The 139,976-nt window shown below is 49.7% G+C and overlaps 3 protein-coding genes across 32 annotated transcripts in view; 2 read left to right on the forward strand and 1 right to left on the reverse strand.

Moving 5' to 3' along the window:
• The first annotated feature begins 570 nt into the window (after window positions 1-570).
• Window positions 571-75,904, forward strand: Gtf2i (general transcription factor II I). 26 transcript variants are annotated; one of them, XM_008769141.3, is made up of 35 exons: window positions 584-616; window positions 20,438-20,541; window positions 21,689-21,827; window positions 25,435-25,569; window positions 27,808-27,991; window positions 28,147-28,175; window positions 32,007-32,061; window positions 32,416-32,459; window positions 36,313-36,390; window positions 39,186-39,245; window positions 40,961-41,017; window positions 42,889-42,951; window positions 48,865-48,978; window positions 49,657-49,722; window positions 51,313-51,496; window positions 53,664-53,722; window positions 54,573-54,644; window positions 58,572-58,755; window positions 59,534-59,592; window positions 62,203-62,274; window positions 64,304-64,487; window positions 66,894-66,952; window positions 67,272-67,346; window positions 67,569-67,670; window positions 68,787-68,852; window positions 69,275-69,458; window positions 70,172-70,227; window positions 70,535-70,615; window positions 70,931-71,014; window positions 71,118-71,301; window positions 71,690-71,718; window positions 72,947-72,988; window positions 73,565-73,606; window positions 74,244-74,318; window positions 74,852-75,896. In XM_008769141.3, exons 2-34 carry the CDS (start codon window positions 20,443-20,445, stop codon window positions 74,300-74,302), a joined length of 3,000 nt encoding a protein of 999 aa, XP_008767363.1. In that variant the 5' UTR covers window positions 584-616; window positions 20,438-20,442; the 3' UTR covers window positions 74,303-74,318; window positions 74,852-75,896. The 26 variants fall into 26 exon arrangements, with proteins under 26 accessions (XP_063127487.1, XP_063127491.1, XP_008767363.1 ...); XM_006249170.5 differs by lacking the exon at window positions 584-616 and adding an exon at window positions 631-1,437; XM_063271413.1 differs by lacking the exon at window positions 584-616 and adding an exon at window positions 1,509-1,628.
• A 9,138-nt stretch (window positions 75,905-85,042) lies between these two features.
• Ncf1 (neutrophil cytosolic factor 1) lies at window positions 85,043-94,307 on the forward strand. 3 transcript variants are annotated; one of them, NM_053734.2, is given in 11 exon segments: window positions 85,112-85,197; window positions 86,328-86,408; window positions 86,929-87,004; window positions 87,138-87,303; window positions 87,806-87,861; window positions 88,465-88,587; window positions 88,895-89,002; window positions 90,883-91,000; window positions 91,845-91,952; window positions 92,321-92,463; window positions 92,615-94,307. In NM_053734.2, coding segments are annotated over 11 exon segments (1,170 nt in total). In that variant the 5' UTR covers window positions 85,112-85,125; the 3' UTR covers window positions 92,734-94,307.
• Window positions 94,308-97,425: 3,118 nt separating this feature from the next.
• Window positions 97,426-139,976, reverse strand: part of Gtf2ird2 (GTF2I repeat domain containing 2) — a 44,891-nt gene continuing 2,340 nt past the window's right edge. The window contains exons 1-16 of one of the 3 annotated variants that reach the window (XM_063271158.1): window positions 135,854-139,976; window positions 127,547-127,647; window positions 126,115-126,253; window positions 123,449-123,565; window positions 121,980-122,163; window positions 121,479-121,507; window positions 117,135-117,189; window positions 116,448-116,491; window positions 114,569-114,646; window positions 111,925-111,981; window positions 107,702-107,764; window positions 105,259-105,336; window positions 103,259-103,342; window positions 102,063-102,246; window positions 101,599-101,627; window positions 97,426-99,644 (exon numbers count right to left, since the gene is read on the reverse strand). The exon at window positions 135,854-139,976 is cut by the window's right edge and continues 2,340 nt beyond it. In XM_063271158.1, coding sequence (XP_063127228.1) covers window positions 98,020-99,644; window positions 101,599-101,627; window positions 102,063-102,246; window positions 103,259-103,342; window positions 105,259-105,336; window positions 107,702-107,764; window positions 111,925-111,981; window positions 114,569-114,646; window positions 116,448-116,491; window positions 117,135-117,189; window positions 121,479-121,507; window positions 121,980-122,163; window positions 123,449-123,565; window positions 126,115-126,253; window positions 127,547-127,642 — 2,862 coding nt within the window. In that variant the 5' untranslated portion in view covers window positions 127,643-127,647; window positions 135,854-139,976 and the 3' untranslated portion in view covers window positions 97,426-98,019. Of the gene's footprint in view, window positions 99,645-101,598; window positions 101,628-102,062; window positions 102,247-103,258; window positions 103,343-103,858; window positions 103,903-105,258; window positions 105,337-107,701; window positions 107,765-111,924; window positions 111,982-114,568; window positions 114,647-116,447; window positions 116,492-117,134; window positions 117,190-121,478; window positions 121,508-121,979; window positions 122,164-123,448; window positions 123,566-126,114; window positions 126,254-127,546; window positions 127,648-135,853 lie in introns of those variants that run through there. The other 2 variants (NM_001393697.1, XM_063271159.1) reach the window with 2 other exon arrangements.

Below are 139,976 nucleotides of genomic sequence, written 5' to 3' on the forward strand. Positions count from 1 at the left end.
ACCCGAATTCAAAGGCAGGGTTTTGGAACTACATCAAAAGAGTGGCTTGCACGGAAAGTTTTCCAGCAAGCGACAAAGAGGCTGGGAGGCTGGAAAAAGCCTTGTGTCCGCCACCTACCGAGAAGCAACGTGTGTCGGGGGAGGGGGGGGAGGGCGCCCGAATATTCGGCCGACAGAGGGGGTGGGCAGGAAAAAAAAGGGAAAAAACAAACAAACACCACAAACTCACTCAATTTAGTGCTTTGCATTAACATCTAAGTTCTTCAGACACGGGCTTTTTTAGCTTTTGCATTAGCTTAGATGAACAGTTAGTCGATTCTCTCGAAAGTCGTGGATCTTATTAGTTGAGAAAAATAAATACAATGGACGGAGGGGCTTTAAATTAACTTTCTTTGTAGTTGTGGTAACAATCAGGATTTCCCCAATTTTCCTTCTAAATGTGGAGGTGTGTAAAGACTCGAGAGAGAAGAAATGGAAATCACGAGTTCCCCGCCCCCTCCCATCCGTTGCCTGTCCCAAGTTTGGGCAAGTCCACTCTGGTTGCTTCTATAGCCAGCTTTGAAAACATTGAGTTCTTTGTGTCCCGGAGCTGGGGGACTTCCCTCGGCAAAACAGGGTAAGGGCCATCCCCTGGGCTCCCCTGGCCTTTGCAATGTTCCCAACTTTGCAATTTGCAAGGGATGATGGTTAGCAAAGAGTTATTTAAGTGGAGGCTGTGGCCTGCTGGAGAAGGAAGGTGGAGAGGGCACTAAGTTTTAAGTCTCACCCCACTCCCCTCCCCCATCCGGGCGGCCGTGCAGGCCCCAGGTGCAGCCATGTTCTCGCTCCCACCACCCGCGCGCCTCCATTGACAGTCCAAGCCGGAGAGGGCCGGGCGCCGCGGCGCTTCAGCTCGGCCTAGAGGGGGGCGGTGGGGAGAGAATCTGGGTTCATCCCGCAAGGCTATCTGGGAGTTATAGTTCGGGGTACCCACTCATTGCGTAGGTGAGCGCGGGTTTAGAACTACAACTCCCGGTGGGCGGTGCTGCCTGTGCGCACGCGCAGCGGCACCTTTGAGGAACAAAAAAAAAAAAAAAAGCAAAAAAAAAAAAAGGGGGAAAAAGGAGGAGGAGGAGGAGGGTGAGAGAGAAGCTGGGAGAGCAGAGAAAAGGGGGCACCGGCGGCCCCCCCCCGCTTCCCTGCACGCGCTCGCCGCCCGCCTGCCGCGGTTACCCCTGGGCTTCGTCCCTCTGTTTCCCCCCGCGTCTGGCGACCCAGCGAGGAGCGAGGCCCCGCCGGGGGCGGCCATGCGGCGGTGACAGGAGCACGGCCGAGACGCACGAGCCCCCCTCGCCCTCTCACCTCCACCCCGTTCACCAGCTCGCCGAGGCCCCTCCGGCCTATATCCGCTTGCTGTCCGTATCTCCCCCTCCCCGACCCTCCCCGGCTGCACTTCGGGTGAGTTCCCGTAGCCTTAGATTGTCCCCTCCCCTGGAGTGTCCCCTCCGTCGTCCCCTCAGCCTCGGGGTGCCATGGCGAACAGGGGCGTCTTTATTCGACACTCTGCCCCGGTCGGGACCGTGTGCACAGACTCGGGTGTGAGAGTTGGGGTCTCGGCGCGCTGCGAGTGGCAAGGGGACAACTTCGGGGTGAGGAAGCGGACGCGCTGTGACCCCCAAAGTCCACTCCACTTGGGGGCCTTGGCAGCGGACGCGACGCGGCTTTGGGGGATGGGGCGGCTGGTGGTGGGGGGAGACGACAGTTGCACGCGCACACCCGTGGTGCGTGGGGGAGGGCTCGTGGCGTTTTGCGCGTGCGTACATTGTATACAGAAGCGTGTACGGTGGTCCGGGGGACCGGGTTCGGGGGGTGTTTGAGAGGGATGGTCTCGCGCGAGCAGCCCCCGCGCGTGAACGAGCGGACGAGTGAGCGTACCCCGGCGGGGCCGCGCAGCCCTTCTCCCTCGCTCCTGATTGGCTGAGTCGGCTGGCCGGGGGCGCGCGCGCGCGGTGCCACGGCCCCTCCTGAGCCCCGTGGGGTCGCGCTCGGGTTCGGTGTGTGTGCGTTTGTGTGTTATGTGTGTGTCTGGGGCTTGCGGAGCTTAGGGCAGCAGGCCGCACGCGATTGGCCGGCGGGCACAATGGGGGCGGGGCATCGGTGCCTGGTAACTGCGGCGGGGGCCCTGGCAGGGGGGCGGGAGCTACCAGGCTCCGAAGCCTGTGCCCGCCCTGGCGGTCAGGCGCTCCGCCCTGCTCCCAGGTGGAGCCCAGCCGTGGGCTTTGTCCGGAGCTGTTGGCTTGCAGGTCCGGTGGGGACAGGACTTTTTTGGGGGTAGGTGGGGGGGGGAGGAGGAGGAGATGGAAATAAACACAATGACCGGAAGGAAGACTTTAGCCTTGAGGCTATGAAAATAATCAGTCTGGCTCGGGCAAGCACCCGGACGTCGGGGTTAAGAGAAGGAATGGGAAGAAAAAAGTTTGCTCCTGCACCTCCACTTTCTTTTGTCAAGTTTTGCCTTTTTTGGGGGTGCGGGAATTCTCAGTATGTCTCCCCTGGCGCGCTGGAATTCATTAGGTAGAGCAGGCTGATCTGGAATGCACAGAGCTCTCCCTGCTTCTGCCTCGCAGGTGCTGGGATTAAAGGTCAGTGCAACAAAGTCTGGCCCAAGTTTTGCTTAATTGAAAAAAAATAAAACATTTAAGTAGGATACTTTGTACTTCAGGTTGGCATGGAACTCGCTTTGTAGTCGAGGCTTGCCTTGGGCTTCTGATCCTCCCGGTCTGCATCCTTCTAAGTGCTGGGATCACAGGTCTGGCTCACAAATTTTGCCTTAGTACATTCTCTCCTTGCTCCCCACCTCACCTTGTATACATCCTCCTCCCTGCCTTATGGCTTTGTGCTCCTCAGCTGCTGAGAGTGCAGATCTGAGATGGTGCTGGTGGAAGGCCGGCTGATTTGGGAAATAGGAGATGAGGTGCAAGGCTGGGTATCTTTTTGGCTGCTGTGCTGGATGGCTGGCCCAGCCTGCCTGGTTTCTGGGGCAGAGCTAGTTTGTAAATAAGGGGGTACAGGGTAAATAAGGGGGTGTGGGTATGGTACCCATAAGCATCGGGTTGGAGGTGTGGGGTGGTTGTTATTTCCTAGAGCAGGGTTTTTGTTTTTTTTTTGAGTTTGTTGCCTCGGGCTCCTTGTTGCCTGCTTCCTTAGAATCTTGCCTCACACACCCTGGAGGCACAGAAAACTTTCTGTCCACAGTCATTTCTGTAAGGCCTTTCTTTTATGTTACGGGGTCACGGGGTTGTTTCTGTTTTTACTGTTGAAATCTGGAAACCCCGACCCCCTTTTTTTTTTTTTTGGTTCTTTTTTTTCCGGAGCTGGGGACCGAACCCAGGGCCTTGCGCTTCCTAGGCAAGCGCTCTACCACTGAGCTAAATCCCCAACTCCCCCTCCCCCCCCCCCCGCCCCCTTCTAATTGCTTGTTAGCCTTGGGTCATCCTTAAGGCAGGGGTATGCTAAAATCCATATCATTTTGGGGGCAACCCAGGGCCTAGTGCTTGTTAGTTAGATAAGCAGAGTACTACTGAGCAAAGCTCCCAGCTCCCTGAAGACGGTAGGCAGGCACCCCACCATTCAGTGAGCTTCCACCCTTCACCTCCCTTCCCCCTTTACTTTTTGAAATAGTTTCAGTAAGTTGCCCAGGTTGGCCTCTTTGAACTTGGTGATTCCCCTGTCTCAACTGCTTGAACAGTTGAGGGATGATGAACCTCTGGGGAGGGAGTTAGGTTGTGCCTTCGTTCTTTCTGTTGAGGTGGTAGACTCTGGATAGGTCCTTCTCCCGTCTCCAGGCCCTCTGCCAGGTGTCCTCAGTGGAGTGCCATGGCAGCTGTGTTTGAGTGTTTTCAGTGGCAAGTGTGCTCCTTAAACACTTCAGAAAACTCCATTTGTGGACGAGACCAACTCTAGAGAAGTCAGGTATGCACTCTCTGTGGCAGGGACCATGAGGCCTCGTGACTTCATCTGGCAGCCACTGGTTCTGCATCCCACCTCTGCTTCTGTAGTGATTGATGACATCATTCCAGACCCCTCGGTTCTGCTGGTCCGGATTGGTTAGGGCTTGACTATGTCTCTAATTGTGTGTAGCCCAGGCAGGCCTGTAAGTCGTAGTCCTCCTGCCTCAGTGTTCTGAGTGCTTAGATGATATACTACTAAGATGACTTGTCTAAAACACAGGATCCAAACCAAAATAAGTAGGAGTGTTTATTCTAGATGAAATTGGTAGACTGGTTGGGAACCTCCTAAACAGTAAGTCATAATTGCACTCACCTCCAGTTTGAAAAGTGGTTGTGGGTCAAGTGCCAAACTAATTTTAAAATATAAGTGACGCTGATCGTTTTTCCACTTAAATGCATTATTTCAGTTGGGGCACAGTTTCCCCTCCCATTTCTTTCTCCTTCCTCCCTTCGGTTACAGTGCTGGGGCACAGACCCCACCCAGGCAATTCTCATAAGACATTTATTACAGCGTATCTTCTCCCAGGCGTTCTGGAAGAAGCCCTCACACTCCCCTATGGAGTGTAGGGATGGGGTTATAGGCCACAGCGTGACACTTGCCCTGCTGTGACAGACAGAGGCCATCCTGACAGCTTCTTGCTCTCTAGGTTACTTCTCTGCCCTTTGAGGTTTTTCCTCCCATCCGTGGACATTGACCAGTGCAACTCTGCCGGCGATTGCTTTGTTCCTGCAGCCCTTGCCTGTTTCTGCACAACTTACCTGCTTTTTACCACTTGGGCCAGTGAGAAAGTGAGTGTATATAACATAGATCCTTGGAGGGCTTGGAGGGTTTCCTTGACTGTGACCCAGCTAAAAACAATGTAGGCTGGGTGTGGCAGCTCACCCCTTCAACCCCAGCATGTAGGTCAGGAGGCCAGCCTGGTCTGCCTAAGTTTCAGGCAAGCTAAGGCTACATAGTGAGACCTGGTCTCAAAACCAAACCAGAATGGAATGGCTAGTCATGGAGCACTTGGCCGAGGGCCCACGTACGTACAGGAAATGTAGATAGTGCTAGAGTGTCTATCCCAGGGCAGCACTTGACCACAGAGCTGCCTCCCATTATTTAGGCCTTTTTTTTTTTTTTTTTTTTTTTGAGCTGGGGACCGAACCCAGGGCCTTGCGCTTGCTAGGCAAGTGCTCTACCACTGAGCTAAATCCCCAACCCCCATATTTAGGCCTTTTAAAGCTTTGGTTTCCTCAAACTTTGTGTCTTCAAGAGCCAAAACTTCTTCATGGTTTTGGTACTAGGGATTGAAGGAGGGTCTCACCCCATTCCAAGAACTCAACTATGAGCCTTGCCCCAGCCCCCCACCAGTGAGAGTAGTAAGCTGGAGCTCTTCTTGCAGACAGCATCTCACTGTGTAGCCTTGGCTGGCTGGAGCTCACTATGTAGAACAGGCTGGCTTTGCGCTCATTTAGAGATCCAGTGAAAGGCTGGAGTGAATACAGGGTCTCAGTATTAAGACTTTGTTTTTGCAGTGCCTAGGATCTGGACATGCTAAGTGAGGACTCTTCTATAGTGCTGTACTCCAAATGTTAATTTGTAACACTTACAGTTCCATTATTCATATGTCACTTTGTAACACTTGGAATTCCATTATTTCATTTACAGTTTTTGACTAAGGAGAATGGCAACATAAGCTGTTATGGAGGCCAAGCCTTAACTTCCCACATTCCCTGGCCTCCCCAGGGTTTCTCCGTAGCCCTGGCTGCTCTGGCCTCCCATCTATAGACTTTGAACTCAGAAATCTGCCTGCCTCTGTCTCCTGAGTGCTGGGATTAAAGGCATGTGCTACAAGTATCCGATATTTGTTGAAATGTTTTTTTGTTTGTGGGGGGGATTTACGTGGATCTGGGCAAATCTGTTCCTCTAGTAGAAGTACTGGGTAAGCATGTTTTTGCTCCTTTGTGAGGAAGCCCCAGGCAGCTGTTTTCTGAAGTGTTGATCAGGGGCCTCACACATCTGAGGCCTCTGGCTCGCCCACTGAGTATCACTACCAACTCCTTCCCCCAAAATTTACCGTTTCTGTCTTTTGTTGTTGCCACTTTCCTTACTTGAAAACTTATCTGTAGACTGTTCGTACAGACATGGAAAATGAGGTTAGATTCAACCACACACTTAGAAGTGATATTCACAGAGAATGGGGCTGGCTCAGTTGTTAAGGTGCTTGCCAGGCCTAAAGTCGGTTGCTCTTCAGCACCTACGTAGGAAAGTCAGCTGCAGCAGCACCAGTCTGAGATCAGTGGGGACAGCAGCATCCCTGAGGCTGGCTGCATACCCCCGCTTGCTGAGTCCATGAATTCCAGATTCAGTGAGAGACTGTCCCAGAAACAGGAGGAACTATAGCAGATCTCTGGCCTGCACACAGTGACACATTCACCACATGGTCAGAAGGATGCCGTGACTAAGGGATCGCTGTAGCCTCCATATTGACTTATGTATTCATTTAGCAGAGTGCGATCACAGCAAAGAAGTTTTAGCAGTGGCTAAACACTGAAGGCCAGTGTAGGGCTGGAGAGATGGCTTAGCAGTTGCGAGTGTTTGCTGTTTTTCCAGAGGATCCGTTTCTGTTCTCAGCACCCATGTTGGCTCACATCCTTTTTTTTTTTTTTTTTTCGGAGCTAAATCCACTGAGCTAAATCCCCAACCCCTTGGGCTCACATCCTTAACTCTGGCTCTGGGTGTCTGATACCTTCTTCTGGCCTCCTCAGGCTCCGAGTTGCATGCACACACACGGACACATTTGCTCATAAGTAAAAATCTTAAAAGAGGAGAAACTCAGTTATGTCCCTTAAGAAGCTGTATAAGAGCTGGGTGGTGGGAGCCAGAGGCAGGCAGATCTCTGAACTAAAGTATATTCAAAAAGCAAAAGAAATGGGAAGAAACATACCACCATGTGCACTAGTCATAGAAAACTCACAAAGGAAGACTTTGGAAAAAGCTGTGTTGTTTAGCTATAAGAAGAGGCACATTGTGATCAAAGATCAGCTCAGTAGGAAGATCACAACACTTTAAAAATGAGTACATGATGACAGCGTTCCAAAATACACGGGTGCTGGGACCCAAACTCTGATCCTCTGGAAGAGCAGAAAGTGCACTTAAGTGCAGCCCCTACATTTTATTTTATTTTTTGTGGCGCTGGGGATGGCGCCTAGGGCTGTGTGCTAGGCTCTGCCACTGAGCCACTTCTCTGGATCGTAGGCAAAACAAGTCCCTGGCTTGTGATGTTTTTAGAAACTAGGCATTTGGAATGCAGCGAGCCAATCCTCAGGCACATCAGAGCATGCTGTCTTCTTGGTGCTGGCCTAGTTCGTTTTTCTGCTTCTTCAGAAAATAGGTTCTTTTATTTAGTACAGTGGTAATGGAAGCAGCTGGCTGGGAACTGAGCCACTTTTAATTTATTAGGTTTATGTTTGGAGTTTGTTTATAGTATGTAAATAAAGAGACACATATATGTACTTTAAGTATCTGTTGTTACCTCTAGACCTGTTTAGTCTAGTGAGTGGGTCTTTTGTCTAAGGCACTTATTTAAGTACAAGGTACTTAGCCACATTCTCCTAACAGCCTTGTGGGTAAGGGTCGGTAGGAATGGAGGCTAGTGCTTGCCATTCTCTAGGGTACAGACGGATCACCTGGAGGGGGTCTTCAGATGTAGATGACTTTAGTATTTGAAGTGAGGGCAAGGGACACAGTCTAGGTGTGCTGGCAGAGCAGGCTCCTGTTCAAAATTCTGCGCTGTGGAGTTGGGGAGATGGTGAAGTGCTTGTTAATGCAGGCATAGGGCCTGAGGTAGATCATGGAGTGCATATTTAGGAGGTTTGCAGGTGGGAGTTTATAATCCCAGGGCTGGGAAGTGGGGACAGGGGGATTCCTGAGGCTCCCCAACCAGCCGTCCTAACCTGCAAGTTCCAGGCCAGCGACATTGAGCCTCACAAAACAAAGTGGGTCTTTCAGAACGTCCCGGAAGACTGACCGCTGGCTTTGTGGGCAGGGGTGTGTGTGTGTGTGTGTGTGTGTGTGTGTGTGTGATGGGGTCTTCTCCTCTTTGAGCCCTTAGAGCCTCATGAGTAGATTTAAATAGTGTACAGACACTTACTGATAACAAATCATGAGTATATTGTAAACAATTTTTGGTGTTCATATAATTTTACCTTTTATTACGGTGGGACCTGCTGGGTGTAGTGGTGCCTATCTATAATCTTACCCCAGCACTTCTGAAACCCAGGGCAGGTCAGATAGATCTCTGAGTCCAAGGTCAGTTTTGGTCTACATAGTGAGTTCCAGGCCAGCCCTGGCTTTCAAATGAGATTTTTGTCTGGATCCCGTGCCGCACTCACTCTGGTTTTTAAAAAGGGGGGTCTGTGTTTAAGCAGCAGAGCTCATCCCAGGCCTGCAGCATCTTCAGGGCTTGAGTGGGCACGCGGGCCCCTGGATTTCTGAGCCATTCTTGAGAGTTTTATTTTTAAGACAGGTTCTCACTGTAGTCTGGGCTAGAAGTCACGTTGTAGCTGCTCTCGACTCACTGCCACCTCCTGTTTTAGCACCCACAAATTCCACACTGCCTTCCCGCATTCTGGCTTCTGGATTCTATACTCTTTGGATGGAACTTCCCACATAGTTGACGAATTTCTGGTCCTCTGCCTCCACCTCCCAAGAGCTGGTATTACAGACATGGACACTCAGTTTGTGGGGCGGGGGGATCAGACGTCTCTTACATTAGGCAAGCTTTCTGTTGACTAGCCTACATGTACAACCCTTGGCTTTAGAAGAACACTGGAGTCATTTTAGAGGATGCTGTCACCTTGGATTTGTCCATTTCTTGCTCATGGTTTGACCCAGGGGAAGTGTTGAGTGCGGACTTAGTGGTGTGCTCTCACTGAGCTGTGAGGGGTCATGTCTCCTTGGCTGGAGCTGATGCTCTCATTTGGTTAAGGCAGAGGGTCTCTTGTTTCTCTTGGTGAAGGGATATAGTACTTGGGGACAAAAAAGTTTTGGCCTTTTTCCTTTCTTTGCTATTAAGATTCTGCATTATAAAAAAAGGCTCAAATTTTTGAGGGGATTAGAAGAGATCAGTACATAGATTTAAATATTATAGTGTTGTCATAAATCCTTGAAAACGTTTTTGGAGACTATAAATAATGTAGATAGTGAAATTAGGAGAAATGTTTAGAATGGTAAGAGGTTTTAAGAGGTTTTTTACAGAGTGTATAGAGTCTGAAAGGCCTTGGGAAACTGAGGGTGTCTGGTTCGTTGGGTGGACCCGGATCCCTCTTGGAAGAGTTCTGGGCTGGGGTACAGCTTGGTGGCAGAGCACCTACCTGCCTTTCGGGCTTGGCTTCCCGGTGACTCCAAGCCCTGCAAAGCAAGTACAGGTAGCACGATTGTCCAAGACTGTACTTTAACCAAACGCTTTGCTTTTCCTACGTGCTGTGCCACCAAGCCACCCGATACCCTCCCGCCATCGAGCACACCAGACCCCTCCCGCTGTTCTTAGGTTTGCAAGGCAAAGTGGGTTTACTAATTGTATGAGGCAAATCTCAGCCTTTTATAATAAACATCAAGAGTCCAAGATAAACCAGCAACATCAGTAAACTACTTTAAACACACCTAAAAATGTAAGGTCAAAACCACATTTTTAATAATTACTAAGTGAGGGGCTGGGGATTTAGCTCAGTGGTAGAGCGCTTACCTAGGAAGCACAAGGCCCTGGGTTCGGTCCCCAGCTCTGGGAAAAAAAGAACCAAAAAAATAATAATAATAATAATTACTAAGTGAACATGGGTCAAATGGAGTTTGTCTCTAAACTGCTCGGTAAGTGTTGGTTGGCACTGGGGCTGTGGTGAGCAGGTGCCTTTGGGCCAGTGCTGGTAACTGTAGGCAGAACACTGGTGTCTACCACACGCCCTCCCAGTTCCCGGGAGGAAGGCAGGCTTGGCAGCCACTCGTTGCCAGGGTCTTGCATTTCACCACAGGGGAGAGCAGAGTTCACTGCAGCGTGGCTGAACTTGCCTGTATGCATCCTGTTAGAACAAGGGGGATGGCACTTTAGAAGGTGGACTTTTAACCTTGAATACTAACCATTTTGAAATATCTTTTATAAAAATTAAAAGTCTCTTGAAGTTAATGATCCAGTTTCAGTTTTTCCTTAGAATTCAGTGGTGGTTGAAGTTATGCAAGATTTTTGTTGTTATTTCTTTTAGCCTTTTAATTTTGTTGTGAGTTTTAGTGACTTAACCCTGGCTGTTCTGGAACTCACTCTGTAGACCAGACTGGCCTCCAATTCAGAGATCCGCCTGCCTCTGCTTCCCGAGTGCTGGGATTTACACGTGTACCGCCATGGGTCTGAGTGCTTAGCGTTAGTTAAGCCTTGAGCCGACTCTCCACGCTGTTTTTGTTAGGATGATGCCAGCGTGTGGAAGCCTTTAACAGCTCTCTCCCTTGGCTCACTAAAAACCTTCTCTTTTCCTTCTCCGTGCCATCATCTCAACACCAAGGATCAATAAATTGAAGCAAAACTGTAGTCGGGAAAATGACACGGGACTGAGCAGTGGCTGGTTTTGAGGTGCAGCAGAGCAGAACTCTCAGAAAATGGAGGAACCCGACCCCTGCTACTGATCTCCAACAGACACAGAAGCAGCTTTGAGAGATGCCTGGTGTCTGTTTTCAGAGAAGAGAGAAGGCACCTCATGTGCTAGGCAGTAGCCATCTGGGGCTGAGAGCCAGCAACAGCACACTGAAACTCTCAATGCAGAGTTAACAATAGTGGGGAAGTAAAGCGGAGGTAAAGCACTGAGAAGAAATGGGAAGGCAGGTGCAGTCGGCGGGTCCGGCGGGCGGGACACTGCGGCAGGTGTCCCTCCTCACCCTGCTGTAGCCTAGTGTAATTTGAGTTCGCTGCCTGGGAAGAGCCGGGAAGAGCCCTAGGTGGTTTCCAGGATGCTTGGCCTGAGGTAGCAGGATGTGAGCTCTGTAGGCTGGGTGGGGACCCTCTCTGTATCCGCGCTTGCTTAGCTGCCCTGGCCTCTCCCCCGGTCCCCCACTTGGTATCATATAACTTCTGTGTACCTTAGTAATGGCCACACAGTTCAAGAGTGCTGCCTTGGCTGCCAGGGCAGCTTCGAGGGGCCTCTGTGAGAAGGTGAAAGTTTTTAATTGATTCAAACTGAAAGTCTGACTGCAGTAAGAGCAGATCTGTCGTCTGGCGGTGAAGGAGGAGTGGAAATCCACACCGTGTTTGTGGCTCTAAAGAACGCTATGTCATGGCCACCATGTGGGACAGGTGCCCGGTGCAGATGGAGAAGGCACTGAGCTGTGGGTGGAGGGCGTACCCTGGGCCTGGTGTGTCACGGTGGTAGCCAGGCCAGGTGTCTGTCACCCCAGCAAGGGCTGGCTGCACAGGTTCTGCAGCAGGTTGGGACAACAGAACCTGAAAGCTGCCGCGGATGTGGCAGACATTGGCTATGCTTTGTGCACAGTTGGGGAAGTTTGTCAGAGCAAGACTGCCACCGCCTGAGGCCAGTCTTCATTTCCATGACAATGAGTGGGTGTCCTAAGGGTGAGTACACAGGAGAGCATCCCACTTGGCTGTCATCACAGTACCTTATGATGATTGCTGTCCATCTCTCTGATCATAGTTTACAATGAAACTTTGTCCTAGGTGTGTGAACAGGAACAAACCAGGATCTCTAGGGTTTGGCACTGCCCCCAGGGAGGAGGAGGAGGAGGAGGAAGAAGAAGAGGAGGAGGGAGAGGGGAAGGGGGAGGGGGAGGAGGAGGAGGGGGGAGTCCTCTTTAGCCTGGCCTGAGGAGGAGGAGGAGGAGGAGGGAGGAGGAGGAGGGGAGTCCTCCTCTTTAGCCTGGCCTGCCGTTCTATCTCTTTCTCTTGAGAACACTGCTGGCTTTGCCTTGTGAGAACTGTCCAGTTTGCAGTGGACTGCTGCTGATCACAGCTTGTCCTGGGTGATCCTATTGTGGCTAAACACCAAAGTTGGCCCAGGCTAGGCTCCTGAATAATGGGTTGTCTTTGCCTTAGGGTCACAGTAGAAACATTGGCAAGCTTGGTACCTGAGGCTGTTGGATATAATTTGGATGGGAATAGGGTGTGTGTGTGTGTGTGTGTGTGTGTGTGTGTGTGTGTGTGTGTGTCTTTTAATGGTTTTTCAAAACAGGGTTTCTCTGTGTATCTGTGTAACCCTGGAACTCACTGTTCCAAAGTTACATCCAAGACCAAGCTGCCCTGCCCCTGCCCCTGCCCCTGCCCCTGCCCCTGCCCCTGCCCCTGCCCCTGCCCCTGCCCCTGCCCCTGCCCCTGCCCCTGCCCCTGCCCCTGCCCCTGCCCCTGCCCCTGCCCCTGCCCCTGCCCCTGCCCCTGCCCCTGCCCCTGCCCCTGCCCCTGCCCCTGCCCCTGCCCCTGCCCCTGCCCCTGCCCCTGCCCCTGCCCCTGCCCCTGCCCCTGCCCCTGCCCCTGCCCCTGCCCCTGCCCCTGCCCCTGCCCCTGCCCCTGCCCCTGCCCCTGCCCCTGCCCCTGCCCCTGCCCCTGCCCCTGCCCCTGCCCCTGCCCCTGCCCCTGCCCCTGCCCCTGCCCCTGCCCCTGCCCCTGCCCCTGCCCCTGCCCCTGCCCCTGCCCCTGCCCCTGCCCCTGCCCCTGCCCCTGCCCCTGCCCCTGCCCCTGCCCCTGCCCCTGCCCCTGCCCCTGCCCCTGCCCCTGCCCCTGCCCCTGCCCCTGCCCCTGCCCCTGCCCCTGCCCCTGCCCCTGCCCCTGCCCCTGCCCCTGCCCCTGCCCCTGCCCCTGCCCCTGCCCCTGCCCCTGCCCCTGCCCCTGCCCCTGCCCCTGCCCCTGCCCCTGCCCCTGCCCCTGCCCCTGCCCCTGCCCCTGCCCCTGCCCCTGCCCCTGCCCCTGCCCCTGCCCCTGCCCCTGCCCCTGCCCCTGCCTCTCCCTCTGCCCCTGCCCCTGCCTCTGCCTCTGCCTCTGCCTCTGCCTCTGCCTCTGCCTCTCCATCTGCCTCTGCCTCCGGAGTGCTGAAATCAAAGGCATGCATGTTTTGTGTTCTTGAACCTAGCTGTACGTGGAGTTCATGCAAACTTGAGACATTAGTTAATAAAATTGCTTATGTACTTGAGTTGGGAATTTGTAACCTTACAATCTAAAGTCTAATAATTCATACTGTTATCTGGTCAGTAAATATATATACCGTGAGGCTCAGTGGTTAAGAGCACTTGTTCTTCTAGAAGACCCACGTTTCAGCTAACAAAATGTCTAGAGTTCCAGTTCCAGAGTATCTGATGCCCTTTTCTCCTCAGGCTTACAAGCAGGCAAATGTAAAATAATAAATCTAGCTGGCTGTAGTGGTGCATGCCTTTTATCCCAGCACTTGGGAGGCTGAGGCAGGTGGGTCTCTGAGTTCGAGGCTAGCCTGGTCTGCAGAGCTAGTTCCAGGATAGCCTGGACTACATAAAGAGAGCCTGTCTCAAAAACAAAAGAGAATGCGAGGTACATACGCGAAGAATCTGAGGCAGAGTGGGTTAGACATTCTTACTGAAACTTCACAACCGGGACTGCTCTGAAGTTATGAAGTCCATTTGTTTTTTTAACTAAGAAGGTTGGAGAGACGGCTCAGCGGTTAAGAGCACTGACTGCTCTTCCAGAGGTCCTGAGTTCAATTCCCAGCAACCACATGGTGGCTCACAACCATCTGTAATGGGATCCGATGCCCTCTTCTGGTGTGTTTGACAGCTACATTGTACTCATATACATGAAATAAACTTTAAATAAAAAAAACTAAAAACAAAAAAAAACCCAAAAATAAAACCCCCCAAAACCAGAAATTAAGAAATTGTTTCCGTAGAGAGGCTTCACGTGGAAGAGGTGAAGCATAGGAGAATGTACTTGCCATTCTCCAGGACAACAAGCCCAAGGGAAATTAGAATTCCAGTGATAGATGTGGGAATTGCCTACCATGTTCTTGTTTTGAAAGTGTTTTGGGGTAAGAGGTTCAGAAATCAGAACATAGCAAATTTACTGGTGTTTTAGTTTGGGTTTTAAATTGCTGTGAAGAAACATCATGACTAAAGCAGCTCTTAGAAAATGTTCAACTGGCGCTGGCTTACAGTCTCAGAGGTTCAGTCCGTTATCATCATGGCGGGAAGCATGGCAGTGGACAGGCAGACGTGGTGCTGGAGAGGAGCTGAAGGTTCTACATCTTGATCCACAGAGAGCCATGCGAGGCGGAGTTTGAGCACTAGGTGACCTCCAAATCCCGTCTACACAGAGATATTCTTCCTCCGACAAGGCCACGCCTCTTAATAGTGCCCCTCCCCATGGGCCAAACGTTCAAACACATGAATCTGTGGGGGCCATACCTGTTCAAGCCACCACAACTGGTCAGGTCGGAGACCCCTTCAGGGGAGATTAAGCGGGAGAGGGTGATGGAGGAGCCTTGGTTGTGGGTCGTGCAAAGACTTGGTTCGGCTCCAGTGATTCCAGGAGGAAGCTGCTTCATTCCGGCTTCAAATTCCAAATAACTCTAAAAAAGGCAACCCGCACATAGAGATGACAGCTAGATAAACAAATGCATAAACATGGGAGCCCCTGCCAAGACTGGATCCTTGAGTACAGAGACCAGCAAGTATTATTTCAGGTCTGAACGAGCAACACACTTTTAGGGCTAAGAGACCATAAATGTGACAAGGAAGGGATCAGTGGATGGAGGGTAACTTAGAAGAAATGTAGTTCATCACAAAGGTAAAAATGACAAGTGACAAGATGGCAGGTGACTCCAGGGGGAAAAGTGACGTCTACTGTACAGTGAACGTGAACCGGCAGGGCCTCAGACTTACATGGCCTCTGCCTCATTGCCTCTCGAGTGTGTGGTTAAAGGTGTGCATTGCGACTCCAGGCTGAAGCTGAGTCCTTATGGGAGATGGAGGATGGCAGGGTCTGAGGCGCTGAGAGCCCCAGACACACTAGCCCATAGCCGAGATGCCCTGTGAGGAGCGAACACCGAGGGAAAGGACATCCGCACTAGACACGCAGTAAAGCTATAGAAAGCAAAGCACCTTAGGAATGTGCAGAGGTTAGCATGGGGTTATCTCCAGGGGCACTGCTGTGACTTTTCAGTGACGTCAGTGGAAGTCGCCATCTGATAACACCAGAAGAGGTGAAGTGGCTTCAGTGTGCAGAGTGGAAGTAACCATTAGACGGAGTCTCTGCTGCAAAGAAAACCCCCACAAAGAGATTTTTTTGCAAACAAAACCAGAGTTTGTCACTGGAAGGAACTTCTGAAGGATTAGTGGCGGGCAGAGGGAATATCTGAAAGACAAGAGTAAGCCAAGAGGGGCTGGAGAGATGGCTCAGCGTTATGAGCAGTGACTGCTCGTGCAGAGAACCTGGGTTCAATTCCCGGCGCCCCACATGACACATCCCGGCTCAGAACTGTGTGTAGCTATAGTTCCGGGAATTTCACACTGTCTTCTTTAGCTTCTACAGGCACCAGGCGCACACACGGTATACACACATGGTTTACATGCAGGTAAAACACATCTATAAATAAATTACAGATGAAAGAAAAGGAAAGCAGGCGAGCAAACAGAATTAAGTCAGCAAGATGGTTCAGCAGGTATCAGCAGCCCTTAACCCCCAGGCCTGGTGGCTTGAATTAGATCTCTGGGATCTGCACGGTGGAAGGAAAACATTTCTGCAAATTGTCCCCTGACTTCCACGTACCCCTCCACTAAATAAACAACTAGTAGAACAAAATGTAAAGACAAAAACCAGAACCAAATAGCGAAGGTGGTAACATTACCACAGCAGTTCCAGAGTTAAAGGGAAGAGCGAGGGATGGAAAGATTGACAGCATATGCAGATAGCATAGCCACCAGCAGCCGGTGGACATCATCGATGTTTATGATGGGGCCAGGATCTAAAGGAAAGATGTTTCAGAAAGAAAGCAGCTTAGCGCTCCTGGGCGCCGGTGAGTCTGATGGGGTTAGTGCACCCACACACTTCTGGTGCAGGTGATTAGAGTCCAGCTATGGAGGTGACCCTGAGAATTTCAGAAATGTTGAAATGGGGGCTGCTGGTTAAGAGCGCTAACTGCTCTTGCAGAAAACCTTACTGGGTGGCTCACACCTGCCAGTAACTCCATCTTTAGGGGCTCTGACGACCTCTTCTGAGCTGCTCAGGTACCTACAACAGGTGCAGATACACAGAAACACACACACACACACACACACACACACACACACACACACACACACACATGAAATAAAATAATGTTCGTAGACTGCTTTGCATGAAGGTTGATCCACTAATCTCAGAGACAAGGTCACCACCCCGAGGTAGCTCTGAGCTCCATATCCAGCCTGCTGGGCTCTTGTCATTTTGTCACTGTCCACTGACACAGACCTTGAAGCTGGATCTGTGGTCTCTTCCCCATAACATGGAGACGGGCAGTGAAGACACTTGCTTACTGCCTGAGTGTCCTTGATGCCCTGCTTGTCTGACTGGTTCTGTTATCAGGCTGGCCTCAAACTCAGGTCCGCCTGCCTCTGCCTCCCAAGTGCCAGGCGTAAAGGCAGGCGAGACTGCGGCCCTGTGGAAGAGCTGGACCTTTCGCTTTCAACTTAGCTTACGTGTAATTTAACGCATGCGTCTGCTGGCTCCCACACTGGAGGACACCTTCCTTTGGGTTGTTTCTCTCTGCAGTGAATGGTGGCTGTCTCCTTTCCCCACAACCCTCTCCTCAGATGCATTCACCCTGGGGAGCCAGACCTCTAGGTGAGCTCCCTGTCCCCAGGAATTGGAGGTCTGATGCACTTGCTGTTCTTGTGAGTCCTCACTTAAGTTCTTCTCTCCCTTTTCAAATGGTGCTGGGATGGGTCAGGGGACTCAGAATGAAGGGTTTAAGGAAGCTCGGAAGTGGGGTTGGGGATTTAGCTCAGTGGTAGAGCGCTTGCCTAGCAAGCGCAAGGCCCTGGGTTCGGTCCCCAGCTCCGAAAAAAAAGAAAAGAAAAGAAAAAAAAAAAAAAAAAAGGAAGCTCGGAAGTTGCTGGCTGGCTTAGTTCCCTGGTTTATAAAATATACACATGTACACCTGGGTACAGCTTCTGGGAAAGGGTGGGGAGAGACACAGTCACCAGTCGAGGGGGCTCTGTGAATGGCTTCAGGGGCAGACTGCTCGGGAACAAAAATCAGACGGTGAGGTACAAGTCTTCCCACTCCCCAAGCCTGGCTGACTCCTGCCTCCACAGTCAGCAGCATGTCCCTTCCCTCCAGAGTAATTCCAACAATGAGGTCAGGCCACACGTGGTGGCTGAGATCTGTGGGCTGTTGGTTGACAAAAAAGATATTCTTTGAGAATTTCATACTCGCTTGTCCTTATATATAAAATGAAATTTGATTATGTCTTTCTTTTTCTTTCCTTTTCTTTTTGAGACAGAGTCTCAACATGTAGCCCTGGCTGGCCTGGAACTCACTCACAGTGATCTGCCTGCCTTTGCCTCCCGGAGTTCTGGGATTAAAGGCTTTCCGGTTTCTTAAGGCACATCAAGGTGACTTTAGGGCAGGTTTGTGACAAGTGAGTCTGGAAGCCAGCAGTAGATTTAAAAAAAATTAATCCCGGTTTTTTGTTCTGATTCCAGTTGGGGCCACATTGCATGTGTAAAACGAGGGCATCACTTATGCATTTATTTACCCCCCTTGCTGGGTAGTTTAAAAGAAAAAAAAAAAGGACGAGCTTCCAGAAACACTGACACAATATTGTGGGTGAATGTCTGTGGCTGTGGATAAATCATTAGGTCATCTCCCCCTTTCTGTATCCCACACTTTCACAGGTTCATTTACCCCAGAGAAAAGAGCGCTGCACAGGCTTTTCCTGGGCGCAGTTTGCTGGCCTGCGACTGCATCTCCTTCTCGGGCTCTAGTCGTGAGGGGGGCTTGTTTTACAGACAGTCCATGTTTGGAAATGTGGTGTGGTGGGCACTGTGGGAACTGTGGTTTTCAGTACAAAGCCTTCCTCCTAAGTGGGTATAAGTGGGTACCCGGTGATACCTGAGTCGAGTGTAAGTTGGTTCCTGAGGTGGGAGTAGGCTCAGTCAGACGCCAGCCCTTACTGGCAGGAGCCAGTCTTCCTCTAGGAGTGAGGGAAGGATTCTCCCGTGTCCCACACAGCAGGGTATGAGCTCGCAGTCTGCAAGTTCTCCTGTGAAGTAGTGGGTCCCTGCAGAGGGACACCGAGCTCTTTGTCGTGCAGTCACACAGCGAGCTTTTTAGAACAACACTGTTTCAGTCATCCTGCCTTCAGTTCCTGCTATGAGAAACGGCGTTTAAAATAGTGTTAGCAGTTGCATCGTTTACACACTTCTATAGAAAAGGAAGGTGCAGTGTTAGCAGTCGCATCGTTTACTTCTATAGAAAGTCAGTGTGGTTTAGGTTTACCTCAGACTGCCTTCTCATGTCTCCCTGTCACATGCCAGTCTGTGTGATGTCTTTTTGTTTTTGCTTCTAAATTAACTTTGGCAAAATTGTATCATAAAGATGTCTGTTCTCCGAGGGTTGGGTTCTCTGACATTAACTGTTCACATTGTGCGCCATCCGAGGCTGTTTTTCCCTCCGGGGTTTGTTTGTTTGAGACAGGGTTTCTCTGTGTAGCCCTAGCTGTCCTGACACTCACTCTGTAGACCAGGCTGGCCTGGAAATCAGAGATCTGATGTGCTTCTGTTTGCCGGTGGTATTAAAGGTACCCAAGTTTTACTCTTCTCTGTCAGCCTCTCCCCTCTGCTCCCACTTCCCAGCCATTCTACTTTGTCTCTGTATTTGAGTCATCGAGGCCCACCGTGGGACCAGAGTCACCTGGGGTTCGTCCTTTTGCGTTGGTTACTCCATTTGCAGTACTCTCGGGCTTCACCTGTGTTCCAGCCTCAATAATGTCTGAATTACTTCTCTACTGCTGTGAAAAGCACCAAGGCAATTTATAAAGGAAAGTTGGGGCTCACGGTTCTAGAGGTTTAGAGTCCATGACCATCATGGTTGGGGAGCATGCCGGCAGGCTGCAGGCAGGCAGGCAGGCTGCAGGCAGGCAGGGAGGCCACAGGCAGGCAGGCAGGCAGGCAGGCAGGCAGGCAGGCAGGCAGGCAGGCAGGCAGACTGAAGACAGGGAGGCTGCAGGCAGGCAGGCAGGCAGGCAGGCAGGCAGGCAGACTGAAGGCAGGGAGGCAGGCAGACTGAAGGCAGGGAGGCAGGGAGGCAGGGAGGCAGGGAGGCAGGCAGGCAGGCAGGCAGGCAGGCAGGCAGGCAGGCAGGCAGGGTGTTGGAACTGTAGCTGGTAATTTGCATTTGGTCCACAGGCATTAGGCAGAGAGAGAGATCTAGCTAATTGAGAATGGCTTGGGCTTTTGAAATCTTAAAGTCCACCCCCAATGACACCCCTTCCAACAAGGCCACACCTCTTCCTTCTCCTTCTCAAATAGTTCTATCCATTGGGGACCAAGCATTCAAATACAAGAGTCAGTGGGGGCTATTTGCAGCCATACCACCACAGATGAGAATTCCTTCTTTTTTTTTTTTTTTTTTTTTTTTTTTTTGGTTTGTTTGTTTGATTTGGAGACAGTGTCGTTAGCCCAGACAGGTCTTGGATTTACCATGTCCGAGGATACCACTGAGTTCAGATCCTCCTGCCCCTGCCTCTTCGTGGTGGGGCCACAGGTGTGCACAAGTACAAGCACAGACCTTCACTCATGCCAGGAGCGCACTCCAGCACCAGAGCCTGCCGCCAGCCCAGTGTCCTGCGTGTAAAGACGCAGTGATGGTCCTCACGTGTGTAGCTCCTGGCTGCCGTTAGACTGTTCAGAACGCCATGAGTATGCAAGTGTGAATCATGTTGCCATCCCAGAAGTGCAGTGCAGCAGTTTCCAGAGTTCTAAGCCTCTCTACATCCCTGTCTTAGTTTTTGTTGTTTGTAATTCCTGCGAGCCTTCTTGTTGATACCACAGCACCAAAGACTATGTCTGAAGAGAGTACTGTGCTGTGTGACAGAGGAGTCATAGGTGCCACCCAGGGCCCTGCAGCCTGCTCCCTTAGAGAGAAGCAGCTCGGCTCGGCTTGGGTAACGCCACCTGCTCTTCTATGCGTGCACACCGGGGAGAGACAGGAGTTTGTTGCTTGCCCGTGAATTGGATCACGAAGTGTGGCTGCTCTCCCTGGAGAACATGTCACTGGGCCTGGATGCCATCTGGGTCTTATTTGGGGTGTGATGCTGAGCTAATTTTATGGAAATAACATGCCCTGGAAAGTTAAGCACGTATCTTAAAGGAGTTCGGGCAGCTATGACACTGTAAACGATGTGGGCCGCATGCGTAGAGCATTGGCCATGTGGGTCTCCTCCACTCACCTCCCTTGTGTTTTCCTCTGCAGAAATCATGGCCCAAGTAGCGATGTCCGCGCTGCCTGCGGAGGATGAGGAGTCTTCGGAGAGCAGGATGGTGGTGACGTTCCTCATGTCTGCCCTGGAGTCCATGGTGAGACAGTGGGGCTCTGCCAGGGGCCTGGTCGTAGTTCCTGTGAAACATTAGCTAAACAAATTAATTATTACTCCTCTTAAATGTTGGGATCGAGCCATCCTGCATCTGCTGTGCTAGGCCAGCTCTCCACCTCTGACGTGTGCCCTAGGATCTATTTATTTTTTTGAGGCCATCTGACCTTGCACTTTCTGATCCATTTTTTGTCTCCGTCTCTCCAAAATGTTAGGGTCACGGTAGGCAAGCCACATCCTCCCAGGCCCAAGATTTGAACTTTTGAGTCAGATTTTACTACCAAGTTTTATAGACTGTTTCTGTGCTGGAACCCAAACTTGGCGCGGCTCCAGCATTGTGCTCCTACCCTACACATCCCCAGCCCTCAGGTTCTTCTACACGATTAATGTAAAGTCAGTCAGAATCCGAGTAGAATCCCAGCACTTTGGAAACTGAGGCAGGAGAATCTTGTGTTCTAGCATACTTTGGGCTATATAATGAGATAACAAGAAAAACTCCAAAGAAACAAAAACCTTAGGAGTGGAGTTGCCTTCTGAGTGAGCGTCAGATCTGCTCTCGGGTGGCGGCATTAGTCCCGCCTAGCGACACCACGCTGTCTGCAGTTTCCATCTATGGCACCCACGTTCCCTTCTTGGCAGCGGAGGCAGCTGGCCCTTGGGACCCTGCTTTCCCTAAGGCCTCACAGGGTCTGCAAATTTGAGTTTGTATATTGAGGAATCTTCCCTCAACACACAACATGGGGCGTGGGGGGTGTTCCTCCTTTCATTCTTCCTGTAAATTGTTTTGTTGTTGTTTTGTTTTTATCTCCCCTGCCCCCTTTTAGAACTAGGTACAAAATCTACTTTTGCTTAATTTAAAGATATGAATGACACTCGAGTCCTGATTGTATATTACGGCAGTTTTAAGTGTTAGGTTTTTAATTTATCTAGAAAGAAACAGTGCTTTTTTTTTTTTTTTTTTTGGTTCTTTTTTTTTTTTTTTTCCGGAGCTGGGGACTGAACCCAGGGCCTTGCGCTTGCTAGGCAAGCGCTCTATCACTGAGCTAAAAGTGCTCTACCACTGAGCTAAATCCCCAGCCCGAAACAGTGCTTTTTAACAGCTATATGCAGTGTAATGTCTGTTTTTATTTCAGTGTAAAGAGCTGGCCAAGTCCAAGGCTGAGGTGGCCTGCATCGCCGTGTATGAGACAGATGTGTTTGTCGTTGGAACCGAAAGAGGGCGTGCTTTTGTCAATACCAGAAAAGATTTCCAAAAAGATTTTGTGAAGTATTGTAAGTGTGGCATTTTTATCTTTTGTAGTATGTAAATATTAAATGTAGTTGTTTTTAGGTAAAGCATCTCAAACTTTGTAAGAATGAATTACATCTGAAGAGAGAAGACATTGTGACAAGAGTATTTGTCAGAATGGGTTAAGACAAGCCACTGTAGAAGGAGATCATGTACGAGGGGCGAGGAGGGGGCTGGCAGGTGCTGTCTAGGGGTTGCTGAGTGCAGGGGACACAAGGAACTGAACAACTTTGTAAGACAAGAAACCAAGCTGCAGAGATCCAGGCTGTGAGAAGCCTTGTTAAAGGAACACTGGCTTGGGTTTTTTTTTTTGGGGGGGGGGAGCTGGGGACTGAACCCAGGGCTTTGCGCTTGCTAGGCAAGCGCTCTATCACTGAGCTAAATCCCCAGCCCCGGCTTGGGGTTTTTATAGGGCTCCTTGGTCTTCCCTTGCTGCTGTTGGTCCTGTTTAGACACCAGTCTCCAAAGCCAGCATCTCAGAGCCTGCCCACCTGTGGTCCTCCAGCCCTCCTTCATTTCTCCCTCCCTGCTATTAGGGGGTGGGGTGATGACCTCCAGCACTTCATGGTGGAATCTACGGGGTACAGATCTAAGAGAAAGAGCGCCCAGTGACGTGGCTTCTGGGGCAGGTCCAGGGTGCTACGGCAACACTGTGGTAGGCCCCACAAAGATGGATGTATCCAGGGCTCCATGTTCAGGACCCAGTATAGAAACAGCGAGTGGAGAGGACAGTGCTGTGTGCTGCTACGGCCACTCTAAGGGATGAAGCCACTTTGATAACTGCTGGAGTGACTAGTGCCACAGTGTGAGGCCCCTTCCCTACATCTTCTGCCGAAGGAGAGAGAAGAAAGCTCACCATCATTTGCAAACAGTAACAGTCCTCTCTCTCTGGGCTTCAGGTAGGCACTGCACTGTTGAATTGGGCTGCGGTTATGATGTCCTATTATGTGAGTAGCACTTTTCTCACCAAGAAGAAAATCATTAGAAGGCTGTTAGCACAATACTGACTTCCAGTATTATGACTCTAGGACTAGGGTATTAAACCACTCCATACTGACACACCCACTCCAACAAGGCCACACCTCCAAAAGTGCCCCTCCCTGGGCCAAACATACAAACCATGACACCATGCTTTACCTTGTGGGTGAGTGTAAGGAACAGATACACCACAGTTCCTCAGCGAAACTGAAGCTAGTGGCTTATACCAAATAGGAGACTTGCCATTGAGTTCAGGGACAGCTGGCTGGACGCAAACATCTGACTGCCCTCCCGAACCAGCGTAGGTTTTCCCAGGGAGTCTTGTCACCTGTTGGGTCTTGCATTGGGCACAGGGGTTGATAAGCTTTTCTCTCAAAATCTTTAACTTTTATAAGGTTAAGGTTAGGGTTAGGAATATCAGAAAGAAGGTAGAGAGGGGTTTTTGTTTGATTTGTGAGGTCTTTCTTTGTAGCCCTGGCTGGCCTGGAACTGGCTCTGTAGATTAGGCTAGCCCCAAACTCTCAGAGATCTTCCTGCTTCTGCCTCCCCAGGGTTAAAGGCATGAGCTACCATGCCCAGGCATTAGAGAGCTATGTTTTGTGTGCTATAAAAACTCCCCCTTTTTGTTTCCTTTTCACGAGAAAGAAATACAGTGTTGTATCACTAAGTAAATGTCAACTCTGTGGGCAGGGTCAGGAGATGCACGTCAAGGCCATGGCAGCAGTGACCACTGCATCTATGGTAGATCAGGCTCAAACAAAGCAAACCATAAAACCTGTCTGTAAGATCCAAACTGGCCCTGCAGCCTCACACTGGCCAGCACATGCCCAAGAGGCGGGCCAGCAGTGCTCGCAGACAGCCTTGTTTGTTAGTTAATTCATTTAACTCTCTATTGTTCCTTCAAGTTCTCTGTCCTCTTCCTTCTTACTTCTTCGCCAGTCTCATTGTGTAGCTGTCACTGGCTTTGAACTCCATTTCTGCTGTCTTAGCCTCCAGTGCATTTTTTAGTCCTTCCAGGGCTGGGGCTGGCAGTGTCTCAGTGGTAGGGTACTTGGGTGTCACACACGGAGTTCTGCTTCCAGTCCCTAGGGCAGAAAGGATGCTGCAAACTGTCCCCTGCCCCCCCTCACTGTCTTCCTATTTAAAATCTTCGTATCTTGATTTTTCTGATAAAATTTGAACCCTGGTTATATGTTAGTTCATTTGTTTATATAGACAGGGTCTCATATATGACCTCAGACTTCCTATGCAGCAAAGGAGGACCTTGAATTCCCGATCCTCCTGCAGCTGCCTCTTGAGTGCTGGGTTCTAGCAGTATGCCGGGTTCTAGCAGTGTGCCGCTACATGGTTCATGCAGGGCTGGAGGTTGAACCAGAGTTCCATGCATGACTGGCAAGCACCAGCTGAGCCCTGTGCCCAGCCCTATGCTTTCTTGAGCCACAGTCTCATGTAGCAGCTCTGGATGACTGCCAAACCTCTCTTTTTGAGATTTATTTTTATTTTATGTATGTGAGTTTTTGTGTGTCCCCCAGGGGTCTATGTACTACATGTGTGCACTGCCCATGGAGGTCAGAAGACGGCACTGTTGTTTGGAACAGGAATTCCAAGGGGTCTGTCTAGGGCCCTCTGGTGGAAGAACAGGCAGAGTGCTCTTAACTCCTCTCTCCAGCCCCGACCTCCAGTTCCTGATCTTCCCGGCTCCACCTCCCCATGCTGGCATTACAGCTGTAAGCCCCTCACCCAGCCAGATGTTTACTGTTAGAATGTCCCCATTCCTTTCCGCATGGAGATTTTGTAACGAATTCGTTAGAATATAGTCCTGGGTGCGGTAAGTCATGCCTGTATACCCAGACTGAGGAAAAAGGAGGGTTCAAGGCCAGTCAGTGGTGGCCAGATAGGAGCTTCAGGGGAAGCTGGGTGATTAGTGAGGCGGAAGGAAGGAAGGAAGGAAGGAAGGAAGGAAGGAAGGAAGGAAGGAAGGCAGGCTGGCTGGCTGGAGGAAAAGGCATAGCAACAATATTCTTAGGAAAGGCCAAGTAGTAAGAATAAAGTGGCATTCAGGCTGTCCGTTTGTGCCAACTTGGTACTGACCAACCAGTTCCCTAGGAAGAAGGACCCACAATTGCATAATTGCCCCCATGTCTTCGGGCATATCTGTGGGGCCTTTTCTTGATTGGTGATTAATATGGGATGTTTCAGCCCACTGTGGGCTGTGCTACCCCTGAGCAGATGGTTCTGGGCTTTATAAGAAAGCAGGCTGAGGGCTGGAGATCTGGCTCAGTGGTTAAGAGCACCGACTGCTCTTCCAGAGGTCCTGAGTTCAATTCCCAGCAACCACATGGTGGCTCACAGCCATCTGTAATGGGATCTGATGCCCTCTTCTCGTGTGTCTGAAGAAGACAGCTACAGTGCACTTAAAAAAAAAAAAAAAAAAAAAAAAAGAAAGCAGGCTGAGCAAGCCAGTAAGCACTGCTCCTCCATGCTCTCTGCTGTGGCCTGCCTTGGTGGCACCTGAGAGCCAGTAAGTTCTTTCCTACCATATAGGTGTTTATTGTAGCAACAGAGAAGCAAACTGGGACAGTGGATACGAGCCTTTGTGTCACTGTTTTACAGGTGTTGAAGAAGAAGAAAAGGCCGCCGAGATGCATAAGATGAAATGTACAACCCAGGCCAACCGGATGAGCGTGGATGCTGTAGAAATTGAGACCCTCAGAAAAACGGTGGAGGACTATTTCTGCTTTTGTTATGGTAAAAACACACTTTAAAATTTGAGAAAATACGAGTATTTTCCTCTCTAAAAAAATTGTGTTTGTGGGTTGGGGATTTAGCTCAGCGGTAGAGCACTTGCCTAGCAAGCGCAAGGCTCTGGGTTCGGTCCCCAGCTCCGGGGGGGGGGGGGGATTGTGTTTGTATATACACACGTGTGTATTTGTGGGTGTGAGAGCTTTTGTGTGAAGGTCAGGACAACTTTGTGGAGTTCTTGTGTGGGTTCTGGGGATTGAACTGATTGTTCTGTGAATGGTTAATGTCTCTCCCACTGCAGTGTCCCCGGCCACTATGACATGTTTCCTAAGTGGTAGATTTTATAATTGATTTGACAGTCATATAATGTTTTACAAATTGAGTAGATTAATTTGTAAATTTAAGGGGTTAAGTCAAAAGAACTGAGAAATAAGTAGGATGTAGTTAATTAATTATTGTTACCAATATATACTGGGCAGGCATGGTGACATGGGAGTGGGTCTCTGAGTTTCAGGTCAGTCTGGTCTGCAAAGTGAGTGCTTAACGCAGAAGATAAGAAAAAAAAAACAAACAAAAACCGGGGTTGGGGATTTAGCTCAGTGGTAGAGCTTGCCTAGCAAGCGCAAGGCCCTGGGTTCGGTCCCCAGCTCCAAAAAAATAAAAAAAAGAAAAAAACCCCAACAATTTCTAGTATGTGTGTGTATGTATGGGAGGGTTATACATGTATGTCATGGCATGGACGATGAGGTCAGAGGCCAACTATATGGAGTCAGTTCTCCCACTTTATGTGAGTTCTGGATTTAAACTCCGGCAACAAGGCTTTCGTGGCATGGGCCTTTACCCTTTGACCCACTCCGCTGGCCTGAGAGTGACTGGTTTTGGCATCGATGGTTATCCTCACCTCTGCAAACTGCCATCTGCTTCCGTCCTGTCGTAGGGACCAAAGCATGCCTTGTAACTTATACATATGACAAATAAATCTAGAGACTATATTAATGGAACAAATCATCCTTATAATTTATTCTGGTTCTGAGGTTGAACCCAGGACCCCACAAAGAAATCGCTAGAGAACTGGAGTGCACCCCATCCTCAGCCTGTTGTTTTTACCCTAAGAGAGGCTCTCACTAATCCTCAGGCAGGCTTTGACCTTCTTGGATCTTCCACCCAGTCTCTCACTTAGCTGGCCTTGTAGGTGTGCCACACTGGCCAGAGTGAGGTATGTGTGTAGTTTGTATTTTGGTCCTTTGTACAGATTCCAGGTTCAGGAGGTAGTGGACATGGGAATCAAACATAAATGTTTAAATTGCATTTGAAATACTATGTTAATGTTGAAGTCAGATGCCTTGAGAACAGTCAGATGCCACTCCCTGACCTTTGGGAAGCTCTTTTTATTTTGTCGTTGTTTTTATTTTTCCAGACAGGTATGTATGTAACTCTGGCTGTCCTGAAACTTGTTCTGTAGACCAGGCTGGCCTTGAACTCGAATCCTCCAGCCTCTGCCTCCTGAGTGCTGGGATTAAAGTTGCGGGCCAGCATGATCTGCTTGCGGGGTTCAGTGCTGCCGTGTGCATCTGGAGCTCATGTGTCTTTGGCATTGCTTTTCTACCTTACATTTAATTTGTTTTCCATTTACTTACGTGATTGTGCACATCTGTGTGCCTGTGTCCATGCAGTCCACAGTGTTACATGGGGAGGTAAGAGGATGGACAGCTTGCAGACGTTGGTTTTCTATTTCTACCATGCGGGTTCTGGGAATTGAACTCGGGTCCTTAGGCCTGGCAGCAGGCCGCTCTCACCTATTGAGCCATCTTGTCAGCTCCCCCTTACTGATTTCTTTTCTTTTTTTTTTTAAGATTTATTCATTTATTTTATGTATATGAGTACACTGTCATTGTTTTGAGTCAAACACAGGTCCTCTGGAAGAGCAGTGCTCTTAGCCACTAACCTGTCAGCCGCATGCCCTTCTTACTTTTTGAGACAGGTCTGCTTTGTGAGCCTGGAACTCACTGATTGGCCAGACTAGGTAACCAGTGAACCCCAGGATTTTTTTTCTTAACACTAGGATTACAGTTACGAGCCTAACCTGCCCTGAAGTTTCTATGGGTGTCGGAGCTCCAGAATCGTGTCCTCATGAAATGACAGTCACTTTACATACGGCGTGGGAGTCCTCCCGCAGCTGCCGTGATTCAGTTTTCAGTTGTGATCATGTGTGGGTCTTGCTAATTCCACACCTTCTTCCCACAGGGAAAGCCTTAGGCAAATCCACAGTGGTCCCTGTGCCATATGAGAAGATGCTGCGTGACCAGTCAGCTGTGGCGGTGCAGGGGCTTCCCGAGGGGGTCGCCTTCAAGCATCCCGAGCACTATGACCTCGCAACCTTGAAGTGGATTCTGGAGAACAAGGCGGGGATTTCCTTCATCATCAAGAGGTGAGGCGCCTGTTCCATGTTGCCTGTCACGGAGTGTGCGTGCGTGCGTGCTCACCAGATCTGCACCGTTCTGTGTAATCCAGACACTGCGTGCTGCTGCTTACGAAAGTAGTCTTGAGTGTTCACTCATTGTTTCCTGTTTCCTTCCCACGCAGACCTTTCCTCGAGCCGAAGAAACACCTTGGTGAGTGCGTGGCCTTGCTCACATGTTGGCAGCTGGGTTTTTGAATCGGGATTATTGAAAAACCATGGTGTTTCATGCTTCTGTCTACCCTGTCTGCCTTCCTCTCCCGTCCTGTGAGCCAGCTTGGTTGAGCTCATACTTCCGCAATGGCAGAGCAGTGTGAGCACGGGAGTGTGTCTGGAAGCGCGGTCTGGACACTTGAGTGTGCCTCATCTGTTAGCAACTGTTAATGGCTGTCAGGCGGCCATGACCGAAGTAAGGCAGCCATGTGTAAGAATGGCCCAGAGGGGTTGAGGAAGAGCATTGGAGGTTGAGGGGATGGCCCCAGGACTTCCTCTAGCTGAGCTGGCCATCCCACTCAATTAGGACAAGATGGGAGTGGCACCCCGAGAGCCAGGTCTACTGTCAGTGCTTGCTTGCTTGCTTGCTTGCTTTCTTTCTTTCTTTCTTTCTTTCTTTCTTTCTTTCTTTCTTTCCTTCCTTCCTTCCTTCCTTCCTTCCTTCCTTCCTTCCTTCCTTCCTTCCTTCCTTCCTTCCTTCTTTCTTTCTTTCTTTCTTTCTTTCTTTCTTTCTTTCTTTCTTTCTTTCTTAAAGATTTGTGTGTGTGCACATGGCCATGGAGGCCAAAAGAGGGCGTGAGGGCATCAGACCCCAGAGCTGGAGTTGCAGGCAGTTGTGAGCTCGCTGCTGTGGCTGCAGGAACCTGAACAGGGCCCTCTGCAGGAGCAGTGTGCGCTCTCAACTCCCACGGCTCGTTTCTGGCCCCCAGCTTACACGGCTTTCGTTTTTGTTTTAATATTTATTTATTTATTTAATGTATACAAGTACACTTTCGCTGTCTTCAGACACACCAGAAGAGGGCATCGGATCCCATCACAGATGGTTGTGAGCCACCATGTGGTTGCTGGGAATTGAACTCAGGACCTCTGAAAGAGCAGTCAGTGCTCTAACCACTGAGCCATCTCTCCAGCCCCTGATTTGACATGTTTTAAAGGTGATACTCAGTACCAGAGGAGTTCTTTCTACCACATAAAGATGGATGAGAGAAGACAAATGAATCTGAGTGTATGAACATGCACGCACACTCACTCACATGCACGCACACACACTGGGGTAGCCAGCTTGACCTTGGACTCACAGTAGAACCCGGCCTGATCTTCCTGCCAGGCGCCTGTAACCACATGTGACTTGCACATATTTTCTGTTAAATGAAAAAAAATTGAATTTTACCAGTTTTATTACAGAATAATGCCACACTTTAAGTGTAAAATGCATGGTTTAGTAACTGTACAATGCTAACCCTCTGAAATCAGGGCTGGGGGCACTCAGCTCAGTGTAGGAGGCTGAGTTCAGCTCCAGCACTGGAGAAATAGCAGCCGGGCGCCTCTTACTTGGTGATTTTGGGCCTGAGTGGCTTCAAAGTCACAGACATCCAGCCTCCTTCCGGTGCTGGGATTGTAGGTGATAGCACGCGTTAAGAGGACTCGGTGAGCGTTCTTGAGGAGACACCTTTTCTTCTCTGACTGGCTGTTTTCTGGGGGCTGGGAGGTATCCAGTCCACAGGTCTTGCTGACCTCTCACAATGCTGTGCTACAAAAAAGAGAAGGAAATGTCAACTAGCCGGGGGCTATGGACAGTCACCTTGCTTGTGTTAAAGGTGTCCTGGATTTAGTGTCTTTAATCTCCAGTGGTGCTAGGAGTGGAGCCCAACCTGCCAGTGCCAGGCGGATGCTCCACCGCCCCCACCGCCAGCCCAGCTCGACGTCTATGTTGAGTTTGTACCCACAGAATGTAGAGACTCAAATTCAGCTTTGCGTCTAGGTCTCAGTGCTCCCGGATGGAGCGATCCGTGAGGAGCCTGCTCTCTGCGTTGTCTGGGAAACTTTGCTGGAGTCAGCTGACCCTGGCTCTATTTCTGTGTTCTCTTTACGGCAGTGTGAGGGTGAAGACGGGTGTCCCTCTTCCCTTCCTGCCAGTGTGCTTTTTGTCACTTACCTTTTGGTCTGGGTAGGGTAATTGCAAATAAGACCAAATACAGTGGCTGTAGTGCATGTCACTTTGAGGCCCATGTTAGGAGAAAACACGTGTCACCTCATGTCTGTCTCCTTTGACTACTTGGGGACGGGAGCAGTGTGTGGGGTCCTCTTTAAGATTGATAAAGAAGCAAGCAGAGTTGTGGCACAGGCCTGTAGTCCCAGTACCCATGTAGCTGAAGCAGGAGGATGGAAAATTTGAGGTCAGTACTGGCTATACAAAGAAAAATTCAGCTGGGGATTTAGCTCAGTGATAGAGCACTTACCTAGGAAGCGCAAGGCCCTGGGTTCGGTCCCCAGCTCCGAAAAAAAAAAAAAAAAGAACCAAAAAAAAAAAATTCAGATTAAGGCCATAGGGCCTGCCTCCTACTTGTTTCTGTTGGTCTGTGCATTCAGGTCCTCTGGCTTCCGCTGTGCCTGCCTCTCCCTCCATTTCATAGCAAAGGCCCTGACATTACAGTGCCTGCTCCCATCCATACTCAGTCTCAGGGGTGGAATTCGGGACACTGGGCCTGGCAGCATGTGACTTTTACTTGCCTCGCTGCAGTCTGTCCTTCAGGCTCTTTGTGCCATGTCTGTAGTCTCAGTCTGAGCCCCTGACAGGCGTGGTGGGCGGTTGCTATTCCTCGGGGGGATCTTGGTCACAGTTGGTTAGTTGTCCTGCTCAAGAAGAAACAAAAGGAGAGAGCTTAGATTCAGGGATCTCTCTCTCCCTTTGTCCTTTCCTCTCTCCTATAGTGTTAGCGGTGAAACCATGTCAGGTGCGGTAAAGGGTGGGAGAAAAAAAGAGCCCACAAAATAGCAAAGACCAGCTACAGGGTCTTGCTTTCTGGGTGGCCTGGGCCTTTTGCTATAGACCAGGCTGTTCCCAAACTCAGAGCAGGCTTCTGAGTCCCCTGCGCTCCACATAGGCTATTTCATTCTCGTCCGTGTTGTGATATAGATAAAAGACAGATGTGTTTGCTTATTCCTGTGCTGAGGGACATTTGGGCTGTATAGATTCTTGGCTCTCAAAGGAAGGTCTATGTAAGATTGGTTGCAGGCTTAACCCCACCAGCACCCCTCCACAATGTGATGCAAGCCAGGGGACCTGTACATGGTAGGCTATGCAGGGGTGAGACAGGACTTTGCTGTGTAGTCAAGACTGGCTTTGAACTGTCTCGGTATCCCAAATGCCTGGACTCCCTGTATACCTACAAGCCTTGCAAGACATTTCTCTTAATTGCAGTATGATTCACCATTTTACAGTGTCTCACGGGTTGGAGAACTGATCATTATCCACCTGATACCATACCCATCATGTCTGACAAAAGCCCCCAGGAAGAGATCCACTGACCTTGAGTAGGGTCATATTTACATCAGCTGCCTTTTGGTGCAGTGACAACTGGATCAGGGAGTTCAGGGCTGTCTGCGCTTGCACGTCTCTTGGTCCTCCCAACCTCACCTTGAGTCCCCACAAGCCAGGGCATAGTATCATGAGCCTGTAATCCTGGCACTGTGTGAGGTGAGAGATCGTGGACAGTTAGGCCAGCCTGGGCTACTTCATGAGACCCAATCTCAAGATCAAACCAACAGCAACAGAAGGACTGTGATGTGGGGGCTTTGGTGGCACATGCCTTTGATCTCAGCACTCAAGAGGCAGAGGCAGGTGGCTTTAAGTCGGAGGCCAGCCTGGTCTATAGAGTGAGTTCTAGAACAGCCAGAGCTACACAGAGAATCCCTGTATCAAACAAACCCCCAAACCAGAAACAGACAAACAAGCAAATGTCATTGAGCCTGAATGTAATTTGCCTCATAGGTGGTCGAGTGATGGCGGCCGATGCTGACAGGCCCATGCTGTCTCCGGGTGGAAGGTAAGCCATCATTTCCCAGCAACACTGCGCCTGCCCCAGAGTTAGCAGGAGCAGAAGGCTGAGGGCCACACGTCTTGCACACATCCAGAAGTGTGGTGTGCAGCCAAACGCTTGGTTGTGAAAGTGTGAAATTTACTTTTTTAGAAAAATCCTTACTTTTTAAAAGCCTAGGGTCGTCTCGTGACAGAACACTTGTGCCCTGGTTTCCTAAGTGCTGCATAGGTGTGCGATGCCAGGAATGTGGGTTTCGGCCCTGCAGTTGTGCGTTAGGACCCTTGTTAGCCGAGTCTCGATGTCGGGGAAGCTGTCGACAACCAGATGCACCCCATGATCCATGTTTCTTCCTCCTTTCAGTTGTGGCCCCATCAAAGTGAAAACTGAGCCCACGGAAGATTCTGGTATGTATTAGCACTCTTAGAATCTAGAAAAGGAAAGCTTTTTCCTTGGTTGAGACGGTTACAGTTTGAGTCACTAGTTTGTGTCTCCTTATGCTGAGCAGACTGGCCTCTTAGGAGCTCCTGCCTGGGTCTCAGTGGCGCTGATATTACAGGCATGTGTTACTCTACCCAGTTCCAGTGTAGGAGGGGCCCCTAAATTAGTTAATCTTGTATGTGTGCCTGTTTGGAAATGTGTATTTATGTGTTGGAGTGGGAATGGGGTAGGAGTTTGTGCGCCCACTGGCTTCTACTCTGTTCCTCTGAGGCAGCGTCTCTCAGATCTGGGCCTCCAGCTTGCAAGCTCAGTGAGTGATCTGTGTCTTCCCCCTGAGCTGAGGTTGCAGGCACTGGCAGGCTCGGTTCGTTTGTGATGTGAATTCTGAGATACAAAGCTCTGGTGCCCAGGGTTGTGTAGCAGGGATTCTTTTTTTTTTTTTTTTTCTTTTCTTTTTTTCGGAGCTGGGGACCGAACCCAGGCCCTTGCGCTTGCTAGGCAAGCGCTCTACCACTGAGCTAAATCCCCAACCCCTGTAGCAGGGATTCTTAACCACTGAGCTATCTCATCTCCCAAGCTCTCTCGCTGTGTGTGGTCTTGATTGTCATTTCCTCGTGGGAGATGATGCTGAACACTTCTGTCATGGACTCATTAGCTGTTAGTGTGTGTGTGTGTGTGTGTGTGTGTGTGTGTGTGTGTGTGTGTGTGTGTGTGTGAAGAGAGAGAGCCAGAGAGAGGAGAGGAGGGACAGAAAGGGAGGAGAGAATAATGATGCTGAACACTTCTGTCATGGACTCATTAGCTGTTAGTGTGTGTGTGTGTGTGTGTGTGTGTGTGTGTGTGTGTGTGTGTGTAGAGAGAGAGAGCCAGAGAGAGGAGAGGAGGGACAGAAAGGGAGGAGAGAATAATGATGCTGAACACTTCTGTCATGGACTCATTAGCTGTTAGTGTGTGTGTGTGTGTGTGTGTGTGTGTGTGTGTGTGTGTGTGTGTGTGTAGAGAGAGAGCCAGAGAGAGGAGAGGAGGGACAGAAAGGGAGGAGAGAATATGGGCGCCCCAGGCACGTCAGACAACAACCTCAAGTACTGGTCTGAGTGTGTGGTTACCACAAAGGCAGGTGTCTGACCTGCGAGTGCCCAGGAATTCTCTGCCTCCCATCGAGCTGTAGAGAGCTGGCTGCAGACACGCACCACCATGTCCAGCTGCACATGGGTCCTGGGAGTTCAGACTGCAATCCTGATGCTGTCTGTGTGGCAGGCGTTTGACCAGGGAATCACTTCCCAGGTCCTGTTCTCTCTCTAACCTGCGCTTGTTAGAAGTCATGCGTGTATTTGGATATAAGTCAGATTTGGTCTTGCGGATGTTTCTTACAGTCTGTGCGTGGTCTTTAATTTTCTTTTCTGGTGTCTTTGAAACTTAAAAAACAGTAAATTTTAGTTTCTATGTTTTCAAGGTTATGGCTTTTTTAAAAAAGATTTTAAGACATTTAAAAAAAGACTTATTTATGTATTTAATGTACATGAGTGCTTTAAATGCATGTATGCCCGCATGCCAGATGAGGGCATCGGATCCCATTACAGATGGTTGTGAGCCACCATGTGGTTGCTGGGAATTGAACTCAGACCTCTGGAAGAGCAATCAGTGCTCTTAACCAAACAGCCATCTCTCCAGCCCCATTTTTTACTCTTTTTTTTTTTTTTTCTCGGAGCTGGGGACCGAACCCAGGGCCTTGTGCTCGCTAGGCAAGCGCTCTACCGCTGAGCTAAATCCTCAACCCATTTTTTACTCTTTAATTATCACTATATTCTCTTTCCCTCCTCCCCTCCCTCCCTCTCTCTTTGCCTCTCTCTCTGTCTCTCTGTCTCTGTCCCTCCCTCTCTCTCTCTCTCTCTCTCTCTCTCTCTCTCTCTCTCTCTCTCTCTCTCTCGTGACAGGGTCTCTCTGTGTAGTCCTTGTTGTCCTGGAACACATTATGTAGACCAGGCTGACCTTGAATTCAGAGAACTGCCTGCCTTTTCTTCTCTAAGTGTTGGGATTAAAGGTGTAATGCCACCTTGTCTGCCTTAATTCATTTAAAAATTTTATTTTACTTTTGAGGTTATAATGTAATTATATCATTTATTCCTTCCCTGTCCTCCCTCTAAACCTTGCCATGTATCCTGCCATGCTCTCTTGAAATTTCATGGCCTCTTTTTCATTGTGTTCTCTCTCTCTCTCTCTCTCTCTCTCTCTCTCTCTCTCTCTCTCTAGTTCTTTATATAGGGTTGAGGTCTTATAGGCTTTAACTTTACTTTCAGAATTCAAGGTGCTGGGTTTCGCTGTGGCATTTTATATATACATACATACATACATACATACATATTGTATGCATATACAATAAAGGATTTTTTTTTTAATTATTTTATTTATATGAGTACATCATAGCTATCCTCAGACACCAGAAGAGGGCATCAGACCCCATTACAGATGTGATTTATTTTATTCATGTGATTACACTGTAGCAGTCTTCAGACAACAGAAGGGAGCCTCGGAACTCTATTACAGATGTTGTGTGCCACCTCTGGAAGAACAATGCTCTTAAACCACTGAGCCATCTCTCCACCCCCCGCAATAAAGGAAGTTTTAAAGCTGGAATGGTGGCCCAGGCTTTTGGTCCCAAGTACTTGAGAGACAGAAGCAGACAGATCTCTGAGTTCCAGGCCAGCTTGGTCTATAGAGCAAGTTCTAGGACAGCCAGTGCTACCCAGTGAAACTCTGTCTCAAAGCAAAAATAAATAAATAAATAAGTAAGTAAGTGGTGATTTAAAGAAGCTGTAACTGTGTGTCAGCGTGTCCTTGTGGGTGAGCTAGTTCAGTGCAGTGCTTGTAGAGACCAGAAGAGGGCATCACAATCCCCTGCAGCTGTAGTTACAGGCATTTGTGAGCTGCCAAAGATGGGTGCTCAGTACTGAACCCAGGACCTCCTCACGAGCAGTACATGCTCTTAACCCCCATCCCTGTCTGCAGTCCTATCCCCGTGGCCTTTTCATGCACAGATGTCATTACAGTTTTTCTTGTCCCCTCCCACAACCTCCTGCCCGTCCTCCCTCCCCCTTTGTGGTTTATTCTTATTTTGAGACAGTGGCTGTATCACTCAGGCGGTTAATCCTCCTCAGCCCCCTTTCTGGGTGCTATAATTAACAGGTGTGTCTCTCTGAACCAGGGACAAGGTTTTCTTTTTTTTTTGTTTTTTAACCTAGAAAATATTTGTCCAACCTAAAGTCAATAAGGTTTACAGTTAGGTTTCTTTCTGGAGGGTTTGTAGTGTCGGCTCTTACGTTTGACCTGTGAGGGGGTGAGGCTGTTGCTCAGCCTGTGGTGAGGTAAGAGTAAATTGTTCAGCTTGTGTGGGCATGTTCAAGGCCTTCCTTCGCCTCCATGACGCTGAGTGATGGAGTCTTTGTCTGTGAGTGGAGTTTACTCCATCAAGAGCAGCGAGGCCCTCTGTCCCATGGGCACCCTGTTTTAAAGTGACCTTTGTCTGTTCTGACAGAGCAAGGTGAGGTAGCCTCGCTTCTCTGCTCCCTGCCACCTTTTCCCATAGAGCTGATTGAGTTTTACTGTGACGTCAGTGCGGGTCTGTTGGGTCTGTTTGTCTGTCTGCCTGCCTGTCAGTCTGTCAGTCACTGAAACCGTGCCTTTGTTTGGGTTGCAGATGACCTCCCTCAGCACCCACCTAATGAACATTTGCCCTTTCAGAGTCTTTAAAATGTGTGAGGATTTCAGTGCACAGCGCCCTGGAGCTGTGACACACACCGGACACTGTCACTTGTTTTGTAGGCATTTCTCTGGAAATGGCCGCTGTGACAGTGAAGGAGGAGTCAGAAGACCCCGATTACTATCAGTATAACATTCAAGGTAACAACTGTTTAATGCAGTCTCTCTTCCTGACACTTGCTGGTGGCATTTAAGGCTCTCTGAACAAGTCTAGACTGCCATGGTGCCGGGTCCCGGTTCCCATTCAGTCGGGAATCTAGAGATGCAGCCCATCTTCAATCTAGAGATGTAGCCCATCTTCACCTGTACGGTCATCTGGGTCATCGTAGCAGTCTCATTGTGGCATGGCCACACATGCTGGGTAGTCTTCTCAGCACTTGGGAGGCCAGGCCAGTCAGAGCTACACATAAACAGGGAGAGCTAGCCTTAGACACACAGACGCTTTAGTGGCTACTTGATTGTCTCTGCTTCTTGAACTTCTCACCAAGTTCTGGCTTGCACTTGCCTGGTAGACTTGATTTTCCTAAAAGTAAGAAGGCTTACTGGATAGGGAGTGCTTTACAAATATCTGGAATGATTTTTTTTTTTTATGGTTCTTCAGTGAGCAGATATCTGTGTAAACTTCCGGCTGAGTGTCGGTGACACTCATTAAAAAAACACGCTGGGGTAGGGCTCATACACAACCTAGTGTGTGTGTGGAGGTGGGCCGTCGAGCTCGGCTCATGAGGCTGGGCGGCCGTGCCTTTACTCCCTGACCTCTCTCTCTGGCCCACTGTCGTTTGCAGTTAATTTTGAACGGCTTGTTCTTCCTGCTACTGTCACTTAAAGCTCAGAGAAGGGTTATTTTTATGTTTTTAGAGTTAAAATGTTGCAGAACACCTAGACTTGTTTGATAATGCCTTGCTCCTGTGAACATAAGGTTAACAGGTAGACCGATCTTTTACATAAAACATCCCCAGCTCTAGGATTTTCTACATTGGCATCTTCTTCATCACCTACTGTGAATATGTCCTTCCCTTCCCCTTCTCCCAGTCCCCTACTAGGAAGGTGACATTTTATTTATTCGGTGTTTTTTGAAACCAGTCTCTATTATATAGCCCTCCCTGTCCTGGTACTCTTTATGTAGACCAGGCTGGCCTCAAACTCACAGAGATCCCCCTGCCTCTGCCTTCTGAGTGCTTGGTTCAAGGTGTGTACCACCACTCCTGGCCTTGCTTCTCATTGGTGTGTAGTTGTTGGACAGCTCGCTGGTTTGCTTGGCTTGGGTCGGGGTATCCTGGATCTCGGGCCTCAGGCTCCTTATGTAGCTCAGGAGATGACTTTTAGCTTTTATCCTCCTGCCTCCGCCTCCTGAGGGTTTAGTTTGCCTTTGTTGCAAGGTCAGCTGTTTATTTACTCCCCAGGTGAGTAGAGCAGTCCCTTGTGGGCATTTCCCTTTTTCTTCTTTCTTTCTGCCCTTCTCCCTCTGTCTTTCTCTCTTCTTCACTCCCCTTTTGTTCTGGAGACTGAACTCAGGGCCTTGAGCTGCTGGGCAAGGAGGTGCTCTGCCCCTGCCTGAGCCACCCCATAGTCTGCATTGCCTGTCCTTCCTGACATGCCCCGTGCCCGTGCCGTGTGTCACTGAAATTCCCTGTGTGCACAGGGGTTATCTAAGAGCATCAGAGAACACAGATATTTATGACAATTTGTAACAGTAGCAAAGTTACAGTTAATGAACTAGCAGCGAAAATAATGTTATGGTTGGGGTCCCCACAGCCTGAGGAGCTGTGTTAAAGGCTGCAGCATTGGGAAGAGTGAGAGCTGCTGCCTTAGGTGTTCTTTGTGCTGTGTTGGAGGATTGTGGTCTGGGTTCATGCTTTGTTTTATTATGGCTGTGTGATTTTGCTGTGAGCCCAGCTTCCGGAAACTAAGGCTCCTCTTTATTCTCCTGAGGGCTGATGCTACAGGCTATGTCTTACTGTGAATTGTTTTATGTTAAGAAGCAGCCATTGAGGGGGTTGGGGATTTAGCTCAGTGGTAGAGCGCTTGCCTAGCAAGTGCAAGGCCCTGGGTTCGGTCCCCAGCTCCGGAAAAAAAAGAAAAAAAAAAAAAGCAGCCATTGAACTGGTGCTTTGTTTCTTTAAATTGATTAATTACCAAAAAACTTATTTAGCCCAGTGGGTGGTTCCAGGCAGACTGACTGGCTGCGGTGAGCACATTTACATTCAGCACTCCAAAGGCAGAGGCAGCAAGACAAGAAGTTGTGGGCCAGCCGGCACTCTGTCTAACTCCATCTAACTGTCTCACACGAGCACTGACTTGTACTGTGAAATGTGTTGCCTAAAGCTGTGACTTTGGGGTGCCTGGTTCCCATGCTGCATGCTCCCTAGTGAACTGACTTTCATTCTGCCATCTTCATCCATGCTCACATCTCACTGGGACCATGACCCTGTGGCTCTGCTTTGTCTCTTTGCTCTTGTGTACCTGAACCCTCTTTGTCTCTCCCAAGTAATGCCCTTCTGTTTTCATAATACTTTTACTGATGGAAACACTGGGCCAAGTACTGAGAAATATGGTGGCCCAGGAGCGCCTCGGTTGTGCTCTGCGGGGTTGATGGCACCTACCGCTAGTGTAAGTCCTCCAGAAAGCCTGGGGAGGCTGAAGCTTTGTGACTTTCTGCAGCAGCCAGCGTTGGGCTCCCTTTGGACCCCTCAGAGCCTCCACTGCAGACAGGCCATGGTCTCCATACCATCCAGTTGGTCATCGCCCGTACCCGCGTGCATAGCCCTCCACCCAGCACTCCTTTCCCCATTGCCAAGACCATTCACTAACATCATCTGTTTGCCTGTTTTTATTTCTAAAAAGGCCACCATTCCATACAGCCCACCCAGACATGCACTAATGTGACCGACATGTGCTCTGAAATCCCTTTTGAAGCTTATCTTTGTGTTCCAAAGCAGGCCCTTCTGAAACTGATGATGTTGATGAAAAGCTCCCCCTTTCGAAGGCTTTGCAAGGTATCGCCTTTCCACTTGTGCTCTCCCACATCCTGTTCGTATTTACTGTTTCTTTATATTGGACAGACTGTTTTAATAATTATAACTATATTTCTTTTCCAAATGGAAAAGGAAAAAAATGTATTGGCCTTTTTTTTTTTAAACATAAATGAACTTCACAAGCAAAATTTTTCAAAAACCAATTTTCCCTTTTGTGAATCTAGTAATGAATCTCGAAATGGGTACATGACACACTTTCCCATTGAAGGTAAAGTACACTTTATACCTTTATCAGCATAGTCAGGTTGTGACTGTCGGGTTAGCAGTGTGGATAGTGATAAGTCCGCGTCGATGCTTAGCTTGGGAAAGGACTGCAAACGTTCTCCTTAAACCCCCGTGCTTTGACCCTTTGGGTGACTGTCGCTATGCTCCCAGACCTGATCATACCTGTTAGTGGTGGCTTTCCCTTTGTCCCCTCTGGCTTTGATCTCATGAGGTTTCTTTTCTTTGGATTTGCCGTATGATGTAAATAGTTGTGCCTGTTATGTCTATAGATTGTCCTAGAGCAGAGGGCACTCATCGTGCCCGTGGGCAGCTCCCCTGTCTGCGCTCAGTGTCCCGGCCACGCCTGTTGGGCAGCTGGCCCGCTCCCCCTTCTCACGGGTTTTGGCTTCACATCTGTTTTTTTGACATTGCACAAAGAATTTACAGCTGCATAAATGCTAACATTAGGTACAAAAGGTAGAAGAGTGTAGCGGAGGCGCACTTTGCCCGTTGCTCATAGGCTGCCTTGTGACCGCAGTTCTACTCTTAGCTGTGAGTGAGCTCGTGAGCTCCCACTGTAGAGCAAGGCCGTCAGCATGGCGGACCAGAGCACCACAGCACAGCAACTCTGACTGAAGCTTGGCCGTGAGAGCCCCAGGAATGAGCTGAGCACAGTTGTCAGGAGACCTGCTGCCCAGCCCATGGCTCCTCTGTCCTGGCAGGCAGGTGATGACGGCCTTTCCCTCTTTCCCTTGTCCCAGCCTCAACACTTAAGAGATTGGCGCACTTGGGGGTGGCTGTGCCCCGGACTCTAAGTGGCCCTCTTGGCTGGTAGCTTCGTATGGCGCCTGGGCCCCTGGCTGTAGTAGGATGACCTGCTCTCCCCGCTGTCTGACCTGACAGGAGGCTGGATGTGTGTCCCATGTTCAGGCAGGCTCTTTCCTAAACTAAAATGTGTTTGAAGTAAAAATAGTTTCCAAAGATTTAGTTAAAGTGTTTAAAGTACAACTCCGATGGAATGATGTGAGAGTGTCTGTAGCTTCTACAGAGGCAAGGAGGGACACTCCACAAACAGTAAGCCTCCAGTTAGCTTAGCCTCAGGCAGAGAAAGGGTTTCTTCTGATTTGGTCTTGGACTGTGAGTCAGTGGCCGATGAGCATGGTTCCTGCAGTGTCCTGCTCCTCAGATCCCAGCATCCCTCAGCAAGGTGGCACGTGGGGACAGCGACCACGCCGAATCCCAGCCCTGCAGTGTGGTTCTGGGTGTCTGTACTTTGAGAAGTTTTCAGCTTCCAAATAGAGGAGTTGTTTTTCTGAGTTAGAAAACATTGTTTGATTTTATTACCGAGTTTTTTAAGTCTTTTTAGATGCTTGCTATATAAAGTTATATGGTCACCTAGTTTTTCTTCTTTTACTGTTAGATTTTTTTTTTTTTTTTACTGGTTTAGTATATACTCTTCATTTTCTTTTTAGGAAGCCATCACTCCTCAGAAGGCAACGAGGGAGCGGAAGTGGAAGTGCCAGCAGAAGGTTAGGAAAGAAGGGCCTAGATTTTTCTGCATCTGTTGCTCTTCAGATGGTAACCCCCACACCTACTCTCCGGAGATGAGATGGTGGTGTTGCGGGCCTTCATGGCCCACACTTTCGTTTTCTAGAGAGGAGGCGTCCGGTGCCTCTCACTGTGCTGACAGGCCTGGCCGCGTCAGTGATGCTCGTGGGTTGGCCTGCTGCTGTTCCCGTGCTGGAAGCATACACTGAGGACAAGTAGCTCTAGATTGAAAACGATCCCCATTGTCTTCTGTTGGACTTTGAAGTGTCCTGTCTGCCATTCCCAGATACACCTTATGAGAAGGTTTCCGTCGTCTTAGCGCTGTCACACCCACAGCTACCTCAGGAGCCACCTCAGGGATGGCTGCTGCTCTGCTGGCCTCTGAGCTCTCCTCATCACCCGGCCCTCAGCTGATACAGCCAGGGAGCGTTATGGGGCCTGACGCCCTCCCTGCTCAGTGTTTGAAGTAGTTCCAGAGGGCCTGGAGCCCTCCAGGGACATGGCTGCTGAGGTAGCCAGCTCTTGCTTCAGAATCTGTGTCCCTCGTATTAGCTGCTGTTGATAGAACATGGTGGGGGTGGGGATTTATCTTGCAACTTTGCATTTCTTTTATCTGTTGTTTCATTTTATTTAAGAAATGGTGAATTTGACCTTTTACCTTCTTCTGGTGGAGCAGGGGTGATCCTAACAAAGTCATGGGCTGACTTTGCACACTCAGTTGCAGAAGTAGGTAGGCTTTCTAGTAGGAATCCGTTTCTCTCAGAGATATTGATGGTCTGGCCAGGTGTGGTAGCGCACACCTGTTATCCTAGCAGTTGGGAGGCTGAGGCAGGAGGATCACCCATGAGTTTGAGGCCAGCCTGGGCTACATGGTAAGTGCCAGGCCAGCCCAGGCTACATAGTGAGATCCTGTCTCAGATCAAGGAAACAAAAAGAAATACTTGACATGCTCTTGAAACGTGATTGATTTTGTGGTGAGCTTGCTGGCGGGCACGGGGAGGCGATCTAATGATCCTCTGTGGTAGGTCTTAGGGAGAGAGAGTACTGCTGTCAACAGGACCTGCATGGTTCATCAGCACCCAGACTGCTTCATGGTTTTTCATGAGTCTGTCAATACGTACCAGGTTTCGGGAGACTTGTTTCTGACGAATTCTTGCTGCTGTGTTCCAGTGTTAACAGCTGAGCGCGCTTGGTTTCTCTCTGCGCTCTATCCCTGACTGACAGCAGCGGCTGCCCGTCCGGCCAATCACTTAACCTCTCAACCTTTGCAGAGCAAAGAGCTAATGAACTAACGGAATGCCCGTGCCCAGCACTAACCTTTCTTTTCGTGGATGTCCGTTTTTGTGTAATAACACAGACCTCAGTCGAGGACCCTGCAAACTGCAGCCATGCACTCCTGTCACTGGCTTTCCCTTGTCGTGAAGGTCTCCTCTGCAAAAGTTGATAGTGGTGTCACTTAACTGTGTAAACCACTGCTAGGGTACCTGGAAGGCAAGAGCTGTAGTTGCAGACTAGAAAGCAAAGCAGGTTTTTATTTGCTCTGACTGGCATCCTCCGGGTAGAGCCAGGAAACAACTGTGAGTTTGCTGTAGCCACATTCCTCCAGGATCATGCGCTCGAGAGTCCGCCGAAGCAGGTAACTTGGTGATTATCGTAACATTTTCCAGCGCTTTGTTTTCTTCTTTTATCCCCAGTTATAATCAAGGGTCAAATATTCTTAAAGAACGTGAAATGAATTCAAATGCTAGTTGCATTTTATCGTAGGCTTCTTTTGGAGTCCCAGACAGTAAGTGTCGACGCACACGGATATGCTGAATGATGAATGTCATTTTAGAATTTTATTTTTTTCAAGATTCTACTCAACATGTCCCTTCAGAAACCAGTGAGGACCCTGAAGTTGAGGTGACCATTGAAGGTTAGTTCCTTAAGCCTTGACTCCAAGAGTTCCCTTCTGGTCATGAGCATATACGTCACAGTCACACTGAGTGTGCATCTCATCCATTCTGGAGGAAGCTGGGGACAGAGCAGCCCACGCCCCAGCAGGGCTCCCCAGTTGCTCTGGGTGACGACTGCGCTGTAGTAATTGAAGGGAAAGGCATCCAAATTTAGATCCACACACATGCAGATTTCAGGATATTTTGGGTTATGATATGAGAAATTTAAGAAAAGCTGGAGCCCCCCGAATCTCAGTCTGGTGTGGGGAGGACAAGGCTGCCCAGGGCAGCCTCAATCTCTTAGACTCCTGCCGTCCTCCTACCTCAGTTTCCCAAGTATAACTGAGACTGTAGGCATATGCCATCATACTTGGTCAGTAACTTTGAAAGCAACCCCCCACCCCCATACTCCTCCTTCATGAATAATATACTATTTGTCTTTTGAAAATGTTTGGAAGCAGTGGTTACAAATATTTTAAATTTTAAAATAATCCCCATTAGCTAAGTTCTTTACCCCAGTTGAATATTTTTGTTGTTGTAGTTTTGTTTTGTTTTTGAGACAGGGTCTCACTGTGTAGCCCTGCCTGGCCTGGAACTTATTATGTGGACCAGACTGGCCTTGAACTCACAGAGACCCTCTTGGCCTCTGCCTCCCGAGTGCTGAGGTTAAAGGTGGCGTGTGCCTTTGGTATTTTAACTTTTTCCTAGGGTAGGGTCTTACTACGAGGCCCTGGCTGTCCTGGAATGGTTTTGTAGGCCAGGCTGACCTGAACTCTTAAGGCCTGCCTGCCTCTGTCGTGGAGGGCTGGGTTAAAGGTGCACACTGTCATCCAGACCCCTCTTCCCTTTAACCCGCTGTCTCCCAGCACTCCTCACCCAGGCTGCCCTGAGTTTGGCGGTGGTGGCAGTCCACTGCTGATAGGAGATTTATACACACATGTGCTGTGCAGACGTCTGCGGTGCTGCACAGCACAGCTGCACTGTGATACCAGACTCTCATCACAAAGCTCATGCCCTGGCCGCCAGCCCCACACAGCTGCTGGTTCCTTTTCCCTGGCCACAGCATAACTTTCCTTGGTTTGGAGGCTTGGGTGTGCTCTGTCTCCCGCTCCGTCGCTGTGCCTGTCTGCCGTGTCTCCATTGTGTTGACGATGTGAGCTGTTGATGATTTTGATGATAGAGGTCTCTTTGTGCTCCATGTGCGCTCAGCAAATTAACACACAAGTTGTCTTTCTCATTACCGTGATGTTATTAACCTGAAAGCTATTTTGAATTCTTTATAGTCAGTTGAAGAATTGAAATTTTATCACCTTTAATTAAAAACCTTTTAAGGGCTGGCGAGGTGGCTCAGCTGGTCAAGGCACTTGTCACCAAGCCTGAAGACCTGAGTTCAGGCCCCAGGACCCCCATAACAGAAGACACCCAGGTCCTGCTCTCCACAGCCTGTCAATGAGACACTTCTACCCCTCCCCAACACATACAGTAAATGCATGAATGAGTCATACACTTTTAAATTTAAAAGCCCTAGTTAACTTCTAGAAAACCAAAGCATGTAAATCAGCCTTGTTCTTTAGATAGAAATGAGAAAAATAGGTGCTGTTTTGAATTACAGAAATAAAACTGGAGAAGATTGAGATTTCGAGGGTTTTTTTCTAGTATTTTGAGACATGGTTTCTCTGTGTAGTTGTGGTTGTCCTGGAACTCGCTCTGTAGACCAGGCCTGACGCTTGCCTCTGCCTTCTGAGTGCTGGACTTAAAGGTGTGCATTGCCTCCAAATGGTGCTTTTTGTTTTTTTTTGTTTTTTTGTTTTTTTTGGGGGGGGGGGTGAGACAAGTTCTCTTTCTGTAGCTCTGGATGACCAGATCCACTCACTGGCCTCTGCCTCCTAGTTGCTGGGATTAAAGGTGTGTGCCCCTCCATCTGGCCCCAAGTTGGTAGAGTGGCTGTGTTAAGATTGTTTGCAAAGTAGATCCCATCTTACAGCACAAAAGTCACATGAACAAACTGAAGGGGTGGGAAAAGGTCCCCGACTGTCATGGGCGAAGCCATTTCAGGAGGAAAAGCATGGGGCCACAGGGCTGACTTAGCAGTCAGGAGCACTCGATGGCCCTGTGGTGGCTAGCACCCTTCCATAACTTCTGTTCAGGGGTCCGATGTCTTCCTCTGGACTTGAGGGACTCTAGGCGTGCATGTGCTGCACATACAAGTGTGAAACCAACGCTCGCATAAAGGAAACCAATGCACATAAAGAAATGCATCCTTTTAACTGAGGGGAAAGCGTGTGTAGAGCAGCTCCTCGATTAGGGTCCGCTTCTACTTGGAAGAAAGGGCTGAGAAAATGAGGTCCCTGCTGCCTGGGGACAGCAGTTTTCCCTGTTGCATCTCTCTCCATTTCCAATGTAGTTTATAAAAAAGGAGACATGGAAAAAACAACCCTGTTCGGATTTTACAGTGTGGTCTCTGGGCTCTTGTGTGCCGCAGTCCTGTGGCTAGAGGCAGGTTTTAGCAGCTCACAGCTATGTGAGCAACCCAGTTCTGGGCAGCCGTGGAGCGATCAGACCGTTCAGCCCTCAGTTTCGTAAACATTGAGCTTATGTTTTGGGCTAGGGTGGGCCGCCGCTTCCTTTGGTATATCCAGTGAAGATGCAGGACATTTGTCCCACATACTCTGAGCCTCGGCCCTGCTATGTAATGACCAGAGGCTAGACAGCTCATGTAGGGGGCAGCCGGGTGCACTCACGCACACTTGCATGTATGCATGCATGTACACACACATGCTCGATCACTCCCGTGCTGGATCAGTTGATGGATTGACTTTGGTGTGTTTTATCTTGTTTTTGTGAGAGGTCTCCTTAGGTAATAAAGGGTCGCTTTTGAAAAGCTGTCTCCTTATATCACTTGCCTTAACAGCCCTGGCCCCAAACCATTCCCCACATTGAGGCATTTGCATGCACTCACACATGCCCAGCCTCCAGCTTTGACGTTTTTTACTTTTCTCAAAGTTGCTTTAAAGTAAATTTGTTTTCTGATTCATGTTTTGTTTTCATGAATGAACTCTCTTGGAATTTTTTTCTGTTATTTTATTTTATATTTTTTTGTCTTAGCCACACAAATATTTCTGCATGCTTGTGGTCTGTCTGGCCGCTTGGTCACTGAACACCAACACACATCACTGCAGAACCGTGTGTGCCGCACACTCAAATGGGATCACATCAGTCCTCACTGTTAGCCCCGCTAAACAACAGTTGATTGCATACAAATGAAACTGTGAGTTTGGACAGTGTTCTTCAGCTCTGTGGTGTCTTTAGGAAGCTTAGGGTCGGCTTAGGTAGGAAGCCATGTTCCAGGGATGGCTTTCTTTTTTCCGTTTTTGAAGTGATACTGAGGGCAGTGGCTGCCTCAGGCCATGGACAGGTGCTCATTTAGTCAGCTCCACCAGCGTCAGAGCCGTGTGTGCCTGGTAATGCTCCTGCACCATACACTGTTCGCCTGGGGCGCGGCAGTATTTCATGCCCAGCACCTTGAGGCTGCACGGCCACCCTGTGAAGCAGACGGAGAGTGGGTGGTATGGGAAGGAGGCCCTGCCCAGGGCAGAGAGGGTGGAAGCCTGGTGAGTTTGCTGGTTCTTGTCTAAGCCAGCACCTACGGTGCTTTAAACAGTTCACACATAACCAGAGAGGACCAGTGCAGTGACAGGTTAGGATTGGCTCCGAAGGGAAGAGAGGAGGCCTCACCCAGCAGCCCGACTCGAGGCTCTGTGAGCAGTTGCTTTACCGCTGAGCCACGCCTCCACCCCATGCTTGTGCTTGTTACTGTACCTCCATGTCTCTCGGAGAGCACAACCAGACGATGGTCTTTAATAAATGTGCATTAAGTGTATGTTCGCGTCCCATGGATTATCTTCATAAACTATCAGAATGTCGTGTGCCCGCACCTGCACCCTGCCCCACCCCCCACAGGGTTTCTCTATAGCCCTGGCTGTTCTGGAACTCAGAGATCCTCCTGCCTCTACCTCCCGAGGGCTGGGATTAGGACATGCACCACTGCTGCCCACTCGTATTCTGAAATGGGTTTTAACACAGGTGGGGAGTTGCTTTTTTTGTGTTTTGTTCTTTTAGACAGAGTCTCTCTCTACATAACTCTGTCCTGGAACTCATTATGTTGACCAAGCTGGCTTTGAACTCACAGATCCTCCTGTCTCTGGGCTGGGATTAAAGGTGCGAACTACTATACCTAGCCCAAGGAGTAACCTCTAGACATGGAAGAAAATCTGCCTGGCTGTTTTCCCTCAGCCTGGATTTGAAACAGACCATTTCTCCAGGGGCCTAGTAGAAAGAGTTAAACCCAGAGTCAACTTGGGCCACAGTCTGAGCCACTGACTGGCCTCCCTCTGCTTCCTTTTTCTTTTTTAAAAATTGAGACCGTGTCTAATGTGGCCCAGGCTGGCCTTGAACTCTATTGCCTGCCTTGAACTTTCGCTCGGTCTCTGTGCTGGGATCACAGGTGGGTGCCCTGACACCTGGTTTTCCTCTCTGCGGAAGCCCAGACTGGCCTCGACCTTGACACCTGTCTCTCAGGTGCTGAGATCACAGGTGCGGGCCACCACACCTGCTTCAGCTTGTCCCACTTTAAAGTCTGCTTCAGAGTAACAACTACACCTTAAAACAATTAGCGTGGTATTTTGTTGTATTGCAGTGGTCTTTTCTAATAGCTGTTGTCCCTAAATAATAATTATTTCTATTCTGTACTGTCGATTTTCCTAATATCAGGTCACAAGGCCCAAGCTGGCCTTGAACTTGGTCTGTAGCAAGGAAGACCTTGGGTTTTCCATCTTCCTGCTCACACCTTTTTTTTTTTTTTTTTTCCTTTCTAAGACAAGGTCTCACTGTGTAGCCCTGACTGGCCCAGAACTGACAGACATTCACCTGTCTGTGCTTTTCAAGTGCTAGGATTAAGGTGTACACCACCACTGACAGCTTAAGATTCTGTGAGCTCCATTTTCGGATGTTAGAGCCGACAGCTTAGGTGTGGGTCCTGACCTCCTCGGGATGCTGGTGGCTGTTCTTACTTGGGCCAGGCATCCCCCACCCCAGTGTTGGGTGCACTGAGAGTTTACTTGGGGGGTCCTCTCTGTGCCACAGAAGTAAGCATGGACTTCACACATGTTGGCTTGTGTGTACTGCGCCCCCATCCTGCAGGGTGTTTGTACATGGTCCTGTGCTGAAGGAGTCAACGTCTCTGTTTCCTTCATTCTGGAAGTGTTGTGCTATTGAAAAGATTTACAGAGCCAGCTCAGTGGTGCATGCCGCCATCCTGGCACTTAGGAAGCTGAGGCAGGAGGATCCTAAGTCCAAAGCCACCTTGTCTCAAGTCAGAGCAGCAGTGAAAAGCTGGTGCTTTAGTGCGAGGGCCCATTGCCATGGAGTCAGGCCCGCAGAGAACAAATGTTAAAAGAAAAAACTCCCTAAACCAAGGGAAACCAACTGCAGTGTTTGACACAGCCTATCCCTGCCCTCTGCCCTGCTCCTCCCCAACCCCCTTGTCTGAGGCCATCTGAGCCGTTTGTAAGTTTATCCGTTGATTCATCTTCATTCTTTTTCTGTAATACACTTATACTGTTATGGTGGAATGGCTGCCTCCCTTAAAACCTTTTTTCTCAAAACACTTGAGAATGGAGTTGAGCATAACTCTAGCCATGAAAATTCTAAGAGGGGAGAAACTGATCAGCGGGATGAGCGTCTATCTGGTTCCCAGCTGGTGCAGCGGGCAGTGGGGCAGCAGGCAGTGGGGCAGCGGGGTGGCTAGAAAGTCCTTGTGAGTCCCCAGACTTGCCCTCAAAACTGCTGTCACCCAGCAGCTGGTTCCCATAGTAACAAAGATTTTCTTTCTCAAGATGATGATTATTCTCCACCTACCAAGAGGCCAAAGAGCAGTGAGCCGCCCCCACCCCCACCGGTCCCAGAGCCCACCAACGCCGGCAAGCGCAAAGTGAGGGAGTTCAACTTTGGTAAGTCTGCAGCAGGGAGGGCTCTGGGTGGGCAGTGACGTCAGAGGCAGTGGGTCTGTGTGCAGCCTGTTAGCCGAGGGGAGGGAGTAGACTGCATTTGGCTCCCCATTACCCTTCATTTTCCAAGGTAGTCCCCTTGGTTTTGTCTGTTGCCCGTGTGTTCTAAGGGACTGAGTATGTATCCGGGTGGGTTAGATTTGTGGTCCATCGTTTAAATGCCTTGGTGTTGTTTCCGTTGGCATAGGTGTAGACCAGTGCCCTGCCAGCTGGAGTTTGTGTGTACGTGAGTTAGGGTTTTTTTCAGCAGCCTGTGGAAGTGCAGCCACCTCCCAGTAAAGCCTGGCTTTCCCACAGCTTCAGGCCTCAGCAGTGCCACAGGCCTGTGCGGGCCTCTACCTTGCTGCTGTTTGCCAGTGCCTAACTGGATCAGCCTTTTCTGATCGCCTATCTTCCCCCGTTTGAAAGCTCCAAAGAGGCAGGCTGTGGACTGTTCTAAAAACAAGTTTCAAATGTCCTCCAGTCTCCAGCCGTTCCCAAGAACCACAGAAAAAGGAAAGACCCTTGGGGAGGCAGGAAAAAAGCCCAACTAAGGTGGGCTGGTGGACTGGTTGTCTGCTGTGGAGAACACCCAGTGCCAAGCTGCCCGTGATACTGAAAATAGACCCTTCTCGTTTTCAGAGAAATGGAACGCGCGCATCACTGACCTACGGAAACAAGTGGAAGAATTGTTTGAAAGAAAATACGGTATGTCTGCACCAGCCATTCATTTCAGGCCAGGCAGGCAGGGCTGCCGAGGAGTTAAGCCTTCCTCACAGCTGTCCCTTATACGTGTATGGCACGTGAGAAATAGTTCCAGATTACCATTAAGTGGAAGCAAAGTCACTGTGTGGCTCTGATGGCCAGACCCGCTGTGAAGACCAGCCTGGCATCTAGCTCACAGAGATGCTCCTCCGCCCGCTGCCTCCAGGGGTGGGGTTAAAGGTGTGCGCCATCGTGCCTGACTCAGGTGCATACTCTCTGGTTGACACTTTCTCGGAAGCTGTTTAGAAACACGTTTACATTAGCTGTATGGGTGTTCCGGGTGCACTGTGCAGAGATAGCTGGGAACTGCAGTACGTTTGGGAACTGCACCTGTGGGAGCAGCAAGTGCTTAACCACTGAGCCATCTCTTCGGCCCCCAACATAGTCCTTAAATGTGGTGGAGATCTTGAGAGAAAGTCTGGAGTTGCATATTTTCCTTTCCTTGCCTCAGGTTCCCTTTGCATTCCTGCCACCTCTTGTTCAGGCCGTAGCTTGTGCTATAGTTCACCCATTTCAAGGCAGGAAATGCAGACAGTCCGGGTAGAAGTGGTGACACACAGCAGGCAGGTCACAGCTAGGCCAGGGCGCCATGTCTTCGCTTCCCGCCTCCTGCAGGCGCTCCTGTGGGCACGGGGACAGACGGTGTCCTGAGGGTCTGGGAAGAGCACAGTCCCTGCAGGAGGCCGGCTGGTACGGTGTGCATTGCTTGCTCTCTGTGTGTTCACGTTTCCCTCAGCCCCGTTCTGAGCTAGAGTCGTCTAATAGGGCAGGAGCTCCCTGGCCTGGTGCTCCGTCCGCAGCAGTGCAAGGTGGGGCTGTTATTTATTGGGTTGTTTTGTTTGCGTGAGGCAGGTCTCACCATGTAGACCAGGCAAGCATGGAACTTAGAGCAATCCCCCTGCCTCTGCCTCCTGAGAGGTAGAATCACCACCATGGCCACCAGCCAAGATTCTTTTGTATATAAGACAGTAATTGTGTGTCAACTGCTTTGAAATTATCACAACAATCACCATGTTTTATACATTGAAAGCGACTTCAGGGGTCGTTGGCCTCACAGGAGGAATCCTAACTGCTATGTAGACCTGGTATCTCGTTGGGGATGAGCAAAGTTCGTGCTCTGTCTTCTCCATGGCTGACGCGTGTGATGCGGCTGAAGTGTTCATGTTTATCAGACACGCTTGTCCACAGAACAGCAGCCGACAGTGACGCTGGTGGGACAGGGACTCTATTTGCTGACAAACTTGACCACACGGTCCATAACTGCTGCATTCGGTTACCCTGGGGTAAAGAAACCGCGGTCACTATAAATGGTGCAGATCAAGAATGTAGAATGTTTTCCATGCTCTTACTGGAGAGGAATCCTTTTAGAAGTTCAGTCGTAGAGAATGAATGCTTGTGTTCCAGAATTTCGATGGTCCCGTGTTTGTAACCCACATAGCAAAGCGGCGAGCGCTGCGTGCCGCCTGTCGTCCTGTGTGGAGCTGCACAGACCTTGTCTTGTAATGATGGCCCCTCTCTCTTTTCATCCTAAAGCTCAAGCTATAAAAGCCAAAGGCCCGGTGACGATCCCATACCCTCTTTTCCAGTCGCACGTCGAAGATCTGTATGTAGAGGGCCTTCCTGAAGGGATCCCCTTTAGAAGGCCATCAACGTACGGCATTCCTCGCCTGGAGAGGATATTGCTGGCAAAGGAGAGGATCCGCTTTGTGATCAAGAAGTAAGTGGGGCGACTGCACTCGTGCGCCTCTCGTCTGTGTCGCTTGCTACAGTTTGTTTGTTCGTTTGCTTATTTAATGCTGACAGAAATTAATCACAGGCTGTATGTAAAAACTTGAATGATTGTATATCTGTTCATCTTCCAACTTTCCCTGTGTTTGTATGATTGGTATGTGTGTGTTTGGGACACATAGATGCCTGTGTGTGCTCGTATGTCTGTAGGCCTTGAGGTTAATATCATGGTGGCTCACTGCACTTTTGAGAGCTGGGTCTCTCTCAGTCAAACCCAGAGTTCCTGATTGAGCCAGGCCGTCTAGCCCGTGTCGCTCTAGCAGTTGTCTCCGCCATCTGAGACTTGGATTACCAGTGGGCGACACTTGGGAGGCAGAGGCAGGTAAATCTCTGTGAGTTCAAGGCCAGCCTGGTCTCTATCATTGCTAGGACTGTTAACACACAGAAACCCTATCTTGAAAAAAATCAAATAAACAAACAAACAAAATTAATAATAATGTTATGGTAGGGGGTCGCCACAACACGGGGAACTGTATTAAAGGGTTGTAGCATTAGGGAAGTTGGGAAGCACTGTTTTAAATCTGGCAAATTGAAAGCCTGTGAACATAAGCTTGGAAGGAAGACTGAGTAGGAGCAGGAGGCCAGTGTTAGCCCCCTTCACACTAATGGAAAATCATAGCAAGGGGCGCTTCCTTCGCTGTTTCCTAAGCCAGTGCAGTTGTCAGAGGTGCGATGCTGATGAGCCCATCTTAAGATGGCAGCCGCCCGTACAGTCCATATTTGCTTGTTTCTTTAACTTCTTTATATCTAACTTTGTGTGATGCACGCATGTACACGAGGAAGTTAGAGGTTTTTTTGTTTTTTTTAATTTTTTTTCTTTTTTTTTTTTTTTTTTTTGGAGCTGGGGACCGAACCCAGGGCCTTGCGCTTGCTAGGCAAGCGCTCTACCACTGAGCTAAATCCCCATCCCCGGAAGTTAGAGTTTTAGGAGTCCGTTCTCTTTCTACCAGTTGCAAAGATTCCGTGGATCAAACTCAGCTTGTCTGTCCTGTGTGGCAGTTTGTGCTTACGTAATCCTGCTCCGTCCACTTCCTAATTTCTTGGCCAGGATTGCAGCACTGCTTAAGATCTAAGGGGGCCTTTGTAAAGTGATCCCAGCAGATCCAAAGATGGGGAACCTCTTAGGCGTACACTTTGAAGGCATAGATGGCGTGTCGTGTAGGAAGCTGAAGTAGCAGGCATACATTTAAAATGAGGGGCGGAGCTGGAGAGACGGCTCAGCAGTTTGGGAGCACTGGCTGTCCTTCCAGAGGACCCAGGTTCAATCCCAGCACCCACATGGTAGCTCACAGCTGTCTGTAAGGGTACCCGACACCCTCACACAGAACACATACACAAATCACCAAGGCATGTGAAATAAAAATAAGTTAAAAAATTAGTAAAATAATAAAATAAAATAAAAAGACAAAGCCAGAAGACCGGCGTCTGGGAGTGTTTCAGGACGTCGTCGTGGTTTGTAGTGTAACCTTTAGTCTCACCATTCAAGAGACCGAGGCTAGAGGATCTTGATGAGTATGGGGCCAGCCTGGTCTACATAGTGAGCTCCAGGTCAGCCTGGGCTACTAGGGAAGTCCTGTTTCAAAAGAGTATGAAGGAAACGAAACACTGATCCGTTGTTAGAAGACTGAGAAGTTATGAAGCCTTTGCCTCCCACGCCCCAGGCATTGCAGCGTCCTGAGCTCCACCCAGTCAAGAGCTCTGTGGACTGGGCCACTCAGGCTGCTTCTCGTATTTTATAGGTTGATGGTTCAGAAAGATAAAACATCTCTGGCACTGCACATACGATTGCTGGATATGTGTAGAGTTTCAAAAACAAACAGACAAGCAACAAAATCAGTTTTGAATAGAACATATAATTAAAGGATTATGTTACTGTAAAAAGTTTAAAGTCCCTGTAGCAAGGTACCTCTTTCACTGTGAGCACATGAGGCGTCCTCTGAGACAGTCTGCACCTTCTATTCTGGACGGGGTTCTGAGGTTGGCTTAGGTGTGCTGGTATGCCGTCGGTCTGGACGGTCGAGCACTGCAGTGTGTGTGTGTGTCTCCTTGCTGCATGCCGCCTGACAGGTACTCACCACTTAACTCTGTCCTTTCAGACATGAGCTTCTGAACTCAACACGAGAAGATTTACAGCTGGACAAGCCCGCATCAGGAGGTGGGTTAGCCATGGCGTGTGCATGGAGATTGTGACCACTCAGGGCGGCCGCATCCTCCCCTTTAAGTTGATGTCCTCATGAAGAAAGGCCTTTGGGGCTGGAGAGATGGCTCCGTGCTTCAGAGCTCTGGCTGCTCTTCCAGAGTTCAAGTCCCAGAAACCACATGCTGGCTCACAACCATGGTGTGCATGAAAACATACATTAAATAAATAAAAACAAATCTTTGAAGAAAAAAAAAGAATAGACCTTTGACCAGCAGCTGTGGGTCGTTCAGTAACGTGCATCCCAGAATCGTAGTGTTCCGTAGAAGAGGAACGCAGCTCCGGAATAGCCGTCCAGAGATGGGTGGATTGCGCTCTGAGACATGTCTGTTGCTGTGGTAAACTCTGACAGTTGAAAGGACTTGCGGAGGAGAGGATAGGTAGAGATGAACTGCAATCCTGGGCAAACCTGCACACACGTGTGTACTGCCTGGCATGCTTGGCCATGCTTGTAATCCCAGTACATGAGAGGCAGAGCAGGCTGGTCTGTTTGGTGAGTTCCCGGCTAGCCAGGGCTAGTGAAATACTGTCTCAGAAGGAAATTAACTAAAAGTGTATTGTAAAGTCTGCATTTGTGGATTGGATAAAGGTCATCAGTTCTATCTAATTCAGGACGTAAAGTATAGTTTGTTTTGTGTTCCTCGGGATGAAGTGGGAATTGCCCCATGTAGATTAATAAATATCTCCTGAAGAGTTAAAGGTAACTTCTGTTAAAGGGAGAAAAATTAACTAGGGTATTACCATAGCATTTAACAATCTGACTAAGGAAATGCTGCTAAACCCAGAAAATGTGTGCCTGCCCTCACAGTGAAGGAAGAGTGGTATGCTCGTATCACCAAACTGAGGAAGATGGTTGACCAGCTCTTCTGCAAGAAATTTGGTAAGTAGGCTCTTCCCCAGAAGTAAGCATTACAGAGTGATTTGAAAGAAACCATATATGTGAGTGTGCGAGTGTGCGTGTGTGTGCGCGCGTGCGCGCGTGCGCGTGCGATACGTGTGCAGATGTCTGTGGAAGGCAGAAGAGGGTGTCGGGTCCTAGACTGACAGGTAGTCGTGAGCCACCTAATCTGAGCCCGGCCGCCCGGAAGAGCAGCGAGCACTCCGAGTTGCTGAGCGTCTCTCCAGCCCTGGTGGTCTTTTGTCACTTGTTTTGTTGTTAAGTGTTATTTCATTTAAGGAATTCGACTTAACCTAATGTTTCCCTTGCTTTTAGTAAAAATTTAAGAAGTTTTAAAATCTATATAGAAGGCAATAGACCAAACCTTCCGTATTGTTTCTTTAATTTTTCTTTTTGTGCTGCGGTAGATTGGGCCTTGCATGCCCTAGACAAATGTTCTACCTCCTGCCGGTAGATGTTAGGCAAGTCCTCTCCTGTGAGCCGCACCCCAGCCCTGAGTAATTGCTTCGTGAAGTTTTATTTATGCGGTGTAGGTATTGATTTGACCGTTTGGATTTGTTTCTCTTCTGGGTCCAGTGAGAAGGACATCAGGACCAGGGACATACAACTGTCCACTGGCTTACTAGAGCCAGTTTTAGTTTTTTGGGTTTTAGTATTTATTTTGTTTTGGTTTGGTTTGGATTTTTTTTTTTTTTTTGCTATTTATTATTGCTTTATTATTGTTTTTGTTGTCTTGAGACAAAGTCCCACTATGCAGATGGATGTAGATCAGGCTGGCCTCAAACTCAGAGATCCACCTTCCTGTGTCCCTGAGTGCTGGGATCAGAGGCCCGGTTGACGGTGTTGGATTTATGGGTTACTGGCACGGAACTGAGGGCTTCTTGTACACTAGGCAAGCGTCTTCCCATGTCCTCAGACCTGGTTCGGGTGTTGGTTTCGTTTTGATTATTTAAGGATGACATGCAGCCCTTGCTGGCTTGGACTTTGCTCTGTGTAGCCCAGGCTGACCCTAACTAAAGGCGTGAGCCGCTGTGCTGTGCTTTGCGCCTTACACATTCAGACACTGACTGTCTTTGGATTGTTACCATTGCATAAAGAAGATCCTCTGTGTGGCCGCTGTGTGGCCTGCATGTGTGCCTGCACGTGTGTCTGTTCACCGCTGGCATGGATGGTGTCCATGGCAGCCAGAAGAGGTCTTGGATCCCCTGGAACTAGACTGCATGTGGCTGTTAGCAGCCATGTGGATGCTGGGAACCGAACTCAGGTCTTCTGCAAGGGCAGCCAGTGCTCTTAGCTGCCAAGCCGTCTCTCCAGCCCACAAGTAGCTTTTCACTCACTCAACTTTCTCTCTTTATTCTTTTGTTTTTTGGTTTTTATTTTTGTTTTTGTTTTTTTCCGAGACAGGGTTTCTCTGTGTGCCCTGGCTGCTCTGGAACTCACAGAGATCCTCCTGTCTCTGCCTCCCCAGTGCTGGAATTAACCATACACCACTACTATCCAGCTTTCAAGGTTTTTTTGGAAAGGGAAATTTTATTTTTCCACTCCCCAGGATAGTGGAGAACTAAATACCATCTACCGACCGCTGAGAGTTGAGGCATCTTATCCTGATCAGGCCCCTACCTGCCTTGGTAGTGACTTCCTTCCTGTCGGGTGTAAGCTCTAGAGCCTCCTCCCGAGTGTGCCAGAGCCCCTCACGTCAAGCAATGGTGCTTGTTTATTATCAGGGATGTCACCATTATGTCGTTGCGATTCCTGTGTAGGGTGGCATGTGGTTCACTCAGTCTTGGTTCCCTAGAGTGTCACTGCCGTTGGCTGTTGTTGGCCTTACCCAGGAACTGACAAAGGAGGAGAGGAAGGGGAAGGAAAAGGAGAAGTGGCCGGTAGAACATGGGGCGGCTGAGGAAGCAAACTCAGGCTGGGGTCTGAGATTGGAGCCCGTCAGGCACTCGCTTGGCAAGACTGAGGCTCTTGGTTTGGTCCCCATTTCTATGTAATAGTTTTTTTAAAGTTTTTTTTCTGTGTAGTCCTGGCTGGTATGGAACTTGGAACTCTGTAGACCAGGTTGGCCTTAAACTTACAGGGATCCACCTGCCTCTGCCTCCTGGGTGCTGGGACTAAAGGCGTTAATTCTAGAAAAGTTTTTCCCAGTGGCCACTCTCCAAAAAATGAACTTTACTGGCTCAGTGACTCGCATTTTTGGTGGATCTAGAAATGTGCTGTTTGGGGACTGGTGAGAACTCAGCAGGTGCCCTTCGTTAGGTTTCTTTTTTTCTTTTTTTTTTTTTTGGTTCTTTTTTTCGGAGCTGGGGACCGAACCCAGGGCCTTGTGCTTCCTAGGTAAGCGCTCTACCACTGAGCTAAATCCCCAGCCCCCTTCGTTAGGTTTCTAAGGCAGAGGGAACAAGATCTCGCTGAAATCACCCAGGAGCTTGCCCCAGTTCTCCAGCATCCATTGCCTGTCCCTGGCACCTGTGCACCCCTGCACACTCATGCACACTCGTGTGTGCAGTAGAGACAGCTCAGGGTAAAGGGGTGACCCAACCCAGCCCTGGCTTAGGAGCATTGGTTCTGGGCAGGAAATGGGAAGGACTTCCTGGTCCGTGAGCTTGGCTAGAGAAGATGGCCGACTGTGGGCGTGGGGACTAAAGGGCTGAGACAGGATGACTTGAGAGCTCACTGTCTAGGAGGCAGTGTCCTTGAATTTTTCTTTCCTTTTATCCTTGTTGAGACAAGGTCACATTGTATTTGTAGCCCAGGCTGGCCTCAGACTCGGCAGTCTCCCTGCCTGTGCCTCTGCCGGCCATTTGAGTGCTGACACTAAAGACTTCCTCTGCATCGACGCCCAGCCATCAGCTCTTCCCTCCTAACTGCTGTCCATTCAAACGGCGTCTTACTTTACAGAAAGCGTGTTAAAATTAGGTCTAGATCCTGTCCTGTTTAACAGACAAGACAGCTGTGGATCTGAGCTGCTTGCTGCTCCTCTCCTTTTACTGCCGTGGTGGGGATTCTGTGTACGTGGATTTCAAACACACTAGAGCCCTTCAGATCTGGCGTTGCTGCTATGAAGGAAGGAGTTAAGACAGGGTCGGGGGATGGCTCCCTTGTTAAAGTGCTTGCCTCAAAAGCGTGAAGCCCCGCGTTTGGTCTCCAGAGCCCGTGGTAAAGAGAAGTGGACCTGGTATTGCCCTTATAACCTCAGCAGTGGGAAGTGCAGACCAGAGGTCCCCAGAGGTCCCCAGAGCTCGCTGGCCGGCCTGCCTAGCCTATGTGGAAAGTTCAGGCTAGCCAATGAGAACCTGTCTCAGAGACAGCTGACAGCTTCTGAGGACCTATACGCTCTACTGACCTTTGCTCTCCACATGCACACATGCGCACAGGTGAACAGAGAAATTAGGACAGAAGACTTAAAGTCCTAATAAGTCTTCCTAAAGGAAGAGTCCATCAATAACAAAGGAACTCGGGCTGGTTAAGCCCTGCCTTGAGCAGCTACCAGGCTGCAGAATATGCAGAGGTCACCTACAGGATCCAGGGACTGGCTGGCTGCTAGTTTGCTGTCAGTCATTTGAATATTTCTTTTAAAAGCTGTTTGGATGTAGTTTCAGACTAGAAATCAGTAAATGCCTTTAATGACCCCCCACATGGTTGGTTGCTGTCTCTCTCTCTCCCCTATTCTCCTCCCTCTCTTCCCATCTCCCTTTTTTCCCTGTCTTCCTCTCCCTCCCAAACCCTTCGGCCTGGACTTACCTGGAACTCCATCCCTGCCTCGGCCTCCTGAGTGCTGGCATTGCAGGCTCACACACATGGCGGCTAGTTTTGTACTTTAGTTACAATCTTTGAAGCTTTGCACTTGGGGGTGTTCTCATGTGTGACCTCAGCCTGAGTCTCCTGACTTGAACTCCTTTTCCACAGCTGAGGCCTTGGGAAGCACAGAAGCCAAGGCTGTACCGTACCAAAAATTCGAGGCCTATCCCAATGATCTCTATGTGGAAGGACTTCCAGAAAACATTCCTTTCCGAAGCCCCTCATGGTATGGAATCCCAAGACTGGAAAAAATCATCCAAGTGGGCAATCGAATTAAATTTGTTATCAAGAGGTAAGATCTGTGGAACAGATTTTAAAAGATTCTTTTTTTCCTGATTAAAGACCCATTTGATGACAGTGGATCTCTTCCTCCTAAGTGGCCCTCCCTCTGTATACTTAAACTCAGTGTTTACATGAACTGGCTGAGCAGGGGTCTCTCTAGTGAGGGCTGAGATTTACAGAGTGGGTCTCAAGAACAGCTCTGTCTTGTGATCATAACTCTTGTCCCAGGGCAGTGAGACAGAGCATTAGGACGCAGGGTGGGTGAGCGGGCGGGCGCTTCTAGGCTGGTCGCCGGTGTATGGCCTAGAGCAGGACTTTCCATCTCCGGGACAGCGGTCGAGGAGGAACGTGACACATAAGAGTATTGTGCCGTGCTTGCACTGGCTGCCGCCTGAAAGACATGTTACAAGTGGGTGGTGTGTGTGGGGAGCAGACACAGAAGGCTGTCGTCACTCACTCCCGGAGCAGTTGCCAGGGCTTCCTTCTGCCTTGTTATTTGGGGCAGTGTTTTGGAGTGTTTGTCAGGATTGAGGTGTGTCAGATGTCCAGTTCTGGTAGGGCAGGAGGTGGCAGGCACGACTGGTGTACATTTATTTCTACAGAGACCCCATATTCCACCTGAATGTAGAACTTGCTGTTTTCAGAACAGCCGCCAGTATGGTTCATTTCCTTGCACTGGAAGGCGGAATGGGCCATATGTAAAAATAGTTGACTGTGTCCAGCTCCGTGGGAGACCTTGACACTGCTCCTGAGTGCTCTAACCACTAATGTCGATAACACTTTCACAGACCAGAACTGCTGACTCACAGTACAACTGAGGTGACTCAGCCACGGACGAATACGCCAGGTACGGTTACACCAAATCCCTTCCTCCTTCCTGCCTTCTTTGATTTAAATAATTAAATTTCTTGAAAAAATATTTTTCCATATTGGTGGGACCTGAGCGCAGTGCCTCACATTTGGCAAGAGCTCTACCACTTTTCCCTTGTTGTTTTGAGATAGACTCGCCCGCCCTAAGTTGCTCAGACTAACCTTTGTAGCAGAGGCTGGGCTTGAACCTGTGATTCTCTTGGATTGGCCTCTGAAATAGCTGAGGTGACAGCTCTGTAGACCAGGCTGGCCACAAACTCGGAGATATCCTTCTGCCTCCCGAATGCTGGGGTCAAAGGTGTGCATTGCCACTGGAAGTTTGATCCTAGCTCACCACATTTTACCTGCGCAGGCGCCGCATCTGGCCAGTAACACTGTCAGTGCAAATGTTCAGACTTTAATCTTTGTTCCTGCAAGGCTCGTTCTCCTAACTAAGCTTGCAAACTGGTAAGCAAGCCCAGCAAGCAAGCCCAGCGAGCAAGCCCAGCGAGCTGTGGAGACGGGGCTCAGTGTTTAAGCTCACACTGCTCTTCCACAGGACAAAGGCCTGCAGCTCCAGCTCCTGGGGGCCTGATGCCCTCTCTGACCTCTGTGACTTCTGCACTCATGTGTTATAAACATATATACATCCATTCATTCAGGCACACAGACATTTGTATGGAATAGGATTATATGTAGAGAGAGAAATTTACATATAGAGAGAAATGTCTGGTGCGATTTGCTGAGACGAGAGCAGTCTGTAGAAGCAGCCAGACATGAGCATGTGCCTCCCACGAAGCCTTCACCAGGAGGGCTGGGCCAAAGTTTGCCACATATTTCAATCTGGCCTGTGTTAGAAACTTTCCCCGCTAAAGCAGAAGAGCGGGGATCCCAACTGTGCCTTTGATAGGCTGAAGTGTGAGTGGCTGGTCATCCTGCTGTTACTTGGGTACAGCGTGTGAGCTAATGTCACGCCTGAGTCCTGAGTCCTCTCCATCTCAGAGTACCTGGAGCGAGTGCCGAAGGCCGACCAGTGTATCAGGGTACAAGAAGTTGAGAAATGGCATATTTTGTGTTCTTGTTTGGTTTGTTTTTGTGGTACTGATACATGATAGGCACCCTCTCTCTGCTGAGCTACACCAGCCTGATGGTGCTTATTTCTGATTAGAAAGTGGTTTTGTTGGTGAGGTTTTGGTTTGTGTGAGTTTCTAGGACCGTGGTGAGCAGGCAGATAGGAGAAGTGCAGCGTGCACTGTGAAGGAAAGGGAAAGCCGTCAGCCTCACCCAGCAGGCTCTCGGGGACCTTCCTTACTTAAGATAGGAATTTAAATGTAAATTCCCTCTCCCTTAGCTTTTCTGATATTTGAGAAGTATGGGAATCCTTCCCCCCTTTATTCCCGAGAGTTTTTATTTTTAAACAAAATCAAATTAAGAGTATTATGTGACCTTCCCTGGGGAGTTGGTTTACTATTGGCCCCAAATACTGGAGGGTGAGCAACAGAGCACAGAGACAAGTCCAGGTCGGTGAATCAGCAGGTTTATTCTCTTCTATGGGAGCTCCAGCGAGGGCTTGCTATTAAGTAGGGGTCATTCGGGGAGCCCCATCTTTCAGACCCCATCTGCAGCCAACTTTAGTGCCTGCAACATTTGCTTGGCCATGTGCAGGTGGGACACTAGGGGGTGAGTGGCGGGATCTGCTGCTCCTCCCCTTCCCCTGCTGTTCCTAGGCCTAGTGACACACAGAGGCAGTCACAGCTGGTCTGGGTTTGAGGTGGCAAAAGAAAGCCACACTGTGCTTGGGGAGGTAGCCCTGCAACAGTCAGCCCCTCCCTCCAGTCCTTGGTCTTCGTGTCACGGCCCACTGCATCCTGGCAGTGCGCCGCACTCCCACAAGAACCACTTCATAAAAGCGGTTTCCTATGCCGGGAGTAGGGTTGCATCCCTTTTATCCCAACACTCTGGGAGGCAGAGGCAGGAGGATCTCTATGTATTTGAGAATATGGTCTATATACTGATTTCTAGGACAGCCAGGGCTACAAGGAGAAACCCTGTCTCACAAACAAACAAAATCCCTATCTGATGTTTTTGTGTTTATAGGCTGTTGTAAGACTTTCTCACCCAACCATAAAAACCACAGGAGTTTCACAAGTATGCCAGCCCCCTGCACCCTGGGTGTCAGACTGCCACGTCAGAGGTGCTCATACATACTCCGATGCTCAGGACAGGGACTGTGTAGCCTACGCTGGCTATAACCCTCCTTCCTCCTTCTCCTTAGTGCACGCATGCTTTTCTGAATTTGTAAAGCCCTCAGATGTTATGGTCAACCATGTAATGGAAAGCTCCCACCAGTCGCACCTCCCTGTTAGCCACAGTTCAGTGTGGGACCTCCCGGCCCCTCTGTGGGCCTCACTTACCTGGTCCTGTGGCCAGCACAGTGCAAAGGTGACTGGAGCTCCAGCTTCAGGGTGGCAACAGCCAAGTCCCACTGTGGGTGAGGACTTGGCATCAGTCTCAGGGAAGGGGAGTCTCTCCTCCCGGAGTTTGTGAATCGCGTCCGTCGGTCCTGGGAAGAGCATTACTGGTTACATTTGGTTTTGCTTCTTTCCAGTCAAGGAAGATTGGAACGTCAGGATCACCAAGCTCCGCAAGCAGGTGGAGGAGATCTTTAACTTGAAGTTTGGTAAGTGGAGTCGTGGCTCTGCCCAGTCTGCAGACAGTGGCCATGTTCTGAACTAGTCTGTGGAGTTGAGAACGTAGTGGAGGAGGCTCCAGAGAACCAGCCTTAACTCTCCCCTGCTGGTCAGCTCGCCCCATAAACCATCGCTCTGCTCCTGTTTCCTCCGGTGTCACAGTGGGGGTGACAGGGAGACCCTTAGCGTCACTGTGCACCTCTCCTGGGTGGCATGGGGGCTTCGTCGCTTGCTCCTGCTTCCAGGGAACCGTCCTGAGTTTCTCAGCTCAGAGCAGGTTTCACCCTGCCGTAGTCAGCCGTGGAGAAGAAAGGATGGCGGGGAGGGCTCTCTCTACTGTTAATATCTGCTCTGAGGGTCTTGAGCCCAGTGCTTCTGGGAGCTCTCAGCTGGGGCATCCACAGAGTTTCCGGGAAGATTCAGGCCTGCAGGACAGCAGGGTAACTCAGCTGTCAGCCCCATGTTGCGTTTAGTGGCTCGCTTCTGCCTCAAACACGTTTTCTCATAACCTGGCTGTTGACTGCTCTGAAAATGTTTAAGTGTTTTTAAAAGTACTGTTCATGAGCGGGAAAGCGACCAGGTAGTTAAGAACACTGGCTGCTCTTCCAGAATGTCTGCTTTAGGTTCTGAGCACCCATAGGGACGGCTCTCGGGCGGCCTCAGCTCCAGGTCAAGGGGAACTGCCTCCTTCCGGTCTCTTGGGGGCCAGGAATGCATGGGATGCATACATGCACAGGAAGTAAAATGCGTTTATTTTAAGAGAAATTTGTTTTTAAAGTACTGCTTGTTTTCTGGGTTTGATGGTTCATGCTTCTAAGCTTAGCTCTTGAGAGGCTGAGGTGTAAAATTATCCTTTTACTTTCTTGATGTAACTGTAACTGCCTCTGTCTGCTAACCTAGGCCTAGAGCTGGAAGCTTCCGGACTCCACACAATCTAATCTTGGCCTAGAGTGTTTTAGCCTCTGAGACTTTCTGGGGAAAAAGCTCCCTCTTAACTAGTTCTTTCTGGTCTCTGGCTAGCTGGTCAACTCAGCCGTTCTGGCCCAAACTCCTCTCCAAGTTGACTGATTTAATTCTCTCAGGTTCAACAGAATTGCTCTGCTTGGCCTCACACTAACTCTGGTGATCTGTTCCAGTCTCTGGCTCCTTCTCTCTTTACCCTGTCTCTGTAAAACTGTCCGAGAAAAACTCCCTCCTTTCTCTCTCCATGCTGCTGTCTCTTAAGTAGTCTCTCTTTCTCTCTGTTCTCATGAGAGGTGGGCATGTCCTATTCTGCCAAATCTTTCTCTGATTCGTCACTTTGTCTGCCACTCAGTTAGGACTCACTTTCAAGCATGGCTGCTTCCTTCTGCAATCTAACTTTACCTTCATCGTGTGGGATTAAAGGTCTATGCTAAGGACTGAGCCACCACAACTAGAGATGGCTTTTTTATCAGTAAATAATATAATCTGGGGGTTCACAGTGTGATCAAATATCCTGAAACACTAAGGCAGGAGGATTACTATCAGATTGATTAGTTCAAGTCCAGCCTGGTGTAATACTAAGAGCCTGCCCTAAAAAAACAAAACAAAATCACTGATTTTCAAAAGTGTAATGGTATAATTTAATTCCTTTTTTTTTTTTTTGATTCTAGGTTTGTTTGTTTTTAAATTTTATTGTATGTGTGTGGGTGTCTTGCCTACATGTATGCATGTACACGATGTGTGTCTAATGCCTGTGGAGGTCTGAAGAGGGCATCAGATGCATAGAAGTGGAGTTATGGATGGCACCATGTGGGTGCTGGGAACAGGATCCCAGGTCCTCTACAAGAGCAGCAGGCGCTCTTGATTTCTTTGCTGTCTCTCCAGTGCCAGCATTTTTTATTGTTTCCTTCCGCTAGCTTCAGACCAAGCTAGATCTTAGTGAGTGGCTGCGTGGTTGGATTGTAAGGAAGCAATACCTGCTTGATTACAGATACAAGCGGAAGTATTCCCGTGTGAAAGTCCGTGCCCACGAGCTAGCTTCTCTTTGTCTTTCAGCTCAAGCTCTTGGCCTCACAGAGGCTGTGAAGGTGCCGTATCCTGTGTTCGAATCCAACCCAGAATTTCTGTATGTGGAAGGGCTCCCTGAGGGGATCCCCTTCCGAAGCCCTACCTGGTTTGGGATTCCACGCCTTGAGAGGATTGTCCGTGGGAGCAATAAGATCAAGTTTGTTGTTAAAAAGTAAGTTGTCCTTTTCCCCACGGCCATTGGCCATGGTCCCAGCTAGGCCAGTGCCTCTGCAAGGGCCTCATCCTGGTCCTGACTTCCTGAGTTGGAGAGAGAAGTGACTGCCATCCATCCCTGTGCATTTCTGTCACAGCGCAGGTTCAGGACACCAAGCTTTGCTGACCCAGGGATTAAACCCAGGGCCACACAGGCCGCTGAAGTTCTAGCCCCTCACTGGGATTCGAGGCACTCACTGCTCCCCTGAACCCCCTCCAGCCAAAGCCCACGCTGTCTGCTGGTGGGAGGATTTGGTCTGGTGTTGATCTGCTATTTTAAAAGGTGCTATGGGAGCCAGAGAGACTAACAGACTTAGTCTCGTTTTTATTGTGGGGAAGACACTCGATGACAAAGGCGACTATTGTGAGAGAAAGCATTTAGCCAGGATCTTGCTTACGATTTCAGAGGCTTGGTCCATTGTCACCAAGGCTGGGAACACAGTGGCAGGCATGGTGGCAGGCATGGCGCTGGAGAAGTAGCTGATCCACACGCAGTGGGCCTAATACGGGCTTTTAAAACCCCAGTACCCACCTCTTCGTACCAGCAGTGTCGCTCCTTGGTGACCGAGCACTCCCTCTCTGTGTCAGTTCACACTCAGTCCCCGCTGAATCCTCGTGATACATGAGCTCGTTTTTCACACTGCCGTGTTCCACTCCCCGGCCCCATGGGCTTCTAGCCATAGCATAATGCAGAAATACAATTAGCCTGACTTCCAAGATCCCCATAGTCTGCAAGAGTCTCAACGCTATTTAAAATTCTTAAGTTCAGCATCTTCTGAGGCTCATGGCAACCCCTGTAAAATCAAGAACAGAGGAAGAACTTCCATGGCACAGGGTGTACACACCATTCCTCGGGACGAGGGGCAGAGTGAGGGAATACTGGAGCAAGGCAAGACTGAAACCCAGCATCTCCACGTCTGCTGTCCGAGCGAGCAGGCAAGCGAGCGCTCTTCAGGTCCCTAAGTCTTTGTAGCTTTGTGGCTGCAGCGCACCTCTCTCCCTTGGGCTGGTTCCACACTGGTTTGCAGCTTTTGACTGCTGGTGTCCAACCATGCTGGATCCCAACACCTTCATCCCCTCTGGGGCTCTGTACTGGGGTACCCCTGTCACACGACCACCTCTGCAGCTTTCCTTAGCCGTGGAGGGAGATCCCTCTCTTGTATCCTTGACTCTAAGGCTGCCAGGTTCTTCTTTAGTTCCTTTTTGCAGTTGGAGGTTAGCTGGTGGGGTCTTGCCCAGGGGTCCCACTCCCTTATTCCCCCTGGCATAGATGTTGTATCTCTGTGAGCACAGGACTTGGGTTCAGTGCATTTCCTGCTGACCCTTTCTCACCAAGCTGTACACTTTGTATTTCTCTCTGTCCAGCTTGCTCCTCTCCATTACAGATGGGCATAGAGGGTTACCAGTCACCACGGGCACCGCCAGTACTCGGTGGCTGGCAACCCCCTCTGCTTGCACCATTCATCCAAGACTCTGCAACTTAAGCTCAGGCAGATTTTTCAGACAAGGGCAAAAAATGACCACAGCACTATTCTTCCCCTCTGAAACTTCTTGAGCTGGACCCGCAGTTTACCTCACCCTAAGTCCTGTCTTCCATGCCCTCCTAGTGTGGCCCACTAAGCCCTAATTAAAGCATTCAGCTGCTTTTCTACTAGAGGTTACACTGTGCTAGCAAGCAGCATGGTCAGGCCTGTCACAGCAATACCCCACTCCTGGTACCAATGTGTTACTGTCCTTTCGCTATGAAGAGACACATGACCAAGACAATGCTGGTAATAGGAAGCATTTAATTGGGGGCTTGCTTTTAGTTTCAGAGGCATATTCCATTAGCAGCAGCAGCAGCAGCCTGGGGAGGAGCATGGCAGCAGACAGGGCAAGCATGATGCTGGAGAAGGAGCTGAGCTACATCCTGATCTGAAAGCAAGGAGAGAGACAGACAGACAGACACAGACTCTGTTCTTGGTGTGGGTTTTTGAAACAATGCCCCCCAGAGGCCACACCTACCCCCATAAGTACCTCTTAATCCTTCTCAAATAGGGCCACTTCTTGGTGCCGAGCATCCAAATAAATGAGCCTATGGTTGCCACTGTTATCAACTACTGCAGATGCTCGGGCTAGCATTGGCTGCTCTTCTAGAGGACCTGAGTTCAATTCTCAGGACCCACATGGCAGCTCACACCCATCTGTCTTCAGTCCTGGGGACCCAACACCCTCTTCTGACCTCCACGGACACCAGGCATGCACATGGTATATAGACAGACAAACGGATGTCATGGAAACCATGAATACACATGTGTGTTCATTGTTGAGAAGTGGTTCTGGCTGTGTGCTGTATGGAGAGTGACACACTGTATGCTCTCTCTAGGCCCGAGCTAGTTGTGTCCTACTTGCCTCCTGGGATGGCTAGCAAAATCAACACTAAAGGTAAGGGGCTGAGCCTCGCTCGGGGCATGAACACACCGAGTGCTTTTCCACTCTCCCATCTTGCCCTGAGTTGAGCTTGTTGCCACTGTGGCCTTTGTTTTATTTCTCGTCTTTCTTCCGTTTTCTTGTCACTTCATTGGACGCTGTTGTCCTGCTTTGTTTGTCGGTGCTCATGCGGAGGGTCATGCTGCCCGTTAATGCTTCCTTCCGCTCTCTTTTTAAAAAGAACGGAACTGGATGACTTAACGCTCTGCTTGTATAAAGTAGCCCTTTGTATCTTTCACAGCTTGCAAAGGTAACCTTGCAATTTGCCTTATAGCATTGCAGTCCCCGAAACGACCACGAAGCCCTGGGAGCAACTCCAAGGTCCCTGAAATCGAGGTCACTGTGGAAGGTGAGATGTTACAGTTGTCTGAACGAAGTAACGTGTGTGCACGTGAGGTCTTATGTCTGAAAAGCCCCTGTGGCGATGCTAAGTTTATGGATGTTTTGCTTTCTGATGCATGAGTATATTCGTGCTAGTGCATGCTCTTGTGCATGGTCGTGTTTCCAGTACCAAGGCTGTATTCTGGTACACGCACACGGTAACCTTGGTTTTCCTTTGAATTTTATCTAGGCCCCAACAACAACAGTCCTCAGACCTCTACCGTTCGAACTCCTACCCAGACCAACGGTTCAAACGTTCCCTTCAAGCCTCGAGGGAGAGAGTTTTCCTTTGGTAAATAGAGAATTAACACACCATGTCAGCGAGGCGTGGCTTTCCTTGGTAGAGTCAGTGTGTCTGAGGGTAAACGTGCAGCACGAGCCCTTGATGCCCTGGCTTTGTTCTGTGCCGTGGGCGAGTCTCTTCCTACAGGCCATGTGCAAGGGCACCGGAGTTAAACAGCTGAGTTGAATTACATGAGTATTGGAGGGGCAGGCAAAGCCACCGTATTAAAAACCTGTGTGTTTATTGTATAGAGACTTAGAGTAATCTGTGAAGCTGGTTCTGGGACACGGGACTAATAAGCAAGGAAGAGAGAAACAAAGGAAGGTGCAAAAGTTCAGAGCTTTTCAGCATCCGGCTTGGCTCTGAATTAATGACACGGACACCTGGGAGATTTATTATAACCTTCTGGGCACTAAGGTGTGTGGGTTTGGTCTGCTCCAATAACCTGTCTGTGCTGGCCTGCCAGCCACAGCCCAGCACAAGGCGTTACCTGCCATCGTAGTCTTTCTCTGGCACCTCCCTCTTTTGAGACCTCGCGGTGACTCTCTCCACCTGGGACCCCTGGCTAGGACAGGAAGTCCCTCCTCCTTCTCTCCTGCCCAGCTGTAGCTGTCCAGCCCTTCACTGACCAATCAGAGGATGACAGAGAACAGTGACTAATAAAATACCAAGTTAGGAAAGGCTTCGACAGTGATGACAGTGCCAGCCTGATGTCTGGGCACAGTGACGATCAGGAGAGGGTGGGGGAGGAGGGCGTGCTCAGCACCCCTGACATGTGTACTTACATGAAAGCCCTGTTCCACAGCCTCTGCCTCCAGCAAGCACACAAGGCCCTGACCTGCTCGTTTGTCCTGTGCTTTGTAAAGCTTCGAAAGCAGAGATAAGATGAGAGCAGGGGTGTTCCAGGCTCCTTTCACCTCAGCCCTCAGGGGGCAGAGGCAGGCCAAGCTCTGAGTTCGAGCCCAGCCTGGTCTTCAGAGTGAGTTCCAGGACAGCCAGGGCTACACAGAGAAGCCCTGTCTCAAGAAACCTAAACAAACAAACACATTAAATGAAACACTCGGTGAGAAATGCCAGCCCTCACCCTGGGAAAGCCTTGCTGACTGGCCTGTTGCTCTCCCACAGAGGCCTGGAACGCTAAGATCACAGACCTGAAGCAGAAAGTGGAGAATCTCTTCAATGAAAAGTGCGGTAGGTCTGCTTTGGAGAGCTATGGAGTAAGTTCCCTGATAGCAGCAATGTGAGTTTGACGTCTACACTGCGGCTTTGGAAATGTGTTGGTTTTGACCTTCCATTTCTGCCCATGTAACTGAGTATCAAGAATTCCCAGAACAGGGGTTGGGGATTTAGCTCAGTGGTAGAGCGCTTGCTAAGCAGGAAAAAAAAAAAGAATTCCCAGAACATTAAATTAAAATAAATGTTTTTTTTTTCTCTTTTTTTCGGAGCTGGGGACCAAATCCAGGGCCTTGCGCTTGCTAGGCAAACGCTCTACCACTGAGCTAAATCCCCAACCCCATGGTTTTTCAAATAAGCATGGTTTTGTAGCTGCAACAGAATGTTACAAATGCCTTTTCTAAGACGTGCTTCAGAACAAGAGTCGCCATGTGTTACAGGGGAAGCTCTTGGCCTTAAGCAGGCTGTGAAAGTACCGTTTGCGCTATTTGAGTCCTTCCCAGAGGACTTCTACGTAGAAGGCTTACCCGAGGGCGTGCCCTTCCGAAGACCATCCACTTTTGGCATTCCAAGGCTGGAGAAGATCCTCCGGAACAAGGCCAAGATAAAGTTCATCATTAAAAAGTAAGAACCTTAGCCGGGGAGGCCGTCTGTGGGCTGGGTCAGCAGGGTTGGCAATGTGGTAGCCTGAGTTGAAGTAGCTCTTCAAGGGACTGAGTTACTGTAGGGACAGAGAGACAGCCCAGTGGTCAAGAGTGCTTGCCGCACAACTTTGAGACCCTGAATTCTGATGCCAGCTCCCACATAATCTGGAGTAATCTTGAGCCTATAACCTTAGTGCTGGGGGCTGGACCAAGATGGAGGGATATCGGCACCTACTGCCCAGGGATGGGAATGTGAGCTGAAGGTTCCAGGAGAGATCCTGCCTGAAAGAGAGTAGTGGAGGACATGGTGCCCCCCCCCCCGCCTCTGTGCATGCACAGGCTTGTGCACCAGCACACGTGCAGACACCACAGCCTCTTATTTAGTTCATGATTATTTTGTGGAAAGTGTTGTTTCCACGCCTGCTCTTCACGCATATACCCAGGCGGCAGGCATATCTGTTTGCTGTTCCTGCGCTTGGCTCTCTACCAAGTCTCAGGACATGCTGCCACCTGGCAGGTCCAACAGCAGTAGACATCAATCAGTGTCATTGGTCCTCCTGGACATACTCCTCATGCACCAAGGTTTCTTCCCAGGGTTGCCTGTTGCAGAGCTGCAGGCCCCATCCTGCTGCATCTTCCCTGGGTACCTTGCTCTGGGTTAACCAGCCCATGCCTTTTTCTTCTTGCTTGTAGACCTGAGATGTTCGAGACGGCCATCAAAGAGAGCACCTCTTCCAAAAGCCCTCCGAGTGAGTGTCCTTTGAAAGCAGCACCCATGGTAGCCTACCTTTTGGGCAGTCATTAGTTCTGAAGCAGCTAACGCTGTGCACAGGGTTCGGCTACACACAAAGACACAACAGAACAGGAAGATGGGCGCACCAGTCAGTCTGCCATCTTTAGTGTCTTACTAGAAGAAAAGCAGTGTGCAAGTACCAGCCCCACTGGGCCAGACAGCAGCCAGATCGTGGCTGACGGCAACAAGCCAGCGTTGGGTCATCAGAGACATTTTTGACTGTTACGTGTTGTCTGAACCCTAACATTCAGTTTTGCTTTCAGGGAAGACGAACTCATCCCCCAGTGTCAATACGACAGCCTCAGGTGTGGAAGATCTTAACATCATTCAGGTGACAATCCCAGGTACACAGTTCTGCCTGTGCAGTCCTGTTTCTGGGCTGCTTCGGTGCTTTGGGACAGCTCACATTGTGGACCGTGTTGTCAGATTCACCTAAGCTTCCCTCTGTCAGTTTAGCACCCTCTGCTGGCTGCATTGGGCACACACGGTAAACAGTCACACGGGCAGGCAAGACGCCCAGGCCCAGACACATACAGAAATCTGTAAAGAAAAGGCAGATCGTTTTTAGTTTGGCCACCCACCATGCCTGCCTTAGAAGTTCTCCCTAGGAGACATGCGAGCTCATGCCCGTGTGTTCCCCCCCAACCCCTGTTTTCTAGATGACGACAACGAACGACTCTCCAAAGTCGAGAAGGCCAGGCAGCTTCGGGAGCAAGTCAACGACCTCTTCAGCCGAAAGTTTGGTGAGTTCATAAGTGGAGGGAGCTAGTGACGCAGAGCCAGCTTTGTGTCTCAGGTTGGCCTGAGGGTGACAGTCATGGCCCTGTGCTGTCTGTCTCTCTGCAGGTGAAGCTATTGGGATGGGCTTCCCCGTGAAGGTCCCCTACAGGAAAATCACCATCAACCCTGGCTGCGTGGTGGTCGATGGCATGCCCCCGGGGGTGTCCTTCAAAGCCCCCAGCTATCTGGAGATCAGCTCCATGAGAAGGATCTTAGATTCTGCTGAGTTTATCAAGTTCACTGTCATTAGGTGAGCATTTCCTGCTTAGTCATTAGAACAAGTCTGGAGGCCTCAAGGCTAAGTCATATCCCAGGGGCTGTGGAGACTGGTGGATGTCAGTTCCAGTTTGTGCAGGACTACACAGAGGAAACCCTGTCTGGACAAACCAACCCCTAACCCGCTGTGCACTGTACATACCACATACTACATGCGATTAATTACAAATAACCGATACCACATTGTGTATGACACGAGTTAACAACAGGACAGGAGGCATTGTCACTAGGGCGTTGTCTCATGGGCACCGTGTGTGTCTCCTCCAGGGTTACTGAGTAGGCCGTGAGTGGCTAGATTAACACGATAAGCGAATGTCATGTAAAGCAGAAGCATCCGTGATACAATCTGTTTTTCTCTCTAGACCATTCCCAGGACTGGTGATTAATAACCGTGAGTATCCACGCAGCTTTGCTTTTTTGTCTTTTTTCTGGGGATCTGGGAGGGCATGTGAGTGTCTGTGGGTGTGGTGCAGGCGCAGCCTACGAGATAACACATCGGTCATCCATTGTGTCACCCGTCCCCAGTGCCCTGCCTGCCTGTGACACTGGCTGTGTTGTTTGCCCCTTCCCTCGTCCTCACTTAGTCGGACTTGTTAACTGGGGGTGGGCTGAGACGGTTCTAAAGGCTCGCTCACTCTAGGGGGAACTTGGAAAGCTACTTCCTGCCTGGCTTAGTAAGCCATTTGGCCGCTGTTATCCTGAACTCCATGCATCAGAGTTCAGGGGACTGTAGGGCACAAACGTGCCAGGCGCAAAGGAGGAAACCCAGTTCCAGTGCTTGGGAGGCGGAAGCAGGAGGATCAGGCTGGAGTCCGCTGTGTGGAGAGTCTGAGGCCAGCCTGGGCCACATGGGACCCTATCCCCACAAAGACGGGGGCAGAAGCTGGTGGCTCCACTGGCAAAGCCGACTTCCATCCCCAGGCTCACGTACAGGAGGGAGGAGAGGCCCAGGCCCAGGGCTGCCCTCTGGCCTCACATGCACGCTGTGGCACGTGTGCTCACACAAACTTCATACACACACAGTGATTTTTTTTGTTGAATTTTCCTTGCAAACTTCAGTTCATCTGTCTTTCTTTTAAAAGACAGCTCTTACGTATCACTGTGGCTGGCCTGGAACTCAGAGAGATCCCCCTGCCTCTGCCTCCTGAGTCTCACAGCATGACCAGCTCTCCTGTTCTGTGTGTGGTTTTAATTTCTGAAGGGCAGTCTGGTGCGAGCCACTGCTTGTGGGCTCCTGTCTCAGCCTCACTCTTGGCCTTGTGCAGGCCTCTGGCTTCAGTGTGTGCTGGCTGCTGCGAAAGTCATGATTTTGGTGGCATCTAGCCAGGACCATTGGTGTCCCTTCCTTCTTTTTCTTTCCCCTTTTTTATTTATTCATTTGTATGTGGGGTCCTGGGGTCATTTCCCGGTCAGTGGTTAGACGACAACTTGTGTACTCACTTCTCTCCTTCCGTTGTGTGGGGCCGGCCCAGTGACTGAGCTGTCTGTCAGGTTCGCAGGCAGTCACCTTTACCTGCTAAGTCCGTCTCTCTTCCACTCTTACACTAGAGGCACAGAATCAAAACTCAGCCTGGTCAGACGTCACAGCCATCTAAACTGTCTGTCCCCTTTCGTTACAGAGCTGGTTGATCAGAATGAGTCTGAAGGCCCTGTGATACAAGGTGAGGAGAGCGCAGTGGGGGTACATACTGCTTACATGGTTGCCCCAGTCCCCCGAGGCTCATGCTGTACCTGCGTACCGTCAGAGCACACACTCAGTTTTACAGGGTGGCAATTGTAAGCCACACCCTGTGTAAACCCATGATCCCAGGTTATCCATGACGTCATGGCGCTCAAGGCCGTGACATCTGCCAGTGTAAGTGTGTGCTTAGGCAGGGGTATGTGTGCACACGCATGTGGAGGCCAGAAGCTGACAGGCTTGGGCTGGAGAGATGGCTCAGTGGTTAAGAACATTGCCCACTCTTCCAGAGGTCCTGAGTTCAAATCCCAGCAACCACATGGCAGCTTAGAACTAACTGTCTTCTGACTCTGTCTCCAGGGGCTACCTAAGGCATCAGACACATGCACGGTACAGACACACACGCAGACAAAATAACCAAATAATTACAATAAAAAGGAAGTTGTCAGGCTGTTTCTGTCCTTGGGTGTTCTTCCTCTTCCTCCTCCTCTCCTTCAAGTCTCTTTAAACAGTAACCTTTGAAAACGGGTCAAATGACACTTGATGTGTTTCTCTTTAGAATCAGCTGAGGCAAGCCAGTTGGAAGTTCCAGCAACAGAAGGTAAGGGCGGTGCTGTTCCTACTCTCATGCTCTGTGTCTTAGTTTCTTAGTGAGTTGATTGGGTTTAATATATATATTAATATATACATATTAATATATATAATATATATCATATATATGATATATATATGTGGGTGTTTTGCCTGCTTATATGTGTATGTAGTACCCAAGGAAGCCAGAAGAGGGCATCAGACACCCCCTCTGAAGTAAGAGTTACAGATGGTGAGAGTTGAACTCGGGTCCCATGGAAGAGCAACCAGTGCTCTTAACTGCTGAGCCATCTCTCCAGCCCCACACTGATAAGATTTCTTCCATGAACACTGTGACAGGCTTCCTCTCTGTTCTCCCTGTGTGGCTCTGGCTAAATTCTCGGTCCCTGTACCTTAGACAGGACAGGACCGTAAATACAAAACAATATGGAATCTGTTACTTGGAAATGAAGTCATGAGCTGGATGTGGCTCAACAGAGAACCCTTGGCAAGCATTTGTAAGGCCCAGGATTCCATAACAAAATCACATTATGCAGAAGCCTCGTCGGAGGGTTTCAGGCAGATCTTAGGTTCACATGGCTGGCCTTACTGGCAAGCAGGTTTGCACCAGCAGTTAACCCCCTGTTACCCCTTTGCTTCTTCTGTAGAAATCAAAGAGACAGATGGGAGCTCACAGATCAAGCAGGAGCCAGACCCCACGTGGTAGACCGTGGCTCTCCAGGGTAAGAGCCTTGCCCCAGCTGCCCTTCGTCCATGCAAGCCAATGTGTAGACAGCCCTCTGCTCTAGCTGTGAGATGGGAGGCCACCCTCGGGACAGGTGGCCCAGGGGTTTCTCTCACTCAGAGATGTGTCTGAGTCAAGTGAGGTGGCGGGGCAGGTGGGTGTCTTGTGAGTTCCAGGCCAGCCAGGCTCCGTGGTCAGACCCTGTCTCAGGGTGGGGTAGGGTAGTCTTCCTTGAAAGAGACATGCTTGTTTTGAGCCTGCGTCCCAAGGTTGCCTCCTCTCTGACCTCCTTAGGCCAGTCACAAGCCCAGCCCCATCAGCTGCTGCCTTGCACAGTGTGACCCAGCCCCAGCCTGCCTTCTGCCATGGTGGGCTGTGCCTTACCCTGTCAGATCACAGGCTCAGGCTTTCCCGTCTTTCACAACTTCGTCAGGGCTTCTACTTCTATCAGATGGCTACAGAGTGTGTGACAGGAGGTGGTCAGGCCCCGTCATGTGACTCACCCCTGCCTGCTTGTCTGTTTCTCTGCAGTTCGGCTCCCGGCGTGAGTGGTGGAGAAGAGCTTTCGGACCCGCTCCGGCCAGCTCTGTAATATACTTGTATAACAGAAATACCTTCTATACAAACCTTCTTTTCTACTTTTAGATAGAAATGTCTACTTTCTCAGCAGTTCTGTGAATTGAACTACATAGCGTGATGAGATGCGCGTGCCTGGCTGGCTTGGGAATGCACTAGAAGGATTTTGCAGCAGTGCTGGAAGGAGGCGGGGATGGCAGGGACGACTCTTAGGGTTTCTCATGCATCGGGCAGAGCCTTGGGCTGAGGGGCGTATCCCCGTCAGTGAGCTATTCCTCCAGAGCATCTTGGCTTCCGCAGGGAAGGAAACCCCTGTGCTAGTCAGTGCGTTAGTTTTTCTATTGAAAACCAGTTCCGTGATCTTGCACTCAGCTCCCCCTCCTGCCCAGGGGAGGGCTGCTGTCTGTGTATGTGACTAAGCCTCCTCCCGAGTTCCATTATGAGTCCTCTGTCCTCACTGTCATTCAAAGCAAAGCCGGCCAGTGAGCAGCCAGTGCGTCCGAGTGCAACTGGAGAGGCTGACCTCGGAGTCTCTCTCGAGGTTACTTTGCAGCAAGTAAATTTCTGGGCGTATCCAGAAGGTCAGAGGCCAGTGGTCAGGTGTGCATGCTTGAGCAGCTGGATGACTCAACCCTCCCTAACCACCAGGACCTGCAGTGACCTGGGGTGCTCTGGGTGGAGTCAGGCTGGCCTTGTGTCTGCCTGGTTGGTTGTCTCTAACCACCTGTCTGGCCTCGGTGCCAGGGTGGGGAGTGGGGTACCTTGGTGTCCTCGCCCTCTGTGGGGCTCCACGTGGGAGCTCGCAGACGATGCCACTGTATAAGGCAGCAGCTCTCAGCAGTTAGAGGGTGTGAGGGCACCGCTCTCAGTAGCGTCACCACGATGTTCACCATGGGAAATTATATCACACGGTAGCAGAAATAGGCATTTTATGTGTTCCTTATATTTTACCTCAGATTGTAGATATAGGGTAATAAATAAAATCCATCCATGCCTTTCACACGCAAACTCCTTCTTTTCACGCTGTCTTCGTGAGCACCTGGGGAGGTGGGTGTGGGCTGGTGGGGTTCGCCACGCTTCTGGTGTTTCTGAAGAAACCACTGGTTTGTCGAGCGGGAGCTGTGCCCAGCCCTCACACATGTTGGAGATGAGGAGAACTCTGAGGCCAGAGCCACCCCACCGGGGAGCCCTCAAGTCCCTGCTGGAGGATGTGGAAGATGATGCCCGTTGAGGGTGGCCGGGGACATGAGGGGCAAGTGTGCTGGCTCCCCTGCCCCTCATGGGACCTTATACACCGTACAGCCCGTTTCCTGGTCAGCCGCCATGGGAGCATGAGGCCTAAGAGAGCCAGTCAGCGGACAGAGTCCTCCCTTACCCGAGATCCGTCCTTCAGAATGCTCTTAGGCCTCAACAGTCAGTATTCAGTGACGGCACAGAGGCCCTCGAGGTGCTGCTCACCCAGGGCAGCCAGGAAGCAGAAGGAGAAACAAGAGGAGCTAATGTTGCTTTCAGGGGCCACACCCTCTTAGCATCCATCTTCTTCTCACCAAACTCCCCCCCTCCCCCCAGCTTCTGGCATCTTCCATTGGTACCAGGGCCAAGATGAAGCTTTCATTCTGTGGGCCTTTGGAGACGTTACCCTCACCACAGCAGGGAGTAGAACTGCCCTGGGTCAGACATGGCTTATTTACAGGTGGGTGACGTAACGGCTGCCTGCCCTAGGTAGGCTGGTAGGTGACAGCGGAGTGGAAAGGGTCATAGCCACCCGTAAAGTTGTCGTGGCTGGGATGTGACAGTGACTGTGACTGACTGTGTCAGTAGGGTGCTCGCCTAGATGCACAGGAACCTGAGTTCTGTGCCACTGCTACAGAAGCCAGGGCTGGGGTGCAGCAGGGGCGGGGCTGGGTAGCCAGGAGTGCTGGGGCTTTCTCTGCTAAGTTCAAGACCAGTCCTGGCTGGATTTGACCCAGTCTCAGTAGGCAGATACAGGAGGATTGCTGTCAGTTGGAGGCCAGCGGAGCGGGACTACAACACTCATGGCCCAATAGACCCTCTACCGCTGCCCAGTGACCCTGCCTCTAGCCAAGTGCGCTGACACCTAGTAGGTGGTCTCCTCACCTGCCCCACCTACCCTTGTATCTTGTGGTCTGGTTTTGAGGAAGGCCCAGTGCAGAAAGCTCAGCTGACACAATGCCGATTGGTAAGGCGTTTCCTGTCGCAGAGGGAACAAAAATGAGCCTTGTACTTATCACCTTCCTCTTGGCTGTGTCCAGGCTGCTCCTACTGAGAGAGGGGCAGGGCCTGCTTGTAGACGCTTCAGTGTCTCCAGCCAGGAGATTTACTATGTAATGCCAGCCAACTGAAACTGCCCCTGAAAATTGTGGTTATTCTCTCCAGGTAAAGAAAGGGCTCCGTAGAGACCGGCGGGGTAGAGCCAAGCTTGGAAGAGCAGGCCGGTGATCCCAGTACTCACAAGAGTGGAGGCGGGAGACCAAGGCCCAGCTGTGTCTGCAAAACAACAAAAACAACAAAAGCTCAGGCAGTGTGCTCTCAAAAGGGCAAGCTGGAAGCCAGCTCATGCCTCTCGGGAGACAGTGGCACAAAAACTCAGGAGTTCGAGGTCATCTTCAGCTACTAGTGAGTCCAGGGCTAGTCCGGGTTGCAGGAGACTCTGTCTCAAAAAAACCAGTGATAAGAAAGACACTTGAGCTGAGTACAGTTGTAGAGGCCTGTAATGCCAGCCCTCTGAGAGCAGGGACAAGGTCAAGTGGCCTGCACTCAGAACCACAGGATTTCAGAACCTTGATCCTGGTGAATTTACGGAGCCCACTTCAGTAGCGGCTTCTGTCCTTTGGGGACAGCCTGGTGGGTCCCCGTATGCAGTATGAGAAGGTATAGCCCACTTCCTGATCCACACCCTTCCTAGTCACCTTGTGTAGCCCAGTCTGTAAGGGACCCGCCCTCCCACCAGCTCTTGGTGTCTCAGCTGCCGTCCCTGGCCATCTGTCTACAGTTCTTTCTGAAAGAGTGACCACAAGATGGAGAGACTTGGGGAGCAGGCTTAGGTTGGGGGAGTAGGGCTCAGCCAGCCTAAGAACTTAAACTCTGCACCCCCAACCATTGCTTCCAGAAAGTTTGTTTTTTAATGTGTATGGGCTTTATGAATTGTGGACATCTGCATGCCTACCAAAGCCAGTTCTGTCAAGTTCTAACAAGGTGGAACAGGATTTTTTTAAAAGAGATTTATTTATTTATTTATTTATTTATTTATTTATTATCTATAAGTACACTGCGCTGTCTTCAGACACACCAGAAGAGGGCATCGGATCTCATTACAGAGCACCATCTCACCGTCAACTGTAAAAGTGTGTTGGGACACCTTTCTTTCCTTGTCACCCCATGAGCTCCTGGGACATGATCTGCTCTCTCCCTGCTGGTCACCAGGCAGGGCTGCTAGTCACGTACTCTAGGATGGTAACATTTTGAAAGGCCTGGTTTGTGGTGCTGGGAATTGAACCCAGGTCCTCTGGAAGAGCAGTTAGTGCTCTTACCCATGGAGCCATCTCCAGCTCTTTCCACCCACTTCCTTACCTCTCAAGTCTCATTTCCTGCCAGACGTGGGGGCCAGGCCAGCACACCTGCCCCACTCCATTAGTTTAAGACCGAGGACTGAGTTCTGTGCCTAGGACCCACGTGGGAGAGAACTGACTCCCACATGTTTTCCTCTGACTTCTACACTGGCTTATGTGTGCCTTGCTACCCGCCCTCCCCAATAAATGGAGAGAGAAAGCGAGAGCGCTGTTGGCTGGGGATGTGACTCGGTGTTTAGAATGCTTGCAGAGCATACACAGAACCCTGGGTTCCAGTACCACAACCCAGGCATGGTGAGACCTCGCCTTTCAAAATGTTACCACCCTAGAGTACGTAACTAGCAGCTCTGCCTGGTGGCCAACAGGGAGAGAGCAGATCTTGTCACAGTAGCTCATGGGGTGACAAGGAAAGCAAGGTGTCCCAACACCCTTTACAGTTGACGGTGAGATGCAGCTCAGTGGGTAGAGTGCCTGCCCAGCACTTTTGTTTGCCCACAAACAAAGCAATCTCAGCCTTAGGCCAGCTTGGGAACACAAAATACACACACACACACACACACACACACACACACACACACGGTCTGTCTTAGATCTGTTCTATATGTAATATTTAGGAAGATAGGGCCCAGAGAGGCTTATTCACTTGGCCCAGGGCACACAGTGTCAATAGAACCTGCTGGTGGTGAATGTCTTTAATACCTGCACCCAGGAGACAGGGGCAGGCAGATCTTTGAGTTGCAAGGCTTCCTGATCTACAGGAGTTCCAGGACAGCCAGGGCTATACAGGAAAACCCTGTCTCATAACAGCAACCCCGACGCCTCCCTCTCTACTACTTGCCCAATTTCTGGCCAACATTTGCCAGGCCTTATTTCCAACTCCTAAGAGCCCATAAAGTGGGCAAAATGGCTGAGCCATTTTATAGATAAGGAAACTAACTGGCCCAGAGCGTGAGCAAGATTGCTGAGAGACATGCTGGATGAGAGTCTGAGTGCCCAGGTAATCCTGTGAATCAGGCTGCAGGGCACAGTGCCCACAGCCAGGCTCTATTTAAAACCCAAATATGGAATGTGGGGGGGGGCCTGAGAAGGGAGCCCCCAATGTTGGATCTGAGGAGTATCCTGAGTTGGATTTTCTGCAACTGCTGGATGTTCTGAGGCCTCACACTTCTCCCCTGGCAGAACCCATCCCATCCCATGTTGCTAATAAAGTCTCCCAAGTCTCAAAGGCTAAAAAGTGGCGTTTCCATGAGCCTGCTCACCTCACAGCCTCGCTCAACAGAACCCAACCATTGAACCATGTTTATCTTCCTGGGGGTTCTGGGAAATCCAAAGATTGCTGGTCACTCATTAAGAAGCAGCAAGAGGCTGGGCAGGGAACGGGTAGTATGGGGGAAGAAGACTTTTAATCCCAGCACTTGGGAGGCAGAGGCCAGCCTGGTCTACAGAACAAGATCCAGGACAACCAGGGCTACATAAAGGAACCCTGTGGAGGATGGAGGAGAGAGTGGAGGAGGAGGGGGGGAGGGGGAGGAGGAGGAGGAGAACTGAAGAAGCAGCAGCAGGAATTTTACATTAAATGTGCCAAGGCAGGTTTGTTTCGATCTGAGGAAGCCCCAAGTTCCTTCCAATAGAAGGTCCCTGAGGCCACTTCACTGTCCTCATCTCCTGACAGCAAGCTACTTTTTAGGGTGTGTCCCTGTCTAGACTGGGGGATTTCCTGGTTAAGGAAAAGACCAGCCTGGCCTCTGGTCTGAGGAAAGCCAAGTGTGGCTGAGGGCAGAGTGGTAGACAGGTCAATGTCCTACGGCCAGAGCAGGAAGGCCTGACGCCTCTGCCTGGCATGGCCTTGGGTTTGTGCCCCCATTCACTCGTTTGTTCAATCATTCATTCACATCACCCCAAGGCCAGTAATTAAAGGATATGGGCCTGAGAGGTTGGGAAGATGGCTCAGTACTTAGGAGAGCTGGCTGAGTTCAGTTCCCAGCACCCACCTGTGGCTCCAGGTTCAAGGAACCTGTTGTCCCCTTTTCACCTCCATGGTCGCTAGCACACCGGTGGTGTACATTCATACACACATGCACATGAGTAAAAATAAATCATTATTAATAAACAATATGGCTGGGCAGTGGTGGTGGAACCTTTAATCCCAACACTTGGGAGGCAAAGGCAGGCAGCTCCAGCCCCAGGGGACTCAATGCCCTCCCTGGCCTCTGAAGGCACCAGGTGTGCACATGGTGGACAAACACCCCGGAAGTCACATGCTCATACACCAAAATCTTTATAACAGCCAAGGCGTTATAATGCAAAGTGAGTCTTGATGGATATTCTTTGATACATGTCACAATAAAGTTAAAACATTCTGTCTCCCCAAAACATCTTTTATCCATGGCTTCCTTTGTTTGCTTGTCCTCTGTAATTTGGGAGAGGCAGGAAGTTTTTAAAGCCCTTTTATCCCCCCACCGTGTGTGCGCCTATGAAGTCAGAAGAGGGTATCTACATGGGTGTCTGCAAGAACAGCATGCCCTCCAACGCTGAGCTGTCTCAGGAGGAGTTTTGAACCTAGGACCTGGTACATGCCCTAGCACATGCTTCTCAACCAAGCTACACTCACTATCCTCACTTCACTTAAAAAAAAAAAAAAAAGATGGCTGGGAGATGGCTCAGTGGGGCAAGGCACTGACTCCAGGTCCCACATGGTGGAAGGAAAGATCGGACTCCTGATCCTGGCGCACAGAACAACTCCCCACAACCCCTGCCAAATAAATAAATACAATATCAAAAGTGTAAAAGGCCGAAAGGGTACACACTTGTTAATCCCAGCACTCGGGAAGGCAGAAGGATCTGGAGTTCAAGTTGGAAGACATGGGACCATTTCTAAAGACCAAAAGGTAAAGTAGTACACAGGTATTGAAAATAAACCGTTTGCCATGACAAAAGAGAGAGAATGTAAGGAAAACTGGCCCTGTTTACAGAGGTAATCAATCACAAGGTGAAACACTTAAAAAAAAAAAATCACGTGTTGCCTCTTTCTCAAGGGAGCGGGAGATAAAGGAGAGGGTGAGGTCTCAGGAGGGCGGGGGAGGAGGAAGGTGGCTGTGTGTGGGGCTCGGGCCACCAGACAGGCCCACTGTCTGCAGTTACGCAAGTGCCCACAAGACAAGAAGGAAGTGCCGGGGGCTGATGGTGAGCCTGCCCAAGACACCCTAGGAACTTTCCACAGCCCAAACAGCAAGCCTGGTGTTTTTGCTGGACTTTCCAGACCGCGCCGTTAGAGACTGAGATGAGTAGCATTTGAGAACCAGCCATTGGGCTATCGCTAGTCTCAGCCCCTTACTGTCGTAGAACTCACCGAGGGCTGGGTGTATCCACACAGGTTCCCCGCACCACCACCCCAAATCTGGAGACCTAGAGAGCAAGATTGAGCGTTCTGGGCTAGCCTGAATGGTCCCAAAATGACAAGAACGATCAGTGATATAGCTTGGGGGGCTCAGAGGTAAAGGGCCTGTAATTTTGGAGTCTCTAGACTGTACCATAACCTGGCCCCACCCACTTTCTCTGAGTCCTAGACAGAGTCATTGCAAGTAGGCACAGCATTGGCCGGCCAGGTTGTAGACAGAAGTCTTGAGACCTGTGTGACCCTGGTGACCTGGTAGCTTCTGAGCCACCCACTGTGAAATAGGAGAGAGGCCACAGGTACTGCCTTTTCCTCCCACCCACACCTCTGCCACTATTTTTTTTTTTTCCTAAACAGGTTTCTCTTGTAGCCCTGGCTGTCCTGGAACTCACTCTGTAGACCAGGCTAGACTCTAACTCAGACGCTTCCTCAGCCTCCTGAGTGCTGGGGTCAAAGGCGTGCGCCACCACCGCCTGGATCAGCCCTGACACTTTTTAAAACTGTGTCACTCATTCTATATCTCTGGCTGGCCTGGAACTCATATGTACCTGATGTACTCTGCCCAGCTGCTTCCCTGTCTTCATAATCAGTCCCCCCTGCTGAATGTCACCACTTCCAACCCAGCACGAAGGACCCAGGCTTACTCCTCTCAGGAAATCCTAGTCAGTTCAGGGCGAGGCTCTACAAGCAAGAGGCCTGCTGACTGTGGCTTTTTGTCTCTCCTTCGCCACACTGTTGGTGACATTAGAGTCTAGCTCTTCCATTGCAGGGATTAAAGACACTTGCCACCATGGTAGGCTCCCAAGTTCCCTTCCAGGCTGAGGAGAAGTCAAACTCTGAAGGATTAGTACATGGTCAGATGCTGTCTTACCTATGTGGGTGCAGACGTCATCTCTGCCGAGTCACCTTGGTTTCTGAGACGGTGTCTGTTACTGACTTAAAACCTACCTGGGGGTTGGGGATTTAGCTCAGTGGTAGAGCGCTTGCCCAGCAAGCGCAAGACCCTGGGTTCGGTCCCCAGCTCAAAAAACAAACAAACAAACAAACAAACAAACAAACAAAAAAAAACACCTTATCTGGAGGCTAGGCTGGCTGGCCAGTGAGTCCCAGAGAGCCCCTGACTCTGTTTTCCTAGTGCTAGGATTAAGAGCACAGAAGCCAGGCAGCGGTGGCCCAGGCCTTTAATTCCAGCACTGGGGAGATAGAGGCAGGTGGACCTCTGAGTTGGAGGCAGCCTGGTCTAAGAGTGAGTTCCAGGAGCATCCACCAGGCTAAGGGGAGGGTTCTGTGGCTGGGAGTGCTTATTTCTCTTGCAGAGGGATCTGACTTCAGTACTGAACACCAATGTCTGCTGGTTCACCACTGCCTGTAACTGCATCTACATGCCTCTGATCTCCACAGGGACCAGCCCTCACACACACACACACACACGCTCACACACACACACAGACACCACACACCACACACACCACACCACACACACCACACACACACACACACATACACACACCCCACACCATACACACCCCACACCATACACAGACCACACCACCCATACACACCACACACCACACACACACACACACACCCCACACCCCACACCATACATACACACATACCACACACACACAACACACACACACATACCATACCACCCGCACACCACACACACATACACACACACCCCACACCATACACACACACCACACACACCGTACACACACACATACCCCACAACACACACACCACACCATATACCACACACACACACCACCCACACCATACACACACACATACCACAAACACACCACACACACACACCACACCACCCACACACACACCACCACACACACACACCACATACACACACACACCACATACACACACACCCCACACCATACACACACACACATACCACACACACACACCACACACATACACACCCCACACCATACACACACACACATACCACACACACACACACACACACCACACACACACACCCCACACCATACATACACACATACCACACACACACACCACACACACACATACCACACCACCCGCACACCACACACACATACACACACACCCCACACCATACACACACACCACACACAGACACACACACCACCCAACCACACACACACACATACATACACACACACCGCACACCACCCACACCACACACACACACATACACACACACCCCACACCACACACACACACCACACACACAGACACACACACCACACACATCACACACACACACACATACACACACACCGAACACCACACACACAGACACACCACACACACAACACACATACCATACCACATACCACACACCACCCACACCCCACAACACACACATACCACACCACACCACACACACACACCACCACACCACCCACACACCATACCACACACACCACATACATGACCCCCCCGCACACACACAGGATTTTGAGCTTTTCTTTAATGTGGGTCCTAGGGATAGGCTCAGACTTGTATGCCAAGGACTTTATCAGCTGAGCCATGGCCCCAGTCCTGTAGTACTTCTAAAGATAATCTCATGTATTCTCAAACTCCCTATATAGCTAAAGCTGGCCTTGAACTCCTGATACTCCGCCTCCCTACCACTGGAATCACAGGCTTTTCTAAAAAATATTTATTATTTTACTAATATGAGTACACTAACAGACATTAGAGAGCATCGGATCCTATTGCAGATGGTCGTGAGCCACCATGTGGGTGATGAGATTTGAACTCAGAACTTCTAGAAGAGCAGTCAGTGCTCTTAACTGCTGAGTCATCCCTCCAGCCCCAAGTTTGCTGTTCTGTGTGAGGTTATTCAGACGCCTCAAGGAGAGACTTAGTGGGCATGAGGTGGGGAGATACAGATACGGAAAATGGAACACGGGAAAGGAAGGACAGGGCTGGTGCCAAGGCCCTGGAATGGGAGCGGTTGGGGTGGCTCAGAACTGTAGAGAGGCCCAGGTACCTGGGGCTGAGCGATGGGCGGTAGGTAGAACAGGCTTTCTGCCCTTCTGTGCGCATGGCTGCCCCAACGCTCTGTCAGCTCAACAGTCCCCAGAAAGTGAAAGACTAAGCAAGAGCCTCGTGGGCCCTCCCCATCCTCCCCACCCTCCCCCACCCCGAGCAACAGAAACCACTTCTTCTTTTTAGTGTATTTAGGGCCCGGCCCCAGCTATAGGGAGAAGTGGCTCTGCCACTGCCCAGCCATGGGGGACACCTTCATTCGCCACATCGCCCTCCTGGGCTTCGAGAAACGCTTCGTCCCCAGCCAACACTATGTAAGTAGTCCAAGAGTGCCCTGCAGGAGTGCAGAGTGGGGACAGCGCTGTCACCCTGGTGCCACCCAAAACCCACCTGGACCAGGGAAGGAGAGGAGGGGGAGGAGGGCCAGAGAAGGATGTGATGGGGAGGGAGGACCTGGGGAGGGTCGGGAAGGTTGGGGACCAGGAAAGGATATGGGGGGAGGGGAACAGGGAAAGATATGAGGGGGAGGATATTGGAGGATATGGGGGAGGGGGACCAGAGGAAGGATATGAGGGGAAGGGGACAGGGGGAGGATATTGAGGGAGGGGACCAGAGGAAGATGTACGGAGGTGGGGACCCCTCAGGCACAGGGCTCTTTTTATCCTTGGGCTTTAGGCTTCTCTTGGGTGTCTACAGAGGACCCTGCCGTGGTGGGCAGACACCCCTGTGCACCATCCCCAGCTGCCTCCCTCTCTGTCCTCACACGAAGCCCCTATCCATGCTCCAGTGTCACCACCCTCTGTCCAGTGCCTAGGACTAAGGCTCACTCCTCCCAGGAAACCTCCCGTCTAGTCAGCTCTGGGAGAGGCCCTGCACGGCCGCAAGGCCTGTAGATTGTGGCTTTTTGTCTCTCTTCTTCTATGATGTTGGTTACGCTTGAGTTTAAATCCCAGGAGGTGACATCACCAGGAGGGACGAGGTCTCCCCTTTGCCCTAGGGAGATGAAGTGGAGAAATATTTGCCCATATATCTAGACTCTATCACTGGGTCTGCAGGGCCAAAGGCTGGCCAGAGATGATGCCGCCTAGTACTTGTGAGGTGTTTACCTGGGACACTTAGCAGTAAGAGCCAAGTCTCTCCCGTCCTCCCTCCCTGTCGCTCTCTCTAAATATAAATAGTCTGAGTCATTCCACACTGAGAGAGTGACTTTGTAAACCAAAGCCACACCAGAAGAGGTGACAGCGGTCACCCTGGGTGCTCTCTTCATGTCCTGCCCCGGAGACAATGGCAGGGATATTTTTAGACAGGTCTCACAATGTAGCAGAACCCCCAAAGACTGCCTGGCCACAACCCCTCAGCCTTTTGTCCAAGGCTAAAAGGCAGCCCAGGGGCATAGCTCTGCCCTCGTGGGTGCTGAGGCCCTCTCCGCTCTAATGGCCCTCAGGTGTACATGTTCCTGGTTAAGTGGCAGGACCTGTCGGAGAAGGTGGTCTACAGAAAATTCACCGAGATCTACGAGTTCCATGTGAGTGTTGGGGGAGGGGCGATTCTCTCCGCAGCTTTGGTTCTGCCCTTTGTGGACCTCGAGCTCAGCGTGTATCTGAAGAGGTTAGCCTGGGCTACCTAGTGACTTTCTGGGCTACACAGTGAAACCCTGTTTCAAAATGAATGAATGAATGTGACAGGGTCAGGCAGATTCCCCCCAAAACACACACACACACACACACACGAGAGAGAGAGAGAGAGAGAGAGAGAGAGAGAGAGAGAGAGAGAATATGTGTACCTAATGGCTACCCGCCCCCCCCCCCATGAGTCTTATGAACGGCTCCAACTTAGATCTTTTGGAGCACCCCTTTTTTCTTTCTGGTGTATCTAAGACTGGCCTCAAACTCACTACACAATAAAGATGAACTTCTGATCCTCCTGCCTCACTTCCTGAGTGGGTGCACCCCCACGCCCCATTTATGCAACACTCAGGGTGCATGCTCACCAGGCAAGCACTCGACCACAGAGAGCCCCAGCCCAGGTTTTCTTCTTCTATCTAGAAAATGTTAAAGGAGATGTTCCCCATTGAGGCCGGTGAGATCCACACAGAAAACAGAGTCATCCCTCACCTCCCAGGTGAGAGCATATAGCCTGAGCCCCTCAGCAGGGTCCCCAGCCCCTGGGGGGGCCCCTCCTCTGCTCTCCAAAACCCCTTTCTGGACTTGACTTTGTGTGCGTGTGCTCACCGCTCTCTGGTGCCCCCACGTAGCTCCCAGGTGGTATGATGGGCAGCGTGCAGCGGAGAGCCGCCAGGGAACGCTCACCGAGTACTTCAACAGCCTCATGGGACTGCCCATGAAGATCTCCCGCTGCCCACACCTCTTGAACTTCTTCAAAGTGCGGCCCGATGACCTGAAGCTGCCCAATGACAGCCAGTGAGTAGCCACCTCCCTGGGGGAAGGGCCATGGGGACAGAAGGCAGAGGGTGGGGAGCCCCAAGTTCAGAGAGGGTGAGGGACTGCCCCACTGACAGTGCACTAAACCTGTGCCTTGGAACCTGGCCAACACTGCAGCTACACAGGCTCATGTCACTATGGGGAATTCTGGAGGGGCCAGAAGGGACCCCCTGGGAGCTCGTGGGAGCCCCTCCCAGGCCAGACATCTCTGTCTATCTGGCAGAGATGGGCCATCTCCCTAGGGATTGCAGTACACTGAGCTTCCTCTGTGTGTCCCCTCCTGAGCTTGGCTGCATAGACAACCCCTCACTTGTAAGACAATCTGTGCCGTTCCTCCACTCTCACGGCTGGGCCAGTGGATACCTTCTCTCTGTGGTGACCTTCGTTTCCCAGGTTCCTTCTTCTATTGGGAAGTCCTCCTGCAGGTGTAGCCTGAAACCTTCCCTTCTGGTCTGCTCCATATTGCCTGTTCTTTCTCCAGGGTGAAGAAGCCAGAGACATACCTGACGGCCAAAGATGGCAAGAATAATGTAGCTGGTAAGAGGGCTAGAGGTGCCCAGGGACAGAGGCACCCAGGGGGTGGGGGTACTCAGGTACTGTGGACATAATCGAGGACCTCGAGTGTGGGGTTGTGGGGACAACACTGAGGAGGAAGAGGAGGAGCTTTGGGGTCATGTTACCATGGAGATTGGGGTTGTCCTTGCCAGCACAGTCCAAGGCAGGAGAATTATCGGGAGTTCAAAGTCATCCTTAGCTACACAGTGACTTTGGAGCTATCCTGGGCTACATGAGACCCTATGTCAAAAGACAAACAGAGCCAGGTATAGTGGTGCCTTGAGTCCCAGCACTAGGGTGGCAGAGGCAGGTAGCTCTATATAAGTTCTAGTCCAACCTGATCTACAAAGTGAGTTCCAGGCTAGACCTGCTGAGAGCACAGTTCATAGCACCTTCCTTGTGTGAACGGTGCTAGGTGCTCAGTACACGCAGGGCCACCATCGTGAGCTTGACTGATCTCCAGTCGGCAGTGTGTGACAACTCCCATGCGCCTGGAGCTGGGTGGCTGCCCATGTTCTCCTCGGTGTCCTGGCAGGGGGCTGCCCTCCCTGCTGTGTCCATTCACCCTGCCCTCCCTCTGCGCAGACATCACGGGTCCCATCATCCTTCAGACCTATCGGGCCATCGCTGACTACGAGAAGGGTTCCAAAACAGAGATGACCGTGGCGACGGGAGATGTGGTGGATGTCGTAGAGAAAAGCGAGAGTGGTCAGGCTCCCTGCCCGGCTTTGGGGGGGACAGATGTAGCCTTTGAGTTCATGCAGAGGCCCAAGCCACCTCTGGCCTCCATCTGAGGCCTATCTCACGCCTAGATTGCATTTCGGGGCACTGTCCCACATGCTCTTGGCGAAGGGCTCTGAGCTCGAGCTCCTGGGGTGGGGTTTGGGTGTGGAGTTTGGGGACGTTGGTGAGTGTGAGCAGTGGGTGTCTCCTTCTCTGTGTCCTCACCACCCTCATGGATGCGGAAGGCTGCCAGGCACCAGCCCTCATTTACTTCTCTGTGTCCCCGACATAGGCTGGTGGTTTTGCCAGATGAAGACAAAACGAGGTTGGGTCCCTGCATCCTATTTGGAGCCCCTTGACAGCCCTGATGAGGCAGAGGACCCCGATCCCAACTACGCAGGTGCTCCCTGCCCTCTGAGGCAATGTGGGGTGTGGGAGAGAAAGTGGGTACGGGGTCATGAAGAAGCCAGTAGCTCTTCCGTTATTTTCAGCTTGGAGGCCTAGGTAGATGGCGATTGTGTTGGTCAGAAAAGTAGGAGGCAGAGCAGAGGGACACAGAAAAGGCAGCCAGGATGGTGTGAGCGATGTGTACCGGAGCGGGGGAGGGGGACAGGAAGTGGAGCTGTCAAAGGCTGGGGAAGGAAGCCAAGGGTAAAGTTGGCACTTCCAGGGCTTGAATGACCTGCACTGAGTTTGAAAGCAGATTTTTTTTTTTTTTTTTTTTTGGATCATGCCTTAAGACTGAGAGATTCCACTGGGTGTGGTGGGACATATCTGTTACCTCAGCTATTCAGGAGGTTCAGACAAGAGGAGCTCAGGTCTAAGGCTGCTCAGGCAGGCTGCAGAGCATGTCCCAGTCTGGGCAATGTGTGGTGACACCCTGATAAAAAATATTGCAGTGTGTATGCACACATGTGTTCAGGCATCTGTGTGTGTGCACGTGTGCACATGTGTGGTGGACATGTGCATTGTGCATGTGTGTGCACTGGTGTGGGTGTGTATTAGTGTTACTTTGCTTTCTATGGCTGGGATAACCCCCATGACCGGACCGGAAGCAAATTGGGGAAGTAAAGGGTTTATTTCATGTTACATTTCTATGTAACAGGTCGATTACTGAGGTAACTCAGGGCAGGAAGCTAGAGGTAGAAACTCAAGTACAGCCTATGGAGGAACACTTACTGACTTGTTTAGTCTGCTTTCTTATACAATCCAGGCCCACCAGCCCAGAGATGGCACTGCTCTGAGTGGGCTGAGCCCTCTCATACCTGTTAATCAAGAAAATGCCCCACAGACTTGCTTACAGCCCATTCTAATAGAGGTGTATTCTGGTGAAACTTCAATAGAGGTTACACTTCACAGATGACAACTTGGGACAAAAACACCTAACCATCGTGCAAGTGCGTGCACGCGCGCTCGCGCGCACACACACACACACACACACACACACACACACACGTGAGAACATGTACTAGCACTAGGAGTGTAGCTCAGTGGTAGAGCCCTTGCCTAGAAACCCCAGTGAGAGGCTGGGGGCGTGGCTCAGTGGTAGAGCCCCTGCCTAGAATCCCCAGTGAGGGGCTGGGGGTGTGACTCAGTGGTAGAGCCCCTGCCTAGAATCCCCAGTGAGGGGCTGGGGGTGTGGCTCAGTGGTAGAGCACCTGACTAGAATCCCCAAGTGAGGGCTGGGGGCGTGGCTCAGTGGTAGAGTCCCTGCCCTGAATCCTCCAGTGAGGGGCTGGGGGCGTGGCTCAGTGGTAGAGCATTTTCACTTCATATTACAAGCCTTTGGTCCTATCCTTTTTTTTTTTTTAAATTTTTTAATTTATTTTTTATGTATGTTAGTATGCTGTAGCTGTCCTCAGACACACCAGAAGAGGCATCAGATCCTGTTGGGGATGGTTGTGAACCACCATGTGGTTGCTGGGAATTGAACTCAGGACCTCTGGAAGAACAACCAGTGTTCTTAACCACTGAGCCATCTCTCCAGCCCCCTTTGGTCCTATCCTTACAGTGTATAAAATATTATCATTAAAAAACTAGGGGTTGGGGATTTAGCTCAGCGGTAGAGCGCTTGCCTAGGAAGCGCAAGGCCCTGGGTTCGGTCCCCAGCTCCGAAAAAAAGAACCAAAAAAAAAACCTCTTAGAAAGGGAAACCAAGAAGGAGTGGCTCTGAGGGGACTGAGGGGTGGGCTGTGTGCTTGTCGTAGTGGCTAGACAGTTGGAGGACGCTGAGAGCTGTCAGACTCTCTCGCCTCACTGGCTGTTCCCTCCACGGACCAGGTGAACCGTATGTAACCATCAAAGCGTACGCTGCTGTTGAAGAGGATGAGGTGTCCCTGTCTGAGGGTGAAGCCATCGAGGTCATTCATAAGCTCCTAGATGGCTGGTGGGTGGTCAGGTAAGACATCTCCTCCCCCTGCACATATCTGAGTGGGTTTGGAGGACCTCATGTGGGCTCTGAGCTGACTTGGCTGTGTGATTCTAGAGTCTTCTGTCCTCCTTAGCTACTGAGTTTCATCTCCAGGATCTTCCACAATCAATCAATCAAACAAAAAAAGCAAGCAAGCGAGAGGGAAAATGATTTTGTTTGTTTGGTTTTTGTTTTTCCAAAGTTTCTTTGTGCAGTCCTGGCTGTCCTGGAACTTGCTTTGTAGACCAGGCTGGCCCTCAAACTCACAGAGATCTGCCTGTCCCTGCCTCCAGAGTGCTAGGATTAAAGGTGTCAGCTGCCATCACCCAGAGGACACTTAGACTCTTTTTTTTTTTTTTTTTTTTGGTTCTTTTTTTTCGGAGCTGGGGACCGAACCCAGGGCCTTGTGCTTCCTAGGTAAGCGCTCTACCACTGAGCTAAATCCCCAGCCCCGACACTTAGACTCTTAAAGGCGTCACAGTACACACCTGTAAGACACACATCTAGCTTCCTTCCCCTGTCCGGAGTTGGACAGGAGGGCTGGGGCATGCCAGGCTTGGGCATGCAAGGAAACAGCTTGGTTGGATGTGGATGTTTGAAATCCTTAGCTAGGGGTTGGGGATTTAGCTCAGTGGTAGAGCGCTTGCCTAGCAAGCGCAAGGCCCTGGGTTCGGTCCCCAGCTCCGGAAAAAAAAAGAAAAAAAAAAAAAAGAAAAAAAAGAAATCCTTAGCTAGCATCGGTCCTCGTGGGCTAGGCACTCTGAAGGCCCCCTAGCTCTGTGCGCACAACCCCTCGTGACTACCTGATCCTCCACTGTGACCCATCTTGCAGGAAAGGGGACATCACCGGCTACTTCCCATCCATGTATCTGCAGAAGGCTGGGGAGGAGATAACCCAGGCCCAGCGACAGATTAGAAGCCGCGGGGCACCACCTCGCAGGTGAGATGGGTCCTGATGGGGCGGGCCTGAGGGAGACCAGAGGAGGTTTCTGGCTGGGTAGGTACCTACCTGTCTGGGCAGTCCCAGAGCAAGGGTCATGTTTATGGCCAAAGTGGATGTGGGAAACAGGTTGGGTAGGATCTGTGACCCCCACAGCTCCTGCAGGTTCCTCTGACTCCATTCTACTTGCTAAATATATGCTTAGGACCTGAGGGGTGCCAGTCCCTCTGAACCCACTTGCTGAGGCCAGGTTAAGGATCTCAGGGTGTCCTAGTTTCTCCGTACCCTACCCTCTAGCCAGGCTTAGGGTCCCAGGGGTGTCTCCAGTGGGACTCCGGGGCACTGACACCTGCGTCCTGCTGGGCCAGGTCGACCATCCGCAATGCACAGAGCATCCACCAGCGTTCTCGGAAGCGCCTCAGCCAGGACACCTATCGCCGCAACAGCGTCCGATTCCTGCAGCAGCGCAGACGCCCGGCGCGACCTGGGCCGCAGAGCCCTGACTCAAAGGGTGAGCGCCAGAGAGGGGCGTGGCCGGGGCTGGAGGGCGGAGGTAGTCCAAGGGGCGGGGCGAGATCTAGGGGTGGGATCAGGACTAGAAAATTGGGGCAGCTTACAACAGGGAGGCTGGGGCTTCTGATGATCCTGACTTTCGTTTGCAGACAATCCATCGACTCCGCGCGCCAAACCACAGCCTGCGGTGCCTCCGAGACCCAGCTCGGACCTCATCCTGCACCGCTGCACAGAGAGCACCAAGAGGAAACTGACGTCCGCCGTGTGAGGGGCGGCTGCACTGAAAGGCGGTCCTATCCCTACCCTTGTATATATTTGTATATAGCCTCAGGTCAGAGGCTCCTACCCTGCTTTAATGTTTGGAATGGACTCAGACTCTGCAGCAAAGGACAGGACTGGGTTTCTCTCCACGGGTATTGCTAGGATGAGAGGAGGCAGTCAGCGTTGCTGGGGGGTTTGCAGGAACAAAAAAGGTCTGATTACCCGCTGCCTTAGTCTTGACCAAGGTCAAGTTTGCAGAAGGCCAAGTGTCTTAGGAACGCCCTAAGGAAACTGTTTCTCAACCTGTTGGCCATGACCCCTTTGGGGAGGGTGTCGAAAGACTCTTTCTCAGAAGTTGCCTTAGATCATTGGAAAACACAGATATTATTTTTTTTTTTTTCGGAGCTGGGGACCGAACCCAGGGCCTTGCGCTCGCTAGGCAAGCACTCTACCGCTGAGCTAAATCCCCAACCCCCCCCCCCCACAGATATTATTTTTATAGATATTTATATTACGATTTATACAAGTAGCAAAATGACAGCTATGAAGTAGCAATGAAAATAATTGTATGATTGGGGGTCCCCACAACATTGGAAACTAACTGTATTAAGGGGTACAGCACTAGGAAGGTTGAGAAGCACTGTCCTAGGGGCTCAGAATGTTGCCTGGTTGGTAGAGTGCTTGACTAGCATGCACCAGGGCCTGGCTTCCATTCCCAGCATCCCATAATTGGGCTTGTCCGTGTTCCAACATCTGGGCGGAATTTCACAGCCAAAGGTCAAGAGGACTGCTGTTACGTTCAAGGTCGGCCTGGGCCACGTAGGGAATTCGAGATCAGATCTAGTTACAGTGTGGGATCCTGTCTCAAACCACCCCATCCCACAACATAACCTTGGCATGGGGTCTCGGGGTTGTGGCGGAAAGCAGTCATTAGTGGATAATGCTTGGTATTCTCCTTGTTTTCATGTCTCTAAGACCTTGCCGGTATTTCCATTCCCAAATGCAAAGAAACCGTGCTGACTGGATCTATGTCACCGTGACACAAGCTGGTGTCATCTAAGGGAGGGCACCTCAGCTGAGGAAACGCCTCCATGGGGCTGGAAAGATAGCTCAGTGGTTAAGAGCACTGGCTGCTTTTCCAGAGGACTGGGGTTCAATTTCCAGCATTCACAGGGTAGGTCACATCGGCCTGTAACTCCAGTTTTAGGGAGTCTGACACCCTCTCACAGACATATATGCAAACAAAATACCAATGCATATAAAATAAAAATGCACATTGAAAAAAATTTAAAGGAGGGAAAATGCGACCATAAGATCCAGCTGTAAAGCATTTTCTTGGTGATTGATGGGGGAGGGCCCAATCCATGGTGGGTGGTGCCATCCTGGGCTGGTGGTCCTGGGTTCTATAAGAGAGCAAGCTGAGCAAGCCAGTAAGTAACATCCCTCCATGGCCTCTGCGTCAGCCCCTGCCTCCTGGTTTCTGCCCTGCTTGAAGTCCCTGTCCTGCCTGAGTTCCTGTGCTGACTTTTTTCAGCGATGAACAGTGTGGAAGTGTAATCGGAATAAACCCTTTCCTCCCCAGCTTGCTTTGGATCATGGTGTTTTATCTCAGCAATAGAAACCCTAAGTAAACCAGGAACCCCAGTGCACAACAAAGTCACACAGCTTGCAAAAGACAAGCCTGGTAACAGGACCTGGCGTTGCAGGCCTGCCACAACAGTTGCTCCAGAGATCAAACACTTTCACCACGTTTCTTCTTGGAAAATAGGTCTCGCTATGTATCCCAGGCTGTCCTTGATCCTCCTGCCTCCGGCTTCTGAACGCTGGCATTACAAGTGTGCACCGGTTTTAGTTTTGTTGTTTGTTTCCTAAAGTGAAGTCCTTATGAGATGTCTCCCCCTTTTGGGACGTGCATGTGTGCGCGTGCGTGTTTCAGGATTCCATGTCAGTCAGGCTGGCCTCTCACTGCCTAGGTGGTGGAAGATGACCTCGAACTCCTCCTTATCCTGTCTCCATCCTTTTTTTTTTTTTTTTTTAAAGAATTGTTTATTTTATGTATGTGAGTACAGCTGTCTTCAGACACACCAGAGGAGGGCATTGGTTCCCATTGCAGATGGTTGCGAGCCACCATGTGGTTGCTGGGATCTGAACTCAGGACCTCTGGGAAAACAGTCAGTGCTCTTAACCGCTGAGCCATCTCTCCAGCCCCCTGTACTAGAATTTCAGCTGTGCGCATCCCCTACCCTACAGTTGCTTCTCTGTATTTCTGATCTTGCTGATGTTGCCTTGTCCCAACCTTAGTGTTTCCTGCTATGTGTTAGCCAGGGAGGCTGCCCAAAGGCTTGTGTGGGCAGGGAAGCCAAGGAGGGAGCAAGGGCCACGCCCATGGCTGCCAGCTTGTTGGAGTGTCCCCGTCTGCTGACCATCAGTCTCTCTGAGTGCACACACAGTGCTGGGCTTACTCCAGTGTCTCTGGGCTTGAGAATCAGAGACAGGGACCCACACCCCAGGAGACACAGGCAGTTTACTTAGGGCAAATCTATCAGGAAGCAGGCAGAGGTCACTTGGAACTGCACCGACTTGGGCCTATGGGCACGTAGTTCTTTGGGCCACATTTTCTTTTCTTTCCTCCTCCTCCTCTTCTTCCCCCTCTTCTTCCTGTTCCTCCTCTTCTTCCTCCTCCTCCTCCTCCTCCCCCTCCTTCAAGACAGGGTTTCTCTGGTAGCCCTGTCTGTCCTGGAATTCTCTCAGTAGGCCATGAATTCAGAAATCTACCCGCCTTTGCCTCCTGAGTGTGGAGATTAAAGGAATGTGCCACCATAACTGGCTAGTTGGGCCATATTTTAAGGTGTGTGAACTGGATGCACTCCAGTTAGATTGATGGGTATGTCCTCTGAGTTGGACTTGTCTGGGTCATTCCCCTGCCCCCATCCTTCGACTGGAGGACATCAATGCCTGGTCTGAAGAAACAGCAACAAATTAAGAACAAGCTCCCGGGGTTGGGGATTTAGCTCAGTGGTAGGCGCAAGGCCCTGAGTTCGGTCCCCAGCTCCGGAAAAAAGAAAAAAAAAAAAAAAGAACAAGCTCCCAGTCCAGTCTCCTCCCCCACCCCCATATATCTGGCCACATAGCTCCACAGACATCTTGTTGCCATGGTTACTGAAGAACACCCCACACCCCATTCTCTCCACAGTGGCAGTACTTGTTCGCCCACAGGGTCCCAAGTCACATTCCAGGGTAGAAAAAGAATCTGCAGGAAGTGCCATGGAGTGTTTCTGTAAGCCCAGATCGCGGCAGGCTGGGCAGGAAGATCTGGACCTCTAGGTCAGCCTGGTCTGCATAACGACATCCTGTCTTGAAGGAGGAAGAGGGAGAGGGTATGAGGAAGAAAGGAGGACAGAAGAAGAGTAAAGTGGAGGAGAGAGGAAGGAGGAAGAGAAGAAGAGAGAAGAGGAAGGAGAAGGAGGAGGAGAGGAGAAGGGAAGAGGAAGGAGGGAGGAGGGAGGAAGAGAGGAGGAGGGAAGAGGAAGGAGGAGGGAGGAGGGAGGAAGAGAGGAGGAGGGAAGAGGAAGTAGGAGGGAGGAGGGAGGAAGAGAAGAGGGAGGAAGAGAGGAGGGAGGAAGAGAGGAGGGAGGAAGAGAGGAGGAGGGAAGAGGAAGGAGGGAGGAAGAAAGGAGAGGAAAGAAGAGAGGAGGAGGGAAGAGGAAGGAGGGAGGAGGGAGGAAGAGAGGAGGAGGGAAGAGGAAGGAGGAGGGAGGAGGGAGGAAGAGAGGAGGGAGGAAGAGAGGAGGAGGGAAGAGGAAGGAGGGAGGAAGAAAGGAGAGGAAAGAAGAGAGGAGGAGGGAAGAGGAAAGAGGGAGGAGGGAGGAAGAGAGGAGGAGGGAAGAGGAAGGAGGAGGGAGGAGGGAGGAAGAGAGGAGGGAGGAAGAGAGGAGGAGGGAAGAGGAAGGAGGGAGGAAGAAAGGAGAGGAAAGAAGAGAGGAGGAGGGAAGAGGAAGGAGGGAGGAGGGAGGAAGAGAAGAGGGAGGAAGAGAGGAGGAGGGAAGAGGAAGGAGGGAGGAAGAAAGGAGAGGAAAGAAGAGAGGAGGAGTGAAGAGGAAGGAGGAAGAGAGGAGGAGGGAAGAGGAAGGAGGAAGAGAGGAGGAGGGAAGAGGAAGGAGGAGGGAGGAGGGAGGAAGAGAAGAGGGAGGAAGAGAGGAGGGAGGAAGAGAGGAGGAGGGAAGAGGAAGGAGGAAGAGAGGAGGAGGGAAGAGGAAGGAGGAAGAGAGGAGGAGGGAAGAGGAAGGAGGGAGGAGGGAGGAAGAGAGGAGGAGGGAAGAGGAAGGAGGGAGGAGGGAGGAAGAGAGGAGGAAGGAAGAGGAAGGAGGAGGGGGAAGAGAGGAGGAGGGAAGAGGAAGGAGGAGGGGGAAGAGAGGAGGAGGGAAGAAGAGAGGAGGACAGAAGAGAAAGGAGGAGGAGGGCTTTAAGCCTCAACTTACCTGTCTGTTAAACCCTGTGTTGGTTACTCAGGATCTTCCACTTCATGCCTGACCTTTCTAGCTCCAGGCAGGAAGACCAGCTGAGGAATTCTAGAATATGGGGCAGTATCTCTGGCCGACTGATTATCCTTAAACTTGAAAGCTTACTAGACCACAGAGCATAGGCCGGAAACGTGGGGGAGACACCTGCATGTGTGCACACCCCCCGACAAACACACACATCTTTCACAGTGGGTTTATTGAAACGGTACAGCATGGAGGAGTGGTACAGGTCAGTGAAGCCAAGAGCAGCCAGCGACTGGAACTACAACAGTTAGGGGCTTTTCCGAACAACAGACAGGTGTCAAAGGTCATCTGAAGAGGTGTGATGTGTAAATTAACATCCCAATTCAAAGTGGGGGCAGAGGGAACATTATCTTTATTTATTTATTTATTTTATTTTATTTTTTGGTTCTTTTTTTCGGAGCTGGGGACCGAACCCAGGGCCTTGCGCTTCCTAGGTAAGCGCTCTACCACTGAGCTAAATCCCCAGCCCCGAACATTATCTTTATTAAACCGAGAGGTTTAATGGTTATCTTTATTAAAGCAAGAGGTTTAATGGTCTGTTGTTCTGGTCTCACAGCCTATTAGGTCTGGAACATTCTAGGTCTCCACATGGAGGAATGGCCAGATTTCCTTCTTTTTCTCTTCCTGCAATTTCTCTCTATTGAAATGGGGTCTTGATAGGTAGCCCAGGCTGACCTCAAACTCGAAGTCAGATCTTCCTGCCTTGGCCTCCCCAGTACTGGAATTACAGGCTCCCGCCTTCCGCCCCCTCACGTTGCGGCCTGGAGCGCTGAGCCCCACTGCGCCTCTTTCTTGCTCAGCTTCATGATGGAGAAGAGCTGCTCGCAGATGTGGGTGCTGCTGAACATCGACAGCATCTTGGCACAGTGGCTCCTGTACTTGGGGTAGCTGCTCCATAGATGCTTGTAGAAGTCCGGGACGCCCACCTTGTCGAACTTGGTCCTCAGCACCGTGTTACACTGCAGGTCGATCACCTCCATCTGGAGCTCCTCCCGCACGCTGTCAATCTTGGTGGAGAAAGGGGAGCTGAACAGGGTGAGCTCGCTCTCCCAAGATTTGAAATCCGACAGGCGCTTCTGGAACTCCGCCTTCAGTTCTACGATCTTGGGGATGTAGTTGAGCCCGTCGCTCTCACTCCGGGAAACAGATTTCAGCGTGGGGAAGTGGGCCAGGTTGTTCCTGGCCAGATGTGTCTCCCAGAGGCACAGTTTCGCTAGGAAGGCCCGGATGAAGTCGTACATCTGGGTCACGATCTGTGAATGGCCTTGGAGGGAGGCATCCAGGGTATTGAGGTGTGTCGTCATGTCCACTAGGAAGGCCAGGTCCAGGATCCAGTCCCGAGAGCTGAGCTGTGGCACAGGTTTGCCCCGAGAAGACATGAACGAGTCTATTTCCTCCAATGATTCGAAGAACCTTCTGAGGACCAGCCCTCGGCCCAGCCACTTGAGGGCCGTGTGGTACAGTAGGCTGCCGTACTGACTGTCCAGCTCGTAGAGCAGCGTTGTGAAGTCGCTGTGGTTCAGGCCCCGGGAGCAGATCCAGTTCACCGAGTCTACCACCACGTCCATGACGTGGCCCATCTTTAAATTCTGCGCGCACAGCCACTCAGGGTGAATGATACAGCGCACGGACTTGAGGTCGGCTCCCTTGCAACATAAAGCTGCCCTGGCTCTGAGCTTCGTCACCAGCCCGCTGTTGGCATCCATCATGGCCGGCGTGCCCGTGGAGGCCACGCTCACCAGCTTGGACCAATCGATGCTGAACTTCTTGAGACTCTTCTCTACGCGCAGGAATATCTCGTTCCCGGATTTGGCGCCTGTCATGGGCACGGTGTCCAAAAGTTCCTCGGACACGTCGAAGTTGTCGTCGACGCCACGGATGAAGATGGCCAGCTGGGTGGTGTCATTGATATCTGTAATCTCATCGATGGCGATGGAGTATGCCACAAAGGACCGGATTTTCTGTCGTAACTTCTCCCATAAGCTCCCGGCCACGTCTTCCACCGGCTGCACCACGGAGTTCGTGGGTGGACTTGCATTCGAGAGCGTTGGCTCTGGACACACGATCTCCGAGGCCCCCAGGAGATACTTCCGCAGTCCCCTCTTCAGCTCTCGAAGCTTCTCTTCCCGCGCCTGCCCGGAGTACTGGTCATAGTGCCTGCTGTGGTTGGTCTGGTAGTGGCGGCGCAGGTTGTACTCCTTGGATACAGACACGCTCTGCTTGCAGATCAGACACGTGGGGACGTTCTGCACCTCCACGAAGAAATACGCTCGCTCCCACTTCTCTTGAAACACGCGGCCCTCCTGGTCTATCTTCCGTTTCCCCACTTTATAGAGACATGGGATGGTGATTTGGCAACTCCCTATCGCTTGCCCTGTTCGATTGTATTTATTTTATTTTTATTCTTAATTGGATATTTTATTTATTTACATTTCTTAATTGTTTGTTTGTTTATTTATTTATTTATTGGTTCTTTCTTTCGGAGCTGGGGATCGAACCCAGGGCCTTGCGCTTGCTAGGCAAGTGCTCTACCACTGAGCTAAATCCCCAACCCCTATTTATTTACATTTCAAATGTTATCCCCTTTCCTGGTTTCCCTCTGCAAACCCCCTATCCCATTCCCCCTTACCCTGCTTCTATGAGGGTGCTCCCCCCCTCACCCGTTTCATTTTACAGAGTGGGTGTTCGATACCCCAGTGGGCCTCAAACTCACTAGGGAGCCGATGGTGACCTTGACTTTTCCATCCTAACTCCACCTTCTAAATGTGAGGTGGTGGCATGTGCTACAATGTCCAGCCTCTCTCTACACAGCCCTGGTTGTCCCGGAACTTCCTCAAACACACAGATCTCTGTGTCTCTGCCTCCTGAGTGCTGGGATTAAAGTCGTGGACTACCATGCCTGGCTTGTTTACTCCTTCCTTCCTTCCTTCCTTACTTCCTTCCTTCCTTCCTTCCTTCCTCTCTCTCTCTTCCTTTCTTTCTTTGTTCTTTGTCTTTCTGTCTTTCTCTTCTTTCTCTCTCTCTCTCTCTCTCTCTCTCTCTCTCTCTCTCTCTCTCTCTTTCTTTCCTTCTTTCTTTCTTTCGAGACTGCCTTACTCTGTAGCTCAGACTGGCCCTGAACTTCTAGTGGGACTCTTGCCACAGTTTCCTCAGGGCCGGGATTACAGCTGTGTGCCACCTTGCCTAACTTCCAAGAGAGGTTTGAAATGTTAAAAAAGAGACCATGCGAAGGAACCATATGACTTACCAAAGCTGTAGATCTCCAAAGAGCCAGGGCACTCAGACCCCCACCCAACTCAGGTGAGTCGTGTGGTTAAGTGTGCACGTGTTGGCAGGGATTGAGTTTGGTTTTTTTTTTGAGGCAAGGCCTCACTCTGTAGACCAGGTTAGCCCACAACTCGTGCAATCCCTAATGCTGGGATTATAGACCTGAGCCAGCATACCTTGGTTCCGTGTGCTGGTGTTTGAAGCCACCATAAAAGTTAAGTGGAGGGGGTTGGGGACTTAGCTCAGTGGTAGAGCGCTTGCCTAGCAAGCGCAAGGCCCTGGGTTCGGTCCCCAGCTCCGGAAAAAAAAGTTAAGTGGAACAGTTCCTGATAGCACAACTATGGAAGTTCAAGACCTTCTTAAGAAGCTGTAGCTGGGAGCTGGAGGTATGATGGAGTGCTTGCACACGATGTATGAAGCCCTCCCCTACCATGAAGCCCCACCCCCCCACCCCGCTTTGATACCCAACGCCACATAAAACCAGGTCTGATACCATGAGTCTGTAACCTGGCCCTTGGGAGGCAGAAGCAAGACTCTTTCTGTGAGTGAGATGCCAGCCTGGCCTACGTAGTAAATTGTAGGCATGTGTCTGGGAGGGCAGGAGTGAGGAGGCACCGTGTCAAACACCAGACAGCTGGGTGTGGTAGCCTGTGCCTGTAATCCCAGCAAACAGGAAGCGGAGGCAGGTGGATGTCTGGGAGTTTCCAGGCCAGGCGGAGCTGCACATTGAGACCCAAGCCAATGATAAGAAAAACCAACCAAACAAAAGAGAACTAAAGTAAAAGGTAAATAGGGCTTGGGATGTAGGTCAAAGGTGGAGTCTAGCTCCTGTGAGACCTTCGGCTTCTTCTCCAGCCTTGGAACAAACCAAACCAAACCAAACCAAACCGAACCGAACCTAACCTAACCAAACCAAACCAAGCCAGCACATCTGAAAGGCCATGTGCTTTACTAGAAGGCTCCAGGCTGCAGGTGGGAGGACCCTGTGCTAAGTGCCCTCCAGGACACTCACTACACAAAGCACTGTGTCCTGCGACGTTCTTGCTTCTCTGAGTACTCACCATTACTGAGTTCAAGTCCAGGAAGTGGTCTGCGGGGAGACAGGGGAGGAAGAGGGGGAGCTTGTTTTTATTCGGCCCAGCTAGTTTTGTCTCCTCACTTCTGGTGGTGTCAACACAGTGCTAGGCAAACTGGGAAGTGAGGCTGAGGGGGGGAATCCCACAGTGGCCAGCGAGACGACTCGGTGGGCAAGGATGCTTGCTGCCAAACCCCAGACCCGAGTTCAATCTCTGGGGCCCACGGGGCGGAAGAACTGACTTCCACAGGCTGTCCTCACACAGGTGCCATGACAAGCCCCTCATAAATAATTATAATAAAATTAGTACAAGGACCACAGCTGCAGAAGTAGAAGAGAGCGGATGCCTTGCATCTTGACTCTAAGATGAAGGGCGGCCCCTCCCCACCCTGCCGGCCTCCTGTCACTAGGTAGCCGCCCATCTCCAGTGCTCACCCGGGACTCACTCACCTAATGACGGTGAACTTGATGAAATCTGCAGCATCCAGGATCCTCCTCATGGAGCTGATCTCCAGGTATCCGGGGGCTTTGAACACCACCCCCGGGGGCATGCCATCGATCACCACACAGCCGGGGTTGAAGGTGATTTTCCTGTAGGGGACCTTCACGGGGAAGTCCACTCCGATCGCCTCCCCTGGATGAGAGGTGGGGTGTAAACTGGTTGATTCCGTGCCTCACTTTTCCAAAGCCTTGCCCTATTGGTGGTGGTGGTGGTGGTGGTGGTGTTTTTGAGTCAGGGCCTACGGATCTGAATTCAAAGCGAGCCTCCTGCCTCAGCCTCTTAAATGCTTGGATCACATGCCAGGCTCTCCTTGCTTTGTCTTTGATGTCACGGTTTGAGCTGGACCTGGAGGCACACACCTGAAGTCTCTGGAACTTGAGTAGCGGAGAGTAGCCGAGAGGTAAGATCACTGGAGTCTAAGTGTTTGAAGTCAGCTGTCTGTGACGTGCTGTCTTCAAACCCAACAAGGACAGCGCTGAACCCGGTAACACAGGCCTAAAACCCACCTACTCGGGGCTAAAGCTGGAGGATCACAAGTTCAAGAACTGCCTACTCCACGGAGACTTTGGAACTACCTGAAATGGCACAGGCCTGAAATGCTGGCACTTTTTAAAGAAGATCTTGATTGAATTCAAGGCTAGTGTACGTTGTAGAGCCTCAGTCTGTCTCAAGAATAAATAAGTAGGGGTTGGGGATTTAGCTCAGTGGTAGAGCGCTTGCCTAGCAAACGCAAGGCCCTGGGTTCGGTCCCCAGCTCCGAAAAAAAGAAAAGAAAAGAAAAAAAAGAATAAATAAGTAAAAAGAAAAGTGATTTTGGCCAGAGATTATAACAGGACTAGAGTACTTTCAACATCTAGTATTTCAGAAAGGGGTGGAGTGGGTAAAGTTTATAAATCTGGAGGTGTGGGACTGGAGAGATGGCTCAGCAGTTAAGAGCCCTGGCTGCTCTTCCAGAGGACTGAGTCTGATCTCCAGCACCCACGTGGGGCACAACTGCCTGTAACTCCAGCTCCGAGGGATCTGACGCCCTCTTCTGGCCTCCAAGGGCACTGTCTTCACGTGTGCCTGCCCCTCCAACACACACGTAATGTCATAACAGATGCGTACGTTTTAGATGTGTGCCAACAGCAGAACAGAAGCTTACCAAACTTCCGGCTGAAGAGGTCGTTCACTTGTTCTCGCAGTTGCTTAATTTTCTCGAGGCCCGAGAGCCTCTCCTCCTCATTATCTACAAATAACCGGAAGACGAAGACCAGGCTCATTCAGCATTTCCCCTTCAAGACAGATATGAGCAGAAATGCCTCCTGGCAGTTTACCTGTCTTATCAGTTACCTGAGCACAGTAAGTAAGCATTTGGGAAATACACAAAATGGAAGCCGTTACAGATGATAATTTTGACAACCCCATAGAAGCATACCCCATAATGTTTAAAAACTTTTTTAAAAAAGATTTATTTATTTAATATGAGTATGCTGTAGCTGTCTTCAGACACACCAGAAGAGGGCATCGGATCCCATTACAGATGGTTGTGAGCCACCATGTGGTTGCTGGGATTTGAACTCAGGACCTGTGGAAGAGCAGTCAGTGCTCTCAATCGCTGAGCCATCTCTCCATCCTTACTTTAATTTTTTTTAACTTGTATTTATGTTTGTGCCACACATGTGCAAGCACCCACGGAGGTTAGAAGATACGGGATCCATAGAGCCTCAGGTGGTTGTGAGCGGGCATGGGATGGGAAGAGAACCTGGGTCCTGCAAGAGCAGTCAGTCCTCTCAGCCTTGATCCGTCCCCAGCCACCGCTCCTGTTCTTCCTGAGGAACGAGGTCAGTGCTGAGCACGACAAGGGTGTGTGTCTCCATCACTGCTCTCAACACTGTAACGCAAACCTCGGCCCGTCTAATATGACAAGAAATGAAGAAAAACGAGGCTAGGACCAGGAGGGAATATCTTTTAAGACTTTAAAAATTAATTTCTTATTAATATTTTTCTTTTTTTCTTTTTCTTTTCTTTCTTTCTCTTTTTTTTTTTTTTTTTTTTTTGGTTCTTTTTTTTCGGAGCTGGGGACCGAACCCAGGGCCTTGCGCTTGCTAGGCAAGCGCTCTGCCACTGAGCTAAATCCCCAGCCCCTGTTTTTTGATTTTTCAAGACAGGGTTGTCTCTGTGTAGCTCTGGCTGTACTGGAACTCGCTCTGTAGACCAGGGTGAGACCCACCTGCCTCTGCCATGAACCACTATGCCCCGGCTCTAATTAAAAACATTTTCGGGCTGGAGAGATGGCTCAGTGGTTAAGAGCACCCGACTGCTCTTCCAGAGGTCCTGAGTTCAAATCCCAGCAACCACGTGGTGGCTCACAACCATCTGTAAAGAGATCTGATGCCCTCTTCTGGTGTGTCTGAAGACAGCTACAGTGTACTTATATATAATAAATGAATAAATAAATAAAAAAAAACATTTTCTTAAAAGCCTGGTGTGCTTGCCCTATACCTCCCAGCACTCGGGAGGCAGAGGCAGGCAGATCTCTGTAGTTATAGGCCAGCCTGGTCTACAGAGTGAGTTCCAGGACAGCCAGGGACACATAGTGGGACCCTGTCTTAAAACTTAAATAAGGGTTGGGGATTTAGCTCAGTGGTAGGGCGCTTGCTTAGCGAGCACAAGGCCCTGGGTTCGGTCCCCAGCTCCGAAAAAAAAAAAAAAAAAAAAAGCACATGTTGCTCTTGCAGGGGATCTGGTTCCTTTTCCAGCACATGCATGATGGCTCACGGCCATTCTTACTCGCATCTGAACTCGATGGACACTAGGAACGTACATAGTGCACACCCATACACACAGACAAAACTCATACACGTGAAACAAAACAAATCTTGACAAATTAAAAATAAATACACCTGGGAGGTGGTGCAAGCCTTTCATCCCAGCACTGGGGAGGCAGGGGCAGGCCAGTCTCTGAGTTCAAGGCCAGCCTGGTCTACAGAGCCAGTTCCAGAGCAGTTTCAAGGACTCTAGTGCCCTCTTCTGGGCACTACACTCACTGCACTCACGTGGCAGACACTCAGATACGCACAAACACATAAAAAAGTGGAAACAATCTTTACAAAAAAGAAAAATGTCATTCAAACGATGAAGACAGCAAGCGGATGTCCCCACCTGGGACTGTCACCTGTATGATCTTAAGGTCCTCAACGCCTGCCGCAGAGTTTACAGTGCTGGACGGATTTGCGTTTCCTTGAGAGCAAAGAAAAGTGCAATGTTAGAGTGACCAGAAAATCAGCAAGTCTCCAAAAGATGCCCAAGCGTTACTTAACGAGAAGTGCAGACCTGGTACTGTCCCCCATCGCCCCCACCCCAGTACAGTGTGCGGTGCTGAAGGATGGCTGACCTTGAAGGTCAACTTGACTGGACATGTCGGTGAGTGTGTTCCAGAGTTTACACTGAGGAGGGAAGCCTCATCCTGATGTTGGGGCTCCACCCCATGTTCTGGGGGCCCAGACTGAAGAAAGCAGGCTGAGGACCAGCGTCCATCTGTCTGCTTCCTGGCTGTGGATGCAGTGTGAGCGGCTGTCTCCTGCTCTGGCTACCGTGCCTGCTACACCGCGAAAGACTGTCTCCCCTCAAACTGTGAGCCACAAGAGACGTTTCTCCTTTAAGTTGCTGGTTTTCTTAGGAAAAAAAATTACTTTTTTTTTTTTGGTTCTTTTTTTTCAGAGCTGGGGACCGAACCCAGGGCCTTGCGCTTCCTAGGCAAGCGCTCTACCACTGAGCTAAATCCCCAACCCCAAAAATTACTTTTTATTTCTGTGTATGAGTGTGTGTCTATGTTGGGATGTGCACATGTAAGCACACAGAGGCCAGAAGAAGGCTGGAGTTAGAGGCAGTTGTGAGCAACAGGATGTGGGAGCTGGGAACCCAACTCAGGTCCTCTGGAAGATCAAGAGTTCTCGATGGCTCAGCCATCTCTGCAGTCCCTTTGTTTTTGGGTTTTTTTTTTGTTTGTGTGTTTGTTTGTTTGTGTTTTCAAGATATGGTTTCTCTGTGTAGTCTTGGCTGTCCTAGAACCAGATCTGTAGACCAGGTTGGCCTTAAACTCATAGACCTTCCTGCCTCTGCCTCCCGAGTGCTGGAGTTCCAGGTGTGTGCCACCAATGTCTAGCCTGCAGTCCCATTAGTTCCGTACTTTTGTTGCAACATTTGTGACAGTTGCTAATGGCACAGCTGAACAGGATTGTCAAGGAGAGAGCGATCATCCCATTCTCTGATCCTCTGGGCACTCCACCTGCATTTATTTATACCAAACTGAAGAGCTTCAGTGAGCTGAAAAGCACTTCTCCTGAGGAAGCACTCATGACTACAGATACGTGACATTTGATTTGGCTCTTGAGTCGCCCTCCTTGGCAAGTCGACACTGACGGGTCAGGAGTTAATCTCTCTTCCTGTCTCAGCTGACTTGAAAGGATGTTAGCTTTCACTGCACTTGTGGGTCTTTTGGCTCATAGAGCATATTTTCTTAGTTTTTAGAGGCTCCGTGAAGCCTGCTTTTTTATCCCCCACTGCCGAAGGCGTCCTTTGACTGAGAGAACCTTGCTCTATCTGTGCACCAGCTTGGCAATGAGAGTTGGTTTGGAGAAAGCCCCGGACAAGCTACTTGTCCAGGGTCCTCCTCCACTGCGTCGTACAGGGCCTTCTGGGTATTAGGCTAGCCCATTTCTGCTCAATGAAGAACATGGTGACATCTTCAAACATGATTGTTGTGGCTCACCCAGTAAGGAAACAGCTGCCATCACTAAACCTTTTACTCTCACTGCAAAGGTAAAACTATCAGGACCCAGGGCTCCAAGTGGCCTCTCTGGTTTTTCATAAACAGAGGATGAGGACACCATACAGTGTCCCCCACTAACCAAACCCTCAAGCATTAATTCTAACTGTGGTTAAAGAGAGGGCTAATTATATTTGAGGACCAGTGAGATGGCTCAGTGGGTAAGGGTACAATTTTTGCAAAGCTGGTGGCCTGAGTTTGGTTCCCAGAACCCCTATCAAGGTGGAAAGAAGGAGAGATATGACTCCACAAAGATGTGCTCTGACTCCCACAGGCCATGAGGCATGGGCATCCGTCTTAGTTACTTTTCAGTTACTGTGATAAGACACCATTGCCAAGGCAACTGATAGAAGGAAGAGTTTGTTAGGCTTACGGTTTCAGAAGGTCAGAGTTCATGACTATCATGGTGGGAGGCAGGCGGGCATAGTGCTAGAGCAGTAGCTAAGAGTTCACATCTTGATCAATGAGCACAAGGCAGAGAGAGCTAACTAGAAATGGTGTGGACTTTTGAAACCCCCAAGCCCGCCCCCCAGTGACACATCGCCATCACCAAGGCCACACCTCCTAATCCTTCCCAAACAGTTCCATCAACTGGGGACCAAGTATTCACACATAAGAGCGGACGGCTCATTCTCGTTCAACACGTGCATGAATGTGAACACACACACACACTGGTTCCAATCACCGCCCTACAATAATCATTCCAGATTATGTAGTGAGAGCCACATGGAAAGCCACCCTGACCATGTGACAATCACAAGTGTTTTGGTGACTCACCTTCCATTTTCACCTCAGCCTCGGCGTCCTCATTGGTCTCTGAAGAGACCACTGGAGTAGACCCTTAAAAAGAAAACATCTAGGGTTGGGGATTTAGCTCAGTGGTAGAGCGCTTGCCTAGGAAGCGCAAGGCCCTGGGTTCAGTCCCCAGCTCCGAAAAAAAGAACCAAAAAAAAAAAAAAAAACCAATCTAAAATGACATTCATTATTAAGTAATCTCAGGTTTCAACAGGTTACTGTTCCCGGCTCCACTCTCTACCTCATGCTGGAGTTTTGTTTTGTTTTGAGGCAAGGACTCACTTTGTAGCCCGGGATGGCCTCATTTTAGAATTTCTCAGAAAGTTTATGTGTATGAGTGTTTGCTCACATTTGTATGTGTACTAGATGGTTGCAATTCACACAGAGGTCACGAAAAGATGCTGGATCTCCTAGAACTGGAGTTACAGTTATAAGCAGCTATGCTGGTGCTGGGAACTGAACCCGGGACCTCTGGAAGATCAGCAAGTGGTCATAACTCCTGAGCCATCTCCCTAGCCCTGGTCTTGAAATTTTACGCATGTTTTGTACATACTCAAAACACAGGGAATTTAATTCTGTAAGAGGCAATCATCAGGCACCAATGTATGGTTTCAGCCTGAGGGACTCAGCTCGGTTAGTCAAGCCAAGCATGTACAAACACCGTATTCCGTCCCTAGCAGGGCGTAAAGATCAGGAGCGGAGGTCATCCTGTCTACACAAGGAAGCCTGTGGCCAGCCTAGGCTGTGTCAGACCTTGTCTCCACAAAAGTAAACATGATTTCACACGGGATTCTCCTATAAGGAGTGAGGGGAGATAGGAATGTCCACATATTACCAAACGATTGAGAGCTGTTCACACTCGTGGACACTGAGCTCTCACACGATCACGGTGCTTCTTAAGTCTGTAGGCGACTACTGTGGGGTGGGGAGGGGCTGCTGGAGAGGTGACTCAGTTACTGTTTTGGTTTCTCTGTGTAGCCCTGGCTGTCCTGAGATGCCTTCTATGGACCAGGCTGGCCTTGAACTCACGTAGATCTGCCTATCCATGCCTCCTGAGTGTAGGGATTAAAGGCATGGGCCACCAGCTGCCTGGCCGAGATGATTTAGTTGTAAGTTTTTTTTTTGGGGGGGACCCTGGGGAGATGGTTCAGCAGTTAAGAGCACTGGCTGCTCTTCCAGAGGTCCTGAGTTCAAATCCCAGCAACCACATGGCGGCTTACAACCATCTATAAAGTAATCTGATGCCCTCTTCTGGCCTGCAGGTGTACATGCAGCTAGAGCACTCATACTCATGAAATAAACAATAATTAATTTAATAATTAAAAAAAAGAATGCTTTTTTTGTTTTTGGCTAAGACCAGAGTTCTTTCCTAATACCCATGTTGGGAGGCTCACAACTGACAGTCACTCCAACTCCAGGGGATCTGATACCTTTTCTACCCTCTGACTGTACCTGAACTCAGGAGCACAGACGCGCACATACAACCATTAGAAAGGAAATGCATCACTTAGCTGAGAAGTATACTCTCTGGGCAACAGTGAAATGACATCTCAAAGGAAAAAGTAAAATAGAAATGGAATTGCTATTCTCGTCTATGGTTTTGAATTCTAATTTTCATATATTTAAATCTCCTTAACCATGATTTGCATAAGGCTTTGTCATTTTCATCCACCTGTCCCTTTATAGTTTACCTGATACATCACAACTGACCTTGTAAACAACAGTTGATGGGTTCTGTTGTCTACTTTAGAGTTTCTGTATTGACTCCTAGCCTTAGAGCATCTTAGTAGAGGAGCTACAGTGATTTACTATGGCTGTGAGGCACACCTGTCTGATCCCTGTGACTTCTCTTGCAGACTTGCTGACTGCCAGATGCTTTCTCTTTTCAGGATAACTGTCTTCCAATGCTTTCCATACACTCACTGCCCTTAGGACATTTGGTTCTGATTTGTCTTCTCTGACCAGTATTGCTATAGCTTATTTAGCTGTCTTGTCATTTGTCTTTTGTCTTTTTGTCAGTACTATTTACATTGAAGCCTGATTCTTAAATGCATTGCTCTTATTTTTGTTTGTTTGAGACGGGGTAGCCTTGGCTGCTTTGTAGACCAGACTGGCTTTGAACACACAGACCCACTCACCACCTCCTCCAGGCACTCGGACTAAGGGCATACTACTGCCTGGTTCAAATGAACTACTGTTAAGGTACTTTGTTCATTTTGAACTAGTGCAGTAAGTTTTGCCCTGAGTGCATGCTTCTCGGCTCTCTATTTTTTTGAGGTGGCATCCCACTGTTGGCTTAACTCAGGCTTATTTAGATGGTCTGGACATGCTATTTTAACAGTGATTTTGTGTGTGTTATTAAGTGCTCAGGTAAGTAAATGGGTTCTTTTGTTTTGGTTTTCAAGACAGCCATTGCTGTCCTACAACTTGCTCTGAAGATCAGAACAAGTTGGCCTCAAACTCAAAGAGATCCTCCTGCCTCTGCCAGCTGAGATTAAAGGCAGTAAATGGTGCGCCTACAGTTTGGGTAGGCATCTTCTGCTCTTTTATCTCTGTGGCCTTTCTTCAGAAACTTAGCAGCTTTGCTCCCGGAGCTGGGTGGGTTCTTTTGTTTTTGTTTTTAGCTGGGGTGGTGGCAGCAGTGATGGGGGTGGCAGCAGTTGTTTAAGACAGCTTTACTGTGTAGCCCTGGCTGTCCTGGAGCTCACTGGAGCTCACTGTAGACCGGCTGTTCTGCCACTGCTTCCTAAGTGCTGGGGTTAAAGATGTGTGCACCACCCCCCAGCAGGAACAGAACTGTTACTCTATGGTTTTAGAGTTTACTTCCAGTGTAGATTGATGTTGACGTTTGTTGTAGCATATTTTGTCTGCTTACTGCTGCAGTAATTCAGATGTGAAAGTCTTAATAGAAGATATTTGACACCTGGCTTAGTAACTTATTTTGAGTTCAAGATACTTTGAGTTGCTCATCAGCTTGGTAGTGAAGATGCAGATAACCCAGCTGAGGAAAGATAATGGATTAACACAGTCTCTTTTGGTTAATTCCTTTCTTCCGAAAGTACCTTATTACAATTTATTTCTGAAGTCATCAGTTTTTAAAAGTGTCTTCTTTGAAGACACGACCCAGTAGTTATTTTCAAATGTGAAACACGGGCAGTAGTTTCTCCAATAAGATATCTCTTAGATGTGATATCCTAGAAAACTGAGTAATAAGTGACCCGAGACTTTAGTCTCACACATAATTAAAAAAATTTTATGCCCTTTGTGTCTTAGGAAAATCAAGTGCACTATTTTCAGTCTAGGAATCATAAATGCACATAGTCATTTGCTGTTGAATGTGTTAGAAAGCACTATCCTTAGAGCTGGTGAAATCTTATTCTGTGTGCATTAAAGACTATACTTTAAATTCCAAAAAAAAAAAAAAAAAAGAAAGGAAATGCATGTTTTAAAAAAGTGAATTACTAGGGTTAAAAAGAGAGAGAGAGAGAGATGTAGGTATGGTGGTTCACAATTCTAATCCCAGCTCTAAGGAAGCTAAGGCAGAGGGTTCTTCTAAAAGGAGAGGGCTGGGTGTGATTGTGCACACCTTTAATCTAGCACTTGGGAGGCAGAGGCGGAGGCAGGTGGATCTCTGTGAGTTTGATGCCAGTCAGAGCTATAGAGTGAGCCCCGGGCTGGCCGGGGCTACGGAGTGAGTCCCAGGCTGGCCAGGGCTATGGAGTGAGACCCTGCCTTAAAAACCAAACCAACCGGGGCTGGGGATTTAGCTCAGTGGTAGAGCGCTTACCTAGGAAGCGCTAAGGCCCTGGGTTCGGTCCCCAGCTCCGGAAAAAAAAAAGAACCAAAAAAAAAAAAAAACCAAACCAACCAACCAACAACTAAAACAAAATGGGAAGAAAGGCCAGATGTGGGCTGTCACACCCTCCTCCCACATGTGGAGGCAGACAGGAGGCTCCAAGTCTGAGGCCAGCAGCTACACCATGGGCTCCAACCTGGCTACCCGCATCCTCTGTCAGCAAACAAAAGGGCCTAGTGTGGTAAGGCCATGGTGGGCAGCGCCCGGGTTGGGGTTCCCACTCACTGCACTAACGGATCAGGAATGCAAAGCACACAGCCCCTAATGCTGCTTCCTAAGACAGATGTGCCAGGAGGCCGCCTTCTTTATTTCCCCGTGATTAAGGGGAGGAGACACTTCACTTTCTAACCTGCAGACGGTAGCTCCATTTCGATGACTTCACTGCTGGCAGAAGGATGCTGGCTTCCTGAAAGGAGAACAAGCAGTTAGGGCTCAGCACCAAACACGACGCACAGAGGTCACTGGGCTGTCGACATGGCTCAGCAGGTAAAGGTGCTTGCAGCTAAGCCTGACGACCTGAGTTTGATTCCCGGGAGCCATGTTATGGAAGGAGCGAACAGAGTCCCAAAACTGTCCTCTGGTCTCTGCACGAGCACCACGGCATTCCCTCCTTTCTCCACCAATATGTAAATTAAAAACATAAGAAAGCATTTAGAGTAAGACAAAGAAGCCACGGAATGCAATGGAAGCATTTTAAGGACTGGGTAGAGCGCTTAGCTCATGTGCAGGAAGTCCTGGGTCCCACACCTCCAGCGCCACGAAAAACTGGGAGTGGTGCCCACCTACAACCCCAACCCCAGCACTCAGGAGGTGGAGGCAGGAGGATCAAGAGTTCACGATCATCTTCTCGGACACAGTAAGCTTGGGGCCAGTCTGGGCTACATAGGTCCCTGTCTCAAAAAAAAAAAAAGAAATAAATAAAAAGGAGGAGTTACAGAAGCACGGGTGACCCCAGATCAGTGGCACCACTACAAAGTCCTTTCTGTTTTCTATCTTTAAAAAATTGCTTTTAGCAGGGCTGTGGCCTCCAGTACTAAGGAGGCAGGTGCAGGAAGATCTTCCTAAGTTCAAAGCCAGCCTGGTCTACAGAGTGAGTTCTAGGACAGCCAGGGCATGCAGAGAAACCCTGTCTCAAAAAAAAAAAAAAAACAAAACAAAACAAAAAAAAAAAAGAAAAATTATTTACGATTATGTGTATGCGAATGTGTGTGGGTGCATGCCACAGTGCATATGCGAAGGTCAGAAGTCAGTGGTAGAAGTTGGCTCTTTCCTTAGAATATGTGGGTGCTGGGGATGTTTGGGGGCAGGCACTTTACCCACTGATCCTCTTGGAACTGCTGTATTTTTGTCATCGTTGTTGTTATAGAAAAAACATATATCTTGGAATTATCTTAATTATTTTTTTAAAGATTTTTTTTATTATTTATTATATATAAGTACACTGTAGCTGTCTTCAGACACACCAGAAAAGGGCATCGGATCTCATTACAGGTGGTTGTGAGCCACCATGTGGTTGCTGGGATTTGAACTCAGGACCTCTGGAAGAGCAGTCAATGCTCTTAACCGCTGAGCCATCTCTCCAGCCCCCTGTTTTATCTTAATTATTAATAGGAAACATTTTGGGCAGAGGGCAGGGAAGAACACAGGCATACTGGCTACGTCATGACATCACACTTCATTGTTCAGTATTTCCCAGGATGGTAGGTGATGTGCTCAGCTACCACAACAGTGTTAGTGATAGGGATATGGACCAGTTTCACAAGGAAGCCAGTGGATTCTGTTACAGCAATCCCACTGCTGTGGCCACGGCTATCTTCTAGGTTTACTCATTACTTTGTTTAATGTATGTACTGGCTACTTTTATGTCAACCTGACGCAAGCCAGAGTCACCAGAGAGGAAGGAGTCTCAGTTTAAGAAATACCTCCATGTGGCTGGAGAGATGGCTCAGTGGCTAAGAGCACTGATTGCTCTTCCAGAGGTCCTGAGTTCAATTCCCAGCAACCTATGGTGGCTCACAACCATCTGTAATGGGATCCAATGCCCTCTTCTGGTATGTCTGAAGACAGCAATAGTGTGCTCATATACATAAAATAAATAAATAAATAAATAAATAAATAAATAAATAAATAAACAAACAAATAAATAAATCTTTAAAAGAAAATGGCCCCCAAGACTCATTGGGAGTCATTATTGGAGGTGTGGCCTTGTTGGAGTGGGTGTGTCATGGGGGGCAAGGAGGTTTCAGAAGCTCAAAGGTGTCCCAGTGTCACTTTTGATTCGTGCTGCCTGTGGATCTGTTCGTATCTCTCCAGTATATTTACCTGTGTAACGCCATGCTTCCTGCCATGACAATAATGGACTAATAAAACTCTGAACTGTTAGCCAGCCTCAACTGAATGCTTTCCTTTATAAGAGTTGCCAGGGCCACCATGTCTTTTCGCAGCAAAAGAACACTGACCAAGACAGAAGTCAGCGATGACCTTGAACTTGAGATTCTTCTGCCTGTACTGTCTGAGCGCTGGGACTATGGGTGTGCCCCACAAACGCCCCACTGTATTTAAGATGAATTCCATCCATCATGGACTTTGGAAGGCAGCTTGCTAGTCTAGGTCAGCACACATACCCTGGGTTTGTGTGGTGCGTGTGGTCTATTCACACACGTGTGTGGGTGCAGGTGTCTGTGTGCATGTGTATGTGCTGGAGGAGGAATATCCGGTGTCCTGCTCCAACACTCTCCACCTTATCCAGCCCCTGGAGACAGGAGCTAGGTCAGCAAGCCCCAGATCCTCCTGTCTCGGGTCCCACCAGTGCTGACCCGTGACCACAGCAAGCTTTTTCTGTGCGTGCTGGGACCTGAACTCAGGCCCTCGTGTTTGCTCGGCAAGTGCTGTTCCCCATTGAGCCATCCTCCTGCCCCCTTTGCTCCTCTGTGTCAGCCCCTGGATGAGTGATGATTACCACTCCGCTCGTAAAGGAACTGGAAACACATTACCTTGTGCATTACACGGACTGAAATTAGGATCTTCAGACTCTGTCTTGATTAGCACGGCCGCTGCCATTGGCGAAGTGCCTGTGAGGGCAACAGAGACCACAGTTAGGGGGCAGGTAAGTGCAGCCAACCGACTGGACATCTCGTTTGGTGGGAATGGTGGCACACGCCCGTCATCCCAGCACGCAGGAGGTAGGGACAGAAACAGAACAATCAACTGTTCAAGATCCTCTTTGGAAGCGGGGTGTGATGGAGGATAGTCCCAGCATGTCAGAGATTGAGGCAAGTGGATCTCTGTGAGTTCAAGGCCAGCCTCATCTGCATGGCAAGTCCCAGGTCCACAAGTACTGAGTCTTAAAAATAAACCCCTCTTTGGCTAACAGTAAACTGGAGGCCAGTCTGCAGGGGCATGCTGTCAGTGACCTAAAGATTTCCCTCCATCTCTCAAAGGTCCCACTACCTCCCAGTGCATCTTGGGAAACACTGTTAACAATGGCCCTGTGGGGGTCTCCAGAGTGAGAGCTCTGGAGAAGCATAGCCAAGAGGAAAAAAATGAGTCATCTATCTCAGCTGAGCAGAACTGGCCTGTGGGGTGTGCATCTCAAGTCCCAACATGGCAGCTTTCAACCCTCAACTCCTTCCTGGTCAACACTAGTGACAGGTGCTTCTCCAGTCTCCGCTGTCACTGGCTTGTATCTTGGACGGCCAGAGGATTTAAAAGCCAAATATCCTAGAGGTATATGCGGGATATGGACAGGTGGCTAAGAGGATGTGTTATGCTGTCATGGAGACTAAGTTCTTGTTCCAGGACACTCGAAGGCCAGGTGTCCCCTATAACTGTAATCCCAACTCCAAATGGAACAGAGACAGGAGGACTGCTGGATCTTACAGGCTTCCAGTCTAGAGCAGGAAACATGAGTTTCAGGTTTAGGGAGAGACCCTGCGTCCAGGAATGGCTGGAGTGACAGAGGAAGTCACCCGCTATCTTTTTTTTTTTTTTTGGTTCTTTTTTTTCGGAGCTGGGGACCGAACCCAGGGTCTTGCGCTTGCTGGGCAAGTGCTCTACCACTGAGCTAAACCCCCAACCCCAGTCACCCGCTATCTTATTCTGCCTCAGCACACACAGAGGTATGCACGCCTGCGTATGCACACACGATGGACATACAAAGACTGTATGTGGTGGCTCACACATGTGATCATATACACACACATAGCTGGATGCCTTTTTATGCATATATATGTCAGAAGAGAGGCACTATGCATGGGTATGGGGAAACTGGACCTCCGGAAGCGCAGCCAGTAACTCTCACACTGAACCATCCCTCCAGCCCTATAATCTCACATTTTAAATCTGTGCTATTTAGCCGAACTCTGCCTTGGGGGAAAAAAAATCTGACAAATTTCAAAACTGAAGATGCTTTTGGAGTCAAACTTTATTTATTTAAATTTTTCTTTTGGATTTATTTCATTTTCAAGTGGCCCCCTGACCCCCTGGAACTGGAGTTACACAGGGTGGGCTGGGAACCAATGTGGGTGCTGGGAACCAAACCTCTTTCCTGCCCCTTGCTCATTTACTTTTCTGTGTGTGGTGTATGCATGTGTACACACACGCCATGGAGGGCGGTGTGTGGGGGGCGGAGGGCAGCTCGTGGGAGTTGGTTCTCTTCTTCCAGGATGTAGATCCTGGGGCTTGAACTCAGGTCATTAGGCCAGTGTCTTTACCTGCTGAGCCGGGAGCAAGCATTTCAGATAAGCAGTACTCACCCAGTATTCTACAAATCTGATCCTAGTTACAGCTAAATGATTAGTAGTCATTTCTATAAGAGCGTCAGTCAGATGACAGACTGCTAAATATTCCATTGTCAAACATCAGTGTACCTACCGGAATCTTCCATGGGTTCAGTTTTCACACTGACGGGACCGTAGCTGCAACGAGAAGAGAACCAGGTCAAGAATTAGGGTGGAGCCAGGCATGATGGCGCACGGTTACTATCCCAGCACTTGGGAGGCAGAGGCAGGTGGATCTCCGAGTTCGAGGCCAGGTCTACAGAGTGAGTTCCAGGACAGACAGGGCTACACGGAGAAACCCAGTGTCAAAAAAACAAAAACCATTCAATCAATCAATCAATCAATCAATTGGGTCAGGAACTTTTTATGTGCCGGGTGTTTTGCTGCATGTAGGCATGCATACCGTGTGTGTGTGTGTGACTGGTGCCTATGGAGGTTAGAGAGGTGTCAGGTCCCCTAATACTCAGTAGCAGGTAGATGTAAAAACTGCCTGCCATGGGTGCTGGGAGTCATACTGGAATCTTCTGGAAGAGCAGCAACGAATCTTAAGTGCTGAGCCATTTCTCTAACCTCCTTAGCCATCCCCCTTCCTTCTTTCTTTTTGACGCAAGGTCTCATGTGGGCTGTCTCTCACCGTATAGCCAAGGATGGCCTTGAACTCCTGATCCTCTTGTCTCCCTCCTCCACCCTGAGATTCCAAGGCTGTCACTCATGATTCCTGGTCTATACTATTCATACTACGCCTTTATGAATTCCCGATTTATTTATTACTTCTTTTTACCTGTCATTTGGTGGCGCTGCCGGCCTCTCGGCATCTGTCACCGTCCCAAGACCACCTGTGCAAGAACAAAAAGGAACACGCTAGTCTCTTTCAGCCCCCAAATGGGACTCACATGCAAGGACACATCCTTTGAAAACAGAGGAAAAAGAATTCTCAACTCAAGGCCACCACAGACATGCTAGCTGGGGAGGAGGCTGGTCAAAACCATCTCTGCTTATTACAGCAGCTGATGGGCCACCCCGGAAGTGGGCAGGCAGTGCCTGGAGTGTAGGTGAGGACCCCAGCCTGGCTGCTCACCAGCTGGGTCACCTGAGAGTCACTAAAGTGTGCTTCTTCATGGAAACAGTGAGGGCTGGTGAGTAGCTGGCCCTCCCTCCACATCCAAGGGCTCCCAACCCCCAGGCTAAGGAGACTGTGGAACAAACAAACAAACAAATGCACGCCTGCTGTCCTGGATATGCAGAGGCTTTCTGTGTCATTATTCTGTAAACAATGTGACATTACCTTTCCGGTTTTGTTTTGTTGTGGTTTTGTCTTTTAAGGCTGGCCTGAAATACCCTGGATAGCTGAGGGGGACAGTCAATTCCTGATCCTCCTGCCTGCTCTACCTCCAAAGTAGTACAGGAGTTCCTCCTCCTCCTCCTCCTCCTCTTCTTCTTCTTCCTCCTCCTCCTCTTCTTCTTCCTCCTCTTCCTCCTCCTCCTCCTCTTCCTCCTCCTCCCCCTCCTCCTCCCCCTCCTCCTCCCCCTCCTCCTCACCCTCCTCTTCCTCCTCCTCCTTCTCCTTCAAGACAGGGTTTCTCTGTGTAGCCCTGGCTATCCTGGAACTCACTCTGTAGACCAGGCTGACCTCAAACTCAGAAAGTCCCCCTGCCTCTGCCTCCTGAGTGCTGGGGTTAAAGGTGTGCGCCACCACTGGTGGGCCCTTTATTTTTTTTTTTTTTAAGATGTATTCATTTATTATATATAAGTACACTGTAGCTGTCTTCAGATACACCAGAAGAGGGCATCAGATCTCATTACAGATGCTTGCGAGCCACCCTGTGGTTGCTGGGAATTGAACTCAGGACCTCTGGAAGAGCAGTCAGTGCTCTTAACCACTGAGCCATCTCTCCAGCCCCAGGGCCCTTTATTTTTAAAACTTATTTCTTTATTTGGATTATGACTTTTTCTTTTCCTAGCTTATTATTTTTAAGTTGTATTTTTGGTGCTGAGGATTGGACCGGGGGCAGGGCCTTGCATAAACCAGGCAAGTCCTCTCCCAAACTAATCGAGTGCTGTCCCGCTCTGTCCCCTCAGCCCTTTTGCTTGTTTGCAATGTTATCTCAGTATGTAGCTTAGGCTGGCCTGGAACTCATTCTATGGCCCAGGCAGGCCTCAAACCTGTTACTCTCCTGCCTCGGCCTCCCCAGCACTGGAATGAGAGCCTTTGACCACCATGCTGGCCAGTCTCACACTTACCACTCTTGCCTGTCACCGGCTATTCAAAGTGGGCCAGATTGGATAAAGGCGTACAGATGGGGCTCAGGCCTCACTTGAAACTGCTCTCCTGGGGCTGGAGAGATGGCTCAGTGGTTAAGAGCACTGACTGCTCTTCCAGAGGTCCTGAGTTCAATTCCCAGCAACCACATGGTGGCTCACAACCATCTGTAATGGGATCTGATGCCCTCTTCTGGTGTGTCTGAAGACAGCTACAGTGTACTTATATATAATACATAAATAAATCAATCTCTAAAAAAAAGAAAATAGGGGTTATTCTGGGATGACAGTCATCTGGTCATCTGACACTCGACCATCAAAGTATAGATTTTTCTTTGGACTTTTAAAACTGCTTGTTTTTTTAAACTTTTTATGTATATGTGCCAGTGCTCAAATGTATGTATCTCATGGATGCCTGGTGCCCCTGAAAGCCAGAAGCAGGCATGGATCCCACTGAACTGGAATAGGAGGCAGCTGTGAACTGCTGTATGGGTGCTGGGAACTGAGCCCTGGTCTCCTGCAAGAGTTATAACTGCTGGAGCGTCTCTCCAGCCCTTTCATTGGATTTTTTTTTTTTGAGACAAGGTTTTGCTAGGTAGCCCAGGCTGGTCTTGAACTTTCAACCTTCCTGCCTCAACCTCTCAAAAGCTGGGATGACAGTGTGACACTGTACTTCTCTAACAGAAGCCAGAGGACAAGGACCTCACAAAGACCCCCACAAACGGGCCTGAGGGGGATCATACTGGCTTAGATACACAGCAAACTCTGTAAGTCCTTCCTCTACCTGTGCTGTCTATCATGGCATCCCCTTTATTCTGCTGTGTTGTTGTTGATTTTTTGACTTTCTTTTTTTTTTTTTTTTTTTTTTTTGGTTCTTTTTTTTTTTTTTTTCGGAGCTGGGGACCGAACCCAGGGCCTTGCGCTTCCTAGGTAAGCGCTCTACCACTGAGCTAAATCCCCAGCCCTTGACTTTCTTTTAAAAGCAGGGTCTCTCTGTATATCTTTGGCTGTCCTGGAACTCACTCTGTAGACCAGGCTGGCCTTGAACTCAGAGATTCACCTGCTTCACCTTCCCAAGTGCTGAGATTAAAGGCGTGTGCCGCCACCTTCAGACAACATGCTTTGTAAACTGCTAGAGGAACAGAGCTCCAACTACATTTATAAAATAATAATTTAAGAAAATAAGAGGTAGACGTGGGTAGATTTCTTCTTTTCTCTTCTTTTTCTTATTTTATTTTTTTAGATTTATTTATTTTTTAATTTATATGAGTACACTGTATCTGTCTTCAGACACACCAGAAGAGGGCATCAGATCTCATTACAGATGGTTGTGAGCCACCGTGTGGTTGCTGGGAATTGAACTCAGGAGCTCTGGAAGAGCAGTCAGTGTTCTTAACCGCTGAGCCACCTCTCTAGCCCCTTTCTTTTCTCTTCTTTATTTCTTTCTTTTCGACAGGACCTTACAGTGTAGCTCCGGCTGGTCTAGGATTTACTAGATGGACCAGCCTAGCTTTGAACTCACAGAGTCACCCCTGCCTCTGACTCTGAGTGCTGGGATGAAAGACACTCGACTTGTTACTATGCCCAATCATAAGTGGATGGGTTTTCAGATGCTTCTGGCAGAGATATCTGAGGGGGTTGTGGGGGGGGGGGGACACAGGGATATCTCCATTGCTGTGAATCAAAGGGACAGAAGACATCTGGGTTCCCACAAGTCTGTCACACAGCTCTGTTATCTCAAGAGAACCAGCCTGAAGAGACCAGCTTATTCTGTCTACTTAGCCTTCCATCCTTTGAGGGCGGGGCCTGGATATGCAGTCTAAGCTGATCTTGACCTTGCTATGTGGTTCAGGCTGGCCTTACCTCCTGAACCTCTTGCCTCTGTATCCCCAGGGCTGGTTCTACCACAGTGGGCCACCACCCCAGTGAGTCTCTGTTTATCCTGAGGGCCATATGGCTGTAGAGCTTTCTAAACCAGCTCTTCTAGCCCCATGCCAGCTTTGGGGATGACTCTGACATCCCACGAGCACCACCATTTTCCTGGCTTTTTCCTAAGCAGAATTATTCCTTATCCTCATTCTGAGTTTCCGAGACACAGGAATGAATGCTAGAGCCCTCAAAGCCAGAAACCCCTTTGCAGGGCTGGTACTCACAGGCGCCATTTGACTCCCTACATCCACACATGCCTCTGGAGGATCAGGTGGCTGTCACTACAGAATCTCCCCAGCCTGGGCTGTGAAGTCTCTGACTGCTATCTCTTCCTGTTTAGGACCTTTGCATAGCCCTTTAGTGTCACAGTACCATAGGTGTTTGTTCCCTCCCCTCCTCCTTTGTGGTGTTGATGAGAGAACCCAGGGTCCCATGCAATGATATACAAGCATTCTTCCATGGAGGCAGGCCCAGAGCCCATCACTGAAAGATTCTAGGCAGGAGCTCTACCATTGAGCCACACCCTCAGCCCCTCACTGGGGGATTCTAGGCAGGTGCTCTACCACTAAGCCACGCCTCCAGCCCCTCACTGGGGGATTCTAGGCAGGGGCTCTACCACTGGATAATGGACAATTTCTCTCCCACTGAGCCACGTGTCTAGAACCTCACTAATGGATCTAAGCAGGCACTCTATCACTTAGCTGTGCTCTGAACCACTTACTGGGGGATTCTAGGCAGATGCTGTACTACTGACCACACACCCTCAGCCCCTCAAGTGGGCAATCCTATAGGTAAGAGATCTACTATCAAGCCACCCCCCCCCCCCAGCTCAGTGCGGTGAAATGGAGGAGTGTATTAAAGCATGCATCGTCATCGTGACAGAAGAAAGGCTTTGGTGCTTCTGGGCAGCCATGGAGGATCAGAACCCGCTACTTACCCAGCTGGCTCTCTGCACCTAGGAAAGGTCTGCAAGACAAACCAACACCATTACCCAACACGAACACAAGCAGAACAGTCACACACAGTGAACGACACTTTTACTTTCTTGCATAGAACCCAGGGCCTGGTGCATGCGGGTGAGTGGTCTACTTCAGCCACCTCAGCTGTGGCCCCAGATGTGGTAATTCCTTTCTTTCTCTCTCTCTCTCTCTCTCTCTCTCTCTCTCTCTCTCTCTCTCTCTCTTCTCTCTCTCTCTCCCTCCCTCCCTCTCCCTCTCCCTCTCCCTCTCCCTCTCCCTCTCTCTCTTTCTCTCTAAGACAAGGTTTTGGTACATATCCCAGGCTGTCCTTGAACTCACTATAACTTGGGCTTGCCTCAAACTTTCAGTGATTCTCCTGCCTCAGACTCCCCATACTGGGATTGCAGGCTTGTGTGGCCACACTTGGCTCAAGCCAGCTCATCTCCAAAGGAACTGCCACAGGCCGTGGAGCAGATTACCTCTTTACGACGAAAGAGATTCCGGCTCTGTTCTCCAGGATCCACTTCAGGGTGGCAAGGCTGTAATTGTCAGGGTGCTGGAAGACCAGGCCTTCCGGGAGGCCCTGAACCACCACGGCTGCCTCATCCTGAAGCATCTGCTCGTAAGGAACAGGGACCATGGCTGTCGTCCCCAGTGCTTTACCTAGAGTAGGAGGCAAGAGACGGTGACACTCAGAACTCTCCTGCAGCCAGCTCCATCTAGGGTAACAGACACGGGGACATGGAGCTTGAACATACATGAAGAGCACAAAGTATGCTCTCTCTCCACTTCCTGAGTGTGGCGGCCATGAGACCAGCCAGCTTCCTGCTCCTGGCCCCACCCCTTCTTGGCCCATGGCTGTGTCTCCCCTGCCACGATGGCTCTTGTGATGGCTGACACTGACCACCAATGACTGCATCTGGAATCAACTCTTCCCCAAGTGGCTGCACATGGCTGTGTAGGATCTTCCTGACTGGATCACTGAGGCGAGATGAAGACCTGGCCTAAATCTGAGCCACAGTTTCAGGTGGCGGCCCACAGGAAAGGGCAGGGGTAAGGAAGCTTTTGCATGGCGCCTGCTTGCATTCGCTTGCACTGCCAAGTTCATCTCTCCTGCAGCTGGGGCACTCCTTCACTCATACCAGAACTTACTTCTCTAGGGTTCCAAAGGAGCCTGAAGATTAGCTAAGACATCCAGCCCTGTGGGCTGCACAACTACCTGATCCTTGACCTTTCTGTCAGGAGACAGTCATGTTGGATTAGCTGGGTCACAGTCTGTAAGCCACAGTCATACACACAGACACACAGATACACAGACACAGACACACACAGACACACAGACACAGAGAGATAATGTATGTATATCCATTATATATAGTATCTATACTATATATATGTATATATACATACACACATATCCAGCACACACAGACACAGAAGTGTGTGAGCATTGTGACCTGACTTCAGTTGATCTCCTGAACTTCTTACAAATTGTTCTGTGACTTCCATGTGTACTGTAAGCACATGTACACCACACACACACACACACACACACACACACACATACACACACACATACATACATACATGCCATATACCGTATCACACACACATACATGCACATGGGCACGCACACATACATCACATCTCATACACACATACCACATACTACATCATATACTACATACACACATCATATCATAAACATATACCACATACCATGTCACACTCATGCACATACACAGTCATACACAAGCACATATATATGTACACCACACATACACACACACCACATGCCATATCACACATACACACATGCACATGGGCACATACATACATACATACATACATACATTACATCTCATACACATATACCACATACTACATCACACACCACACACACACACTCTCACACACGTGGGGGTGCCTGTGCTCCACAGGGACTCACGGTAACAAAGGCAGAAATGGTCCTGCACCGCTCTTCTGAGCAGCTGGGCTTCTCCAGGGCAGGCTGCCCCGTTTTCCAGACACAGTGGCTTTTCTTCAGGCAGCCCTTCCCCCTGGCCTGCAAACACAGGATGAGCATGGGTCAGAGCGAGCATTCTTTCTGCCCCTCCCCCATCTGTATTTCTCGTACGGAGAGGAAAAGGAGGGGAAAGGGGGACAATCACAAACCAACGCTTTATATAAAGAAATAAAGAAGGCATTTTTGGGGGTTGGGGATTTAGCTCAGTGGTAGAGCGCTTGCCTAGCAAGCGCAAGGCCCTGGGTTCGGTCCCCAGCTCTGGAAAAAAGAAAAGAAAAAAAAAAAAAAAAAGAAAAGAAAAAGGCATTTTTGTTTGTCTGTCTTGAGGGTGGAAGCGGGGGCTTCACACATGCTAGGTAACCACTCTACTGACTGAGCCGTATCCCTCAGCCCCCAAAACAGAGGCCTGCTGTTTGTTTGAAGATTTACTTTTATGTGCACATGTGTGTCTGTGTGTCTGTATGTCACACTCATTGTGTGTGTGGTGCCCTTGGAGGCCGGAGAGGACATCAGATCGCTTAGTGCTGGAGTTACCTGCAGTACTTAGCTACCTCATGTGGGTGCTAGAGCTAAACTTGGGTCCTCTGTAGGCACAGGAAGCCCCTAACCACAGGCCATCTCTCCAGCCCTGAGAGAACAGCAGGATTAAATGAACAGGGTCGAGCATGGTGATCCCCCTGAAAGAAAGCTACAGCTACCCACGTGCCAGGGTGAGCACTCACACTTGTGACCCCAGTGCTTGGGAGGCAGGCGGAGCTCTGTGAGTTCGAGACCAGCCTGGTCTGGAGAGTGAGATCCAGGACAGCCAGGGCTACACAGAGAAACCCTGTCCCCCAAAACAAACAACAATACAAACTCCCAAAACAACCAACCAAACAAAAAATCTTTAAGGAAAAAGTGCCACGAGTGTCAGGAATATTGAAGCCTTGGTCCCCGTGGTGGCCCTGATCTGTGACATTGGGAAAAGCTGCGAATGGGGTCTTGTTGGGGGAAGCAGGTCACTGGATGGCCTCTGAAGGTGACACTGGCTCCCGTTCTATTCTCGACTCTCTGCTGGCTGTACAGTCTGACTCAAGCAGACCTTCCTCCCCTTCCATCTGCTCCTGCCTCACCGCAGGCCGTGAGCAGTGCGCAGGCCCAGTGAGACCAGGACGCGGAACAGGCCTTTAAGATTTATTCTTTTTAACTGTGTGTACGCATGGGTTTGTGCACATGCGCGGTACGCACACGGACATCTATGAAGTGAGTGCCCATGAAGGCCAGGGGTGTTAGATCTCCCTGGAGCTAGGCCCACAGGTGGCCCTGAGTCTCCCCACATCCCCAAGTGTTGTCGTCTCCCCAGAACTCAAAACAAACTCTTCCTCCCTTAAGTAGTTAACATTAGGTGCCAGTAATGAAACTCATATAATAGTTCAATGTAGGGACCAGGGCATGGAGAGTTAACAGCCCAAAGTGCTCTCCCAGATGGCTGGGCTCTAGTCCTGAACACCCGATTCATGCAGCTCTGAACTGCCTGTACGTCCAGCCCCAGGGGACCTGATTCTTCTTCTGGACTCTGGGCATCTGCACTCACATGTACTCACTCTCTCTCTCTCTCTCTCTTTCTCTCTCTCTCTCTCTCTCTCTCTCTCTCTCTCTCTCTCACACACACACACACACACACACACACACACACACACACACACAAATCAAAATGAAAGTAAATCTTCCTTTAAAAAAATATCAACAGGGCTGGAGAGATGGCTCAGCAGTTCAGAGCACTGGCTGCTCTTCCAGAGGTCCTGAGTTCAAATCCCAGCAACCACATGGTGGCTCCCATCCATCTGTAATGGATCTAATGCCTTCTTCTGGTGTGTCTAAAGACAGCTACAGTGTACTCATATACATAAATTAAATCTTTGTAAAAACAAATCAATAAATGCAATGCACATGATGTTAGAATGAACAATAAAAAATCAATATGATAGGAGCTGGGGATTTAGCTCAGTGGTAGAGCACTTGCCTAGCAAGCACAAGGCCCTCGGTTCGGTCCCCAGCTCCGAAAAAAAGAAAAGAAAAAAAAAATCAATATGATTAGGTCGGGCATGGTAGTGCATGTTTTTAAGCCCAGCACTCAAGAGGCAGGGGCAGGAAGATCTCTGTGAGCTTAAGGCCAAACTGGTCTACACAGTAAATCTCAGGCCCTCTAGATCTACATAGTGAGACCCTGTCTCAAAAAATAATTATAGAATGAAATATGAGAATAAAAGTGGGGATACAGTTTAGATTTATTTATTTATTTTGTATATGAGTACACTGTCACTGTCTTCAGACACAACAGAAGAGGGCATCAGATCCCATTACAGATGGTTGTGAGCCACCATGTGGTTGCTGGGATTTGAACTCAGGACCTCTGGAAGAGCAGTTGGTGCTTCTAACTACTGAGCCATCTCTCCAGCCCCCAGGGATACAGTTTAGAGATAGAGTATTTGCCTAGCATGTGTGAGGAGCTAAATTCAAGCCCTGATATAAAAACCAACCAACCAGACAGACAGACAGACAGACAGCATCAGACAGGACAATGACAGGGTACAACCCTGGCCACCTACAGTGCTGTGCAAAATCTTTCTGGAGATCCTGTCTGGCATTGACAAAGGCACAGCCTCGCTCCGTCCCCACCACGTACACGTCCGTCTCATATACAGCGATGCAGGCCACCTCAGCCTTGGACTTGGCCAGCTCTTTACACTGAAACGGAAATGCAAAACAAGGGTGGGTTCTACACATGCAGGCCTAGAGTTGGTTAGGTCGGCTTAGGAGCCCTACTGGAGGGAAAGAAGGAAAACTCAAGGACAAGAAAGAAGTCATGACTGTGATCCCCGTGCTCTGGAGGGGGAGGCAGGGGGATCAAAGCCTCTGCTATGTAGCACATGCAAGGTCATCGTGGGTTGGACGAGAATCTGTCTTTAAAAAACTAGGCAAAAAATGGGGGACAACTACTACTAAGAGACTTTATCTCCGACCCCCAAACTAGTCACCCACTCTCCCTTATGCATCCTCCATATTTTTATTTTATTATTGTGAGTGATATCAGATGGTGTGTCTGTGTGTGCGTGTGTGCATACGGTACTCATCGGAAGGTCAGAGAACAAGTTGCAAGGGTTAGCTCTCTCCTTGTACTCTGGGTCCTGGGACTTGAACTTGGATAGTCGCGGTTGGTGTCAAGCTCCTCTTCTTGCTGAGCCATCTTATGGGTCCTGCTTCTGGTTATTATATTTACGTACAGAAACACATAGACACAGGCTAGAAGGCCTGTGAGGGGGCCTGTTCTGCCCTCATGTGTTGTACTCAGTGTCTAGAAGGGGCTTGGATGCAGGAGGCCCGCCATTAGTGCTTGTTTTTTTTGTTTGTTTGTTTGTTTGTTTTTTTGTTTTCCTTTTCTTTTTTTTTCCAGAGCTGAAGACCGAACCCAGGGCCTTGCACTTGCTAGGCAAGCGCCCTACCACTGAGCTAAATCCCCAACCCCCATTAGTGCTTGTTAAATGCAGCAGTGGATCCATCCCCACTCGGTGGTCTTTAGGGCAGGTATTTCTAGCTTTCTTCTTTTTTAGGGGGTGAAGGGGATGGTCTCACATGTCCCGTACTGGCCATGAACTCACTATGTTCTGGGGGCAAGATGTCCCAGTGGATAGCCTTATGACCTGAGTTTGATCCCCGGGACCCATGTGATGGCAAGAGAACACCAGCTTCCCAAAAGTGGTCCTCTAATCTCCCGGTGCATTCTATGCCATGCACGCATCCCATCCACTAAATACACGTAAAAACGTCAAAACAACCCGTACTCATGCCCTTGGGGACCTTGAACGCCTGACCCTCTTCTATCTCCGAAGGTGCTGGGGTTTACAGGTATGCACCACCGCACTGCCCAGAAAGACGCCCTCATACAGACCCGAGGGGCGTTACAAAGAAGTGACACGAAGTGTGTCACCATCCTTCAGCTCAGCAACAGTCCGAGATATGCGCAGAGCCACAGACTCTCACCATGGACTCCAGGGCAGACATGAGGAACGTCACCACCATCCTGCCGTCTGAGGACTCATTGCCCATGGGCTGGGTGGACACTGCTACTTGGGCCATTGTTTCTGTATAGGAGAGAAAGGAAGTGAGCAGTGGGGATTCTCAGTGTTCCTGTGATCACATGACGACAGCTCTGTGGGTATGAATGGAGGGTCTATCGCGGTTTAAAGGTCGGGTGCCCAGGCTGGTGCGGGATGGAGACGACAGAAGCTTTGGGAGGAGGTAAGACATCCTTAGGACACTGAAGACATGAGGTAGCCCTTGTATGATACCCAGACCCTACCCAACCTGCAGCTCCCACAGCTCTGTGAAACTCTATTGTGAGAAACGCTCTTGCTGACTTCTTTATTATTTTTTTTTTCGGAGCTGGGGACTGAACCCAGGGCCTTGCGCTTGCTAGGCAAGCGCTCTACCACTGAGCTAAATCCCCAACCCCCACATCTTTTTTTTAAAAGACAGAGTCTCATTATAGTTCCTGGCTGACCTGGAACTCAATCTGTAGACCACGCAAGGAGGCTTTAAAATAAAGATCTACCCACTTCTCTTCCTGGGTGTTGGCATTAAGGAACGTACCGCCACACCCGGACGTTTTATTATATTGTATTTTGTTGTATTCTGCAAAAGGATCTTCTCAGCCCACCACACTGACACGGAACTATGATCCAAGGGTGCCTTTGAATTTTGGACCCTCCTTCCTCGTCTTCCAACTGCTGAGAAAATAAGACACGTGCTGCCATGCTTGGCTGAAAACTTTGGCCTTTGACAAGAAAGAAACAGAAACGACAGGCATTGAGAGGGGCTGATCCAGGGATTACTGGTTGGCATCAATTCTGTATCAAGCAGGAGTAAAAAAGAAATCAATGGGGGTTGGGGATTTAGCTCAGTGGTAGAGCGCTTGCCTAGCAAGTGCAAGGCCCTGGGTTCAGTCCCCAGCTGCGTGGGGGGGGGGGGGGATCAATGGTGTCTCCTTTATTATGCTCTATTTGCATACTGTATATAACAACACAGGAGGCAGGGCAATCTTCCTTTCTCCATTCCTCCTTCCCTCCTCCCCTCCCTCCCTCCCTTTGCTTTTGTTTTTCAAGACAGGGTTTCTCTGTGTAGCCCTGGCTGTCCAGAAACTTACTCTGTAGACCAGGCTGGCCTCGAACTCAGAGCTCTCCTGATGGAATTAAAGATGTGTGTGTACCACCACTGCCTGGCTGAAACTTTTCTTTCTTTTCTTTTCTTTTTTTTTTTTTTTTGGAGCTGGGGACCGAACCCAGGGCCTTGTGCTTGCTAGGCAAGTGCTCTACCACTGAGCTAAATCCCCAACCCCCGAAACTTTTCTTTCTTGATATTGCTTTTATTGGGGCTGGAGAGATAGCTCAGAGGTTAAGAGCACTGACTGCTCTTGCAGAGGTCCTGAGTTCAAATCCCAGCAACTGCATGGTGGCTCACAACCATCTGTAATGGGATCGGATGCCCTCTTCTGGCCTGCAGGTGTACATGTGGCAGAGCACTTGATACATTAAACAAGTAAAGAAGACTCTTTAAAGACAAAATGCAATCATTCATTTCGCATTTGTTTATAGGCACGGACACCAGAGTACACACATGGAAGTCAGAGGATAACTTTTTGAAGATTTTTTTTTTCCTATCTCTCCAGACAAGGTCTCATGTAGCTCAGACTGTCCTTGAACTTGCTACATAAGTTGACTTCCTGCTCCTTCTGTCTCTACTTCTCAAGTGCTGGGATGCCAGGCAGGTGCCACATTGGGCTGCCAGTTTTCTTTTTTAAAAAATGTGTGTGTGTGTGTGTGTGTGTGTGTGTGTGTGTGTGAGAGAGAGAGAGAGAGAGAGAGAGAGAGAGAGAGAGAGAGAAAGAGAGAGAGAGAGAGAATGTGCATGTGAGGGGTGCCTCCAGAGGCCAGAGGAGGATCTCAGTTCCCTAAAGCAGAAGTGACAGGTAGTCCTGAACCGTCTGACTTAGATGCCGGGAACAGAACTCAGGCTCTCTGCATGAACAGCAAGAGCTCTAACCACTGACCCATCTCTCCAGCCCCATGACTACTTTTATTATTGCTTTTGAGAAAAAGTCTCCTTATGCTGTAGCCCCAAATTAGTCTCAAATTCATGATCCTCCTGCCTCAGCTTGCTGAGGGCTGGGATTAAAGACAGGTACTACCAAACTCAGTGAAACTGACCACACCAGGCTCTAAGTGAGCCCACAGAATATCATCTCCCAGGGCTTTGTACTGCCATGCAAAGGACCAGCATTGGTCAACTAGATCACAGGCTTTACAGAGGAATTAACGTTTCCTTTACTGAAGATTATAGGGCTGGGCTATGGCTCGGTTGCTAGAGTGCTCTTGGCTAACGTGCTTGGAGTCTGGAGTCCATCCTCATCATGGAAGACAGACAGACAGACAGACAGGCAGGCAGGCAGGCAGGTAGCGCACTCTTGGAATCCCAGCACCTAGGAGGATGAAGCAGGGGGATCAGAGGCCAAGGTCATAGTAGATTACAGAGTTCAGACCTAGCCTGGACTACAATGAGACTGTCTCAAAAAAGAAAAAAAGTCAGGCCTGGAGAGATGGCTCACTGGTTAAGAGCACCAACTGCTCTTCCAAAGGTCATGAGTTCAAACCCCAGCAACCACATGGTGGCTCACAACCATCTGTAATGAGATCGGATGCCCTCTTCTGGTGCGTCTGAAGTCAGCTACAGTGTACCTATATATAATAAATAAACAAATCTAAAAAAAAGTCAAAACAAGATCCAGTTTCATTAGAACACAGATCCAGCCTTCAGTTTAGCTCAGTGTTCTCGACCTTCCTAATAAGGTAACCCTGTAATACAGTTCCTCATTTTGTGGAGATCTCCCAACCATAAAATCATTCTGTTGCTGGTACAGAACTGTAAGGTCGCTACTGTTACGAACTGTAATGTAAATCTCTAATATGCAGGATGTCTGGTACGTGATCCCACCTCTCCTCTGCCTCTGATGCCTTCTGCAATGGCAGGGCCATTTCTGAGGGAGACAAAGAATCCTTGTAAATTGTGGCTAGCCTGAAGTGCTCTATGTATAGCTGGAAGCTAGCAGGTTACTTTATGGCCTCTGGTCAAGAAGACAACTTCCTTTGGGCTATATTCATTGCCTTTTAATAGTCACTTACTGTCACCTCCGTATCTGGCCTAGGATCTTTATAACAACTCTGTAACATTCTTGGAGCTGGAACAAAGCCCTTCAGCCCTCAGTCTCTATCTGCCACACCTCCAGCTAAAACCGGATGTAATGAGCCAGTAGGTGGGTAGGTGGGGGCGGGGCGGCGGTGGTGGTGGTGGGGCCCATGCCTTTAGTCCCAGCAGAGACGGGGCCAGCCTAGTCCACAGAGTGAGTTCCAGGACAGCCAGAGCACCACACAGAAACTCTGTCTCAGAAAACAACAACAACAACAACAACAAAAAAAAAAACCCGCCACTGAACAACCAGACAAAAGCCCACGTGTGACAGTAAGTGGTGCAATCTGAGAACTGTAAGTAGGAGAGGTGTAACAAGACGGAGGGACTTAGGTCTTTCTTTACACCAAGTGGGTCGAATTTAGGTCATTAGGCTTAACAGCAGTCGGCTTCACCCCGCCGGGCCATCTCTGTAGCACCTTGTCAAACTCTTATTCTTTAGGAAGCTGGGCAAGATAGTCAGCCACCTATATATAATCTTAGCACTAAGGGAGATGGTCAGCAAGGCCAGCCTGGACTACATACCAAGACTGTCTTGAAAATAAATAATTTATGCATGGTGGTCTAACCTTGGACTCCCAGCAATTCTAGAGGCTAAGATGGGACAGGATGAACACTTTATGGAGACCTTGTCCCAAAATAACATTAATAAGTTGGGGGCTGGAGCCATGGTTCTGTGGTTATGAGCGCCTGCTGCTCTTGGGCCTTTCAGTTTACGGTTTCAGGTCTCAGACCCCACAAGGCAACTCACAACCATCTGGATCTGGTTCCAGGAGATTAGGTGCCCTCTTCTGGCCTCTGCTGGCACTGCAGGCACATGATACACAGACACACAGGCAGGCAGAATACATAGACACATAAAATTAAAATAAATAAAACATAGCCAGGTGATGCTGACACACATCTTTAATCTCAAGCACTTGGGAGGCAGGGGCAGTCAGAACTCTGTGAGTTTGAAGCCAGCCTGGTCTACAGTGCAAGTCCCAAGACAGCCAGGCCTGTTACACAGAGAAACCCTGTCTTGAGAAACCCAAATAAATAAGCAAGTCTATATAAAATACAGAACATAAGCCTGCTGCTGTAGCTCCGTGAGTCTGGGCTCAATCCCAAGTATAAACAAACACCAATAGAACAGAACACCCACAAAGCTTGACCCAGCAACTCTATTCTTTAGGAAACGCCCACGAGAATCCAAAAATAAACACCCACACCGAATGTACAGAAATAAACACAGTGGTGTCATCCACAAGAGGCAAAACGTGTTTTATTTAGTCTTCTACTTTAAAAAGATTAGTTAAATGTGCATATTTTGCGTGTGTCCGTGTGTGTGTGTGTGTGTGTGTGTGTGTGTGTGTGTGCGCGCGTGCGCACGCTCCGGTGCCTATGTAGGCCAGAAAAAAAGCTTCACGTCCCTCGGATCTGAAGTTACAAGGGGTTTTGAGCTCCTTGATATGGGTTCTTGGAGTTATGGGTACTCCGCGAGGGCAGAAGCGCTCTTAACTTCTGAGCCAAGTCTCCAGCACCTTCTTTTATTTTTTTTATAAATGAAGAGGTCTTTTTTAATTAGGTTTGTGGAAAGCAATTAACTGTGTAAAACTTACAGTGAACAAGAACCGTGTTTGAAAGCAGCTACAAGGGTCAAAGGAGAACACAGGACTATAATAAGCAGAGTTACAGAACATACCGGAGAGGTTTGCAGTCAGCTCCCTGGAACTGATGGGTCACATCCTTAAGTAGTGATGTTTTTAAAAGAATTTATTTACTTGATGTGAGTACACTGTTTCTGTCTTCAGACACACATCAGATCCCATTACAGATGGTTGTGAGCCACCATGTGGTTATTGGGATTTGAACTCAGGACCTCTGGAAGAGCAGTCGGTGCTTTTAACCACTGAGCCATCTCTCCAGCCCTTATGTATTGATTTTTGCTGCAAGCTGCCCCACTGGCAGATTTCCTCAGTCTTCAAAGCATGAGCACCTAGGGGTTGGGGATTTAGCTCAGTGGTAGAGCGCTTGCCTAGGAAGCGCAAGGCCCTGGGTTCGGTCCCCAGCTCCGAAAAAAAGAACCAAAAAAAAAAAAAAAAAAAAAAAAAAAAAGCATGAGCACCTGAACTGAGCACCACATTTCAAAAATCTGGAACACTTGGTCACAGCACATCTGGGCTATTGACCACAATCAGGGTGTCTCTATCTTGCCTGTGTGACAGGTGACACCATAGTGTACAAAAGAAAGACAAAAACAAAAAAACCAAAACCCAAAACAAAAGTCTTGGAACCAAGCAAAACACTGTGCATCCTGGGGCTATAAATGAAGGCCTCAGAGTCTTTGGACAAATAGTTATAGGCATCTGCATGAAAACACCCGGACAGCACCCCTGCCTCTGTTATGTCTCTCACAGCGAAGGCAACTCAAATGTATCCACCAGATGTCCTTTGGGGGCAGTAATGTTTAACTGGGAGCCGGTAGGTCTGCAAGACCTCAAAGCAGCCTCCAGCTGCTGGTATAAACCTCACTGGTATTAATGAAGTCTCTGAACAAATGGCCCCTATGTCAGCAAGCACTGGAGAGCCCAGCCAGCCAGAGGAGCAGCCAGGCCACTGTGTCAGCAGCCAGGACACCTGTGGATAGTGGTGGGATGCTCTGTCAATTCCTCCATTAAAATGTATATGTGTGGGGTTGGGGATTTAGCTCAGTGGTAGAGCGCTTGCCTAGCAAGCGGAAGGCCCTGGGTTCGGTCCCCAGCTCCGAAAAAAAGAAAAAAGAGAAAAAAAATGTATGTGTGTGTGTGTGTGTGTGTGTAGGAGTGTTTTGCACGCACGGTTGTGTGTGCACCATGTCCATGCCTGGTGATGGAGGAGGCTGGGAAAGGGTTTTGGATGCCCTGGAACTGATTTATGCGTTTTGGTGATTCTGAGTTTCCAAACGGGTGCTGGGAATTGAACCTCGGTTCTCTGTGTAGCCCTGGCTGTGCTGGGACTTGCTCTGTAAACCAGGCTGGCTTCAAACACACAGAGATCTGCCTGGTGTACGACACCATGACCAGCTTGCAGTACAAGCTCTTAACTGCCATCTCTTCAGCATCCTCTCCTTCCTCCATCCATCTTTCTTCCTTTCTCCTTCTTTCCTTCCTTCCTTCCCTTTCTTTCTCTCTCTCCCTTCCTTTCTTTCTTTTCTCTCCCTCTCCCTCCCACCCCTCCTCTTTCTTTTTTTGGTTGTGAGCCTAGCCTTTAACGGCTGAGCCATTTCTCCAGCCCTCCTCTTTCTTTTTAAAGGAGTACCTACTACCTGGCTCCATACTTTTATCCTGTAAGTGTAGAACTAGAGTTTTAAAAAGGTTACTCATTGTCAGAGTCCGGATGTGCAGGGCCGGACGTGCCTGAGGGAGAGTCAGAGACAGGACTTGCCAAACCAGCTATCAGCCCCAAGGACACTGATCATCTGTAGCCACCCCCTCCCCTTCCTTCACCCCCCTGAGTGAGATGAGCCACCCTACCTGCCTGCCGAGCTGCTAGAGAGCACGAACACCTTGCTGATGTAATTTCGCGCCGAAAGTAACTGTGCACCATTTGAATTGACCAATCATGTGTAACCGTGCGAATGCCCCTAACCTCCCCTATATAAACCCCCGAGTTTGGAAGCTCGGGGTCGATTCCTCTGTCTCCTGTGTGAGATATGTGTCAACCCGGGATCCCGCTAAGACCCGGGATCTCGTTAATAAAGCTACCTCGTGCTTTTACATCAAGAATGGCTACTCGTGGTTCCTGGGGGCACCCCATCCCACAATTGGAGCGAGAGACACGTTCCCCGTTTAGGGGTTCGCTCTTTCATAACCTTCTGAAATCTTCCAGCCCTAGTACCCCCAATGCTGGGCTGACTGACACGTTTGAGTTACTGCTCTAAGCTTGAGTTATGTTTTGTTATTTTATTTTGTTTTTGTTTGTTTTTGTTTTGTTTTGTTTTGTTTTGTTTTTTTGGTTCTTTTTTTCGGAGCTGGGGACCGAACCCAGGGCCTTGCGCTTCCAAGGTAAGCGCTCTACCACTGAGCTAAATCCCCAGCCCCTTTATTTTGTTTTTACTTTACTTTGGATGGAATCCTTTTTCTGATTTGCATTATATTTTAAAGGGTGAGTTTTCCTGTATCTCAATAAAGCTGCTATAATCTGTTTAGTCTCACTGTGTAGCCCCAGCGGGCCTGGAACTTGCTATATACTGGCTGTCCTTGAACTCAGAGGGATCCATCTAAAGGCATGTGCCACTGCTGCTGGCTCATTTCTGTTTCTTTATGCTGAGTGAACATGCTAGAATGTCTTGGGTGTAATGGGTTAAATGCATTATTGAAGTAAATTTTAATTTTTAAAATGTTACTTTAAATTTTAAAATTACTAAAAATTTTAAACTTTTTTTTCAGGTTTAATGACCATTGGGTTTTTTTTTTCTTCTTTTTTCAGGAATTTTAAACGTTTTAAAGTAAATTTTAAAAAAATTATTTTGAAAAAAAAATTATTTTGATTGTTGTACTATGTGTTACGGCCTTAGGCCACTTTGTATTCTCAAACAGACCATACACAAGCCTCCACTTTCCTTATAGACCTAAGCCCCTGGCCGCCACGAAAACCAGATGTTCCCCATAATCCTGAAGCCAACAAACAAGGAAAGACAGCGAAGATGGAGCCAGAGCACCGTTACTAGGCAACCGCGATGGCCCCGCCTCTTCCCCTAGCCAATCAAGTATTTCTATACACAGCGCAGGTACGTCAGGTGGCGTGTGACCTCAGCACGCAGGGGGAATAGTTCTTCCCGCCTCCTCACTCCCGTCACAACCAATCAAAAGAGAGCTTTTAGTGCGCGCCTTGCGTGCAAAGGTCGCCTAACGGCGCGTCTTCCCCACCCCACCCCCACTCTTCAGGGCCTGCTTTCGGTGCGCAAAATGGGGTTCGGAGCTGGCCATCGGGCGCCTGAAGGTTCCGCCACGCGCCCCGAGAGTTGTCTCTGCCCCGGGGGACTTCCGGAAGCGGAAGTTGTGAGGGAAGCGGCGGCGGAATACGCACCTGAAGGCCCTGCCGTGCGGGCCGCACCGGGGGTCTGAAGCCTGGGTTGCGCGTGCGCAGCGGCCCTTGGCAGGCGACCGGAGCACGGGGGTCGAGGGAGCGTGGGCAGAGGCGCCTCCTCTCCACCGGACTCTTTACGCTCCCTTTCCTTTTTTCGTCTTTATTAGTTTTTTTCTCTTTTAATTTTTTTTTTTTTGTCTTTGTTTGCTTCCTGGAAGGTCGGCTTCCCGCGCCTGTCCGAAGCACCCCCAATGGGGACGGCCACTTCCGGTGCGCTTCAGCACGGCTTCCGCGAGGCTGCCAGCTGGGGTGCGTGGCTTGCACGTGTCTTCACGCCTCCCCTGAATGTGCATGGCCTTTCTTGGTAGACATAGCTTTTAAAAACTTGGTTGTGCGTGGGTGTGTGCATGTGGTGGCAAGAGGACACCTCAAGTGTTACGTACGCAGGCAGTCAGTATCCATTTTTTGTTTTCGAGACAGTTTGTTTTGTAGCCTTGGCTACCCTGGGACTCGCACTGTAGACCAGGCTGGCTTCGAACTCAGATCCACTTGGCTCTGCCTCCCGAGTGTTGGGATTAAAGGCCTGTGCCACCATACCCCCTTTGGAATCTGGGCGTTGCGTTTCCTTTAAAATTTTCTTAGGCCTGTGTCAGTTATATGTTCATGTGTTTGTGTGGATGCGTATCTCAGGAGCTATTCCCAAGGCACCGTCTGCTTTAAGTATTTTGTCAGCCAGTGCACATGCAGCGCAGAAAGGCCAGAAGAGGTCATGATATCTTCTGAACCCGGAGTTATAAATGGTATGGATGCCAGAAACTGATCTTGTGTCCCTTGCAAAAGCAGAAAGTGTTCTTAACCGCTGAGCCATCTCTCCAGTCCCACTTTATAAGAGTTTCAGTTTCTTGCTTTAAAATTTACTTGAAAGGGGGTTGGAGAAGTGGCCTCAGCTGGTCGTGTGCTTTCAGAAGACCAAAGTTGGATTCCCAGCGTCTGTGTCAAGCATGGCACCGTGCTTGGTGGCTAGATTGCTGCAACGTTTCCTACTTTCTGCCTCGAATCTCTTTGCTGCCTGCCCTCAGTCCTTCACTTATCTTACCTAGTCTCAGGGTTATTAAATATCATTTCTGTGTTGGGTGGTGGTATAGGCCTTTAATCCCAGCACTCTGGAGGCAAAGGCAGGCGGATCTCTGAGTTCAAGGCCAGCATGATCTACAGAGCAAGTTCTGTGACAGCCAGGGCTACACAGAAACCCTGTCTCAAAAAAACAATAACGGGGTTGGGGATTTGGCTTAGTGGTAGAGCGCTTGCCTAGGAAGCGCAAGGTCCTGGGTTCAATCCCCAGCCCCGGAAAAAAAAAAACAAACCAAAAACCAATAACAAACCAAACGAAGCACCCAAACTGGCGATGTACTCGTGTTTGGTCTAGACCATTCCTCTGAACGTGAGATCTGCGTTGCTCTTGACATCTCCACTTGGGAGATGAAGAACCTCAGGAGGACAACATGGCCCAACTGATCCCCATTTCCTCCTGTCCTCCCTATGTCAAGGTCACAGGTCACAGGAGACAGGGTCTATCCAACTGCCTCCTGAATGCTGGGGTTAAAGACTTAGGCTACTATATCTGAGTAAATATATCCTAATTTATTAAAAATAGTCAGGTGGTGGTAGTACACTTCTTTAATCCCAGTACCAGAAAGGCAGAGGCAGGTGGATCTCTTGAGTTGGAGCCAACCTGGTCTACACAGCAAGTCCCAGGACAGCCAGGGCTACACAGAGAAACCCCATCTTGAAAATTAAAAAAAAAAAAAAAGTGGGGGCAGGGGAGGAAGCTGACACACACAAGTGGGTGGTGCCATCTGGACTCCATTTGAACATACGAGCACGCACCTCCTAAAATTAAATAAACACTACTCGGAGGCAGAGGCAGGAGATCTCTGTGAGTTCAAGGCCAGCCTGGTTTACATAGCAAGTTTCAGGTCAGCCAGAGCTGCAAATGAGACCCTGTCTCAAAAGTAATAAATAAGATACCAATTGCTCATAAAAAATAACTATCAGCAAGAAAGGCTAAAGTAAGAAACATGGACAGTGTTTAGCAACAAGCAGAGTGCAGGGTCCATTCAGACCTGCGCCCTTATTGACACTCGTGAATGCTGCCCTTCGTGAGTAGGAGCACTCAAGGTTGAAATGCCGTAGTTAGCGTCTCTCAATTAACTCAGGCGCTTAATGCAATCTCAAATAATAAAACCCAGTGGGATTTTTATTAATGCTGCTTGACAAGTTGACTTTTAAATTTTCATGGAAGTAAATGTTATGAGTAGCAAAGACAGTTTTGTGAGAAAGGAACAGAGAACAAAGCAGGGAACCTTGAATAAAAATTAGAACATACGACGCAGCAGCCGGGACCTTGTCATAGGCTCTACTGATTTTCTCTTTTCCTTCCCCTGCTTGATTTTGAGACAAGGTCTCCTGTATCCCAGGCTGGCCTCAAACTCACTATGTAGCCAAGGATGGCCATGAACTGATCCTTCTGCCTCTGCCTCCCAAGGGCTGAGAAGACAAGCTTGTGCCACCATCTCAGCTTTGTCATAGTAGTATTTCGAACACCGAGGTTGCGTTTGGGATAGACAATATGAGACATCCATTTGGCCTCAGTCCCAGCACTTCAGGGGCAAAGACAGGTGAACACTGAGTTCCACATCAATCTGCTTTACATAACGGGTTCCAGGCGAGCCAAGGCCATACAGTCAGGTCTTGTTTCAAAAAGAAAAGAAGTCTATGAACAGCTTTTAATTGTGGCGTGGGGAGATGGCCCAGAGGATAAATACAGATGTCTTTTCAGTCTGAACTTCTCGAACCCATTCTTGGAACCTATACAGTGGAGGGAGAGACGTGACTCCCTAAAGATGTTTCCTAACTTCTGCACGTATACTGTGGTGTACATTCACCCCATCTCCAAATACATAAATGAAACATATGTTTTAGAATTGACACTGGATTTGGTAGTGCTTGCCTGTGATCCTGGCATCCAGGAGGTGGAGGCAGGGGAATCAGGAGTTCAAGCAACATAGCAAGTTCCATACCGGCCAGAGCTACATTAGACTCTGTTTCAAAGACCACAGACGTTTACCTTGGTGGGGCTATGGTTAGAATTCAAGAACTTGCATATGCTTGGTGAGCACGTTACCACTGCGCCACACTCCCTGCTTCTGACTGCAATTTTAAATCTCATTCAGAACCCTGCCTGTTCCCCTTGTCGCAAACGGGAACCAAATTGATGGGCAAGCACCGCCACCTAGTGGTCATGATCCATACTGTAGCCGTCCTCTTGGCTGCGATTTTTGAAGATTTTTTTTTTTAACTTTTATTTATTTGTATGTGTGCACGTGTGTATGAGCTAATGCCACATATGTTCAGGGGCCCTTGGAGACGAGATGTCTATGTCAGATTTTCTGAAGCTGGAGTTCTTAGGTGGTTGTGAGCACCTGATGTGGGGGGACCTGGGAATCGAATTTGAGTCCTTTGCAAGAGCAGCAAGCACTCTTAATGAGTGAGACATCGCCCCGGCACACTTTTTCTTTTTCCTTTTTTCCCTTTGGGATAAGGTCTCACCGTGTACACGTAGCTCTGGCAGGTCTGGAACCCACTGTGTACACCAGGTAAACTGTATTCACCTGCGCATGCCTACTGCGTGCTGAGATCAAAGGTATGCGCCACCATGCCCAACTCCTTGTTCCCAATCTTATACCAAAGAAGACTTATTTCTTTGGGCTACTCTTTTCTTTCGAACTAGGGTTTCACTATGTCAACCTGGAACTAGCTGTGTAGACCAGGCTGGCCTCAAACTCACAGAGATCTCCCTTCGTCTGCCTTTGGTGTGGTAGGATTAAAAGTGTGCACGGCCATGCCCTTCTGGCTTTTTGGCTGCCTCCTAAATGTAGTCTTAGAAAGTTGAGGGATCCATCCAGGCCTCTTTTGTGAGGTAGAGTGTCAAACTGCAACCCTGGCTACTCTTGAAATCCTGCTCCTCCTGAGTGCTGGCATGGCAGACGAGCGCCCCCGCACGGCTAAAGGAGGTTGATTTTTAAGTTTTCCTTGCAGTACTTGGGCTTGTGGCTAGTGGGCA

The sequence above is a fragment of the Rattus norvegicus genome, chromosome 12 (genome assembly GCF_036323735.1).
Source record: "Rattus norvegicus strain BN/NHsdMcwi chromosome 12, GRCr8, whole genome shotgun sequence".
NCBI lineage: Eukaryota > Metazoa > Chordata > Mammalia > Rodentia > Muridae > Rattus > Rattus norvegicus.

What these genes read in the sequence shown, in the direction of transcription:
- Gtf2i (XM_008769141.3), top strand. Translation starts at nt 20,443, where the DNA reads ATGGCCCAAGTAGCGATGTCCGCGCTGCCTGCGGAGGATGAGGAGTCT. An exon ending in TGAGCCCACGGAAGATTCTG is followed by an intron (nt 32,460 to 36,312) that starts GTATGTATTAGC and finishes CTTGTTTTGTAG; the next exon opens with GCATTTCTCTGGAAATGGCC. An exon ending in GCCACGGACGAATACGCCAG is followed by an intron (nt 59,593 to 62,202) that starts GTACGGTTACAC and finishes GCTTCTTTCCAG; the next exon opens with TCAAGGAAGATTGGAACGTC.
- Ncf1 (XM_039089020.2), top strand. Translation starts at nt 85,126, where the DNA reads ATGGGGGACACCTTCATTCGCCACATCGCCCTCCTGGGCTTCGAGAAA. An exon ending in TCGTCCCCAGCCAACACTAT is followed by an intron (nt 85,198 to 86,327) that starts GTAAGTAGTCCA and finishes AATGGCCCTCAG; the next exon opens with GTGTACATGTTCCTGGTTAA. An exon ending in CCCCGATCCCAACTACGCAG is followed by an intron (nt 89,003 to 90,882) that starts GTGCTCCCTGCC and finishes TCCACGGACCAG; the next exon opens with GTGAACCGTATGTAACCATC.